Consider the following 114,001-nt stretch of genomic DNA (forward strand, 5'->3'; position numbering starts at 1 on the left):
CTCCGTAATGTTCTCAAAAGTCTGTGAAGTCTACCAGTCCATATCGTGGTAGACTATGGCCATTGGCCAAGTCTTTCTGATTCTGAGAAGAGACCCGTTCTCAGTAGTGAGTCGACGATGAGTTGATCATGGTTATGATGATAATAATGATGATGATGATCGCTCTCTTCGCCACATTTTTATTTCACAAAACGCGAAACAAATACTGACGAACCTCTTTAGAAACACTGATGAGCCGTTATCTGCAAAGTAAAAGACTGTATTTGTTTAGGCTGTGGCAGCTCACCCGTGCCACTACCGCTACAGGAAATTAAAAAAGGTCTTGAGCCACTACGTCGAACCGCGGCCACTCGTCGCCACGTATTCGCTGCATTACTTCGAGACACTAATTACCTCGCATGTTGCCGTAAATGGTATAACGATTAGGTGCCCGGTTACCGGATTTGGTGTTTGGCAACCCTATTAAAATATCAATAACTTTGTAAGGAAAGTGAGTTTTTCTATTCGATTTGCGTTAAACATTGTTGCTTTTATTCGCAAAAGTAAATATTTCTTTATTATACTTACATTTCTTAGTATTTCAAAAAGGTGCTATTTAAGTTTTACCTAATATAGATAACTGTTTGCTGCGCTCCTTTATGATGAAGAATACTAATAAGCGCACATAGGTAGTTCTTAGGTAGCGTAAAGTCTATTTTATCAACACTCATTTCTCATAAAGTGTAGTTTAAATAGGTAGCCATAATGGAACCATTAATCGTGATTATTATATAAAGTAATGGACGCATTAACGGTGCAGCCGGTCGGTTTTAATCAAAGTTCGTTCGAAGCGAACTTAGTTCAGCAAGATTGCTTCATATCGAGGTAATATAGGCTGGGAGTAATATCTCTCGAACAAAGAATACACACGTTCCCTCCCGGCCCGACTGCACTCCCAATTAGATGTTCGATGAAAGTGTAATCAGACGTTGGCCGGATCCGGGACGTAATTAAACGGCGCAGGCGAAGAGTGATTTATTAATAGAAAAGCTCGAGCCGTAATGAAATACTGAGCGGACAATGGCGGCAAGGGCGGCCCGCCCGGGGAAATTAAATTCTCAGCTACGGTCCGGACACCGCACCGGACCGGACACACATACACTTACCGTTTCTTTGCGGTTGTCAGTCACCACCGGCGCTTAATAATGTATGCCGTCTGCTAGCTATCGCTTCTCCTTCACACGAGCTACCTATCGGGGGGACGTATGAACGAGCATAAATTTGTCGACTAGGGAATGTAAAGAAGATTGGTTTTCTACGAAAAGGGGTATGGAGGAAGGGGTGGAATTGAATTTAGGCCGGCATTCACTAGCGACTCAATATTACAGTACACAATTGAAAAATAATGGAACTAGTTTCCACTCCTTTCAGATATTGCTCGACGTCTTTATAAAAAAAGTATAGGCACAATGCATTAAGCGCACGCGTTATTACGGGAAGCCGTAAAAGCTGTTGCCGGTGTACTTTTCAAATTAAAGCATTAAAGTGTTCTGACCCCATCATTATATTAGAGTGTTGTTCCATTCCACCCCATTTTCCGGCGGCCGCCCTCCGCGACTCGCCGATTCTCGCCTGCCTTCGGCTTTAGCCCGCGGTCGGCTCATTCCGCCGTAAGCTCCCGCAGTGAGTGAATGTGTAGTTTTGTCTCCTCGAAGCCGCAAACTTTACACGAGCTGCGATAAAATAAATTCAAGTCTAATAATTCTTTTAAAATATTTAAATCCAACGCCGCGTTGTAAATCTTATTTAAGCGCCGAGTGGTACCTACAATCTTGTTAAATCGTATCCATTATAGGTTATCATTTAATATTTATTTACTTGTCGGAAATATTGTAACTCCCATTAAAATTGATAGTGACAATTGAAGTGGACAAGCAAGTCTTGGTTTAGTGGCATTATTGTACTGTGAAATTGTTTGTTGTGGATTAAAGACACGTTCTTGGAGAGCAATTTTCAGTGTGTTTGTTTACTTTGGCGCAAAGTGGCATTCTTTCAGGTATGTATTTCTTATCAGCCTTATAGCCTTTTGATGATATGCTTAAAAGTTGGTTTTGTTAAATAAATAATAGTAAAATGTTACATAGTAGGTATCTTGGTAATAAATAACATCATTTAAACAATATTATTAAATGTATAATATTTGATTGTTTCATAATTAATTTAAGTTTAATAAATTAATTTAAGAGTCAATGTTAGAATTTAGTAACGATACGAAATTAATTACCTACTTATAGTTTAAAGTAACCTTACGTAAAAAAGCTAAGGTAAGTTACATGGATTCCTCAGATCACCCGTGCTACATTGTCTCTACTTTGAATAATTAAACAGTTAATTAAAATGTACATTAACTTAATTAGCAGTAGTAAGCAACAATATATTTCCGTTTGTTTTTGTTTTTAGTTATAGCAATTCGTATATCAAATCTAACGTTACACGCAATGTTACGAAATTGTCGTTGGAAAATTCCCCACCACTGACACTTGGAGCGTTTCGCGCGCGGATTTTTGCTTGATCTGTCCCTGCCCTAAGGCTAAGTGGGAAAAAACAATAACTACATTGGTTGCAAAAAGATTATAGTAAAATAACTCTATGGTGGCTCTCTATTTCTTGAGTAAATTACAAAAAAATAGTGGATGGTTATACTTACGAGTAGAAATACCTAAGTGATGATGAAAGTGATGAGCATTTCCGGAGAGCTTTTACCCGTTGATTCGCTATTCCATTTCGAAATAAACAAGCCAATTCGCTTCAACAAGAAGGGCCAAACAAAAGGACAATAATAAAGCATGTTGATTAGTCTTTATTGTGTTCACCTACTTGTGTTTCAGTTGCTTCGTGAAAATCTTAACGAAGTAGGTACCTACCAACTTTCTGACAAATGATTTTATGATTAAGTATAGAAAGACTTTTTTTGTTATGTAATTTTCATTTATGTTTATGCATGCAAAATCGATTTTGAAAAACTAATATTTACTTAAGTAGGAAAGTAGCCCTTTTTAGCACTAGACCAGCTGTAATATGTGCCTATATCCCTGGCTGTAATTAATTAACAGGTAGGTACCTAGAGTGCACTTCGATAAGACTTGGTTGATTTCAGTAGATAGGTATTCCGATATACCTACTTGCCTATTATTTTCAAATGTCTATAGAATTAATATTATTTTTAATTTTCCTATGATATTTAAAGATATAATTTTTATAACAGTATGATCCTCCCACTTCCTTTCTAATGGGAAGTTTTCGCTTTTGCAATTGGCTATAAATAAACCTTCTTTCCACGGAAATTGCAATTAGCGAGTAATTGACGCTTTAGGGCATCCTACGACATGATTTATTTTTTACGAAGGCGATATAAGTAAGTACATGATAAAAAACCTATGTAAGAGCACCTAGTTCGTCGAATTTCCATCATCATTGCTTTCCATCGGGCTGGATTGTAGTCAAGAGCGAACTTTTTTCGTATAAAAGTCTCTTATCTACTAAGAAAAAACAACGTTTTCTCTATTCATTACCAAGGACAGGCTTTTGAAGAATCAAAGATTAACATACAATCCTTCGAGTCTGTGTAACATTAAATATTTCAAATGAGAACCAAACTACGTTTGTATAGAGAGCGCTAGGGAAATTTCTCTTAAAGACTAACCTCTGAGGAAGCGAAGCTAAGTGAAAATTATATTGTCATGTCACATGGCGGCTTGAAGACCGCCGCAATAAGAAAAGGAAGTGAACTGCAGTGGATTAGTCGTATGCGCTGCCATGCACCGGGTAACGACGTTGCGCCTCGTAGCCCTTGTTGTTTTAATTATCTTCACTTCTTCAGAACTGTTTATTTTTGTGAGCTTACAGGAGTAATAATCTAACCTGTGACTAGATACTGACAGTGTATGTAACCTCTATATAGCGAAATTGAAGGGGCCTGGAATTTTACTGCGTTATAACTTATAAATGTAACTTATACCTACAGCGTATATTGTATTATAAAGTTTTCGTTAAAGGGAGAGTAAAAGAAAACAATATCATTTTACGAATATGTGGTTAGCAAGAAGATGTTAGTAGGAAGGACAGTAAGTAAAAATGTGCTAAGCAATTCATAACAAACAAATGAACACATTTCTAAGAATTCCATTCTGAATACGAAATATTTACGACTTAATATCAACATTGTGCCCGAAAGCCAGTGAAATTAAAATGTATAAGGGGTCTTAATAATGACGTATTGTTTCGCTATTGAGAGTCATGTTTGTTACGCTATATAGTGTTTCAATATAAGGGTAACTATGTAAACTAACCTTAGCAATTTCTAGGTTTGAAGAAGTTTTTCTCTAAACAGAAATTCGCAATATAGAGTTGATACCGTAGATGAGACGAAGTTGCGGACATCATCTAGTAATTAATGTACTTATATTTTTATACTAATAGAGAAAGACTAGTAGAACTGGTTAAGTAATGTTATACCTATCTATTCCATTTAGTCAACTGACTGCCTATTTTTAAATCTACTAGAAATATTTTATTTATAATCTTTGTCGCCTCAAGAAGGAACCTTTCCGAGGATCAAATTTAGTAACACATTCATTTATCTGTAGTTGAATACGATTGCATTGGAGCTACATAAAACAAAAACAAGGAAGCAAAAAAAAAAACGCTATCGTCATACTTATGACATCCTTCCTTTTTTGTCGGGAATTAAAAAGAAACAGTGAAGTAGATTAGTGATGTTGCATGCACTCACACGGCTCCGCATAATGACGCCGTACCCCGCCGCCGCTTGTTATTTTAATTGTTGTGTCTTAATTAAAGTTTGGTCGCACCCCCCGAGAAGGGGGAAAGGCACTCGAGAACAGCTGAAATCACTTAAAATTCAAGCTATTTATTTCCATTACAGGACAAAGGCTTGCTTAATGGGGTCACGAAACTTCCACGTATTAATCTATAGACTATGGTTGTGAACTTAAAGGAATAAAGTTTCTTTGATAGGAATATTACTTACTTAGTAGTTTTATTTATTAAAATTTAGGTAAGTATATTAAAAAACTAGGTAATCTTATACGATAGTTAATTATTATTTAATTAACAAAAAAGGATGAGGTGTGACTCGTAAGTAAGGTACCTTTAAAAGAAGAGAATAGATTTCTAGGTAAACGCGCACTACCTTTAGGTAACAGATTTCTGTTACCAAATTTACTTACAGCATTTACAGATTATTATTTTAAAATAAGTATGCAACGATATACATTTACTTAGTAATAAAATAATGTTGCCTAGTAGCTTTAAATTTTTATTACTTACAAGTTAGTAGATACCTATATACTTATACCAGCGTTTATGAATAAAATGTTTATTAAACACATGTTTTTTCACGCAAACTTTTAATAAAAAATATCGCCGCTTAACCACGCATTTAATTAAACTTGCACTTATCGTAAAATTAATGATGTACTTATAATTTATAACGATAACAATTTTATCTCTGTAATATAAGTGGTACATGTTATCTGAGTAACAAGATTATAGTAATTAAACAGGACCGTCCTGTTTTTATAAAAAAACCGGCCTAGTGCGAACTGGATTCAGGCGTGGAGGGATCCGTAGCTTGGAAGGATACGTGTAATTATTTAGTTGCCTAAATTAACTTGAATTAAATTTAGATGAATAAAATTAACTTTAGAAGCTTGATTTTTATTATATAACTTCTTGATACAGTAATCCTAACTATTTGATGTATTATTATAATAATTTCAACTTGATACGCCTTTCTGAGAAAAGTATTCTTGGCAGTCATATTATAGACAGACGGACTACGAAGTGGTCCTATGTATTTGTGTCTCAGTTTTCCGTTTGAGACACGAAATCCTAAAAAACCATACTAAAACACATATACATAGTAAAAAAAACTCCTAAACCGAAATCAAAACAACGAAGTTACAAGTAAGTAATCAATTTATTTTTGGGTTTGATATACTGATGTGATAACAAGTGTAATAGTATTTTAGTTCTCAGTACGGAACTCTAAAAAATAATGATGTAACCATTAATCAACTTGAGCTTATTTAATTGACTGTCACTTATTTATATTTAATTAACGATGTTTTCAACTAGACATTAACTAAGTGTTGAACTATGGGTCGTAGTCGTTACGTTTATGAGAAAATCGTTGATTTGACATTTCCTGGTATTTAACCAATTGTTATCAGAAAGTTATTACTAAAGCCGCGATAAACAATTAATAAGAGCGTTGAATTAGCTATTTTCCTAAAAATCGTCAAGTGCGAGTCGGACTCACAAACGGAGGGTTCCATACCAATATAGGTGCACATGTAAAAACTTGAGCATTAAAAAAGGCAGTTAAGGGCCATTTTACTTTAACGCTTAAGTGTTTCGAGTCTCAAATACTATCAATGTTGGCGAGAAGTAAAGTCTGATACTGAGGGTAAAGTTTTTGAATCCATACTAGAGACGAAACTTTTGCTCAGACCAATGACTTTCTAAGCATGGACACATCACGGCATACAACACAAGAGCCCAAACATGGCACACGTTTCTAAATTCACCTTATGTAGCTTCAACTGCTCCATTTATACATTCCCGCTAACATTCAAGTCCTGTAAACTAACCTCAGTGATTAAGCCGCAATGTAAATCGATAAGCACTCGAAGCTGAATAAGGTGAGTTTAGAAGCAAACTTGAACAAAAAATGGAATGGAGTAGTGAAGCACTATTAATTTTTGTTATTTCTTTGAGAGATTTTTCGTTTTTGTAAATATGAAACTATTATACTATATCTATACTATATAACTATTATACTATATCTGCTCGTGCTGATTCACTGACTGACTGACTGACTGACTGACTCACTGACTGACTGACTCATTTGATCACCTCTTTGTATGTTTTTTTTTTACCGATAGTTTCGTATAGAGGACAAAAAATGATTCGGAGGAAAAATATGGATAGAGCTGATGATTGAGGATTTCGGTGAGGAGCACGGCCAGGGTATTGAAGATAGGTGGGGGGTGCTCGAACGAATGTCACTCAGAACTTCATCCAATAGACAGGGAGCTGAAAAATAAAACCAAAATGGTGGATTCAATATGGCGGCCATAAAAATTTCGCCGGTGTCTATCTCGAAGATTATAAAAGATGGAAGAGTGGTTTCCTGGCAAAAAATGATCAGGACCCGAAATTCAACTTGATGAGCAGAAAAATTGCGGTCCGCTTGCGGGCCGCGAACTCACGCGCCCTACTAGTTATATGTATATGGTTTTACGTGGGATGATTTATATTAAAAAAAAATTAAAAGCCCTAGATTGCAATCACACCTGGTGGAAAGTGATGATACAGTCTACGGTAGTAGCGGGCTAACTTGTAGGGGTGGGGTAAAATCCATACCCGTTATAGATGTTTCTATATGGCATCGTACCGGAACGTTAAATCGCTTGGCGGTAGAGTGGTAAGTAGCCACGGCCAAAGGCCTCCCACCAGCCGACCTAAACCAATTAAGAAAATCTCAATCGGCCCAGCCGGGAATCGAACCCGGGACCCTCGTCATACAAATCCACCGCGCTACCACTGCGCACCGGAGGTCGTCAAAAGATAATAAAATAAATGTGATACAATAATGGCCAATAGATTTTACATTGAACAAAAAAAAGCTACTCCACAGTTTTGTTTTTCCGACATTCGTGACGCGCCCTTCCATCTGTCTCTTTCCGATGTGCGTGAGAGAAAGGAATGGGAACATTGTAAATAATTTTAGATATTTCTAGTGTTTTCAATGGTTTTACTAAGTATTTTACACTTTTTCGCATGTTATCTTACGTAAATAAAATTAACTTACCGGTGGTAAGTCACACCATCTCTTTTCTGCTTCGTTAACGTATTATTTCGGCACTTTTTGATCGCGCATTTAGGCGTCTTGACAGCTTAGCAGTCAACATGCGACTAATGAAGAAAGTGTGCTTACACCGAGTATAAGCACACTTACTTGGTCCCTTGTTATGCGCGCCAGTGCGATGTCCTTGCTTAGAAAGTCATTGGCTCAGACCAATGTAATGTAATAAATGCGCGTATCAAATAAATTATATACATTAATTATGTTATAAATACTTATTTTATACTTAATAAGTTTTTTTAGTAAGTCACACAAATTATTTATTAGCTTAGGCAATTTAATTAGACAGTGCCATATAGGCACGAACGCAATTATCAAACAACTAATAAGCATAAAATAATATTTGTGGTAACTGGCTTCATATATTACCTATTTAAAATTCACGTGCAATCTAATTGTCTTAATTAGTTAATTAACTTACGTAAAGGTTAAACACTATTTAGGAAAACATAAATGCATTTATATTCATAGCATTATTGCACAGTTATTATATGCTATAAAATATGCATATATTATGTGTATGCTATGGGTCAAATGTTAAACTAAGGAATTATGAATAACGCCCAGGAATGTGAATTGTTCAATTGTATCTAAAACTTGAAATTTTGCGGGTTTTTTTCTGTTTAAAACCCCTGTTATGAAAATCTACATTTAATGCAAGTGAAGTTGAGGGCATCAGCTAGTTATAAATAATAATTACCTAGTTACTTATTATAATTACAAAAAGTGTTAGAAAAATTTTAAGCAACTCACTCATTAAAATAATACAAGTAGAGATAAACAATAAACCAATTAAAATCGCTTTAATTAAAAATCATAATAAGCGACAGTTTCCAGCTTCTTAATTAATTATTAGATTTTCCAATTAGCCATGTTTGTGTTCGTATAATTAATGTATGGGCCATATTAGTGTTGGTCTCAGCTAGGGTTGTCAGATGGCATTCTTGAATATATTTTTTTTTCATTTTTTTTTGTTACACGTATTAATTAAAATTCTTCACTTACGTTTTCTCCTCTTTGCAGCAAAACTTGAACTTTGTATTAGTGCCCAATTAGTGATGGTTTTTTTTACGAAACACTTTTGAGTTATCTGCAGCTCTTAGCATAATAATATTATCATGTAGAAGACTAAATCACTAAACCATCTTGATAAAGAAATGAATGTACACGTTTTCTTAAATCGTATATTTCCCTATTTGGTTAAATATAAAGATTAATTCATCACAATAATTGTTATAAATAGGCGGTATTAGAATAGAATAGAATAGAATAGAATAGATTTTTATTCAAATAAACTTTTACAAGTGCTTTTGAATCGTCAAATAATTTACCACTGGTTCGGAATGCCGTTCCTACCGAGAAGAACCAGCAAGAAACTCGGCGGTTGCTCTTTTCAATTGTGCAATTTACAATTATATTCTATACTATACAAGCAATTGCAGACCCGCGCATTGCTGGAGCGAGTCAAATCCATGCTTTTTTATCATTTACATAATCTTCGATTGTGTAATATGCTTTTGCCAGGAGCATACTTTTAATGGATTTTTTAAACTTTGGTAAAGGCAAGTCTAATATTGACTGTGGAATTTTATTATAAAATATTACACTCATTCCCACAAATGACTTTCCCACTTTTCTGAGGCGGAGCGTAGGAGTTGCGAGCTTATTACGATTTCTAGTTGGCCTGTCATGGAAATCACCGATTTTTTTGTAGCTGAGGATGTTTTGTCGTACAAAAATTATATTATTGTAAATGTATTGAGAAGCTACTGTAAGAATACCTATTTCCTTAAATTTCTCTCGTAGGGAATCGCGCGGTTTTAAATTATAAATTGCGCGTATTGCCCTTTTTTGTAAAACGAAAATTTTTCCAATATCTGCCGCTTTACCCCATAGCAAGATTCCGTAAGACATAATACTGTGAAAATAGGCAAAATATACAATTTTTGCAGTTTCCACGTCAGTTATCTGTCGAATCCTTCTAACAGCGTAAGCAGCAGAGCTGAGTTTGCCAGCAAGTGTTGATATATGGGCGTTCCATTGAAGCTTTGCATCTAAAGTTATCCCCAGGAACACGGTGGTCTCCTCTACTTTCAACATATCATTATTTATCATTAATTTTATGTTATTTGTCGTCTTGGTATTGGGCAGTGCGAATTCGACACACTTGGTTTTCTTTGCATTTAAAAGCAAATTGTTAACAGTAAACCAGTGAGTGACCTGCGATATGGCTCTATTTACATCGTCATAATTATTCTCATTTCTATCTAATTTAAAAATCAAAGACGTATCATCAGCAAATAGTACAATATCGCAAGTATTTTGGACAAAATATTAAATATCTTCTATTTTATCAAGACTACAGTCATATTAACAACAGTTATTTGCAAATGTTAGTTTTTGAGGTATCGCCAAAAATATAAGAATTTAGAAAAACCGATGTTTCTAAATAAGTTTTCTATGTAGGACCCAATCAAAAGCTCATCAACTCACCGCCGGCTGAATATAGGTCTCCTTTTGGAATAAGAAAGGTTTAGAACCACAGTCCACCACGCTGGTCAAGCGCGGAATGGCAGACTTCACACATCCTTGAGAACATAATGGAGAACTCTCAGGCATACCTACACGATGTTTCCTCACGATGTTTTTCTTCACGCACATAGCTACAAAAAGTGAGAGGTGCGTGCTCGGGATCAAACTCCTGAACCCCCAAAAAAGGACGTGCGACGTCTTAACCACTAGTCTATCACCACTTAGTAGATAGCTTTTAAGAAATAGGGCACCCAAATATGGTAGCTGATTCGTGCGACGATGGGGCAAATCAGTCAGTTTTATGATGAAAGGCAACCCTAGATGTATCGATGTTGGCAAAATCTGATCCGACACTACACTCGGCAATTACCGTTCACTACAAAACACATCGAATTCGCGTAATTGCTGGGAATATTACGGCTCCCAACTAAATTGTTCTCGACTTAATTAATTAAGCTTTTGTTTCAAACTAACAGCAAAGTGTAGAGTTGGCAATTCTAAATTGGATCTTGTAATTACCTTACCCACTTGCGCAGAAACTGTCTACTTTCAATTATAGTCGAAGCTTGCTTAATAGAATCAATTATAATTGGGAAACAATACGGAACTCTATTCAATTCATGTTTGTTAACAAATAGGAAGTTCAAATTAAATTTTCCTTTAGATATAGATACAATTGTCCAATTATTCCAAGCATAAACTATAATCGTATATAATTTATGTAATTCCAAACATATATAAGTGAATACGTAGTACAAAAAATTGGCAGTCAGTGGGGACTGGCGACAGAAATAGGTCATAGTCGTATTGTTTTTTGATTATCAAACTGTAGTATCTAAAATTGAAATTTCATAATTTGTAAATTAAAACCAATAAGATAAGTTTAGATTTTACATCTATCGGCGTTTCGAACACTATTATTAACATTAACATGTCGGAGATTTAACTATTCTCATAATTGCCCAGCGCATTTAATGAAGTTTTCAGAATATTTATAGGTTATTTGAGTTATTAAATTATATGGTTAATAAATTTTTTGTACTCTAATATATTTCACCCCCGGTTTTTATAATAATACCTGGGATATTTGAAAGGCAATTTAAAGAGACTTTTAACAAATAATCTAAACTGCCACAGCTAACAATTACGTTTTTGTTTGATCCAATTAATATGTGTGTAGTTAATTAGTGGACTAGCACGGTATCGTTCGTCAAGTTATAAGTTGTTTTTCAAAACAAAGCCGTCACAAATTGGCCAGGCCTACGGGGCGCCGGCTACTGGACACCGCGCTCGTTACGCTCCCGCCTCGTTAGGAGAATTGTTTGTTCGAGTATGTAAAAATGTGTTTATTTGCACGTACGCTCCGGGCTAAAAAATATATGAAAAGACCCTTTTAAGACTTTTAATGATTTCCCGGCAAAGGGAAATTGGGTTAGTTATTTTCCCCGGGGTTGTCCCTCGTTAAGTTTTAATGGGGTAGCTAGCTACGACGTAATCAAACGTGCTTATTTAAGCTAACGACGTTTACAGGTCTCTGTACTTTGTTGTCAATAGAAGTAACTTAAAGAAGACCGCTCCTAGTTACGCCTTTGTCGAACGCAAATGAGGTCTTTTATAAAAATAGTGAAAACGGCTATACCCGTGGCTATACGCCACGGAGAGCGATTTCTGTGGAATCATTAATATCAAGAGTTTCAGAGTTACAGTTCTAAGGAACATGTTAATCAGAAACAAGTTAGAAACAGGGTGTTTCCGGTGCGGCCAGTGTCGAGTCTCCGTATAGGCAGAACGCCTAATTAATCTTCAGTAAAACGTCGACATTGCTTGTTTTTGCCAGGAACTCGGCTCATTAGAGCGACGAGGCATGTTGATTACATTCTGTTGCGCTTATTAGCGCAAACTCTCATTAGGGGCCACTATTGTTGTAATTAAACAAGCAACGTTTCGGATCGAGGGCCTCGCATCGCGAAATCGCCCCTATATCCACTCGCGATACAATGTAACTCGTGACAAGCGATAGTAGACTTGTGTGAATTTAATTAACAACTCAATAGCTACACAGAATGAAGGGGGAGTTCTTGTGCCGTCTGACATAATTCCATTGTTGTCTATGGTATAAAAAGCCGAGGTTTGTTTAGAAGTGAGTTACACAATTACGCGAAGGTACTCGGTTCCGGCACGGTGCGGGTTGTCGATGGGTGTGAGTTTAATTGGGCGCCGAAGAGCACTGGCGCTGTAGCCATGTGCCTCTCTAACACTTCTAATTGGCTCGCCAACACTAACAGGATCGCTTTTCTCTAAAATGGTTACCCATCGTCATTACTTATAATAGGATCCTATTCCTCGATACTATACATACGTGTTTGCCTGTTTATATCTTTTACCAGATTTAGAACTTTAGAAACTTTAACCCTCATCCATTCAACTAGGTAAGTACAATGAATAAATCTAGCTAAGATAAATAAATAATATTTACTCTTTAACATTTACTTTAATGTTACGCCCGTCATCCATTGGCACAAAAAATATGAACACTCATAAGTATTAAGCCTACTTATTATCATTATGTAGCTACACTTAAACGATTCATGAAGATTTATTTGATATTTTGTCGAGCTTAATTGTACAAACATCCATTCTACGAGTATCTATCTGTGTCAGTATTTGATCAGAATTGATTGGCCGTAATGGGTTTTGATTGTCGCCTCACGTTCGCTGCGCGTGCGCCGATGTGACAAAATAACTGTAACCAGTAACTTAATAGCTCAATGATGTAAACTAATGAATAATTTATTTTACTTATTTAAACAAAAGACATTTACTTTATATATTTTAGTAACCACTCAGGGATAGCACAAACTTTATTCAGAAAAATGACAGAAAAGCTAATCATGAACCACAGAAATCCAAATAAATATATCTATGTCATGAACTAATTGCTACCGCCATTTGGTCTTAAGTAGTTTTTTTTTTTCAAATATTATATTAAATTTGAAAATTTGCCTTGACAAAATGACTCAATCAATCGCCAATCCATCCGCCAATCCGCACTTGACCAGCATTGTGGACTATGGTCAAACCCGTTTCATTCTAAGAGGAGACCTGTGATCAGTAGTGGGCCGGCGCCGGCGCTGGTTGACGATGATGAAATGACTCAACCCTTCTTTTTAACTTTATTCACCGCTATACACTCCAAGCGCTTTAATTTTATGAATAGGTTCCTGTAAGGGCATAAAAGGGAATGAGCTCAAGAATGAGATTGAAGCACCCACTATCTAGTGGGTAGATGGAAAAAGATAAATTTTGAAATACATCGTCGTTTAAGTATAAACTGAAGTAGATGTTGCGTTTGGTAGAGTTGAAACGGAACGCGGTCTGTGGATTACTACGGGCGCACTTCACGGGCCGGATATGAGCGGCTATTTAATTTCCGCACCTTCAATGATCGTTTGTATGTACCTACTCAATCAATTTTTAAATTACAAATCTCTGCTGCACATTCATTAACTTTACATGTAAAATGTGCCTACTAAAAGATTATTGAGATAGTTTTCGCTAGTAGTAATATATGTAGTTACGTAGGTAGGAAGTCTACATATATGTACTACCTATTATTAACGTAGGTAAATTATCTCAATAAGTAATTTCTCATTATGTAAGTGTCTCTACTCTAAGTTAAAATTCTTTTTGTGGCGGGTGTGGCCTAGCTAGCCTAGATAAAAATCGTAAAGAATTTTATCGTATTATTGCTAAGTAGACTTATTATGCGATAGGATTTGGCTATTTGTAATTCATATACTATTTTGCAATAGAGAAATTCTAATTTTATTACATACATTAAAAAACCTCTACCTACTGGATTAATGGAAGAAGTTCAGTAATAAGGATAAGGACGCAAAGACCTTTCATTTATTTTACGGAACCAAAATATATCGTGGTCTGTGATCTTAGTGCAAGAAAGAAGTTTTTTAAATTAAAAATAGAGTAAGCACTTTATCACTTTAATGAGAAAATGTGTCTATGCTCTATATCTTTACCTACGGTTACTAATTAAAGTTTAATTGCTAATTGCTATAATTAAACGTACACGGTTTCATGCAATTATTTATTAATTAAGTAAGTATATACCTACCTACCCAGCTATTAGAATTCCTTAATTGGTATAGGTGACTAATTTGTGTTATTTTATACCGTTTCCGTTTTATGTCTAGGTAATAATAATTAAATTCAATTCTTAACAAATATTTGGTCGGTATAAAATAATTGTAATTCTTCATAGTAGGCATCTATCTTGTATGTACTAGCTACCTAGCTATAAGCGACCCAAATTGGCCTTCGCAGTAGGGCCCTAATAAATACGTTGAAGGGTCTTCGTTGTATACTTCTACCACGAGATCAAAGGTGTCGGACTACTGTATCTCTGTTTATACGGTGGCAATGTATTTTTTAATAATTGCTAATAAATATTTATGCCGCCGGCGCTTAGCTACTGAAAGAACGCTCAAGCGATGAGCGTTCAGCCTAATGGACAATTAATTTAATTTATATTGTTGATGGATATCATGCACTTTGTGTTATTATTTTCTATTCGTACAGTAGTATCATTTAAAAATCAATCTTCCTTTAAAATTTAAATGGGTATTATAGTAACATATAAAATATATTGCATGTTGCGAGTATGTTGTTAATTATAAACTATAAATGCAATAAACACGTACTGCTTACCTATTTATATATTTTATAGGTCATATTCAAAGTAGCTACCTAGAACCTGTGCCATTTACATATACCTAACTTTCGCATTTAAATAACAAATCCATACATTTTATTTCCATTGTAACATCACGATTGCTTTGTTGACCTTTTATTGGCCTCAAATAAACATTAGCTCACTGTTTATTTTCTTAGTAAAGATTATTTTAGTTAAATTACAATTGTAATTAACATTTATACCTACACACTGTTTTGAAGCTTATTAGTGGTAGATACAGGTTTAGGGAAAACTGCCTCACATATTGAATCATTATTTTATTTTAAGCTATTAATATTATTAATCATCTAAGTAGCCAGAGGCACAAAATTGGTATAAAAATCATGGAACATGAAGTCTAATCTATAATTTCTAATCTATTTTATCAATACCTTCATAAGTAAGATAAGTAATAATATTATAAATTGTCTGACTGTCACCTCTTCAAGAGGACAATATAGAGATATCCATAACACATTCTATATCAATCTTCAGAGTTAGCTTGCATCCTAGAGATGGACATAGGATTATTTTTATTCAGTAAAAAACCATAGGCTTCTGTGGGATTTTTGTAGACCTAAATCCACGCGGACGAAGTTGCGGGCAAAAGCTGCTAGTTTTGAATTAATAAAAAATAAAATTTTACACATAGACATACAATTATTAAAGAGACAAAAGAACGTACACATTATGACTCCAATTTAGAACCCATTGAAAAGGTAAGTGCGCGGCAATTAGGGTAGGCAGCGCGCTTCCAAGTGTCACTAATGGTTACTCAACTTATTACTTACCTACTAGTGATGCGCCACTATCGATAGTTGATCTTGCAAAGTTGTCGATAGCATTTTTTATCTAAAGTAGATATTAACACGATTCTCCTTTGGTGTACAATAAAGTAAGTAATGGTAATGTACAATAAATATTATATTATTTAATTCATTCATTCAATACGACTTGTTATAAAGAGTGAACTTTTAAGCGTTCCGTTTAAGTTTGCATCTTTTACTCCGAATTATTGAGTATCAAGTTGAGTATCAGTTGAGTTGAGATACCAAGTCTTTACCAATTTTATATTTATTTGATTAAAGCGTTTATCAATTTTCAATATTTATTTTCAATATATTTGATTATATTCAAATATAACTTCGGAATCTCTTTATTGCTTAAACCTGCATCCCTCTGGCTATCGCGGTTTTGGAAGGTGTCTTCAGTCCGAAATTTTCTTCATCACCTACTACTTTGCCTCGAGCTTTGTTCTTCTTGAGTTCTTCAAATAAGAGAAAAGATCACAATATTATTCGTCGATGTAATACAATTTTTAACTCGTGCGTAATAGGTAGTTTAAAATGGATTAGTGAACAAAGTAGAAACATTAAATCAAGTGGAACTTGTATAGGTGCCTTGCTCAACAACAATTCACTCTAATAGAATCTCTTGCATATCCCGCCAAGGGGCCGAGCCAATCTGTCTTCTTGCGATAAGAATTTAGGTACCTACCTACACAATAAATAATACTTTAGCGCAAGCAAATAGACATGAATGAGAAATACATGTAGTCTGCCACTTAATGTAATACACAGTTTTTAAAAATAATACATTCATATTTGATTATTTTTATAAAGAGTTTAGCACTTAATGAATAGATACAAAGATTACGAATATATCCAGTTGAATATTTTTTGGTGGTGAGTACTTGTTGGATAAATGTAAAACACAGCATATTTTAATGTAAAAGAGTTAATTACAAAAATATCTCGCACGTTAAAAGCTCTGCATTGGAAAAGAATTTGTGAGTTGAATTTCAATCTTTTAAATGTCACATTCATTACCCTTAATTTATACTAAATTCACTTTAAATGTTGCCAAAGAATGAAAATAAAATTAGTGTTCTGTAGTAGTAAATACGGAGGCAAACAAAATGATTGTTATCGGTGAATGTGCCCGCGAATTAAATGTAAGAACAACGAAAACCTAAGTACTTAGGTACCTATTTATACAGTTCTACTAAGAGATGCCCGCGACATCATTCGCGTGGATTTAGGTTTTCAAAAATCCCTTGGGAACTCAAAATTTTCCGTCAGAAAAGTAGTCTTTGTGATGCAATAACATCTTTATAACCTTTAGTTACAATCGGTCAAACCAATGGGTGATGAAAAGGTAACTTAAACAGACAGACACACTTTCCCATTTATAATGCCTATGGATTATAATATTAGGCTAATGATTATACATATATGCTGTAATTAGCATAGACAGGTATATAAAAAGCTTTTGAAGTATTTCTTATAATGAATAATTTAATCTCTACATAGGTATAAGGTCACAGCACGGTACTTTTCGATTTCTTTACATAATATTAATGCACGGAATTATATTTAACGTTAATAATTTGTACTTCCCTAAGGCTTGATACCCATTGGCTTATTACTGCGTATCACCTGGCTTCTATTCAACTGAACGTCTGATATATCTAGCAGTTTAGATAGGCCCACAGCAGAGCGGATAAACGTAGTCGATCAATGAGATTTTTAAAAGATGGTGTAATAATATACATAATTGAATTTTTGACGTCACCTTTTAACAGAGCTCTCTCCGTCACTTACTCCATACAATCGTAGTTCCCATTTCATTTGAATATTAAGCAACCAAAGTCCATGAAATTTTGCAGACATAGTCTAGAAACTAATATCTGTGTCTGTGGTGTTTTAGATTTTTCTAAAAATATGTAGTTTTAAAATTACAGGGGCTCAAAGATTTGTATTTTTCTTTAAAAAAAGGCCCAACTTTGTGCTCGTTTTTCTAGACAACGAAGCAATTTAATGAAATTTGGAAAAACCACAGACCTAGAAAATTTAATGAATATTATGTAGTAAAAAAATTATCGTTATATATTTTATATTGTTATAATTATGTGGGAACTACGAAAACCAGAAATTACACCCAGAAATCTTGAAAATTTCGTGCTGTCTCGATTTGTGCAAGCGGGGTGGTGAAGTGCGGGGGACGACACGTGAAACTGACAAAAACTGACAGTCTAAACACACGGGCCACATTTAGACTGCACCCAACTCCAAACTTGTATATTTTGCTTATTTTCACTGTATTATGTCTTACGGACTCTTGCTATGAGATAAAGCGGTAGATATTGAGAAAAAAATGTATTACAGAAAAGGACAGGACGTGCAATTTATAATTTAAAACCGCGCGCTGCCATACAATAACAATATAAGGAAATAAGTACCTTATCTATTATCTTATAGTAGCTTCTAAATATATTTACAACTAGCTAATGCCCGCAGCTTCGCTCGCGTGGATTTAGGTTTTTAAAAATCCCGATCCTTTCATTTCCCAGAACAAAAGTTGCGTCTCCGTAATAGCCCGTCCTCGGGATGCAACTTGTTTCTGTATCACGTAAGAATATTTAAACGGATGATCCTTTTCAAATCCCGAGGGATCACCAGGATTTAGGAATGCAATTTCTTACAGCATCAGGGTTGAGGTCAACGACAAAGTGTTTACTTGGTATAGATACCTTCAATATCAATTAATAATCGACACTTTTTAAATCCCATTAGCTTTAGTAGTCAGGTCCCCTGCAACATCAGGGTTGAGGAGTTGGAATCCAAATTTTTTATTGAACAATGTCGCAAACTTTCTTTATCGATTAAAAAAACTACCCAAAATTACGCAGTTAGGTTACCTGCCAAATTTCATGGTTTTGAGTCAACGGGAAGTACCCTAGAGGTTTTCTTGACACACACGACAGACAGAGAGATAGACAACAAAGTGATCCTATAAGAGTTCCGTTTTTCATTTTGAGGTACGAAACCCTAGAAAACGTAGGATCGGCATTCCGAACCAGTGGTAAATTTTTCTGACCATCCAAAAACACTTTGAAGTTTACCTAAAAGTTTACAGGAATAAAAATTTATCATTGTATTCCATTCCATTTCATTCTATTCCATTCTGTTCAAAGATAAATAGATAATAAAAATATTTGTCACCGAAACAATAATTTACGATACATCGACCAATATCAATTTTACTGATGACAATCTGACTATTACCAAAGTGAACGACTACTATAATATCTATTATATACGACTAACATAATATGTATTATAAATTGTGTGCCGTTTGCATTCTCACTAGGTTCTCATTAAGTTTGTTTTATTTGGTTAAACTTTCTGGCATTTATATTGTTATGACGTTTAATTGGCAAATAGTCTGTTTATTGGCTGAAACTCAAAAATTCAGCCAATCACAACAAAGAAAATATTGTAATAATGATTGATGCAGCTTTCTGTAATTGAAAACAAAATATTTGACATTAACTTGAATGTGACAGTGTTTTCCGAATAGGGTTGCCAGAGGCCCCGTATTTTACTGGTTACCCCGTATTTCAGGATACAGAAACCTGTAATTATGAAAATAAAATACGGGGCAAATAAAACTAAATATTTTTAGGGTTCCGTAACTCAAAAGCAAAAAAGAACTCTTATAGGATCACTTCGTTGTCTGTCAGTCTGTCAGTCTTTCCGTCTGTCCGTCTGTGCATTTGTCCTTCTATCCGTCTGTTATGTGTTCATGAACAAATATTAGTATTTTCAATTTTCAAAGTAAGATAACTACATATATCAAGTGGGTTATCATATGAAAGGGCTTTACCTGTTCATTCTAAAACAGATTTTTATTTATTTTTATGCATATTTTTTTAATGCATAACAGTTTTTGATTTCTCGAGTAAAATGTCGGAAAAAATACCCGAATATGGAACCCTCGGTGCGTGGGTCTGACTCGCACTTGGTATGGATAGGAAGCTTTAAAAATAAAATCTTGCTATGGCTACACTCGTTTCCCTTTCACTTTAATTTTTTCTGTATTGAACCAAAAACACTTACGCTCACTGCGCTCGCGCTTTTTTATTGTTGTATTTTATCTCACTGTCAAATTGAAAGGCGAAATTCCACTAACCAGGTAATTAGCCCATAAAGTTGAGCGAATGTGATTTTCCTCATGACAGGATTCAGTTCCGGCCCTAATAAAACCTCTCCCGCAATCGATTCCTGGCTACGGCCATAGTATTGATACTGTGAAGGTGGAATTACAAATTAAATGTAATTTTAAGTTGAAATGAGAAGATTGTATGCATGAAATGTATAACATTTTGCTTTACAACACTAAGAGTTTTTAAAAGCTATTTAAATAAATAAATCTTTTATTTAAAACCACATTGCAAACACAGTTCACCAATCAAGATACGGCAACATACAGAGAAAAAATACAAAACTTATAAATAAACTGAAATATCTAAATAGGCTTTCCATGCATTTCAGAGAGAACCACCGCCTATATATATATTCTTCAAATACTTCAAAATTTCAAATTTCTTCAAATCTAAACCCCGTATTTTTGATGGTGGTAGCCTGTAAATCAAAAAGAGCCAGGTGGCAACCCTACTTCGACCTAGACAGAATGAAAAATTGTTTTCATTACTCGGTATGCCTACTGCCATAGTGTGACAGAAAGTGTGACGGTAGTTGTGACCTCTGATTGGCCGACTCTCTTTCACTATTTGCTAAAATTGATGATTGCAACAACAATTTTTTCTTTTTTGTAATCGAAAACAGAACACGGACGTCAAACAGGTTGACTAATTGCAATCATTTCTGACCGGCTAACATTGTTCCGCTAGTGGCTCAAACTCACTGTCGCAGCAAGAACATGGTAAATTCAGCCAATCACAGCAATTTGAAATTTGGTTATCACAAATGTACCGATCTAGGAACCGAGAATGCACGAACCAGGGCAGATAGAGATAAGAACAATAATATCATACGTAGGAAATCGACGGGGGATCGTTGGCAAGGATAGCCTTAACAGTCTAATTGGTCTAGTAAACACATCTCAAACGATTAGCAAAACAATCTCAAGCGTCTGAACTGAAACATTTTGTGCATTTCACATCTGCAGCAAAGAAACTTGAGTTTCTATATAGGTACTTATTATACTAGAGAGGCCCTCAGGCTATGATAATAATACCAATGTGCGCACAGCTTAAATGAGTTCACACAATATGTTTCTCATCGTAAATATTGCAATGTGTTTTCTGTTTTTAATGATTGCCATGTGATTTGTATAACTTAAAAAACCTTTTACGACTCTCAATAGCGTTATAGCGTGCGGATTCAATTAGCGTTGGAGTTTCGTAATATTACTGGATAGGTATCTAATTAAAGAGTATGATGAAAAAGATAAAGCATTACTAATGTACAAATTGTTTATATATTTTTGTTTCATAATAATAAATTTTATAGCATACTAGATGATAAACGTGGTTTCGTTCGTGCGGATTTAGATTTTTCAAAAATCCCGTAGGCACTCTTTATAATTTTATGAGAGAAAAACCATGCCCGCCCCCAGAATGTAAGCTAATCTGTATACCAAATATCAAAATCATAGGTAAAGAGAGAGACATAATATACCTACGGTAGGTTTAAGTTAACCTAGAAGAAGGCTTTGTATACCCAAAGCAGTAATTGGCAACGTACAGCAAACTTAAAGTGACTTGGTGTCAATTTAGGAAACCTTTTCGAAATTGGTTCAGTCTGGAAATTGTATTGGGATGCTTCAGCTGAAGCTACTTAGCAATCTATCGGCAAAACCCTGCCATGCAATTTATAAATGTGGATCTATAAATCTGTCACTGATAGAGCAATAATAAGAAACGACAGACTTTTTGCCTATCATCACTCACAATGACATTATTTATACATTCACCGAATTAATTTGCTTTAATTTGAATTTCATTTGAAAATTTCCACATTTCGATTAAACCGTAGGTAGATAATAACCGGCTTACATATTAATAGTTTAGAAAATGTTTATAAATTAAGATAAAATTATGTCAAAACGAATCTTGAAAACGAAACCTGTCTTATCGTGAGCTGATTCTGGTCTGGTGCATTAGGTATATCGTTTCCATTACTTTAAGTAGATTTCGATGTTTATGTCAAACACAGCAGCGATAATACAGCAATTTATTATAATATCTCACTAATGGGGCGTAGGTCGATGATATTGTGCTCTGTTCACTCATATTATTACCTAATAGACACAGATTTTTCTACAATGCGTGGGGTTTTCAGTCCAGGTAGAATTCTGTTTGTTATGTCTCGAGCCATCGCTTTACATTTTACAGAAATACTGTAGTGAGACTGCCGCCAAAAGGTACAGTAAAAAAGCGATAAAGTACCTAGTGATGTCACGCTAGACCATGTACAATCATAATAAATCTGCCGTCCAATATCTTAAAAACCGTTAACTGCAAAAATTGCTCATGAGTTATCGCCAAAAAATGGGAATTTCGAAAAACTGATGTTTCTAAAAAAGTTTACTACGTAGGCCCAAACTAAAATGTAACTCAACCCAAAAAGAGGGGTGTTATAAGTTTGACGTGTGTATCTGTGTATATGTCTGTGGCATCGTAGCTCCTAAACTAATGAACCGATTTTAATTTAGTTTTCTTTGTTTGAAAGGTGGCTTGATCGAGAGTGTTCTTGGCTATAATCCAAGATAATCAGCTCTTTTCTAGTTACTGTAACCTTCACTTGTCGGGGGTGTTATAATTTTAAGTTCCACTTGTTATTTCTAAATATTGACAATCTTTTCAATGAATAGGTACATAGTAGTGACATATAATTGCCTTTGTCTGTTTTAAAATAAATATCTAATAATTTTCTTTATCACTATTTCTCTAACGAAAATCTGAGATATCCTCTCTCATGCCCTGTTATTGCCCTATTGCATTAATTAACATACTCAAAAGTCAAGACAACCTGGAAACCTTTGTATATGTCTTAATAATTTAAAAAATGTTCTTATTTTTTACATTAAGCATATAAATTTTAAAGTTTTATGCTGTAAGTAGTTGTACGTTAACGCTTTTAAATGCTAACTTTAATTAAATGTCGCAGTTAACGGTAATTTAGGGTTATTAGTTGATTTTGAAAGCTTTAATGTCAAACCGCTTTGTATTATTGTAAATTTATGAAGGTTGTACTACTTAATTATGTTTTGGTACTTTTTTATGGATTAATTAATTTGGAACGAGACCTTAATTAGTATTTCACTCACTTGTCCTTTCGTAACAACTTTCAAGTGATAATTATAGTAACTAGTGGAGTTATTTTATATCTTACCATGTGCGCATGTCGCATATACCTAAGCATCTAACTGGTAACAACGGAAGTGCTAGTCCGCAAACGTAATTTAGGTATATTTTTACATTTAAGTTCATATTTAACGCACTAAAAACTCATGCATAATTTTAAGCATTTTCTTCTGATTAAAATTAAATAAATAACCAACAAACCAGCACAGGGAAACAAGCAGTTAAACCAGAATTTTGCATAAGTGGATTATAATAAGTTAGTATAATATCATGTAAAGGGTAAGTCTCCCCCAAAATAAAACCCCCAGATCCCTTTTAATACGATAATGCGCCTCTATCTTTCGTCTGCAGTCACACACGACCCTCGTGTGCTAATTGAATTTAAGGAATAAAATCCAATCGCCCCGATTCTTTATTATTCAAGATCCAATTTGGATAAGGCCTGATCGGCCCGCGGGGCGGGCGGGGGCGGGGCAGTGGAGAATAAAATTGGATTTGTCACTCAAAACATAAGACTACCTTCAACTTTCTTACAAGGAAGATAATATTGTGTATCGATTTAATAGTATCATTTAAACTTACGTGACAAGCTCTTGCGACTTTATGAACAGGCATGATACCTGCCACGGGTATAATTATTAAGTACTCAACTTAAAGTAAACTAAAGCCATTCTAATATTATAAATGCGAAAGTCTGTCAGCTTTTCACGACCCATCCACTTGACCAATTTGGAAGGAAGGGTCAAAAATAGCTTGTAGGTAAATAGATTTAGGCTAGGTAGGTGCTTTTTATCCCGAGCAATCAAAGAGTTCCCACGGGATTTTTACAAAACCTAAATCCACGCGGACGATGTTGCGAGAGTCATCTAGTAAGTAGGTATAACATATTTTATAGGTTCTGGTTTATATCCAAAGTAGAAGTAAAGAGAACTTCAAAATTAAATCTTCTGGTTCTAAATTCTTGCTGGTTCTTCTCGGTAGGAAAGGCATTCCGAACCAGTGGTAGATGCTTTTGACGATTCAAAAGAACTTGTAAAAGTCTAATTGAATAAAAACATTTTGAATTAGAATTAGAATTTGAAATTAGTAAATTTTTCATTGTCGGGTAAAGTTAATAGCTTTTATGCCGATTGTGGGTACAAATAATCCACATATGAACAATAAGTTAGTTTGAAGTAGAGGAATGTGTGTGTGCAAGGGTAGGGTGTGACAGTGAGAGGCGAGCGGGTTGCAAAGCGAGAGCGGATGATGCGAGTATTTCGCAGCGCTGGCGTGCGGCGCAACCTTAAAAGCAATATCCGGCAAAGCGCGCGCCGTCCGGAAATGAACCGGAAACAGCGGTGTATTAAGCCGCAGGTACCAGCCCTTCAATTTATAAACGCTCGCAGCTACACTCCAGCCTTCGCTACTGACGTCGTTGTTCTGCGCGCTCTGATATCCGGACGAGTTAATTTGCAACTCACACCTTACCTACGCTCCAATACGTGTCGGAGTTTGCGCTCGATACAAAATTTATTTTCAATATACTGCAAACACCGACGTCTTATTTCAAGCCGAGCCTCAGTATATCTAAAATTATATTCCCTCGGCCTGAACTAACAATGAAATGAAATAAAGTCCGCAAACAAAAGTTTGCAAATCCAATATGATTTGGCGCGTCGGTAAACATCGGCGGCATCCCGGTGATATCGCAAACGAATAACATTAAACTTTGTATGGATTGAATGTAGAAAACCAATTTCGGTGCTCGGCGAGTGCGAGCCAATAGGATGAGGGTGTCAGAATGCTTTGACAGCTCTCTGATTGAAAAATACGGAAGCCTGTTTATGGAACTAGTGAGCTCCGCTCCGCGCCCCGCGGTCCAAATCGGGAATGTCGCGGTCAACTCTGCTTGATGTATTTTCATAAATTATTGCATCATGTGTTTTCATAACCATAAGCATAACCATAATATGCTTTTATGAGACATTGATTCCTTTCTTAAAACGGCTAAATTACAAACCTTATTAAAACATAAGATCGAGAAAAGAAACTCAAAAAGTATCCTAATAAGCTTTATTCTTCGCAATACATAATATAACAAGCTTCTACAACGTAGTTTTCAAAATTCCAGTTTAGTTAAGTTCTAACACAGTGTGTGTGGTAGTGTGTTCTTATAACCTGTAAGAACGAATAGTTAGTCTCATTAGCAACCTATCGATATCTTGAGGTTAAAACTTAAAACCGTGAAGATGGGTATAGTACCTACAAAAATAAGGTCATCTAAAATTGACACAAATCAAATCAATTTCCAACGTACCTATTTGTGTAATATATTTGATGTGGCACTTTAGTAATTCTCACTTGCCCGTTAAAAGCAACGAGATGTACAGCTTACCTTTGTTATACATATTAGCAAGATCATGATATTTTACACTTTTACAATTTTTTACACATATCTATCCAAATCATTATTTTTATTTACTTATTGTTATACGGTATACCTACCAGCTATTTAATGACGTATGTTAAAATGAATGTACCTAAACATGGATAGATTATTATGTAACTTATTATTATCAAGCTATCGAAATTTATAATAGCGGCACGGTCAAAGAATGAGTCGAATTCGCGTTATGAAATACCTAATAAACAGCTTTCAGACGACCCGCATCGATATATCATGAATTTGGACATCAGCACTCTGCTATTGGAATTCTGCAGATGATTTTCCTTCAGAATTTATACGAACGGCGGAACGAGCCAATCGTGGCGGATTTCGGGATGGGATATGAGCTCAGCGATTCATTTAAAACGGCGAAATTAAATGTCTAGGAGATTACTGCGGGACCATTTTGGGATCACTTAGAGATAACTAAGACATATATTGAACTGCTTTAACGTTATATTAACCCTATATTAGCTCTATTATTTTTGATTAAACGAAACTACGTACCTACTCGTTCTTTTGCTTCAAGAGTTTGAGAAAATTAAATTCAGAAAAACGAAGACAAAAAAAGTGATACTAAGTGGCTAAAAAGTGCCTTGATGAGCTTAGAACTTCTATTTAAATTTTATATTATAGAGGCTTGTACTACAGTCATAACATCAATAGGTAAGTTGAATCATAATGCATTATTGTCAACTACAATGTATAGTTGCATTTGTTGCACCATGAGCTTAAGTGGTTTGTGTATAATCGTTGGCACAGGCGTACGCGCAGCAAACTGGCTGTGTTTGAGTCAAGCTAACCCATTAGCTAAGTGACAGCTGATTCAGCTTCATTTCTTAGTTAATGGCTAATTGCCCGTGAGAATGCACAGCAAAAAGCTAGGATCAATTTGTGCAAATATAATGTAATTAATCTCAATAATAATTTTTTTAACCTTCTCTGACCGCAGTTGGCTGCATAATTTGTGCATTATGTAAGCTTTTAGACGGTGCAAACATGTTATGGGTAATTGTAATCTTTGCGTGACAAATAGTTGTTAGGAATAAAATGGTGAAAGGTTATGCATATTTTCACTTTATTATTACACGTAGGTACTAAATAGGACATATATTACGTAATATAATTCAAAATAGGGAATATTAAGCAATATAAGATCACTATGGTGATAAGGTTGCCCTTATGAATCTTTCTTGTATTTTATTCCAGACCAGAACAATAGAAAAATCTAAAAAAACGTAATTATTGTATAACTTAATTAACACCATCAACTCGTTATTATCATCATTAAGTTATAACTCGCCCACACATCCATCTGCGGTAAATGACCGAAATGTAAAGCTTCGATTTCTTCTGAATGCTCACGGAACTCCACTGTGCTCGATTGAATCGCGTCTTAATTACAAAACGGGTGAATATTTAATTAAAAACTTTCCGCACGCGAGTCATTCCTTATTCCATGTATACGAGATTGAGTCAGCTCGATTCCGTTTCTGTGTGAACTCGTATTAGAGATGGTGATTTAAAATCGATTTATCAAAAATCGGTCTCTCGTGCATGAAAGTTATTTCAATAAACTTTATTGAAATCTTTTCTATGCCCAGTTGGGTTATTGATGGCAAGTTATATTACTTAATTATGATGTTTTTATGCATTTTATTAATTTAATAAATGTATTTTAAAAAGTGAAGACAATTTCGTACACTTGTGTGTGTGTGATACGCGTAGCGGCATACTCTACATAGATATTGGTATGGGGTTGACACTTTCAAGCGTGCTTCAGAAAATGGCAGCCTGTTACTTGGTATTGAAAACTTAAATTTTTGGACTATTTACTAGGTGCACCACCAATTCGAATAAGTAAGTAAATAAAACATCGATTAATTTTTTGACGACGACAGCTCACCATCCCTAGTAGACATTCGACAAGGGTTTTTAATTGAACGCCGTCCCATTGTGATCGTTAAAGCGATTCAGAGTTAATCACCGCGTTTTTCGTTCAGTAATGGAAGAAAGTAATTATCAATTAACTGCTCGATAATGGATTGCGGCCGCTTATATCCGTCGGCTTATCTCGACATGTAACGACCCACTCCCCCGATTTTATCGCTTTATTAAAAGTAAAATAAATAATCATAAATCACTTTTAAAAGATTTTGTATCTAACATTAGAGCACATCTGATGCCCTCATTTATTTATAAAAAATTAAATATCTCGAATACCTACCTAATTAAAACGAACACGATCTTTGAATAAATAAACGATGCAATATCAATTTATTGACTAAAATATTAGTTGATTTAGAAAATATAAACATTAGTTATTTAAAAATCGTATATTTTGTGAATTTCTAGAATTAATATGTTTGTTAAGTATAAGTTTATATGATAAAACTGTAAAAGGTCAAAATAGTTATTTTATTGCGAACAGTAGGTATTTACTTCGCTAGTAGAACGTTTTCTTTATATAAGAATTGGACTATCGTTTTGGTGTTTAAAAGTTAAATATAAACAGATTCAATTTTTGAATAACTTAGTTTAGGTAAGTATTTCTAAACTATACGAACTAATTAATCAAAGGTAAGTAGGTACTTTGTACTTTTATGTACCGAGAGTAGGTATGTGTAGTAACGTACTTACAAATATGTATGTGAGGAGTGTACGTAGTAGTGTAAGTTTACATTATTATAAAACATAGCTGTTAAGTGAAAAAGCTTCCTTTTAGAACACACACACAGAAGCTTTCAACGGTCTATGTAAGTATGTGCAAATTCTTGCGACTTTACAAAAATCCATAAATTCAATAACTTTGATGTTGTTATTTGCTTTTTGGGTCATTAAACTTCATGAAATAGGAACACGGTTGGACGCAGAAAATTCCAAAAACTACTCTAAATGTATTCTAATCTATAATCGGAAACGGTAGTCAAGTTTCCTGTAGTGTTTCATAGCAAATTGAAATTAATGTACTAATTATTGTTTTTGTTTAATAATATAATTAGTAGGTATATTATTAAAACGCTGTAACTCGCTTTTTCATCCCGTGGTGGCCAGCATTGATTTAATGTCCTTTTTCTCGGTACACTACAATGAATACATAAATCCTATCCTATTTTTCCCCCATTTTTGCATGGTTCTGGCCTGGCCTCTTAACTGCAACTACTCCGGGTATTAATAAGGTGCGTGGTCGTATTTGTACTTTGCGTACTCGTAGTACCTACCTATTTCATGTGAATGCGTGTGAAACGAGAGGCGTCGCCTGTTGACGTGTTATTGTGCTGTGAATTAGCAATGTAAATGCAATCACAGGTGTCAGCCGCTAGCACGTCGAATTTATGCGTCTTCCGGTCCAACCCTTTCAATACAACAAATTACTAGTCGTAACTTATTACGATAACTACTAAACATTATGTTTAATAACTCTTCCAATTGACGCTATCTGTATTTTCAATTGACAGTATCCGTAATGAATGCATCTTTGTGTTAATTAATTTATAGAACAAGGATCTAGAATGTATTATAATATGTGGAATACAAATAAGAATTCAAACATTTATTTATTTCGTCATCCATGTACTCTTCGTAATCCATGTATTGTTTTCGTGATAATAATTTTTACCGTACTTAACACAATGTAAATAAACCCTATTACTGTACGGATTTTTCAATAAAAGAAAGAGAATATCTAAGAAAGTCATATATTATAAGTATAATTTATGACCGTTTTGTGAAATAGCTCTAACGAACCGATATGATGACAATTGTGAATTAAGTCGTAAAAAATCGTCGACATTTTATAAATAGTGTGTGATCAGTTTTACCCGTGCAAAGCCTCGGTTGATCGCTAGTGTAGTACAAAATAACCGCCTGATTAGAACGAATACGCACTGCACTTACAGAGACTGCTGTACCTAATACCAACATAACAACCGTAATCAGTACTGCCTCTATTCGCTAATTAAACTGCTTCATTGCTGAACTCAGTAATTAACCGAGTCGAACAGTCGCTAACATGGCGTCTCGCCAATTACATATTTCTAAAATGGACGAAGGAATAACGAAGCAGGAAACTATGCGGAGTTTTAACTGCTTTAATTGGTGAAATACCTGACATTTTCCGTACATTGTATAGGTAGGTATATCATAAGTTAGCTGTTCGATACAATATATTATGTATTTAACTCATTAACATGTTATTTGTCCGAGTTTAAAACTGAAACACTAACACAATAATGAATATAAGAATCTACTTGATTTAGTAAAGCGGTTTTAATTTTAACTCTTCAGTCTATCATCTAAGCTTATGAAATTTTAAACATTCAAGTATTAGCACAGAGAGTAAGGATGGTACACATGTTATGATCTACCAAAGTTAAGACAAAGCCGTAGAGCAATCGAACGGTAACCAGTAACGAGCGTACCGGGATCTCCATAGTATGCCGGGACATTTAGGTACCACTAAATAAAAAGCGCCGGACTACTGTATCTCCTTAGACCTCATTCATGCGAGAGCTTTTAACGTCCGTTAAAAAGCGTTCAATAGAACAAATGCATTCCCAAGTATCTGTTCACACATCAACGCTTTTTTATCGCGTACAGTTTGTTGTAACGCTTTTTAACGCTCATGTGAATTAGGGCTAATATAGTGGTTTTAGTATATAACTATTACTAAATACCTATATTATGTATGTGAAGACTTCATCTGAGTAGATTCTGATTTTTTTAATCTTGTGGTAACTCAGTGATTTTCCGGGATAAAAGTAGCCTATATCCGTCCTCGGGATGTAAATCGCTGTATACTACCAAAGCAAATATGAAAACCGGTTAAACGGACGGGTCGTGAAAACGTAGCAGATAGACGGACACACAGATACACTTTCCCATTTATAATATTTGTAGTATGGATATCCATATACTGGAATAGAAGGCCAATTTTAACTTGGTTACGCGTGAGAAATGTTTTAATGAGAATTGTTTTACAAATGTCTCGCAATAAAATACGCTCTTTATAACCGGAAAGTTCAATTGAATTGAGTTTATTCTCATGTTAGATGTTATAAGGTCGGCAAAGTTTAGCTGCAGATCGATAAGATACATGCTTGAGCCGGTCACGAGGCTTCGTGGATAATGCAATCACCATTATGCCAAGAAACATTATGCCCCTTAATTATAAAGGTGCCTTTATACGGTAACGAGTTATATGCAGTAAATAATTTACAGCACATTGTAGAGCTAATTTGTGCGAAATATTTCCTTAGGCACTCAAGCTGCAGAGTATTGTTTGCAATATAAATCATTAGGTTGGTAATAAGTAACTTAAATGCTTTGTTATTTCCGCTTCAAAATTTACATCTGCATATTTATGTCTTTCTGCGCTACCATAGCCTTTAGGTAGATAAGTACTATACGTATTTTACCATCGATGGAAAATGCTAATGTAATAAGGTAAACACAAAATGAAGGTACGTGATTTGAATGAGTAAAAGATTTCCGTACCTAATAAGTAACCATTTTTTTTATTAGATACATTATATAGTTAGAAATATTTATAGGAGCAATGATAGACTAGTGGTTAAAGTGTTGGCCTTATATTCGGAAGGTCAGGAGTTCGATCCCGTATACGCACCTCTAACTTTATCAGACTTAATGTGCCTTTCAAGGGATTAAAATATATCATTTGATTTAACGGTGAAGGAAAAGATCGTGAGGAAACCTGCATAACTGGGAGTTCTCCATAATGTTCTCAAAGGTGTGTGAGTTAATCCGCACTGGGCCAACTTTGCAGACTATGACCTTAAGTTTAGGCCCTAGACCCTTCTCATTCTGAGAGAAGATCCGTGTCCGGTCCGGATAGTGGTCCGGCGACGGATTGATTATGATAATGGTGATTAATTATTTATATGGAATGTTAGGAACAGAGTTATTTTTTATTATTTTTTTGTATCCGACCAACTGCGCCAAATTTTTTGCATTATGTAAATAAATGCTAATAATATATGTAAAGATTTGATAAAGGATAACTAACCTGTAACTAAGAACATTCAATCAGATTATACAAGATTACTTTAGTAGATTAGAAAATATAGAAAAATGATTAGTTCGGATTACGAATATTGAATAATACGTAAATAATCTCAGATAGGATCAAGTCGCGCACGCGATTTCGCAAAGCAATAAAGGTAATGTAGACGAGATATTTGCCAATATCTTTGTAGAGTGGCCCTCCTGAGTAGTGCTGCCAGGTGTTTTGTAAAACGTGGGATAAGCATCTAATTATTGGGACTTGGACTAATGATTCAATAAACCGGATTATACAATAACTTTGTATTTTACAATCAATATCAAGGCACTAAATACAATTAATAAGTATGTACCTGAAGTTATTTAAAAAAAACTTTAGCTAAGTAATATTTTTATCACAGCAATTTGGTATTATTTTGTGCATAAAATGCCATGGTTTATTTAGCCAATTAGTGGGAGGAATACATTTTTAAGCGCATTCATTTATATATTTTGTAAGTCGGAAGAGAATTAAAATGAATTACTTATTTCAAGAAATTATTACTTAATAGAAAATTTTTAGTATAGAGCATAGGACCATCAAATACCACGACGTCCCGGCAGATGTTGGCAAACTTGGCAACACTACTTCCGAATATCTCAAGATTGTGTTCTCCCTACATAAAAATTGTTCCGGAATAGAGATACTACCCGGATAAATATTCAATTTCACTACGGACGAAAAAGATTTGATACCTTTGGTAGTTTGCTACGTACTAGCGTTATTGGATGATGGCCTTTGGAACGGCGTGGATAATCATATTCATAGCTTTTCGACTTGACAACTTACCTATAGCGTTATGTTTTGTACTTGTAATATGTACCCTTTTATAATGGTAATGGTTTTACGATATGCTACGTAAAAGTTGTTTGGAAACGAACTTGTTATATCTAACTAGATAATGCTTGTGACTTTATCCTGTGGATTTAGGTTTTAAAAATCCCGTGGAAACTCTTTAATTTTCCGGGATCAAAAGTAGCCTGCGTCTTTCCCCGGGATGCAAGCTTCTGTACCAAGTTTCATCAATAGCGGTTAAGTGGATAGGCCTCGAAAAACCTTCGCATTTATAATATTAGTATGGAGAAGGTATGGGATATTACAGAATATTTTTATTTAGACGAATAATTTTATATAGGTACCTATTTTTTAAGTAAAAATATTTTCTTAAATTTGTTTTTTCCAAGATTTTCCATCAATCAGAAAATTACAACGTAACTATATAAATAAAACATCTAACTCATTATGTTAAATGAAAATCGGTGCTTACAATGGTTACCTCGAAGTCAACTTTTGTAGTTACGCTAAATAAAGATTCCGACGAATTGAGAACCTCCTCCTTTTTTCGAAGTCGGTTAAAAATGCCTCGTTACAGTGGAATGACATTAACGCATATCAAGATGACTGTTTCTTCCGGTCTATCAGTCACGGGGTATCCACCAGCCAGCCCTGGGGAGGTAAGAACGCCATGTAGATGAAAAGGGCAGCTGAATCTAATACAATCGAGGAAAGCGATACTGGCTACCGAATGAGGGTTGTCAACTCCAAGTTAGCAAAACCGATTTAACGTCAGTCACTGACCCCGTTTGTGTATCAAAATTAATTTATCGCTGTTGAAAATAGTATACTTAATAGTTAACTAAAAAGTATGTCACGGTTGAAATAATTAAAGTTAATTTAAAATTTTAGAATTCACATTAATTTAACAGTAATAGATAAATGTTACCCAAAGATAATGGTTGCAATAATATAAACTGTTACGTAATCATTAACGCCTACCTCTGATAAAAATTATATGCACCTACATGCATATAAATATATAACATAATTTACGATCCGAAGCCACATAATAATGTAACAATTTTATCCCCTGTAAACTTTATCGCAGTAATTTAATCTAAACAATAAGAAATCCAATATTTATGCCCCATTTCGTATCACACGATAACTACGGGGAAGTAGTTAAGAGGAATGTAAAGTTTTATTGCGTATCATGATACGCGAGCGTGCACAAAGTATCGTTTTAATATAGTTTGTCAATTTCGTTGATGATATGATAAAGGCAGCGCGCAAGAAAATGTACTACAACCAGTGTGATATCATGTGAAATAGATATGGAAGACTATAAGGACTATTATATAACCAACTGTCATCCGTGACTTCATCCGTCTTTTTTACCCTGGGTGGGTCAAAATATCTTTCAGCATAAAAGTAGCTATCAGAACGCAAGCAATCTCTGTGTCAAATTTCGGCGAGTTTGTTTCAGTGGTGGAGCCATTAAAAGACAGATTTGGCACACTTTTGCATTAACTTACTTATAATAAATAGTATGAACAATGGAATATTTTTTATAAATAATTTATATTGGGATATATAGGTATATGGATAAGCTACCATACAAAAAATTACTGAAATTTTTGCTATAGGTATAAAATAATTGGAAATCTTTTACCTATGCACGTCGCCAACCCTATCGCGATGGGTGGAGGGAGGCCGGTATTGAATGAGATTGCTTCTTACTCCGCCAAATGGATCACGTAGTGGATGAGATGTCACAGTGTTTTAAGATACCAATTCGGACTATCTGATGCTGGAAAACACTCATTTTAATATTATTATAGCGTTCAATGTGACAGAGCTTTCTTATGATCTCAGCGGGTGATGGAGAGAACTATGCTGGGAGTTTCTCTATGTGGTCAAACCAGAAATGAAGAGATCAGTCGAAAACCCAGAGTGACCACCATAACTCAACGGGTTGCAACTTGCCATAAGTGGGTCATATAGTTCGAAGAAGCAATAGATATTCTAGTCCCAAGGTAACAGAACGGCGCCCTTCCATCAGAAAGCGCTGTGTTGGCAGACCAGAACTAAAAGATGGCGCAAGACTCTGGCTTGTGGATCCTACCCTACAAGAGATCTTTGTCCAGCAGTGGGCATCTATCATTTGACGAAGATGTGCTACAATAATTTTGGCACAGTTTTGATGCTAGTATCAACACTTAGTGGTCGCTTTTCTTCGCTGAGTGCTTGACTCACTTAAGTGCCTAAGTGCTTCCTCGTCTGCTACTGAATCTCACTGCTACTATAGACATTTGACATTGACTATGCTTAGCGTATTATTGGTAAGCCCTTAGCTAAAAAATGTTTGTATAAATAAAGAATATACAGCCCGATCACGCTTTTGGCTGTTAAAACTGAGCTTTGTTAATAATGAATATGAAGCCGAGTATGTCGTAAACTATTTAACTCATACTCCTTAAAGTACCTACCCACAACTTTTTTACACCCTCCGTGAGGCGAATTCTATATTTTTTGAACAGGTAAACAGATTTACCCGCCCTTCGCGAAAGCAATACTTTCGCAAAAGTACTTTGGGTTGCCTAGAAGAGTTCACTATCTGCCACAAAAAGTATTTCACTTTTGAACATAGCGCCATACAGCCGCCATATTGAGTTTTTTCCAAAAAAATATTGCCACTGTTACTCGAGATGATATAAGGATTCTAATAACACCACATACATCTAAAGTTAAGGCAAGGTATGGTGGAATAAAGAAACTCATCTATACATACAACATATTACATGAATCCTGAAAACATTGCACTCCTTTTTTCGGTCAGTCATGTAATAAAGAGTTTTCGCAGTAGGTAGAGCATAGTCTTAATTCGTACTCATTACGTAACAGTTAAGCGCATTGCCAACATAATCAAGTAAATACATTTACACTCTGTAATTGGGAAATTCCCGCACCGGGCGCCATAGACGTCGGCGGTGGGCGGGCCGTTGAAAAACAATTTCACGCCAAATCTTAGCTTGTGTTTTCCTATTTCCTTTTTATTTATCTTTTCGTCTTTTCTTTCTCAAGAATCAATTTCACGGATGAGTGTTGCGATGATCTCAGTTCAAATCGCTAGGGTTCCGAGGTGCAAGTGTGCAGTCCGAGTACAGGACCGCAGATGTTTGCTGTTCTGATTATACCTACGAGTAGGTACTTACCCGGTGTGAGCGCGCTTCGATAACAACCTTTTCTGCCCGCTGGTTTTTATGATCGATTACTAAAATAAAGGTTCTTTCTCTATTACCATCTTCAAAGAGGAGGCAATTCACCATTTGACGAATATTTTTTGTGCTAATAAACGACTAATAAATGACTTACCTTTGATAAACTAGTCATAAGGATAGAGTTAAGAGAACGTAAAGTAAATTGGTTCTGAATTCATAATAATATAATATGTTGATCTCATTTATCATTGCTTGTATACCGTCCTATACATTTTTTATTGATTTATGATTTTATTTTCCAATTTCACAAAAACCCACCCCGCAAACTTTTTGTTTATGTTATAGGCTACCTATATGTGACAAATGAAAATCTTTCTCGCTGATTTTACATCGGTAAAGCTTTGGAAAAGTCGCGAGAAAACTGTGTCCCACTGATTGTGTTACGACTCCTATTCGTATTGTTCAATCAATCAGTACAAGTCATATAATAAAAATTAAATTAAAAATTTAAAAAACCCCCGACACATAAACCTCTAAAAAGTAAAAAAATAATAGGTAAGTATGTATGGGCCCTTTAAGAATAGTATAAATAGTAAAGTTTTTATCCAAGCGCTCGTTGCGCCAGGGGACCGCTACCTATGATAAACTATGAAAGTCATCTGTTGTAGAAAGAATAGTCTTTAGCGGTCCCCCGACGCAACGAACGCTTGGATAAAAACTTTACTATTTATACTATTCTTAAAGGGCCCATACATAGTTACCTATTATTTTTTTACTTTTTAGAGGTTTATGTGTCGGGGGTTTTTTAAATTTTTAATTTAATTTTTATTTCACGCTTTTTAAACTTTTATTCATAAATTACCGTTTATTTGTGCCATTCTAAAACCCAATTTCTATAATAATATAAATCCAATAAGGCAGCTAATATCTCTTCAAAAGTAACATCAATGTTATGTTAATTATACGTTCCATGAAATATTTTTGACCGAACATCACTAAATCAAGAATTATCTGAATGACTCACATAGTTTAACACGACCAAAACGAAATATCTGTTTCTAACATGTCGTTGCTTTAAAAATGTACCCATTTTACGTAGTCGTATAATAGTTCGCTTTTTTTAAGATATACGATTAAATTGAAATCGACTTTCATCCGATGAAATAAGGAATAAAGTGGCTTGTATGTCATTTTGTTTGTTATTGCCAAATTTTTATTTGACATAACTTTCAAAAACCGATCAAGTGCGAGTCTGCCTCACACATGAAGAGTTCCGTACAAGTTTTTTTTTATGTAATGACAATTCAGTTGTCGGATTTTTCTGTTTACTTGGGCCACAGGAGTAGAGTGCTTGGGCTATAAGATATTGCTACCTGCCTTTCATGATTCTACGTAAACGGGAAGTACCCAATTTATAAGTTTTGATTCTCTTGAAAGATGACACACAGACAGACAACGAAGTGGTGAAGGAAAACATCGTCAGGAAACCTACAAGCTTAAGAGTTGGCCATAATGCTCCCTCAAAGGTGCGTGAGGTCTGCCAATACGTGCTTGGCCAGTGTGGTAGCTTCTCATTCTGAGAGGAGACTTGTGCTCAGTAGTGAGCCGGCGATGGGTTGATCCTGATGATGATGAATTTTAAACGTATTTTGTCAAAGTAAATAAGCTGAGTTCAAGCAGATAAAATATAAAGAAGGTGCGCCTAATGCATCATCCAAACCTGCGCGACAAAGCGACTACGATGCGGGAACCTCAGCCGCGCGGAGGGTCATCGCCTCCTACGATATTTAATGGTGCCATGCACACCTACGCGACTACATCTTTTTTTTTTCTACAGATACCTACTGAACCCTAAAAATAGTTTGACTATGGTTTGGGTTTGGGTTGATTGTTCGTGGCCTTTGGTTGACTGTTGGATATTATAATTGAATTGATGTTTTCTCGTTTAACTGTGATTATAATATTTTATAAATTAGAAACTCCGCGCCTACGATCCAAAGTATCGGAGTTTTCCAAAACATTATTTTCAAATAAATAATTATGTATCTAAGCAACGTCCATCTTGACAGCTTGACATTTGCCAATTGACATAATATTATGAACCTCTGTTACAATAGTGAAAGATCCCAGGGCCACCAGCCGTCATGTATTATCTGACGAACGAAATGTGGACGATTGAGTAGTGTTAGTATGTACTAAGAACGCATGCCTACAGACCTGCTAGCTTGCTTAGACGGCCAATTTTCAGGTATCAGGTAATCAAGGTACATAAAAACATTACTTACCTCATGTAAATTCTCCAATTTTTTTAATTTTTAGCTGATTTTTTTTTAATATTAATAATTAATTGACATAAGTAAATTATAAGAGAGTGAGAGAGAAGTCAATATATCCTAATACATGTCTTACTCAGTCTCATGCGCGTATATAATGATGCCCTCGCGCTCAAACCCACAGAGGCATTAAAATTGAATTTAGGGGATAATTGGATCTGGATCGGTCTGTCTTCTTGTAAAAGGTTTTAAAATAGTTGTCTGGTGGACATATATAAAAATGGAGCATCAGAATTTACGTGCAGTTAAGTAATTACTTATTTTGGGAGCTTTAAAGCGTCTGCAAAGCAATACGGCCGACGCGGGAAGTGTCTGGAAGTATTGGCGACATATTTTTAAGGATATTGCCTAAAATATACGTAAAAATCAGTTTGGAGAATTTACGTGAGGTAAGTAATGGTTTTATGTACCTTGATTATCAGATACCTGAAAATTGGCCGTCTAAGCAAGCTAGCACGTAGGCTAGGCATGCTTTCTTAGTACTTACTAACTCTACTCAATCGTACATATTTCCTGTGTCAGAAAATACGTAACCTCTGGTGGTCCTGGGATAAAAGTAATAAGAAAACCAGAAAAGAGCTGATAACTTCCAAACGGCTGAACCAATTTTTTTGGATTATAGCTAAGAACACTCTCGATCAAGCCACCTTTCAAACAAAAAAAACTAAATTAAAATCGGTTCATTCGTTTAGGCGCTACGAGGCCACAGACAGATACACAGATACACCGATACACAGATACACAGATACACAGATACACAGATACACAGATACACAGATACACAGATACACAGATACACAGATACACAGATACACAGATACACACGTCAAACTTATAACACCCCTCTTTTTGGGTCGGGGGTTAAAAAGAAAAAGAAAAGTACTTATTGACTGATTAATCAACACCCAGTCCATTCTTGAGTCTTGTACCTAGAAATTTTGAATGTACACAAGGATAAGGCTGAATTTTCTGAATTTCTATATTCCCTAATTTCATACTGTCGCCGAGCGAAGCCGCGGGTGATCGCTAGTAGTGTAGCCATAAATAAGTGTAGCGACCCATCCACTAGAAATAAAATAGATGTGCATTAGTATGAATTCTTAAGTGATAGAGTTGTATATTGTAGCGTAATAGCGTGTACGACTAAGTAGTGAATAACAGTGATTGTTTTGGCGCCCACCCAGATGGCATGCGTATTTTGCTGATGTGCGATTTTTGTGTTGATCATACTCCTACATAAGAGTAATATTGTTTTGCTCTCGTATTAATATCGCTACAACTTTTTTTATATCAATTTATTAAGTACAAGCAAGGATACTGTGTTTTTCCTAAGTAGTTTTTTTAGCTGTATACTTATCTATCTACTTATATAACGTTGCGTAGGTTGAAGGCACTTATAATCGAACAAAGCACATTTTGATATAAGGCTCATATCTACTTCATACACTATAGATCTATTTTATTCAAAAGCGTTAAGAAGGTTATTATTATAAAGAATCAGTTTCAAGCATTTTCTAGTACAAACTAGTTTACTTTATTACCTACTGTTACCTTTCCACAAAATATCTACAAATTGCTAATCTACCTTCCAATGGAACGAAATAATGTAGTCAGCAATATAAGAATTGTAATTTGTCAAGATACTCTGAAAGTATTATAGAAATGCCAATCGTTATTCTCATAATAACAGTAATTAACTAATTAGATAAAGCTAGCTTTGAGTTTTACTGTAATATTTTCAATACTTTTATAATATCTAACGTAATCCAATCAATGTGATTGATTCTGTTGTAATAGGTATAATAATTGGATGTAAAATAAAATTAACAAATTGCAAAAAAGCGTTGATTCCTAAATACAGAGTAACAAGTAAGACTGCGGGGTGCGCGGACCGGGCTATTCAAAATCGTCGGGTCCAAGCGCTGAGCTCTCGGAATTGACAATTTTCCGGGCGGTTTATTTCCGGACACCGAACTTCCTTGCCCGGTTGGACCCAGCCTCCTACCCACACCCCTTTCGCCCGCTACAAACATCACTCTTTTCTGCTCTAACAGACACTAATTGACATCTCATTATTTTCATATATCTTTTTACTCAAAAAAATCGATTCCGTCCAACTTCGTAACAATAACACGGCTGATTTATGAAACTGGGTATTGTATTATTGTAGTGTGAAGCTGCTTGAAGAATCGAATGATATACAAGTGTAAATCACACTAATATTATAAAGGCGAAAGTTTGTATGTGTGTGTGTGTGTGTGTGTGTGTGTATGTTTGTTACTCCTTCACGCAAAAACTACAGGACGGATTGGGCTGAAATTTAAAATGGAGATAGATTATACCCTAGATTAGCACATAGGCTACTTTTTATCCCGGAAAATCAAAGAGTTCCCACGGGAATTTTAAAAAACCTACATCCACGCGAACGAAGTCGCGGGTATCAGCTAGTTAAAAATATATAACACCCCCGACAAGTGAAGGTTACAGTAAATAGAAAAGAGATGATAACTTTCAAACGGCTGAACGGATTTTCTTGATTTATAGCTAAGAACACTCTCGATCAAGCCACGTTTCAAACAAAAAAAACTAAATTAAAATCGGTTCATTAGTTTAGGAGCTACGATGCCACAGACAGATACACAGATACACACGTCAAACTTATAACACCCCTCTTTTTGGGTCGGGGGTTAAAAATCGCTTAATTTACCTACTTAAGACACCAAATCATAACCTTTTTATATTAATGAATATACTTTTATTTGAAGTAACAAATAAATACATCACACACTATGCTATATTCATCATCATCAGCCTGTGGACGTCCACTGCTGGACATAGGCCTTCCCTATAGAGCGCCACCACACCCGGTCCTCAGCCTTCCTCATCCAGCCACTTCCCGCCAGCCGCTTTATATCGTCGGTCCATCGTGCTGGAGGGCGTCCCACACTACGTTTGCTCAAACGCGGTCTCCACTCAAGGACTTTCCGGCTCCAACGGCCATCGCCTCTACGACAGGCATGGCCTGCCCACTGCCACTTCAGCTTGCTAATAGTTTGGGCTATGTCAGTGACCTTGGTTCTCCTGCGGATCTCCTCATTTCGGATCTTATCCCTCAGGGAAACTCCTAACATAGCCCTCTCCATAGCTCGCTGAGCAACTTTGAATTTGTGAACAAGGCCATTTGTCAGTGTCCACGTTTCAGCACCATAGGTGAGGACGGGAAGGACACACTGGTTGAAGACTTTTGTTTTCAGGCATTGAGGAATTGACGATGAGAAGACTTGACTTAGTTTTCCAAAAGCTGCCCAGCCTAGCCGAATTCTTCTGTTGGCTTCCTCATCGAAATTGCTTCTGCCTAGTTGAATTATTTGGCCAAGGTAGTTGTATTGTGAAACAATTTCGATGCCAACATTTTCGACGCGAACCGGTGTCGGGACAACGTGCTGATTGAGCATTATCTTTGTTTTATCCATGTTTATCCCGAGACCGACACGTCTGGAAGAGCGGCTTAGGCTACACAGCATCTCCTCGAGATCTTGCGGAGATTCTGCTAAGATAACCACGTCGTCAGCGAACCGTAGGTGTGAGATGTACTCGCCATTTATGTTAAGTCCTCGTCCTTTCCAGTCCAGCGTTTTGAAGAGGTCTTCCAGTGCACTGTTAAACAGTTTTGGAGATATTACGTCCCCCTGTCTAACACCCCTTCGCAATCTGATAGGTTTTGTCTGCTGAGACTGTATTTGGACGGTCATTGACGCAGAATCGTAAATACATCGCAGCACCTCGATATACCGCCAATCGACCTGGCATCTTTGCAATGATTCCAAAACAGCCCAAGTTTCGATAGAGTCGAAGGCTTTCTCATAGTCCACAAAGGCAAGACAGAGTGGGAGATTATATTCCTCTGTCTTCTGTATAATCTGCCTTAAGGTGTGTATGTGGTCTACGGTACTATAGCCTTTTCGAAACCCAGCCTGTTCTGGAGGTTGGAACTCGTCAAGTCTTCGGGCGAGGCGATTTGTAAGAACCCTCGAAAACAACTTATAAACATGGCTCAAGAGAGAAATCGGCCGGTAGTTCTTCAACAGCTCCTTGTCTCCTTTTTTAAAGAAGAGGATTACTACACTCTTGCTCCATGCTTTCGGCGTTGTTCCATTCATGATGACGTCATTAAATAACTCCTTAAGCTCTGTGAGTACAGGGGTACCTCCTGCACGTAGGAGTTCTGATGTGATGCCGTCATCACCCGGCGCCTTGTTGTTGTTGAGTTGTTTGAGGGCTATTCGCATCTCGCCAATGTCAATTTCTGGTATGTCTTCGGTGTAGTGGCGTGTCAAGGTCGCTCGTTTGTCGCTCGTGTCCTGAGCCGCTTTAGGAGCCTGAGAAGAGTACAGCTGTTCGTAAAATCTTTCGATCTCTTTCAATACCTCTGGTATTGAAGTGACAATCTTTCCTTCAGGAGTCCTCAGTTTTGTCAGGTGGCTCCTCTCAAGTCGTTTTGCAAACACTTTTGAACCTCGGTTTTGCTCGATTGCATTTTGGATATTGCGAGTGTTGTAGCGCCGGAGGTCAAACCGTATTTGTTTCTTAACACGCTTGTTCAGAGTATGCCACTCAGGCCACGCTGAGGAAGTATCTCGTCTTTTCTCCATTAATTCTAGGGTATCTTTGGAGATCTTAGATTCCTTTTTCGGCTCATGACGACAATATTTGCGGCCCACTTCACGAACGACGTCAACGAAGTGGTTGAATCTCTGGTCAATGTCTAAGGTGGTTTCCAACAGTTCGAACCGGTTTTTGAGCTCTATTTGAAAGTTACCTGAGCTGAAGTTTTGGGACGATTTTGGTCTGAGAGCCGACTTCATCAGACGGTTCCTCTCTAATTGTAGATCCATACGCAAGATACCTCTTACAAGTCTGTGGTCGCTGCCAGTATTGAACCTATTGATCACTGAGACATCTTCACATATGTATCTACGGTCCGTCATGATGAAGTCGATCTCGTTCCGAGTCACATTGTCCGGGCTACGCCATGTCCACTTTCTAGAGGGCTTCTTCTCAAAGAACGAATTCATTAAGAACAGCCCTTTCCGCTCCAAGAAGTGAACTAGCATTTGGCCCCTGTGGTTTCTGGTGCCAAAACCGTATGAACCCATTTTTGATTCGCCGTCTTCTTGTACTCCCACCTTAGAGTTAAAGTCCCCCATAACTACGACGAAGTGAGTCTTAGTTGTTTTGTCCATGGCCATCGAGATGTCCTCATAAAAGGCCTCTACTTCTTCGTCGGAGTATGTCGACGTGGGCGCATAGGCTTGTACAATCTTCAGAGAATACCTCTGATTCAGCTTGAGTATAATATATGCCACCCTCGTCGACACACTATTGATCTCAACTATGTTATTGATGAGGACTTTATTGACCAGAAATCCAACCCCACCTTGGGATGCCTGATCGCCTTGTCGATAGTAGAGCATATTGCCTGACTCTAGGGTTATCGTGTCCTCCCCCTCTCTTCGGACTTCCGATAGTCCCAGAATGTGCCAGTTAATATTGCTCAGCTCCACTTCGATTTCAGCGAGGTGTATGCTATATTAACGCTAAATAAAATTATTATGAGTAAAATAAAATTGACTTATGTGAACGAATCTTTACTGCATAGAAGCAAACTGAATAAGCTTTAATTAATATGCATGGTACAAATACGCCTTCTCTGTTAACTAGAGTTCCGTAACAAATCAGCCCGATAAGTGGCCTGAAGCCCTGAACCACTTAATCATAATATTTCTTGTGCTTCTATAACCTTCGCCAGTAAAAATACTGAACCTTGTTGCCAGCTTATAAATAGCACAATCCATTTGTTTCTATATCGATGCCACACATTCCCGAGGCGGTACATAAAATTTACATTGTATGTAAGTGTCTTAAGCGAAAGCTTCCCACTTAAAAGCTCTACAAATGCACTGAAAGCTCTTTCGCGCACTAATCCCAAACCTTTTAGCTGCAATCAAAAGCCCCGAGCACTCGGCGCGGGCCGACGTGATGCTTGTGGAAGCGCCTAGGAATTTAATTTACATTTTTAATTAAGTTAAATTTTGTTCGAAAAGCTTTCACGGTATAAGAGTTTTCTTGATTAGAGTTCAGCTCTGGCTGAAGTTTGAGATTGATTAGTGGAGGTTTAATTGCTCTCTGCCGGTGAATAATGAATTCGATCAGTGCCGAGTCAGGCAGTGTTTTCAGATTAGCTTTGCGTGAATGGATCAAATTGTTTGTGTTTTTAATTACCAGACTGAGGGTTTGTGATAGTCCGCGACACGTGATTCGAGCTGTAATTTCTTTTAACAAAAGGCAAAACAGTTGAACTGATTTTAGACACTTATTGTTCTAGAAGGTAGGTAAAGGAAAATTATTTCGTTAACATAACGTAACATTGTCTAGTGTATAAAATTATTGTCGTTCTTATCAAAATTTTCCAGACATACTTAGCTCCAGTTTCAGTACTATCCTGTACTTATTATAATGAACGACGTATTTTGAAATTTTGTTCATACGGAAAATATAGCAACTACAAAAAAACAGCCACCGCATTTTTAAGAAAGTCTAAGAGTCGTTATTACAGTATTTTAGTGCTAGTTAAGAATAACGGCAGAAATCATTATGAATCAATCTATCCTTAATCTATCGGTAGCAACGCTGTTTTTTGTTAACAATAACTACGATAAGCATAAAAAGTAAAAAGTAAACATACGATTGATTATTATTATTATTAATTTTGGCCGTAAGACTGCGGAGATTTGCTTCTCATTTTAGAAAGCTTGCGAAGGCATGTCCATATAGCCTAGCGTGGCGTTCGCTTACGGTTGCCGCGTAATTGATGGCTGGGGTGAATTTTAACATAATGCCGCTTAATTGATCGCGTTGATAACGCAATCATAATGGAGATACACTAATAGTCACCACTAGCTCTCCCGCCGCTTTAGTGCACAAATGGACTTCCGCCGCACTGCCGGATTTAGCCTAAAGCCTCTGTTATATTTAGAGTCTGATGACGTAGATTGGAAACCACAGACAACACAGCATAATATAACTCATATATTCAACCTGTACCTATAAACTGGTTGTTGGTAAGCTACCTTTAGCGTACTCAAAGATGAGTTATCCATATGCATACTAATATTATAAATGTGAAAGCGTATCTGTCTATCCGTCTGCTAGTTTTTCACAGCCTGTCTTTTCAACTAATTTTTATGTTTGGAATAAAGTTAGCTTACATCCCGGAAACGGATATAGGCTAATTTTTGTCCCGGGAAATCAAAGAGTTAGCAAGGGATTTTTGAAAATCTAAAAACTCGCGGACGAAGTCGTAGGCATCATAGAGTAAATAATAATAATTATACAACTCATTGACTCTATCGACATCCAATTAAGTAATGAATTATGGAAAAATCATGAACGTTTCCATAAACTTCTAACTCGTAAAACCAGTACTCAAGAGCATGAAACATGATTCAAACAGACCCCAACGAATGACATAATCAACACCCGCGTCACGCACTAGTATGTTATAAAGTACCCGCATGGTCGCTTGTAAATCGGTAAGGGCACAAAAGAGCGGTGCCTCTGACACTAAAGCGAATAAATAAGAGACTTCCGCAAAGCACTCTCCGTGAGAACAAGTCGGGAACCTGTGACGTACGATTTGACATAGAATATTTTATTCGGGCCTGCGTCGCCGCCATCCATTCCACTTACTCCGGCACTCTACTGAATTTTTGACACGTCGACGTAGGACCGATCTTTTTTATGCCTGGTTTAGTGTGACAGTGGCCTTTAAATTCGTATTATGCGGCGAGCAACGCGAGGAGACAATTACTCCTTTGTCGGTGTCGACAGATTATTGTGGGGACTCACCATTATGACTGATTGTATAACGGCTAAGACGACGTGATATTCTTAGCTGATACCACTATAGAATAGCTGATACCACTAAGTATAGAATTTATTTCGTGTTTCGCCACGGTGCCACGGAGCCTATAGAAATTGAACAAAGAAAATATTGTACATCGACCGTACATTGTACTCTAATTACTAATTGATCGTTATCGTGAATGTGTCGAAGTGTATCAGTTCAAACGCTTATGGCAGCACGAAGTCTCCCCGCGACGCAGCTGCCTTCCCCTCACAATCGGGCCGAATCCGGCGCAAGCAATCCATATTAGATTTTCCCGCTCTCGTATCCATTCTGAGATGTTCATATTTTATTGGGCCAATAAAACGGATTCATGAATATGAGAAATGCATAACGAATACCGTATTTATGGATGGAGGCGCGCTCGCTCCGCCGCGGATATGTCGCGAGTAATTTGATAGCCGCCTTTGTAACAGGTGCTGATGGGAATTTCGATGCGGCTGTAAAAGTTTGTTCAATCCGCTTAAATTTGATACCCGTTTGCCGAAATTTCGCACGTGTTTTATTTGACAATATATATTCATAAACCGAACAATCCTCTTTCGTTATGACGATATGTGGTTTAAAAGTAAAACTGATAAATAAAATAAGTAGGTAACTAGTATGTACAATGAAAATATTTGCTATTTTACGCCCCCTGATAAGCTACATAGTAGGTAGGTACTATCAGCTTTTATTGATACAGTTAACAAACCAATGAAATTAACACCACTTAAAATAATAATGAATTAACACATTATCTACGTATACCTATTATTATTAAATTACATTCTATAGAGGTCGAATTAATTAGGTATAATAGCTATTCATATCACTGATATTCTATTTTACCATTAGTAAAATATGTGTAGAAAATATTAATGGGCCACCTGTGAACTTTCAATTAAATGACTGATACTTTTAGTAGATAAGCGCTAAACATAAAGCGTCTCAAGTTACAAGAGATATTAGTGCCTCCTTCGAGTTTCAATTTACAAGTTGCACGGACATCTCAACCTTTAAGGGAGTCACATCTAATAGTGCGTTCGTTATTTCCACGTATTGGATATTGGACCCTGTATCTTTCACGTAAGGAACAAAAGTTATTGTTAGCCACTAAAGCATGTGAGTGTATTGTAAATAAAGCCTTATTGCTGAGGATAAAGGTATAAATTCGTATTTATTTGTGAGGCCGAGTGTTGCCGTTTGACGGCATTTTGTTGGAGTAATAAGGCCTCGCACGGAGTGGACGTAAGAAGAGGATATCGTTTATTCTAATGAGGTTTCACTGCGAGACGCGTGCTACTCAGGTCCGACGTTCTCAGCAATATATACGTACCTACCATCGATATAAATGTTCCACTAGATGGGGCCGTTCATAGTACCAGCATGTTCCAAAGAGCATCAGTGCCCTCACTTGCACTCCTATCAATGACCATCCGTTGTAGACGCAGTCCAATTGTAGAAATTAAACTTGTGGGATAACTCTAAATTACAGGAGTATACGCACAGGAGTACGTAGGTACCCGATGTTAGGTTTGAACATGTTGTTACTATGAAACGCCCCATCTAGTGGAGCATTTATATTGCTGCTATCTTCCAAGTACTCGTATTGCCTTTTAAGACGAACACGTTGAAATAAAAAGCCTTTTAATCATTGCAGTGGGACATGTCAAATTAAAATTGTCCAGTGCATTGCTCATATCCTTTTAGGAATCAATCATGTTGCTTCTGCTAATTAGATTTGTTTCAATAAAAAAATTCTTTATATTTGTCTTCAGTGAAATGTAGAAGAAGTAGGTATCTGTACACTTACCTATAAGGAGTTTGGATTGTATTTTGGGAGAAAAATGTGTGAGCCTTTCAAACTTCTAACAACCTTTACGTTAGCGTTAAGTGTACCAAATTTAACTCGTAACAAGCGATGTTCCACATAGTTTGTAATTGAAGCCTACAAATTGTATTGAGATAGAAAAGTTGCAATGCATAATATGTATTTACCAAGTTAATAATATTATCCTCGAAATCAGGGAGATCACCGAGAATGTAGAAAGTAAATCCTTATGTCGCAGGGAAATATAGATCGATATCATTGATTTAGCAAACACTGGGATATGAAACAGAAGAAGCCGAAGACCCCAATTGATTACTTACCTGTCTCATTTCACTAATCAAATCTATAGTGAAATGGCAAAGAACTGAACATGATCACCGAAAAAGTTTAGGCCACTTTCAGTCTGCATAGATTTGTCTGATGAAACTAGTCAGTAATCCTCTTTCCGTATTGTTGCAGGATATAATTACCGCCGTGTGATGTCCGAGTGACGAACTCAATATGATTCGTGATCCGCCGGCCATGCACAAACCCGACAACACCAACAGTGAGTAATTAAATGAATCTCAAATTAAATCCACTAACATTATATTCAAAAGTTGAAAACTAAAACCCGACTACTGACTACGGTCGTCTTAATAAACGCTGAAATGTTATAGTAAAATAGTTTTTCAGTCGCTTGGTATACATATATTGATGTAGAATTTATGTTTATGAACTCAAAATTTCCTCCTCTTTCATTTGACGTCTCACTCGATACGACAACAAAAAAAAATTTGAGACCCCCACTTTTTTGGGTGCATCATCCGCCATATTGGTTTTATTCATTTAAAATGTAGCCTATGTCACCCGGACTTTAATAACAAATCGATTCATCAAAATCGGCTCGGTAGTTGAGGCGCCATGGTGGAACACATGTGAATACAAACCTACATACATAATATAGACTACTAAAATCATAACCTTTCCTCTGGATGGACCATTTCACAGATAGCATGTGAAAAATGACGAAACTAAATCTCACAAAATGAAAATTATTACATTAAATCCCATTTTTAGTTGAAACTCCGCACGCCCACGTAACCCGAGCCTGAGAATATGTAATAGCCCGAGCTATGAGCGCGCGAGCGAGAACACTTGTATCGCTATCAGTTAGAAAGGAAAAACGTCTACTGTAGTTTAGCGATTTTTGCACTTCCAATCATAAGTGTAAAAATTCACTTTTCGAGAAATATTTCGTGTGATATACCAGCGCTATTGATCTTGGCTATGGCCAATGTAATTAATTCCTAGTTAAATTAGTATTCGTTGTAGTGTAGCAAAAGATTGTAAGTGCATAAATTGAAAAATCACTTTCCGTTATAAATCGCCTGTGAAATCATTGTAAAGATAATAATTAATAATTTTACCAAATGAAATTATTTAAAAGTTGCAATAATGCCCATCTTAATTTTAAATGCTAACAGGCACAGATTGACACCTCCAGCTAACTTCTCTCAGAAAATGTTATTTACTAATACATGAAGTTGTGAGTGAAGATGAGCAGCAGGTGCATAACCGCACCTGTTAGCCTTAATTAAATAGGGAAATTACTTCTATGCTTCTAACTCTATTTATTTATTGAGATAAGCGGTAAGTTGGGAATAACACAAAAAGAAACAGTATTTATTTACTTGGTTGAATAGATTCATTACGCTTACAGGCAACCTACAGGCATAAGTAAATACATACCCTCCGATCGATTCTACCAGAAACTCGAATAGTCTATTTTTTCCTTATATAACTAACAAACTAATTAAAAATAATATGTGAAACAATAAACTTTAAATGATATCATAAGTAAAAAATTATAATTTCTATTCGTGCGATTTTTTATCTTATATTTGCTATAGAGTAAGGCTATTTATCTAGTCATGAATAAAAGATCTCACTCAACATGTTACTTACACATTAATAGCTCGTTCACACAGACTACGTAAGCGTTGCGTAAGCGTAGACGTAGCGCGTAGCATTGCGTTGTAATGTATGGAACTGTATGAAACATGGCACACCGCTTGCGTAAAGCGTGGACGTATGCGCAGCCCGATGTGTTAGGGGTTTACGCGCGTCACTACGCACGTGTCACGTGTACCTACGTGCTTAGTGTGAATCGGCTTTAAAATGTTCCTTATTCAATTAATACTTTTCGACTCAAAATACTACCTAATACTTGTAATATTTTACAAGGGGCAACTTGACAATGATTCTGTTGCTGTATAATAATGTTATTGTTTTTGTTATTATATCAATAAAAGTCATAATAATGAAAAACCTTTTAAAAACAGAAACAATACAAAAGGCACTAGCAGGATGATTCCCATTTCGCTGACGTAATTTTTTATAATATTAGGACAAAACAGGTCGTGAATAAAACGGGAAGGGTTGTGCCATAAACCGCCCGGCTACGTCCGTCGCGATATTAAAAAGGGGACGAGCGATATTGCATATCACATTTATGCGAAATGTCCAACATCCAGATCGTATTGATAAAAATAAGCCATTTTTTATTGTGACCCACTGTACCTTATCTATTTAACCGAAGCGTAACATGATCGAAGCGTCAACAGATCAACGGTTCAAGAGTTAATTAAAATCCAAATCAGGTATCGCAGGTCTCTGGACACATAACCTGTTGGACCACTGAATCTTAGTACAAGCTTTTCGATTAGTTGGGGGGTAAAGGAAAGTAAAAGGTATGAAAAGTGATGGATGAAAGTACCTCATTTTTAAGTTAGTTTGCAACCTGGAGTCAGATATAGATTTTTAACCCGGGAAATTAAAAAACTTAATGCAGACTAAGTCTCGAACAAAAGCAAGAAGGTACCTACTAATAAAACCATCAACTTTTAAACAATAATATATCCCGTCCTTTTAGTAGGCTTAAATTAACATTATATAAACGAAAAACTAATAGAGAATGGTACAATATGCCCCTAGAGACTCAGACCCTCGGGCCTTTAGAGTGACTAAAATTTTAATTCAATTCAAATCGGTTCAGCGGAGCGGTTTGGTTTCGTTCACGACATTTTAATGTGATCCAATTACATTTCTCATTCTTCCTATTTTCAAAATGAATCTGTTTTACGCCATCTTCATATTCCAATAAGTCTCTTTTAACCGGCAACCCCACTTCTACTCCGTACTTTATGGGCCCCTTATCATAATCAAAATCGTGTTTTGCATTATTACAGCTATTAAGCAAATCGACGAGATGGAAAATCGAATATCTTAACGTGGTATTATACTATTTTAAGAATATTGAGGTTAGATATAATCGCGCTGCATGGTATTTCAAGATAGGTAAATATCGCATTGCATGTTTTTGTATATTTGATTAAAATATTAGCGCTTTGCTTTATGATTCTTTTGAACGATTTAATTAGACTCTGAGTTTTACTCGTAACATATGTATAGGTACCAATAGCAGCTTTTGTGGCTACCAATCTTTTTACCCGACTACGGCAAAGCCGAAAGGAAGGGTTATGATTTTAGCAGTCTATGTATGTATGTATGTATGTAATATGTATGTATGTTTGTATCCAGATTCTGTGTGTTCCACCGTAGTGCCTAAACTACTGGGCCGATTTTGATAAATGAGGTGTCAATCGATTCGTTGTAAAGGCCCGGGTGACATAGGCAATATTTTATACGAAAAAAATTGGCCAGACGGATGTTACATCAAAAAAAGTGAGGGTCTTAAAATTTTTTTAATTGCTATTGTATCGAGTGAGATGTCCAACGAAAGAGGAGAAAATTCTGAGTTCATAAATATAAATATAGTTATTATTAAAATATACCAAGCGACAGAAACCACTTTTTATTATAATTATTATTTCTCATACAGCGCCACCTATTGGCCATTCACGAGACCTCGGTTAGTCGTCGCATCGTAGACTTATTTAAACGGAAAAGTTTCAAATAAAAAAAAAGTTGAAAAAACTATAACCCGACTACGGAAAAAATGAGACAACTTGAACCCGACTTGGTACAAGTAAAATAAACTAAAAAGAAAGAAACAAGATAGGTGCTTAGTGCTATCATCGTCTTCATCGTCTTGAGTAAGATTCAATACAAATGCCGTGGTCGTGCGTTGTCGACAGCGTATTTCTTATCCTTGATTGACGGCATTCCCAATGATTTTATTTATCTACCAAATTAAAATATTTTCTTTTTGCTGTCGACAACGCACGACCACGGCATTTGTATTGAATCTTACTCAAGACGATGAAGACGATGATAGCACTAAGCACCTATCTTGTTTCTTTCTTTTTAGTTTATTTTACTTGTACCAAGTCGGGTTCAAGTTGTCTCATTTTTTCCGTAGTCGGGTTATAGTTTTTTCAACTTTTTTTTTATTACTGTTTGAAAAGATATTCTTTCCAATTAGGTATGGATTCTAATACTTGAACAAAAAAGTTGATTTTGTAAGTAGCTACTAACAAGATTAATAATATAAGACAAGATCTCTTTGAACTTGGTTTAAAAATGAGGACATGGTATTGAACTATAAAGTGAAGCCTAATTGCTCTACGTTATCCATTTAACGTTACCCGCACGAGTTATCCGAGGGAAAGACTTCAATTTTTGTAGTAATAACGCTACAAATTCACATGAGCGGTGAATGCACAAGCAAGTGCGGAAAATTGCGGAGACAGTTGGCTAGGTTTGTGCGGCGCGGCGCGGCGGTGCGGCGCGGCGCGGCCAAGCGGGAACGGAGGCAGCGCGGCGCCCGCGGCTCGGCCCTGATAAAATTTATGGCCACTTCCCCTTTAAAACAATATTGAGGGCTCAGTTGGGATTTATGTCTCGCCGCTGCTGCAGCGACTCAATTTATTCTTCAATTTTTCATACAATAACTCACATACGTATTACGAGTGATGGATGAAAAGGACTAACTTTCGGGCTTTAATAAGAGCCTCCAGATGCGAATCTCCAAATTGGCTGAAGTTTATTGCCCACTTATGTCAGGCTTAACTTGCCCTCGTAGCTATTCTCGAAGAAAATACTTTATGACGTTGATTGTGTTGACTTAGTAAACGTTTGATTGTCTTGCTCGTATCTCAATTCTTTAAAAGTATTCATTACTCTAAGTATTTTCTATCAAATAAAGCTTCTTTTGTAAGGGCCAGACTGACTGGCCGGGTTTTTGTCCGAGCCCAAACCGGAGCCCAATTTAAGTTTAAAAGAAGACCTCAAAAACCGAAGTGTTTCAGCTAAACTTACTCCCGAATAAGTAGGTAGACAAAATAATTGATAACATACCCAAAATTAATGTGTCAGGATTTTGGAAGACTTTCACGAAGGAATAGAAAATATTGAGTAGGTACATGAGATACGGCAGATAACATTTGTAATAGGAAAATAGGTATTGGACGGGCGAAGCGGGAACCGAATACTAAAAAGATACTTTCCGATTAAAATGGTGCCTACTTTGTACAAGTTATAAGCGCCAGTCGAAATTGAAAATAATATGAATGTACTGTAATAACATTCAGCAAACTGTTTATCGAATCCATCGGTTTATTTATATGGAAAAAATAATTCTAAAATTAATTCGAGGTTTTAACTACAATATCATATACAAATAAGGAAACAAATTAATTGGTTGTGGTTACAGTGGCTGCTTGGTAATTACATCATAAATAAATAGCCGTGTTTCCTTGGAAAAATAAATTATCTTTAATACCAGCAATGGAAAGCAATTAAGATACGGTTTTCTGCTATAAAATAATTGGAATTTTAATTGCTCAAACAGAAAACTCTTTCTTTAGAAATCGCTTACCACTGCCATTAGGCTTAATTCAAAAATTAATTTAAACTTTCACAAGGTTGCGTCGGGAAGCGAGCTCCAGCGTAAAGGCAATATCAATTTCATAATTTTAATTAAAAAAACTAACTTCTCTGATGACAAAGTCTCGTACTTTTTTAATAACGGAAATGTTAACGAGAAGGGCAAGAAAGGGACAGACGCTAACATGGAATTATGAACTACATGCCCAGTTGGAATTTTAATAAAGCTGTCCACTGTACATAATATTCGGCGTCATCTCAACCGATGGATGGACTTGCATTGCTGGAGATAAGTTTCTTGTTGGGGTTAATTCTAAATTATAAGGCCTTATGGCAATTGGATCTAGTGTCTTCTTGATACTTTAATATGGTGATCAAGACCTATTTCCATATTGTTGTGGGGGTTCTACCAAGTAGATACCTACCGACAGTACACAGGCGTAATAGCTATAGGTTGTCATTCCAGTACCTTGGAAGCCCCAACGTCCATCAGTCCTCCATATAATACTGTTGATTCGAATCTCGCTGTGACTGATACTGTGATTCTAAACATAATAGTACCTATGGACTAAATAATTGTTTATAAAATACTTTATAAATACTTTCTAAAATTGTGTATGTTTCAACCCTAAATCCAAAAAATTCACTTCCCTGAGCCAGTAATATGATTTCATATTTCAGTAAATGACTTTATATAATTGCGATATGGAGTTTCAAGTCTCAGCCTGTGTCTCAGCTGCGTCATATTGACAAAAATACAGTTTTAATTGCAACTTGTTTGAAAATTGCTTTGCTTTGCAAAAACGTTACGAGCACAAATTGAAATGCAGTGAGATAATTATACGATGATATTACCTAATTAAAACTACATCTTCATTACCGACAATTTATGCACAGTTTGAACATTGTTTTTAGAAAGTAAAATAATAATGATATTCAGAGCTGGCTTGTTATGTTTTCAGGGTTCCACATCGTACCTATTAATGTATGTAACCCTGATTACAGTGTTCCATATTAGTTTTGTATTCTAGTGTTCAATAGATTTGGATTAAAATATCTACTTATCTATGAAGGTGATACTTTTCTTCTGAATTTTTTTCGATTAAACTAATAAAGAAAGAAAATATTACACACGTATTGTTGATACTGAAAATAGTAGGTATGCAGTGACGGTAAATGACGCTGAAGGCAATTTATTTGGCCTGTAATTGGAGGCTCCACTGCAAAAGTGTCCTAATTCGATTTTTTACAGCCCAAAAAAAAAGGAGTCTAATGTTTTCAGAGTTCATGTTGTATTACGTATTTGTTTTTTTATTCCACTATAATTTCAAAATACCTGAACAGATTTGAACGTATCGTTAGAATGCTTAGATTAGCTCGAGTATTTAATTTTAAGCAAAGCCTATAAATTTTCAAAAAAATCAATGCCATTTTCAAATGTGTTTTTTTTTTGTTGTTTTTTGGCCGAGCAGTCGTGATTTTAAATTTTTTCAACTATGACTTGTCGGTTTGCAAATAGCAATGCATGCTAAAAAACTAACATTTAAAACAATTATTTTAAACAGAATTGTAAGACAACCTGACATTTTTAAATTAAGGATTTGTGACTAATCGATTTTTTGCATTGGAGCATTGGAGCCCCAACTTGACGTTCAAAATAAATGTTTAAAGTTAATTATTTAGTCGAGCGTTTTATACGATGAACCCATTTACGTTCGCAGTCGTCTCCCACTTGACCAATTTTGTTACATTCATTATGAGGCGAACCCGCATTTGGTTAAATCTAATTACGCCCGCATAATGGATATCGCAACAACGCAATCAGCCCCATTGTTTAATGACTGACCGACAAGTGAAACTAAATAAACCATAAAGCATTCGGAATAGCTGCAACCGCACTAATTGTGTCTGTAAATCCGTTTTATTGCATTACCAGTCGATGTTCGTAGGTCTGTCCGTTGATAGCAGGCTCGTAGGCTCTTATTTTACTATGACCTTTTCCTGCGACTTCGACTGCCTGAATTTAATTTTTTGAACCTCCCTTAGGAACCCTACCTGTTTCCCTGAATAAAATTGAATGAAATGAAAGCTCCACGGATGCTATGGAGCTAGTTAGGTGATGAATGTTTGTCATTTTTCTAGTTATTTTTATAAAACTTAGTATTTTGACTCTCGGTTAAAAATAAAGAAAGACGTATTTCACGGTTTTTGAAAATTTCACCCGCAAGGGGATATAATAGGGAATGAAAGTTCATATGAAAGTCCGTAATTTTTCAAGTATACAGTGTATATCTACGAAACTTAGTATTTAGATTTTTAGATAAAAAATGGAGAAATAAGTATGTATTTTTGAAAATAATTTCACTCGCAAGGCGATTGTATTATTACGGGATGAAAGTTTGCATGAAAGTCTGTTATTGTACTTGTTATTTCCATGAAAATTGGAAAATTAAGAATTTTCAGTTTTTTTTGGAAATTTCACCCGATTTTCAAAACTCCACTCAAACGAAGCCCTGGCAGGTCAAACTAGTCTGTTCGTAAATGATGTCGCAACTAGGCCATAGTTTTATTAAAAAAAAAGTTTCTGAAATTCAAATCACACTAGATGGAGTATCCACGTAACAGATTGACTATTCATCAAGTTACGGCGTACGGGAAGGCCACGTTAATTGCGAAACGCAGTGAACGATTGTAAATTGCACGGAATGATGCAGTCGTGATGCGGGTTCATTACAATAACCTGGTATTTAATTGAATACGAGGAATGCCGTACAGAACGGAAACACGCACTGTTGCACGTTCTATGGCTCTATTCGCTTGTTTATTCTGTTAATTGAATCAAACAGGCATAGTTTTTAGCTATTCAATATGATGACATCTTCGCATAGTAGCAAGAGGCGCATGCAATGTATATTTTGAATTTAAATGTACGAGTCAGCAGCATCGGGAGCTTCGGTGAAACTGTTTCGGTCAGCGATGATATGGTTGGTTGTGTTTTAAATATACCCAATAGGTAATTATTGTTTATAAAATAAATCTTAAACTGAACAATATCATAAAGAGCATAACAATGGCTCTCGTAATTAATAGTAATAATAGTATGACCGTTTGGGTCATTCGAGACAACATAATATCGAAGCCAAATGGCCGCGTTATTTTTGTTTCTCTCGCGCCAAAATAAATTACTTACTTTTGACCCATTTCCGGTTCCTTTTCATTTCATCTTAGAGCAATCGTATACCACGGGATAAACGGCTAACTAAGGTGGATGCGACGGGTCTGCCCGCGAAATTTATAAATTTGTAAACTAATACGACAAAGTAGGCTTATGGCACTGCGAAAAACCAAATTAAATTTGAATTTCGCGGGCAGACCCGTCTTATGCCCCTTAATGAATTACCTATTATTACTCTGCTTATTAGGTTTTTATAGCCTGTTGATTTGTTACTAAAGCAACCGCACCTAAACTGGTTGGTAACTTGCACGGATATAATATTATTTACTTCGGTCCCTTGACATTTATGTAAATTGTTTCGATACTTGTATTTACTTATTAATAAAGTTCTCACGTAGTAAAAGGCAATCATAAAAAAAATTGCAAATGGCAATATTTAAAGACATTTTGCTACCAACAATGTATAGCCTGTATGAATAAGGGCAAGCGTCCATTATTTTCTGTAATCGCTAGCTAGAACACGCCCGTAATTACAACATTAACATGATGCTCGGCCTGAAATGGGCATAAGTGCATAACAAGCTGCCAACCGCGATCCACGAGGCATTCCTTGGAAAAATACGGAATCTGTCATGCTTGTGAATACACCAATCAGTTTTTTAATAGCATAAAAACAACCTTGCAACTTTCTGCTTTGAATAGCTGGCTTACAAATTAACAAGCTTTAAAAAGTTGTATCACATAAGGTTACTTACTAACTGAGTGGTGAAATGACGCGTAGAAACCGATGCGATGGGGATATAGCTTAGGATATGGATTTAATATAATTTATAGATAATAATGGGAAGGGTTTGGCCATAGTCTACCACGCTTGCCAAGTGCGGATTAGCAGACTTCACACATATCCTTGAGAACATTTGAACGGTGAACTCACATGCCAGATTACCTCACGATGTTTTTCTTCACTGTTAATGCAAAATTAGCTATTAATATAAGGTATAAATTAGTTGCAAATACCTAACATCGAGTCGCAACACTAAAACCATTTTACTTTAATTGCAATACCTTGTTAATGGTTAATTAGCTTGAAACAACAGCGCAATGATTAATTTAGTTAGCCGAGGAACGTGAGCGCATAATACATTCTGTTTCGCTACACACTAACAGATAATGGTCCGTAATACGCGATTCATTATGGCATTCATCAGCGAGCTGGCTCGATTGTTTTCTCCCATGTAATTGCTCCAATTAATTCCGCCAGACATGACCGTGGCGTGCACTCAAGAGAATGACGTCATTATGATGCGCGCACGCACATTTCACATAAAAACAGGTCAAGTGCGCGTAAGAACACACATAAGGTAGGGTTCCGTAACCTTTCAACTACAAAAGTTGCTAAAAACTTTCGCAACATTATATTTGGCTAAAAATCTTATTATCATCATTAGCATCATGATTATCTCCAGCTCACTACTGAGTACGGGCCTCCTCTCAGAACGAGAGTTTTTTTTTATTCATAGACTAAGTACGCTTGGCTGCAATCAGAGCTTCTAGCAAGTGATGATGCAGCCTAAGATGGAGCGCGCTCGCCTAGAAGATGCCTTAGGTTTGGCCATAGTCTACCACACTGGCCAAGTGTGGATTGGCTGACTTCACAAAATCTCATAATGATTTTTAAAATACCTTTTTAGCAAGATAAGTATCTACTTATTACTCGAGGGGGTAAATCAAAATTGTGGCATCGTTTTTATGTTCAAGAGGTACTCTAAAAATTTAGGTATTTTTACGAATTTTAAATATATATCTGTGCGTGTGCACATAATAGGTGTACTGAATAGGTTTCTATAACTGTACTAAATTTCAACTTTACAGCTCTAATAATTTATTTCTAAAATGCCTGTGACACTCAGTGTGACAGACGGAAGATAAATAGACTATACGAAACTATAAACGTTCCTTGTTTTGCTGCGGATCCTTAAAAAAATGCTACTTTATAACATTGCTCTCATTATGGTGCAAATAACTAGAGCAGAAATTATGTTCTAAGAGTAAAATCTATTTTTCTTTTAATCTCTACAGCTCCTTACCATTTTCCTTATTTCATATTATTATTACCTAATTGCTAATTTAATAATTCTGGATGATCTTGTATATTTACCTGGCCGGTTTCGATAAATTGATTCCTACAAAACAAGTAATGTAAAAATTATAGCCAGTGTCACTTCAAGACGATCGATGTAAGGATTCTAATTTCTAACGATACCCCATAGCTACATTAAAATCTGTTCAGACTTTTAGTAGTTATGGTGGAATTAAAAAACTCACATAATATACATTATACATACAAACGTGAATCCTGAAACATTACACTCCTTTTTTGGCCAGTCGTGTAATAAATAATAAATGTTTCGTGTGTAGTCCGCCTGGTTATTAACAAAACGTGCTATAGAAACTAAACATGAAAAGTAAATAGGTCGTTAGGAGGCAATCAGTTTCATTATGATGGCACGCCGCTCACATAATAATGGTGTACGTCAAACCAATCAAGGATCCAATTGAAGGGGTAACTAGGTGGACATAACTCATCGAGATCGATCACTTGCGCATCGCATCGCACCGATACATCTCGCATCCCGCTCATTGGAGCCGACGTCGTGACAATAAAGTTAATTGGACTATATTAATGGGAGCTCGTTAATAATAAAATAATAAAGATGACGTACGGCCCCGGGCGTTGCAAGGCGCAATTAGCAAGCCGCGGGGAGCGCCGCCCACGTTGGCATGGGATTAATTCTTGTATAAGCGCATTAATTAATAATACTCTATTGTAACAGGCTTTCAATTTTTAAAGACTACGTCTTATTATCATCCTTTATTGAATACTACCTGAGCCACCCTGGTTTTGCTTGTAGATTTCTAAATTTTTTGTAAATCAATGAAGGGGTGGAATTTTTCCAAACTCCTGAAACCCGCATATCTTCATTTTTAATCAAAAATCCAAGAACCTACTAATTTTCATGAATACTAAAAAAAACAACTTAAAAAGTGACAATCCTTGAATACAAAATTTCATCCTTTAGTTACTCTTAGAGAATGGAATTTCCAAAAATATTTTTCCTAATTTTTACCCGTAGATTCACATGCCAATTTTCGTGTATAAAACTTGAATAATGACGGAATTCCTTGCAAAATTTTAATCCATTAACCTCTTAGGGATGAACTTTCCAAAAATCCTTTGTTTAAAGTGCTAGTTCATGAATGGAAAATCCTGTCCAATTTTACCCAAGTGTTGCTGGATCAGACAGGACAAGGACAGGACAGTCTTTTTATATTCATAGAAAGAAGATTGTTAATAATAAATCAAGATAAAAGATCCCTTGATTTACGTTTTAATAAGAGGAAAACAATTCTTTCCTCTTTTAATATTAGAGAGCGTATACTTAAGCGTAGAGACCAGAGAGTACCTAAAGTAAAATCCTTAGAATATCCTTCAGGCTTCATCATTGTTCTACAATTTTTACGAGATTTCAATATGTTGTCCAAGAGTTTTTTTAATAATTTGCGGCTGCTTTACTGGTTTGATTCATCTATTTACAACGGTAAATATTACCATGCGTTTACGCAACGTATCATTATGTCACTACTACTTTGATGGGGACAAAGTTCCAGCACAAGTTCACAGCACAGCGCAGCACAGTTCAAGTTGTAATCAATAAATTCCATTTCGTATTCAATAAATCTATTAACTTTGGTGAACATCTTGAATATTGACCCGATTTATTACGAAAAGCGGGTTCACGCGATTGGTTGATCAATTGGTGCGGATGCATCCGATTGATTGATTAGTTAGCGCGGGTGCACACGATTGGTTGATAAGTCGGCCCTTGCATGCCGCGTTCTGCAACTTTTCCACCACTTTACGCCGCTTATTGCTCAAGATGTTTCCCGGGCACTGTATTTATTATTCCTTTTGTCCAAAGGTCAACAAGAAGATAAGTATGCACTTAGCGGCGGCGTGGCGAACCCTGGGGGCACCCGGCTATGCGCGCAGTGTGGGAAGGTCATCACAGAGCGGTTCCTGCTCAAGGCGATGGAACGATTCTGGCACGAAGACTGTCTCAAGTGCGGTTGCTGCGACTGCCGACTAGGCGAAGTCGGCTCCAAGTTGTATTATAAAGCAGACCTAATGCTTTGTAAAAGGGATTATCTTAGGTAAGTAGCCTAACTCCTAATTTCTAATTCATTAGTGGAAATCCACATGCATACTTATATTTTACCTTTTTACGCGTTATCCGCTTACTCAATTTTGACGAAATTTTGTACAGAGATAGCTATTCTGGAGGCAGACACAGGCTACTTTTTGTCTTGAGTAATCTAAGAGTTTGTTTTGAACCTAAGTCACATTTGCTATAAAAATAATTATATTGCACGTATAGGTCATCTTTATAACCTGATAATATAATTATAAGGAGAAATTACAAGGGGATTCTTGAAAAATCTAAATCAACGAAAAGTGATATGTAACACGAAATACCTACTCAAAACTTTCTGACTAAAATTATATTTGAAATTTTAATAGATCGATATATAAAACCACTCAGTCACAATCTGATCACAATTTTTTGCTGGTTCTTTTTCTATCTTAACCTGATACCACTCTGTATTCAATAGATTACAAATTCTATGGACCGAGGATTCGTATTGAATTTCTGATGCCATTTGTAATCCATACAAGGAGATTTATCTGTGAGCTGTGGCGTTTACATTAACTTCCAATAACAGTCAATGTAGCACTTAAGATAAATGTTTTGAATCGAAAATTATCCGACATGCGTCATGTTGCGTTTTGTTTTACACGCAATAAAACATGAAGGTATCGGTAGTTTTTGTAACGCTCTTCAGTGATCAAATTCGTGAATCGATTGGCATGTAATAATATTCGGCTGTTTAGACGCACAACACCAGTAATGCAAACGGGTGCGGTACGCAGAATGCCTAATAGGTATACCTACGCGAAATATCAAATCGTGTAACGCTAACCGCATAATTATATACTTACGCAAAATTTCAAATCACTATGATGATAAAAAAACCAAATCTAAACTATAAGTATGTAAGTGAAATTAAACTATACAATTTAATACCTAAGGGTCTCTTAAATTTTAAATGTACAGACCCTTAAAATTTAAGAAATCTTAATATTTAAACACGCCTTGACTTAATTACGAAATTTTTGGGTTTGGTTTATTTGCATAAATTACAATTTTGGAATTTTGCGTTTCTGGCGTTAAGCTAGTTTGGTATTTTGCGTAAGTAATCTTTTACTATCTTAAATGCCAGAATTTTAATTTTGGGCATTTTGCGTTTTTTTTTTTGCATTGAGCGTCCACGCGTATATTCGTCAACCACAGAAAAACCTAATCATTGAATATCAAAGTCATGATTTATCATAGTTCGGTAGATATTTTTTTATCGGATGATTGGTGATTTGCAATGTGATTAAAAATATGATCTCTTGTTAGCTGAAATGCTAATATAACAGTTGTTTTACACTGCATACATAAATTATTGGGTATTGACAAATTGCATATGCAGATTGATTTGTACCTATGTGATTTAAAGCCGTGCGAAAATTATCCATTTTCAATTGTTTTCTCCAAACTTTCCTAAGTGATAGAGTTGGGTATTCCTCTCATTTGAGACTCAAACATCCATGTGTTTTCTGTAGAAGGGATCTTCTCTTTGGGAGAAATCATAAAATAACAAATCATCAACTTGGTACAGAGATCCCGTGAAATCCCAGGATATAAGCTAAGTTTGGTGACTTTGGTCCCAGAAAATCAAGGAGTTCTCACGGGATTCTAAAAAACCTAAGTAAATCCATGCAGACGAATTCATGGGTGTCATCTAGTCCTGAATATCAGAATAGTGAATGGAACTTTGGTATAACCACTATTATGTATTCTGAGGTATACCTAACTAAATTTTCTAAATTTTTAACAGGTTATTCGGCGCAACGGGCAACTGTGTGGCGTGCAACAAAGTCATTCCCGCCTTCGAAATGGTTATGCGAGCGAAGAGTTTCGTTTACCACTTAGAATGCTTCGCTTGTCAACAGTGCAATCACAGGTGAACTTCAATTTCCAACTACTCAGCACTTAAAAGTTTTTGCACTTCTTTGCTAACAGGCAGTTACGGTTAATGATGGTTCTACAAGATAATAAAATATCATCCGTAATACATTCACATCATCATCATAATCATCAACCCATTACCGGTTCACTACTGAGCACGGGCATCCTCTCAGAATGAGAAGGGTTTGGCCATAGTCCACCTCGTTAGCCAAGTGTGGATTGGCAGAGACTGCGTGCCCGGGATCGAACCCCGAAACGAAGAGGAAGGCCGCCGCGCGACTTCTTAACCACTTGGCTATCACAGTAGTAATAGATTATGTAAATCGGATATTAAATATAGTCGCTGTAAATAATTCTGTAATCTTATTCTAGTTTAATGACCAGCCGCAGAGTAACACGGGGTGTATAAATCTGTGCAGGTTCTGTGTGGGCGACAGATTCTATCTGTGCGACAACAAGATACTCTGCGAGTATGATTACGAGGAGAGGCTGGTTTTTGCAAGTATGGCGGCCAACCCCAGCGGGCTAGCACACATTAGACGACAAGTTAGTGGATTACAGGTATATTTTATTAAATAACACAGCATTTAAATCCAAAACATAATACACATACTTACTACAATATTACAATTGTAGACATATTGATACCAGGTTCATAACTACAGGGATCGAGTTACCTAGGTGGTATTTTTTTTGTAGCGTTACCAAAGTACCGTTCTGTGAACGTTAAAAAGTAACGATAAAAATAATGATAGCATTACATTCATTAACGTTATCTAGACACCGTTTTTAATATTGGTTAAAGTAATAATACTTGTACCGGTAATTATAAACTAAATTCTATGAAACGATGCTGTGTAAAAGAAGCATCTTTGTTCGACGCGCATTTACCACTGAATAACGATAAAAATATAACGTTATAATCATATTGGTAAGTGTACGCTACTGTTAATGTTAGCTTTTTAACGTAACATAACGAAATGTTTTTGGTAGTTTAACGTTAAAAATTAATTAACGGTACCTACCTACTAAAAATAATTGTGTTTTGGTTTATAGCTTATAGGTTAAATTCATCAATCTAAGATCGAGAAAACGCGTCCAGTCAGATAATACGTAATATACTGATATTATATCATAATCATAATTTTCCTTTTAATTTATGATTCAAAAAGAAATATGCTATTTGCCTTGCAGTAATAGTTAACGGTTATGAATATAGTTTCCGGCGCATATTTCGTACGCTAATGAACGGCTGCCGCTGTCGCGGCCTCTAATTACGTGAATATTTTATCTTTGATCAATGTAGGTATCATGTTGCCGGTTCTCACCACGTGGCCTGCAGACACACCGCCACGTACAATCAATTAGAGCTTTTGTCGTGATGTGGAGCGATACCACTTTAAATCTACGTTTTATTTAAGTTGATGTAATTTTAAAAAGGCTCAATATACCTATATGCACTGTTATTACATCCAAGAACGGAACAAACGTCTGTTTACGCCATTATACGTACACTTATCGATTTATTACGGACTCGGTTATTATATACGCCTGTTTGCCTTTTACAAGCAGTACTAAATTGCCTTGTTCTCATAATAGGATCCATCTCGTCTATAGATGATATTATGTAAAGAGCTTTTTTCGCATGCCCCTAAATAAAAGGCACGTGAAAAAGTAGGCTCCCGAGGAGTAAATACTCCCACAAGGACACTGTTAGTGGAAGATTCTATCTCCACTTTATTATGTTTCTTTTGTGATCATTAATCTTTCTCGTACGAACGCTTGTCGGAATGCGAATGTGGGGGAATCTATTTCATTTTATGAGTCGCGCGAGTGGAGGGAACCCATTCAGCCGCACGACATTTCTAATCGACTTTTTGATTGCGCTCACGGTCTACTGTTGGGCGCTTGACAGGAGAATTGCTAACATTGAAATCGAATTACCGTTCAAGTTATCCTTTTTAACCCCCGAGCCAAAAAGAGGGGTGTTTTAAGTTTGACGTGTGTATCTGTGTGTCTGTGTATCTGTGTATCTGTGTGTCTGTGTATCTGTGTATCTGTGTATCTGTCTGTGGCATCGTAGCGCCTAAACGAATGAACCGATTTTAATTTAGTTTTTTTTGTTTGAAAGGTGGCTTGATCGAGAGTGTTCTTAGCTATAATCCAAAAAAATTGGTTCAGCCGTTTAAGAGTTATCAGCTCTTTTCTAGTTTTCTTGTTGAAAAGAAGGTTAGATAACCGTTAGGTTCTTAATATTATGTCAATTGACAAATGTCAAGCTGTCAAGATGGACGTTGCCTAAATACATAATTATTTATTTGAAAATGATGTTTTGGAAAACTCAAATACTTTGGATCGTCGGGGGTGTTATAAATTTTTAATTTACACTTGTTATTAAAGGCGATGCTCATGAAATGTTTGAAGCGATCATCTACAGGTCAGACTACACTTTCTTGCGCTGCACTTACGGTAGACATTACGAGTTGCACTGATAACATTATCACTAAGCTATATTATCACCGTCTTTCTCTGCCGAAGTCAACAAGGAGATAAATTAGAGAATTGCTTGTTGCAGTCGCCGAGTAGTGCATACGTGGGCGGGGCGGCCGGCTGTGTGGCAGGAGGGCCGGTGGGTCCTCTAGTAGAGAAAGACAACGGAGGGTGCGCTGGCGCAGACGACGCGTCCAGCGGCTACGGCAGCCCGCCCGACCCTGATGTTTGCGATGCTGCGCGATGACCGATGATGCCTCGCCGACTACTTGCCTCGGTGGGTAACTAAATAAATTAAAAATCATTATGAATAAAAATCTGTTTTAGAACACACAGGCAAACCCTTTTTATATGATAATTTCACTTGATATAGTTATCTTATGAATATATGAATTTGTTCATGAACACATTTTAATTGTTTATCCTTGTTGTTGTTCTGTCATTGTAATTTTAACGGTTTTTAGACTTTTTCCTTTTGGTAGGTACTTGTGCTATAAGACCTACCCACCTACCAAATTTCATGATTCTAGATGTTGACCTACCCTCTAGGGTACCCTGTAGGTTTCTTGACAGACAGGCAGACAACGAAGGGTTCCTTTTTCCTTTTGAGGTACGGAACCATAAAAACAACACGGCGGATGCTAACCACCGAAAACCCTTATTATTAGGTATAGTATTTTTTTGGTAGCCTGCAGCTTATTCTAATCAGAATCTTGTTAGTATTCTTATTCTGTAGAGCAGATGCATCCGAGTCTACTCATCTTATCAGTGAATTTTAAAAAGTTTATAGTTATCACTTTGTATAATTGTGTATATTTTGTACTGATTATTATAATTGTTCTTATATTTTATTGTACACAGGTGAAACCTCACTGAGCTATGGCGGTACATGGTTAAGAGCTGTTTGCGCATCGGATAACCCAGACAAGAGAAGATTATTCAAGATCAATATCGCCTAGATAATAAATATTGCGTTTCCTTCAAAATTATACATCCTCTGCTTCATTACAAGATATCAAACAAACAGTTCAACACTTCTATTTTTCCAGTCTCTCAAAGTGTTAAAACAATTTCAACGGTGCGATTTTACTATAGAAAAAGGTGAAATTTTTAAAAGACTATTAAAATGTTAAGCGATTACAGAATGAGTTTATGCAAAACCGACTAAGTGCAGTATTATATCTAAGTGTTTCGAAGACACTTTGAAAGCGCCGCAGGAGTACATTAGGCTAGAAGGCGCGCCATGGATGAGGCCACTTTACAAAATGTCCGGGATGAGTCGCGATAACGTTGTCAGAACACGATATTTCCATTATGTATACGATTTGAGTCTACATGGTAAGATAGCGCCGCGTGGGTAGGACGCTAACCCTCTCGCGCGGGCACCGCTGTATCCATACAACTAAGGCTAAAGCATACACGATACTTTTAGCATCGGAAATTGGTGATTTAAACGTTTTCCGTAGAAGCTGCGATTACACATAACTCCGCATTTTCGATATACTTAGTGTCGGGCAAGGCACTATGCAGCAACTGCATGTTCATATAATAAATTATTATTTATTACATTTGGACGCGAGTCGCGATTTCGACTGATATCTTGACCTTAGTTTGATATTGCTGTGGCTTTGCTTAGAGTGAAAACGTGACAGATGTACCTATGTCTCTTACAGACATTCGTTTCGTTTTAAGTCTGACTTAAGTCTGAGTAAAATCAAATTACGTTCTATAAATCTCAGCCTTAGTTTTAGTAGGTACCTACAGGTGCTACGTTCAAGGCAAAAACGCCAAAACGATTTGCAGTTTGATTCAAACTGCAAATTGTTTGAATGAACTTGATTTCGATGCCGCAATAAATAATTGTACCTAGTTAGTTGCTGCAGAATATTAATGATAGAGTTAAGAAATCTCTGATTGCCGGTACTGAAAGTGTCGTGTGTCCGTATGTGTTGGCCCTTACAATTCACGCTTAGCTAATTTAGCCAGCTTACCTATATTTACCTACAATAGTTTGAAACGTCGAATATGTACCTTAATATTTAATAATTTTGTTTATTTTCACATCGCATAGCACACTGTACTACATAAAATCTTTCATACAACGAGTTAGGTCCATAGCTGAAAATATTATTATTTGATAGATAGAATCGATCTCATTGTTATAAAATTCTGTGTACATGTGTACCTAAATATTGTTATCATACAAGGTATGAACTTTGTGGATATTTTTTAGTCTTTATTTTCCACTTTATAAATTGGTTAAATATGTATGTTATAATGTTACTTTGTACCAAAGATATTTCGTTCGGAAGTTTTTAGTCTTCACAGATGAACTACTTGTATAGATTATTAATTAATACCATTTTTTGGTACTTTAAAGTGGTGCAATGGTTGATAGTTAAGTACCTCTGTATTAATAAAATTATATTAAGATATTTTGTAAATCGTATTTTTTTCCTTATTTTGCCATAGCTTCAGTGTATGTTGATCGCATATACCTACCAATTGTAAAATTAATATTACTTGCGTGGTTTCTGATGTTTGGCTACGTTGTTTAAAGAATATGTGGGAGATAATTCAAAGATTTAGCTATATGCTTAAATTTTTTAATATTAAATAAACATTATTGTAAAATAAAAATTTTTTATGGTTAAAAGATGTATTTATGTAAAAATTTGAACTGTCGTTAATTAGAATTATTTTCTAGGATGTAAAGTTTTCTTCAAACACGTTGTATCATAGAAACAACAAATAAAACTCTCAAACATCGACAGTTATTTTTCATTTTACCGTTATTGTGTAAATAAATATATTTATTTAATGACTTAGTTTGTGTTTTATTTTAAACTCGTGCGAGTGGATTCAGGTCTTCAAAAATCTCGTAGGAAATCTATTATTTTTTCAGGATAAAAGGCAATCTACGAGTATTATGTCCGTCTTCAGATTGCAAGCTACCTTTGTACCAAATTTCGTCGTGAAAAGGTAGCAGACAGACACTTACACATTAATAATATCAGTAGATACCTTATATAGGTGCTTTAGAGTTCTAGAGATGATTCGTAAAAATCATTTTGTAATGTTGGCTTTACAGAATTCACAAATACATATTCAAATCCAATTTAGATTGAAAAGGTTGGTCGGTTCTATATATTATTTGTCTACAGATATCTAAGTTTGGACATATACTTACCTGGTACCTATTATTATTAACATTAGGTATTACATGTAAGCAAGTTCAAGATGTGAATAGCTGATGATGATCCTAACGTGTAGGTATGACATACTAAGGCCTCATTTACACGAGAGCTTTTTTCACACGTCAACGCTTTTTTACGTGTGAACAGATACTTGGGAATACATATTTTGTTCTATTTGGACGCTTTTTTAAAAAAGCTGGCGTGTAAATGAGGCCTTAGGATTACTTGATATTAATTTTTACATCCGTAGCGAACTGTCAAGGTTAGGTAATATTCATAGGTGACAGGCACGGAAGCCATCCTTTTGGCAACCTCCCTGGCGGAATGGCAAAGTGAAGAGGAGCGCTATGGTTTTATAAGTAGGACGTCCCACGAACAATTTCCAGCTGGGTTGAAGATTAATTTCTATTTGGCTATGGTAATGGACTTCAACTTTGGCTAGTTACCTATCATGCCTGCACGCTACTGATGATGATAGCCTATGATGCCGCATAAAAAACTGAAGGAGCATGGGTTTAAAAACTCTAATATATCCTTGCTAGGTACAGCCCGCTTCCATCCTAGATTGCCTCACCAGCTGAGATCGCACTCAAGAACCATATCGAACAATAAAGCTAATAATTACTTAGTCTACGTAATTTACAAAACATGTCACAATAATACTCAAAGCTAGCCTTATTTAATTGTGTACTGTACAAATCATGCCCGCATCAAATGGTGCCAAGATTACTGGCCGCATTCCTGCGTTGAACTGCAAGGCTGATCCTTGCGCAAAAAATTTACCAACCCTTCAGTCACCAAATGAGGCAATTAAGAATATCTGGTAACAATTTTAGCACTGAGATTAGGTACTTATAAATATTATGGCCACATAAATACCTAGCAAACCACAGCAAACGAAACAAAATGTTACGCTCGATAAGTAAGGCATATATTACATACTTGAACCATTGCTGCTACTGCTCCTGGTGTTTACCCCCCGTCCACACACTGCCCGTGTGGCATGGGAAGAAGCGAGGAACGGAGGCAGAGACGTAGTGTGGCCGCGTTACTCGCATGTTCCTCGTTCATGCCTATCACTCCCTATTTTGTCGGTAAAAATGCAATAGCTGCGACGCTGCCACAGTTTGGACGTCCATCGTGTTGCAAAGACAAGTCACCTAGTGCGGCGCGTCGCGATTAATTGCGCGAGTAGAGCAGTGTGTGGACGCACAGTTATGCTGTCTCCCTGATGTGTCAGAGGGGCAATGTGCCAAGCTTGGACACAATGGTTGTGTGCCACATTAGGGCCCACCCCTGTGCCCTGAGAACCAGTGTCAATACATCAGGTTTATTGCCATCATCCCAACTAATCCCTTCTGGCTCAATGAGCACAAGAATATTATAACTATCGTGGCAAGAGCCTGTTTCTTATTTAGGTATATAGGTATGTCATCTTTTTCTTTTAACATTTTAAAGAACTGTACGCCGACTAAGCAAACGATTCAATTTATGGAAAGCACTTAAAGGATTATCACGTACGCTTAAGATATTTGGGTTTTTAAAGTACTCTCTGGGCTTTGTACTGTGCTAATTGGCAAGAGACCTCACCCAACAATAAAATCTTTTTGAATCACTTAAAAATACATCAGTTTGTTAAACAAAACGCGCCGCGCGCTCATCGCATCGTGAGAAACTTAAAGATACACCTATCCACCTATCTAGTATCTACCTATCATTTTCACTCAAATACCTACTGCGAATACAGACTACAGAAGGGTATTTAACTAGCCTTTAATTATACGTAGGTACGTTTTTTCCCTCGTATATTCAAACGTTCAAAACAAGTACTTAGTCTAATCTAAAAACCATAGCAGTTTGCGCATGTCACACTTAGATGGATTAAGCCCGGCTGAGATTTGCTTTTGTTCAATGCGTAGTCATATGCATCGTGTTTAGATTAGAATGCTTGTTTTGCACGCACTATATCTATCTTCTAAAATACGTAGCTAAACTCAAAAAATAAGCTCTCTATCTTTGTTGTACAATAATATTGTACAACAAAGTACATATAGTAGTGTATATGTTGTTATGGTTATGATCGACAAATAAAAAAGAAAGCTCTCCCTCTAAGGAAGACTTTTAGTATTCGCCCTAAAGTGGATTGGGTACTAATTGGTATTGTTTAAGCGAAAACGCCTTAAGAATGTCGCTCAGAAACCTCCTTAACCCAAAAAACTTTTCAAGACATGACATACATTGTTAGACCAGATGCTTTGTGAATAGGTACATTTTAAGAACTCAAACACACATGTTTGTTTTATTCTTCATAATTAGGTTGGTTCAGTGTTTTTACTGTTAGTCTCAGAGATAGCCGTATGTTACCCTACATATTCAATACACAGTTACTCCTTTTTGGCGTTGTCAGAGATAAATCTATCTAGATTTCAAACCTAGCCAGACCACTGACACCAGATTTCCACTTCTGAGACCTATTAAGTAACTGTAGTAAAACGTCTCGTAAGAATTTTTTAGAACTAAGATTCCATGGTCCCAGGGTCTCCACGACAAACGAAACAAAAATCTCTCAAAATAGTGGCATATTTGCGTCCAACATTGTCAGATGTCTCGATTTTAGCGGTAGGTACGTCCCGATTTCGTTATAGTTATAGTCCCACGTTTCAGGAATTATTGCTGAACCACAGGATAAACCAAACAGTTAAAAGTACTAGGTACTTAAAGTAAAATAAGTATTTTCATTAAAATACATTTTCTATGGCTATTTTGGGTACCTATCGTTATGTAAATATACTTAATTTGAAATTCATATAAAAGAAATAAGTATGTATTTAAAAACTACTGATTATACACATTTTTTCAGTATGTCCCACTTTCGACCAAACAATCCCGCTTTTTTACTCAAAACGTTTCAAAATCCCGCTTTACTCAAAAAAATCTGACAACGCTGTTTTCGGAGCTTTTCGTTTTCAGCCATTTCTTCAAAATTTTTGGAAAATGTATCCCCGCTCCTACACTATGTGTACGATGCTCGTTGGGAATGTCCATAAAATTCTCGACGACGAGACGCATTAACGAGCGTCGTTTAGTTGTTTGCTGTTTAAATAAGAGCAGTAATGTAATTTTAATGAGCTCACAAAAATGTGTGCGTATTTCTCTGTATCGGGCGACGCCGCGCCGGCGCACCGCTTAAATGACGGGGTTTCATAGCAGTGTGTGATGCCCCACTTATCTCATTGGCATTTTTAAGACCCTTTTATATTTGTGAAGAAAAGATTTCAGTAACTCCTTTATTGCAAGAACTGTCGTAAGTGGTGCTCATTATATGAAGTAAGTAGGTACAATGTTTCAGTGACTCAATTTTGATCAGTATAAGTATGTCTGACTGCTCCATACTGTCGTAAGCAGGTAGGTAATTAAAAAGGCACCCCAAAAGAATTAACTTGCAGAAAGAAGGGAATTTGCCTGAGTTATTGGGATCCGCGAAGCGCACGCTCACCCGTGAAAACTCACTTAAACTTTTTTAATTAAATTTCTTGATTTTTCTCCGCGCCATGAGGAATCTTGTACTGGAGTTATATTGAAAATGTTATATTAATTATTATTAGTTTCATGGTTAATAAGCGTGCTAATCGACTTAAGCTCTTCCTGTAGGTATACCTGCACAGGTACATCCTCTACATTCTACATCCATACTAATATTATAAATGCGAAAGTGTGTCTGACTGCTAGCTTTATACGGCTCATCTGTTCAACCTACTTTGACGAAATTGGGTTGTAAGAATAAACTAATTGAGTTTAAGTTTAGGTTTGTATGAATAAGCAAAAAATAATTGCGTGGTTGAATACGAAATTGAAAGGTGTAATACCTACTTTTTTAAAAGAAACAACAATGTAGCACTAATAATACTGGAATGCATAGAAATATGTAAAAATAAACAATGACGTTCAGTTTTTCATAATACTCCTCTAATCATTAAACACGGTTCTATAAAAAGGTCTGGTGACATTTATCGACTACATCATTTTGGATGAGACGGCAAAGAACTTTCCGTTGAATCATTTAAATAAACGAACTCACATCATTATGTCAGATCTAAGGATCGAACAAATTGCCAATTAGTGGCGCGCTAACCTTCTAGACTGGAGCGCGGGACGCTACAGGCGGGTGTCGGGAGTCGGGACACGGAGAAATTGTAATCGCAATCGGAATCGTTTTACTAAACTGAGCTTTTTACTCGACTACCGGACGGATATTAATTTCCTCAACATTTTCATCTCAAAAACTACTCATTAGATTTTGATGAATATGGTATCGTTATAGGTCCCAACACAGTTAGCAATCACAGGTTTGGCTGATGATATTATTATTAGTAAAGGGCAACTCCCTGAAAACAAAGCTGCTCAGCCTGAGCTCTGAGGGGTTATGTATTTATGGCGCCTGAAAGTACAACTATTCGAGATCCGAAATTTCATATCTATAACATCCCTAATTATGACGTCATGACGAATCAACAAGCAATAATATGGTGTACCTACGTCAAAGAAGCAGTTGAGATAGATTAAGTTGGTCACCAAATGAAATGAGGACTGTTATTATTTAAAACCACAGAAATCCTAAAAATTTGTTATTAAGATTTTTGTGTTTAAAACCTATCACTTTTTAATAAGATTCCGATCGACAAATCGCAATCACACCGCTGAGTTGACACCACCGCCTCCACATTCCATCATCATGGTCCCAAGATACACTACGTACGTCCTTAGACCTCTGTCAGTCTTGTCGCTATTAATGCTTTAATTTTCTTAAAAGCAGTTTTAAAAGAGTTTCATTCAAACTTTTACATAGAAATTGTGACAAAGGAACGACGAAAACTATGCAGCGTCCAGTAAAATAGGACGTATAATTTAATTTTGGTTTAGGTTTCATGTACATTATAAAAAAGGCAGTTTTATTAAAACTTCAAAAATCTTTTAACAGTTTTTAAAAGCTATAAAAAATGAAAAATTGGCAGTCTGTGGTAAGCAGTGAACACAGGTGTTGTTATTCACCATAGTATAACAGTTGTTTTTTATAATTTGTAAATTTTTACGTAATTATTTTTTTTAATTTACAGACTAGCGCTTGGCTGCAATCAAACCTGTTAGCAAGTGATGATCTATTGGCACTCTAATCATTATTAACGTTAGCATGTTGTTGACGCGACCTTGACGCTTTTACCAATCTCAAAATAGTTGAAACCTAAATCCACGTGGACGAAGTCGTGGGCACCAGTCATTTGGTACAAAGATAGGTTGCATCCTAGAGACGCACAAAAGCTATTTTCAATCCCGGAAAATCAAAGAATACTCGTGGAAGGTTTTTTTTTGTTTTTAATTTGTCCGCTTTTTTGTCCTCCGACGTGATGATTAGAGACCTTTTATAGCTGGGAGGTTTGAATGAAAAACCTATGTACATGCGGACGAAGTCGGGGGTGTCATCTAATATTTAATGAAAAATGTTACTAACTCAGCCTCAAAGATTAATAATATTGACTCCATTGCTTTCCATGTGCCGCCCCGACGCGGCGGCGGGGTGGAGGCGTCCAAGCTCTCAGTATTCAGAGTATCGCAAATGTAACTTTCGGTTCTTTTCATGGCTAAAGTATGTTGGCGGCAATCCATAATGGGATCGCCATTATTCTTGCCATTAATTCGCATGGCCCGGCTTCCGTGCATTAGCGGGCAACCTCGACTGCCAATCCGAGGAAGGGTCACCGAACAATATCCCCACTCAATATAGACTAACATAAATAGTAAATGTACACCCTGACAAAGAGTGTTATTATCTTATAGATCATCTCACATTTTGAAAAAATAAGCTTTTAGTAAGAAATATAAATATCTTCTTAACTCCTTGAAGAACCGGCTAGCTACATATTGAATAAATCACTTAGGTATAATACCTACAGAGTGGTTTACGCAAGTCATAAAAATGCATTTGCCTTATTAAAGGAAATGAAATTCAGAAAGCTAATAAGCCACGTTTATAATAACCAGCTCGGACTTTGCGAAATTAATTAACAGTGGGTGGGTATGCAGTAAATAAATCCTTCATTTTCCTGCGCAGATTGCATAAAAATAATCAAATAAGTGGCATGGACATTACTCAAAGCGCGTCGCAGCTGCATGCAAGAGAGGGATATACGATATGCTCTCTCACTCCCTGACACCCCCACACTCCCCCCCGAGTAAAAGAAAAACTCTCGAAAAACTAATTACAAGTTGTAATTGAAATTTTGCGTGTTATATAATCGGATACTTGAGCCGTGAGTAATTTATAAATACGTCGGAGAAATAAATGAACGGCGATACAGAAACCGAGATGATGAGAATTTTCAACTATAAGTAATTTAAAGTAGCATAATATTTTAATACCATTTCAAAATATCGTATTTTATTTTTTTATTTCTAGAAGAGAATCATCACTTTGAAACTGAATATTAAACTTTTATTTAATTCTTCGAGATTCGAGGAAATAATTGAATTAATTTTGAATGTAACCCGTTTGCTGCAGGTGTTAATTTTTACTGAGCTGATTTCTCCGTGTTCATTTGCTTATACAACACGATTCAATAATATAACAGATATGAAGAGTAAATAAAGTTTTATTTTTGTAATGTTCATTACATTGTCATATAACATCAATGCTGAAATAGTTGTAATACGAATCCAAACAAACTTAAAAAATTTCAACTAAGTAGACTGTACCATAAGTTTTACCTACTGGCTACTGTAGAAAGAGCACTTGTTTAAATAGAAACAGAGAAAGCCTCTCAGTCTAAACAAGCATTTTTAATTAAAGCCCCCTTCAAAACCGCCAACAAAAAACGCTATCACAATAGCAACAATCTAGGAAGCGATCTAACTGTATAAACACGCGAATAATGCGCAATCAAAAGGGCAACCGGCAACCACTGAGGGCTATGCAACGGGGGAAACACCCTCCCAATCCTCTTTTTACGTATTAGTTTTAATTACTTTTTCAACACAACTTTTCACTCTCTATTTACACAATCTACGCTTTTATTTCAAAGTTTATTTTTAAAAAGACTTCGATAAACCTAAATGATATATTTATCCGTTTCTAATTTTTTTTTTTACAAATTACATCCACTTGAGATAGTAGGTTTTTAATGTCACAATTTTTAACCTCCGACCCAAAAAGAGGGGTGTTATAAGTTTGACGTCTGTATCTGTGTATGTCTGTGGCATCGCAGCTCCTAAACTAATGAAACGATTTTAATTTAGTTTTTTTTGTTTGAAAGGTGGCTTAATCGAGAGTGTTCTTAGCTATAATCCAAGAAAATCGGTTCAGCCGTTTGAAAGTTATCAGCTCTTTTCTAACTAGAAAACACAGAACTGTACTGTACTGTACTGTAAAACAGTAACTACTGTAACCTTCACTTGTCGGGGGTGTTATATTTTTTTTAATTTACACTTGTTACGTATCTAATCAGTCTTAAAATAAATTCAGATTCTGAGTTATATTATCTAACGATTGGAAAATCATTAATAGCCACATTAATAACAAAACTGACGTTATTCAAAATCTAGATTTTTCAGTATGATGATTTGAACATTTGCGTTTAGCAATTCCATACTAAACGACAAAGCAAAAGTGACACAAGTTATCTAGCGTAAGTGTTATCGAGACAAGGATTTTATACAACAGACCTCTTATTTCTCTCAGTTACTGGCACTCACTTTTGAAATGTACCGTATTTCTCAAAATGTACTGTCATTTTGTCACTCTATAATGTTAATGGAAGAAATATGAAAAGTGGCATAGTCGTTCATAAGTAACATTTCGGTCAAGCCGTCAGCCTAGGGGGGTGGGATGGTGTATAGTGGCGGGAAATGGAAAAGACATTAACGGATATGTCAGTGCCGCATCAACAGAGAGTGCCTGCTTTCTAATGCTGAATAAATACCATCTACCTCCCTTCTCAGGGCCGGTTTCATCAAGCAAGAGTTAGTTAGGATTTTTTAATTGCGAGCTCTATATTATGAAATGATCTTGATTAAATTAATTTTATTTTATTTGATAAAAATGCACTTATTGACAATTACGTTAACTTTAACTAAATGTCAAACTTTTTCCCGAATGTCAAGATAACTATCGAAAATTACTGTTAGATAACATACTTTAGGTACCTTTACATTATCAGCATACTTACCTTAAACGGTTACTATTTCTATAATATGTTAATCAGTGGTTAGTTTTTTTCTCTAAATCTCAGGCGCTGCTGCTTTTACAAAAAGGTTAAGCTATCTGTCTGTGTTGACTCTACAACCGTTTCGAAAAGCAAATCCTACATATAAGACTAGGCAAAAACCTCAGTAGTTATACTGTTTAAAAAAGGAAATCATATTTTAGAAATAGCCGAAGTGCGTGTCCTCTAGAGTGTTGAGTTTGTTGATGACTCTTCTCATAGCAGAGAGTGAGCATTGCATATAAGAAATTGATTTCATTCCGATCAATTTATATTTTCTAACACTTCCTTTTGTGTTAATTAGATGATACCCGTAACTTCGTCCATTAGGATTTAGGTTTTTTGAAATCCATGGGGAGCTCTTTGATTTCCGCAAACAAAAGTAGCCTATATTTAGCCCCGGGATGCAAGCTATTTTTGTACCAAATTTTGTCAAAATCGATCTACAGAATGGACCGTAAAAAGCTAGCAGCACTTTCGCATTCATAATATTGTGTGGATATGTGGATAGTAGGTATATACCGAAAGTAAGCGTCGATTAAGTGTTGAGTATGTGAAATGGTGGTACCCGGCTCATCATAAGTGGGCGAGACGTCCCATTTCCCGTTTCTGCGCGGGCATGGATCGGGAATGTTTTAGCCAAATCGACTCCGAGATTAGATGGATATTTTTAAAGCATTGCCTCGCTTCATCCATTAGCGGGATTTCATGAGCTACTCCACTACGGGATTACGTGTTAACGCTGTTAGGTCATAAACTTTAAATGGGTATGGAGTAATACAGTTACTATTTAGTACAGTAATTTACTTGATCAGCTTTAGAAGATGAAATCTCGTACGAATTAGTAATTCCTGGATCACGTTTTTCTATACGTATTCGATTCAGCATATGAAAGTTTTTCCAAGTTTTTGTACGCAAATTAATATTTAGTGATACAATTTTTATTGTTTAACGGGCACAACCTGTTTCAAACAATGTTTAAACAAAACTCATTCCTACATAGATTTTAATCGTTTACTTAGATTAATAAAAGTCTAAAACTATCAGATAGATACAGTGACTTGCTCATTCGTGAGTCCAAATTATAATTATAATAACAACAAATATAGGTATCACCAACGCGGTATTCAATTTTTCTTTTTTGTTAAGCAACTTTCAATTCAAGACAGCTTAATGGATAACAACTTTAAAAATATCTTGTTGCAGCTGATTGGACTTTAGACTAATATTAAGTTACATCTCATTAATTTTGATGAACGTGTTATGTGGCCATAAGATGGGTATCAAGAGAAAATAATTAATAATACAAGAATGACAGTCTTTAAACTTTTTAACCCCCGACCCAAAAAGAGGGGTGTTATAAGTTTGACGTGTGTATCTGTGTATCTGTGTGTCTGTGTATCTGTGTATCTGTCTGTGGCATCGTAGCGCCTAAACAAATGAACCGATTTTAATTTACTTTTTTTTGTTTGAAAGGTGGCTTGATCGAGAGTGTTCTTAGCTATAATCCAAAAAAATTGGTTCAGCCGCTTAAAATTTATCAGCTCTTTTCTAGTTTTCTTGTAGAAAAGAAGGTTAGATAACCGTTAGGTTCTTAATATTATGTCAATTGACAAATGTCAAGCTGTCAAGATGGACGTTGCCTAAATACATAATTATTTATTTGAAAATGATGTTTTGGAAAACTCAGATACTTTAGATAGTAGGCGCGGAATAGTCCAAGAAAATCAGTTCAGCCGTTTGAAAGTTATCAGGTCTTTTCGGTCTTTTCTAGTTACTGTAACCTTCACTTGTCGGGGGTGTTATACATTTTTAATTTACACTTGTTAATATTATATTCCTTAGTAACCATCAGGTTACGCCAATGTCTATAATATGCATCGATCTATAATGACATATTCCAAAGCGTATATTTTTAAACATAATTTATTATTAAACTTTTTTTTTAAAACATATTTTTGGTGTTTTACAAGTTAATTAGCTGATCCGCTCCGGTTTCACTTGGGAGGGAATTTCTGGAAAGCCTTTATTAGTGGGGGTTTACGTTATAGAGTAGGTACCTAGTTAGTTGTCTGTAAATTCCGTCCGTCCGTCCGTTTACAGTACAGACGCGGACGGTTGTATCAACAGTCTCATGAACCGGCAGATAAGAACCCATTGAACTAAGTACGAGTTTAATTTTATTTTATTTCGATGCATGAGCCCTAAAAGGTAGAGAGTTAAAATTTCCACAGAGTGTGTATTTCTATTGCCGCATAACAACAAATAATTTAAAAAAAAAACAAAATGGCTGCCATGCAAATTAAAAAAAAATTACAACATAGTGTTGTATACCATTAATCTTATACTCAAATTGCTGTGTTTTAGGATGGTATGGAACTCTTCGTATGTGCTATTATTATATTATTATTGTCTAAGCAGTAACTACCTATAGGTACCTACTTCAATTCGTAAGTATATAGATTTTATGCGATTCAGTTTTACCTAGTAAAAATATTGCATAAGATTATTTTGCGTTGACTATTTAAATAATTGAAGAACATTTACCGAATCTTTTGACCAATTATTCGGATGGTTTCCACGAAATTTAAAATTTGTACAGCAGTGAATTGCGAAATTAGTGGCCATTCACAGCGGTAAAACACCGGAAAAAATTGAATTCCTTCATTTTGTCTCCTGGGAAATTGAACTCAATCTGTCCGTTATAAACGTAAATCTATGACTACTTACAATAATGAGTTACTATTAGATTAGGTATTACTGGTATTACAAATCCTTAGGAAAATTATTTTTTAAATCTTCTTTAGCTAGTTTACTCTGGAAGGTAGGTATAAGTCAACCCGTAGGATTTAGAAACGTGAAATTTTCCATGTACCTAGGTTCTATGTAACATAGGACCCCCACTGAAAAACATTTAATGGTAACGGGATCTGCGGGCAAAGCTGTGAGAAAAATCTAATTTTTAGGTTTCTGTACCCGAAGAGTGCCACTGGGGCCCTATAATTGTGCTATTACTAAGCTTTCGCTGTCCGTCCGTCCGTCATCCGTCTGTTTGTCTGTCAACAGGTAGTATCTCGTGAGCCGTAATAGGTAGAGAGTTGAAATTTTTACTCAATGTGTATTTCTTTTGCCGCTATAACAACAAATAATAAGATACATATAATAGAACTACAATAAGAGTTTCATAATGATCATCATGAAAATTAATTAATTAAAAGTGGTCCATATTTATTGTACGATGGTACAGAACCCTTGGTGTGCGAGTCCGACTCGCACTTGACTGATTTTTAGTAACGCCAACAGGATCTTTATAAATCTAAGTCCATGCGGACGAAGTCGACAGAAAACAGTTATTTTCAATGCCAAAAGCAAGTAGGCATGTCTTAAACAATGTAGTACATGCATTATGCTGGTATTTGGTGTAATTACTTGAAGATGGTGTCTCGGCGTCCGCTGGAATTTAAACACAGGAGCCACACGACAAACTTATGTTATTAAGGCGCTCGCTAGTTCAAGCCTATTTTCATTATATCTATGTATGTGCACGCTGTAATATAAATTCTTTAGATAATTACGTGTCTTCTAATCCACATGAACTGAAGCCAAGTATTAGGTAGATACAAATATGTCACCAGTCACAGTCACACAGAACGAAAACCATCACTACTTTGTTACAAAAGTCACTAGCTTTTGCTCGTGACTTCGTCCGTGTGACCAGATCTAATTAAACCCTACATGTTTACCATACATTGTATTCACTTATTTACGACCGTTAAAAGCGTCTCACGTAAAAAATGCAACATTTTTTGCGACTTGCTAGACAAGAACCGTGTTGGTTCAGCTAAAACAAACGACATCTAATATAGTCCGTACAGAATGACAACTCACTCGCCATTTTAACTCTTTGTGTCAATGATCATATCGAAAGCCTCAATAGCTCAACGGTTGAGGAGCGGACTAAAATTCGAAAGGTCGCCGGTTTAAACCCCACCCGTTGCACTATAAATTGTCGTATCTACTCCTAGCACAAGCTTTACGCTTAATTGGAGGGGAAAGGGGAATATTATTCATAAAGATAAACTTGACTAATATTCTTACCTATTAAAAAAAAAGCCGAAAGTACGACTTTAGTCCTTAAAGGTGCACCGTACATTTGACATGACAGTTGACATAGAGTTAAAATGGCGAGTGAGTTCTCATTTTGTACCCATTATACCTTCAGGTAGGCACATGATAATTTTGTACCAGTGTAAATTAAAAATTTATAACACCCCCGACAAGTGAAGGTTATAATAACTAGAAAAGGGCTGATAACTTTCAAACAGCTGAACCGATTTCCTTGGATTATAGCTAAGAACACTCTCGATCAAGCCCACCTTTCAAACAAAAAAAACTAAATTAAAATCGGTTCATTAGTTTAGGAGCTACGATGACACAGACAGATATACACGTCAAACTTGTAACACCCCTTTTCTTGGGTCGGGAGTTAAAAAGGTTTCCACTGCACAATATAATTAGGTCCTTAGGCATACTTTTTATACTTAGTGAAAATGTTATGAAGAAAAATGTATCAACTGCCAGCAACAATGTAATTGCATGCTACCTATTACTCAAGCGATATTTCTACCAGTAATACCAAGAATTGGGACAGAAAAAGGGATGTTATGATAATTAAATTAGCAATTTATTATAATGATACAATAAACTTAATAGTAATCCGGTCGAGCAATACCTGTTTCTCGATGGCGATATCCGTTGATGGTTTTGTCATAAAACTTTATATGCGCCCGCGCATTTTTATCACACACTGTGATAATAAAACTAACGTCTTTCGTATTTTATTTACAAGAAACAGGCATAAAAATTTATTAAAGTCCGGTAACAACATCATCTTTTCGTCCATTTTAGGTAGTTACCTACTCTTAGGTGTCTACTTAGAGCCATATTACAAGACCACATAAAAAAATTGATGTGATTATCTCAATTTAAATTATAATGTTATTTATTGTAAGGTGCGAGCTTTAGGTGACTTTCATAGCAAGTGTAAATTAAAAATTTATAACACCCCCGACAAGTGAAGGTCACAAGAACCTAGAAAAGAGCTGATAACTTTTAAACGGCTGAACCAATTTTTTTGGATTATAACTAAGAACACTCTCGATCAAGCCACCTTTCAAACAAAAAAAACTAAATTAAAATCGGTTCATTCGTTTAGGTGCTACGATGCCACAGACAGATACACAAATACACACGTCAAACTTATAAAACCCCTCTTTTTTGGTCGGGGGTTAAAAATTCCTTCCTGTCTTTATTTCCGCTTATCATTCTGAGAGGAGACCCGTGCTCAGTAGTGAGCTGACGAGGGGTTGATAGTGATGACGATGATTTTTGTTTCCTTTATTAATTTGTTTTAGAGAGAACGAAAAGTTCTGAAAGAGTAACAAACATCCATACATACATACAAACTATTTTACCTTTTCAGGTGTATTTTTGTTCCTTTAATTCGAAATGCAAAATTAATGCGAAAATGTATCTGTCTGTCTTCTAGTTTTTCATGGCCCACATGTTTAATTAATCGATTTTGACATTTGATACGAGATAGTTTGGATCCCGGGATTCTCGGAGACGGACATATAATAGGCTACTTTTTATGTTGAACAATAAAAAGATCCCAGAGAAAATTTTCCGGTATAAAAAGTAGCTTACGCCCGTCCCCGGGATGCAAGCTATCTCCGTGCACGTCAAAATCGGCTTAACGGATGGGATGTGAAAAGCTAGCAGACATACAAACACTTTCACATTTATAATATAAGTAGGGTAGTCAAAGTTCAAAAAAACCTCATTAAATAACTAAATCAAAAGTAGTTAGGTTTAGAGCTAAGAATAAATTAAGAGAGAAAATTACAAGGTATCATTAAAAGTCACGTAAAAGTGCACGAGTTAAATTATACGAATCTTCATGGTTAAGTCTTAGCAACCCTCAAAGCTTCATTAGGTTTGCGTTTTGACCCAGAAAATTGTGCAGAAAAATGCAAGCGCATGCGCTCGGCTGACTTGCTGGCACTAATAACTTTTTCTTAAAACACTAATGAATAACTTGCTCCTTATTACTGAGCACGTTTCCACACTCGAGCCCGGGGCGTCGACGAGAGACAGAATTGTAGGGTGAACATAATTTATGTGTGACTCTGTCTTCTTCGTTCCTATCGTGAAAACTCTAGATGTAGTATTTCAAGTTCAGAACTAATATGAAAAGACTAATTAATAACTCTAATAGCTATACTTAAAACATTACACGATCAAAATTAATCCTAAAATTCCTGAGCGGTCCATCAATTAATGATGGATTCATTTTTTTTTAATTAGGTACCTACATATTGTTTTTAATTGGGATGAAATACATTCATAGATACTCCATACTTTAATATTATAAAGGAGAAAGTGAGTCCATGAAAATCTGTCTGTTTGTCTGTTAGCTATTCATTGCCCATCCTCTTAAGTGATTTTGGCAAAACCTGGTACAGACGTCGCTTGCATCCCGGCGCGATATTTTTTCGTAACGGAATATCAAAGAATACGGGATTCTTACAATAATTGAATCCACGTGTATTAGGTTGCGGGTATCATATTATTATAGTAATATTATCTACTAGATAATCTTACTATAACATTGCTAGGGAAGATAAAATGGGTATCTTCGTTGAGAATTATATTGTTTTTGATAATGTTATACTCCGTAAATATTTCCTACAAAATCTGATTTGTTTTCATCACAAGTTGTTTCAATTTAAAATGAAGTTTTGGTGATTTTGTGAGTATTTTTAAAATACATGGTGACCGTAGTGATGGAGGGACCGCGCAGTTCCGGCGTTGGCGCCAATCTTACGAGTCGCCATTAAGTAATTTTCATTAAGATTCTGCTATATTTAATGAACACATGTTGTTCATTTCAATTTAATGTTTTAAGCTACGCTTATAGTAATTAAATGTTGAGTGTTCAGTAACCCTAACAAAAACTTTATTGCTTGTTTGCATCAACGACTTCTTTAATGGCCCGTCATATTTTGAATCATGCTCATGGGTGTTGTTTTACCCAAAGGTGTTAAACACCGCCCCAGTATCTACATAATATAGTCTCCTAGCTATGTAACATGTGTTTCCCCAAACAGCGTGCGAAAGTCTTCTTTTTAATCAAATAACTTAACAAGTGCTTTTGAATCGTCAAAAGAATTTACCACTGCATGGTTCGGAATGCCTTTCCTACCGAGGAGAAACAAGAAACTCGATGGTTGTTCTTATAGGCGTGTCTGTATGCTATACATTTGTATTTTAAAACCTGTAATTCGTAAACCTTTTAATTGGGGTTTTTAATTAATATTTCAGGTTGTCGCAATCTTTAAAAGAATGAGCAAAGAAGAAAAGAAACGCTTGATTAATGGCACGAAGAACGTCTAATGTAAGAAAAACCCATCGATTCATCTATGTCTATAATCATATATGACATGACATTTAATTAGCAAAGCTAGAACAGCAGCAGCTTTCCATAAAAGAGTTGATGTAATTGACAGCAGTTTTAACGGATCGTTTTTACAGAATCACTGATTAAAGGCGTAAGAAGTGCAACTCCGGACTTGTAGCCGAGCCAATTTAATTTACAAAGTTGTCGGTCAAGTACGGATTAAACGGTAGTCTGAGAGCTAGTCATCGATAGGCCTGCGCCAAGCATCAAATCAAATAAATAAATAAACGTAGAACTTTATTTCTACATGCACACATACTCTCACACACGGATACCTATGTTTAAATACTGCATGCCAAATTTCAGTAAAGTAGTTTGAGCTGTGCGTTGATAATAATCTATCAAGTCATTCAGTCAACTGTCCTTTTTTATATATTTACATAATCAAAGTTATAACATTCGAAAGTATTGTCATTATATTTTTAATGATAAGTTATTAGTGTCTTATCAAGAAGTTGGGCACCTATCCTGGAATCATCCTAAATAAATTGTAAATGTATACTTTCCATAATTATTATGTTTTACCCTGCTGAAACTTGCAGTATCTTCCTAAAATATTCGCTTTTTTGGCTGTGATATTTCTGATGATAATAATGAAATAAGTAGTAACTCTAGTAGTTTAATAATATGCACTGAAAGTAATTGAATTTGATTGTGTATTTAATTTAGTTTAATTACTCGCGCTGAGTTTTTAAGCCATCGCATTAATTGAGCATTAAAGTGGGTTTTACTACCTATTACCCTATTAAAATGGTAACAGGCGCGCGCACCTGTTAGCTAGCGCTCCTTGTTAAGTCACAACTTCGTTAGGTTATTCTTCTTGTGAGTGATGTTAATGGAAGATTTTAAGCCGTGCTTTTTAATATACCCACTTTTATTATTCGTAAAGCATGCGTCGCTGAATTGTGGAAAGATAATCTAACCCCAGCTCTCACACTATACACACTACGTTCAATAATGGATTGCATTGAACATCTGTCACAAATACATACACTAATGATGCCGGCAAAAAATGTATTAATGCTACTTAAGCGAATGCCTATAGCACTCAACATGATAGCTGCTAGATCAAAACCAGTATAATCGCAATAAAAAATGTAGTACGATTGGATAGGATAGGATTGGATAGGATACGACTCGTAGGTATGTATGTGCAGTAGATCCTAAATTCTCACGGAAGCAGTTGCGAACATCAGCTAGCACCTAAGTATCTATTAAGTATAATAAAAGTAGAAAGTGATTGACAAAAATAGCAACTTAACGATGGATCTAAAAACTTAAAAAATTGTATGCATTAGAAAGAAAGAAAGAAAATACATTTATTTGTTGTTGATGTCATGACTAATACTCCACTTTCCCCTCCAATTAAGCGTAAAGCTTGTGTCAGGAGTAGGTACGACAATAGTGCAACGGGTGGGGTTTGAACCGCCGACCTTTCGGAATTCACTCCGCTCCTCTACCGTTGAGCTATTGAGGCTCTAATATTACATCTAGGTTAGTTTTTTAAAGGACCCCATAGACCCCACTAAGGAAGGAAGAGAAATTCCACTCGAGGCAAGCCGGGGCAGGTCAGCTAGTTGTAGACAAAATAGCACAGTTATTCCCCTAATTGGGAAGTAGGTTCGGACATTTTGAGCCGTTCATTAATGAGAGAAATTGCTGTTTCAGTGATGAGAGCTGCATCGATTCATGCAGCGCAAGACTGCGGCCGACCGCGGCGCTCGCCCGCCTAATTGATTGCACCCCCACAATATAATTACTGACAATCTTTTTTTATTATAATTAAGAGCAAAAAATTAAGGAAGCTGTCATAAGAATGGTTATATAAAAAGTTGTTGTATTACTAGGTACGTTCAAACGTGAGATAAGTAGCACACAAAGGAGTAAGAAAATTTAATTCCGTAAATAGGTACCTACTTACTTGTCTTTATATTACTGTGTGATGTCTGTGTAACCTGCCCCGAATTCGTTTTGTTGACCTTAAATATTAAATAAGGGTAAATTCATACTAGCGCAGAGTCGAAGCGCATCGATGCGTCAATCTGAAACTCAACTTAACTAAAATCGCCCTTATCTCCACAAGAAAATGCACATATTATTCATTCTGAGATAAAAAGTGCAACTTCGCTTTAATTGTGAAGAATTTGACGCTTCGATTCACTTTGACCCTGGGCTAAATTGACCGTAAATAAACACTTCAAACGTAAAAAAATACAGTCTCTAACATATTTCGGTATACATAAACTTGAATATTTCCAAAAATTACCAAACTGTTTTGGTAACGCAACTTAACAGACGGGACACTGATTTTACTACATTGTTATATTATAATAGCAAATCAATTACAAAATCTTTAAATAGTTGTCACAGTACACCACGTTACTTACCAACTTACAATGCAGGTAAAATAATTATTATACCTACCGAGTTACGTAACATAAATGAAGTAATTATCTTAATTGGGAGTATACATATTATAGCTACGAGTACCTACTTTTATATAATAATATATCCTGCAGTCTGCACTGTGCGTTCATAAGAGAAATTGCTCTTTCATTAATTAGAGTTTTATGGCAGCAATGCAGCGATACACGGCGCTGCATCGCTTGCAGCAATCTGCACACCAGCATGGCTGCCTAATTGATAACACCCACATCCCACACAAATTAATTACAAACAAGCCTTTGTATCATAATTAAAAGTTAATAACGAAGAAATCCTTTACCAACTGGCAAGGAGAATCCGAGAAGAGCAATAAATAATTTAATTATTATTTCTCTCACAATCACTAATTGCTATCAGATGGCGAAATTTACCATAACTTTGTATCTAATTATGGTAGATAAGTACTTATTTCCCGAATACTGAATTATGTTCAATGAGATTGTACCATGTGACCCACATGGTCGTAGTTTTAAGTAGGAATTCATTTTAGAAACCTAGATATCTAATGTGCCTAACTTATCTACTTCTTTTCAACATACTATAATATTTTTGACCATCAGCTATACTAATCCATGAGATATCTGAGGAAATCCGTGAGAACTCTTGTGTTTCCATATTTCTTTACGAAGCTGCGTCGTGGGCTTGCAGCTGATAAAAAAAAACCAAAAAAACCGGCCAAGTGCGAGTCAGACTCGCGCACCGAGGTTTCCGTACTCGGGTATTTTTTTCGACATTTTGCACGATGTATGAAAAACTATCATGCATAAAAATAAATAAAAATCTGTTTTAGAATGTATAGATGAAGCCCTTTCATATGATACCCCATTTGGTATAGTTATCTTACTTTGAAAATTGAAACACATTTTATTTTAATGATGTAACCACAAATTCGCGGTTTTCAGATTTATTCCTGTATCTGTGCTATAAGACCTACCTACCTACAAAATTTCATGATTCTAGGTCAACAGGAAGTTGACGGGTTCCGTTTTTCCTTTTGAGGTACGGAATCTTAAAAATTGCATCTAAGGGGTGTGGGAATGACGCAGGAAGAATCCATACTTCCACACTATATAATAATTACAAGTCTGGCTGCCTATCTGTTTGCTAGCTTTTCACGGCCCACCAGTTTTTAAACGGATTACATCCCGGAGACGAATATAGGTAGGTTAATTTTCATCTCGGAAAATCAAAGAATTCTCACTGGTTTTTTACAAACCCTAAATCCACCTGGAAGTAAACAATTTTGACAAAATTTGGTCCAGAGATAGCTTGCATTCCGAAAACGATTATAGGCTAATTTTTATCTCTGAAAATCGAAGAATTCTCACGGAATTTTTACAAACCCTAAATCCACCTTGAAGTGTTACATATTTATGCCAATAGCTGGGTCCAAATTAAATGAAACAGAATCGCGAGGCTTTACTTTGCACGGCATCGTAGCCGCTTTCAATACCAATTAATTATGAAATAGCCTTTTTTCCTAATTAAATGTTAATAACGTGGATAACCACTACCAATCGGCAAAAAGTATTCGCCGGGCAATAATAATAATTAATTAATTATTTTATTACTAGATAATAGCGCGAGTTTGTCCACGTGGATATAGATTTTTTTAAACCTGTAAAACTTTTTAATTGATAAAAAGTAGCTTGCATCCATCTCCAATATTATTTCTGTACCAAATAGATAATGTCCGCGACTTCGTCCACCTGGATTTAGGTTTTTTCAAAATCCCTTTTATTTTTTCATAAGATACACCATCGATACACTGTATTAACATTATAAATATTATGTTATAATAATTATCTAGTCCGAGTAGGTACAGTTATACAGGTATACACAGACAACATTCTAGTTTGTCCGACTAAAAAGTAGCTGCTCTATAATATTTAACGCTTTTTTAAATGTTACAAACTTAATAATTACGATACACTTATGTATATTAATCAGAACTATGCATGCAAATATTATTTTGTCTTAAGACTAAATAAAGGCCCTTGGAAACTTCTGGGGCAAATAGTGGACATATGTCTATCTAGGCAAGCTAACTCTGCACCAAACGTCAAACCGTTCAAAAAAGCTAGCAGACAGACAGACAGGCACACTTTTGCATTTATAAAATTATTATGGATTTTTCTCATAATCGCTAATTGCGATGAAATTATATTTACCGTACATCATTCCTAATTATTCCTATCCCCCAGAAACATCTCGTAACATTGTTATGGCTATGCTAGCTTTAATTATAAAGAACGTACTAATAAGCGTGCAGGATATTCGAGCTCGTTACGGGAACATTTAATATGCGGAGGTATATATGTACGTTTTTGTGATGAGAACCCGATCCTGTTATTCGGCTAACGAAGGCAAGGGTATCCCTTGATTATTAAAACGAACTTGGAGCCACCCACGGCGCCACCCGGGTGTTAATTGGGCCCCCGTAGACAATACTAATAAGGCCCGTCCGCGCCTCTATCTGTCTAATTAGACGCGAAACTTGAGAGTAGCACCCTCGGCGAACAGAGCCTGTTTGCCGAGCCTCTTGAATACACTGTAATAATACCGGCTAAGCGTGTTTGAGTGGCTCTTTTTCGGATCTCTGTAAACCCGCGTTTAATTAGCAGTATTATGCGTCTGAGTGTCGACTCTCGGCTTGTTTAATTAAGCTAAGTCAGTAACAACAATCCATTAGGGTACGTTTTGACGCTGTACGATCAATATACCTAAGCAGTAAGACAAGCAGTCACTAAGACAATTTGTCTTGCTTATTTTTTTATCAAGGCATGTCAGAGTGAAGCAGTGTTGACTTCGTGTTCTATTCGGGAGGTTGGTTTGAGTCCGGGCACGCACCCTAACTTTTCGGAGTTATTGCGTTTTAAGCAATTATACTTGTTTTAACGGTGAATGAAAACATCGTGAGAAAACCTGCATGCCTGAGGTTTGTACATAATGTTATGAAAGCTATGTGAAGTCTGCTAAAAACCAATCCCTACTAGGCCAGCTGGGCAGACTATGGCTTCAAAATCCTTCTCATTCTGAGCGGAGACCCGTACTCAACAGTGGGCCGGCGATGGGTTAATCATGATGATGATCTCAGGATTTCTGAACATAGCTCTATAAGTTTCTAGGTAGGTACGTACATCAGAACTAGAGCACTTCCACCAGACAACAGAAGGTACAATATTGTGATAATTTATTTCTATTACTTACCTAGTTGAATTCATTATGAGACTTTCTGCTCAACTTGATTTACTCTGAACATTAAGTTAACGCCAACGACCTTCACTATATACCTATATGGTTTTAAGTAAATAAAGAATTTACAGAACATTTGATACCTATTTCTTGTTACCTGTCATTTGTTCATCATGTCTGGCAAACGTGCTCTCGAAACAAACCTTTACAGCTATTCCCTTTAATTATGATTCGTTGAAATTCTACTGCCGTTCAAAGTCGTAGGATTATAAATACAGGCTTCTGCAAATCACCCTTTCGCGAACACATAAATTAAATTAATCTCTTAATTGTTTACATAGGAAGTAATTAGGTAGGTGTATAAGGATTGTGCCCGCCCAGTTCGGACATCCAAATGTTTTAGAAGCTCTTCCGGCTCTTGATCCTAATTACAGATAGCGAGTGAGGAGCCCGCCTCATCTCGTTTGACTTTCGTGAATGCTGCCCTGTATACATAAGCGGGGCCAACTTGTATATAACATTAATAGATTTTAATTTGCAAACGCTGGTAAAACTGCTTGGTTAAATGATTGTGATAGAGAAAGCATTGCTAAAAGTTACAAAACTTATAAATACATGGGCAAATACTATCAATAATATTCATTTTCTATCTTATTCAACAATCAAACAATGTGTTAAGCAAATAAACAATGTATTAATTTATTTATTTATTGTTTTCTTTAAATACATCGTGGGTACCACATCCTACCTAATTATTTGTGTAATTAAATGACATCAATAATAGAAGGCTGAATAGATAGGCAAAGCAATAGATAGATACAACACAATAAAACTGAAAAACCTTAACTTTCGTTGAGCTATATAGCTCCTTTGACCTTGCCTCTAATTTTTCCAGATGCTAAAGGTAACTGTGGCTAAGCACATGCACACCTTGTTGTAACCACGGGAAGTGAGCAATTAAAAATAAAATCGAGCATGATTCAGTGTTAAACTAAGTAGGATTGTACTGTTAGATTAATCCTTTAGGCTGATTCACCTACAGCTATTAATACAAGAACATTTAGAAGTTATAGGATGTAAGAGACAGCCATAAACCTGTCTTAGCTAACACCACTGCATGCGTGGGCTGAAACACAACCGCTACAAGTTAAATACGACACGGTCGTTATGGCCCAGCTAAATATACTTACTAAATATTATTATTTTACTCGCCTATTGTAACATGCCTTTAAAGTCAAAGTCAAAGTCAAAATCATTTATTCAAAGTAGGTACAATTGTACTCCTTTTGATGGTCGAAATTGTTAAACTTGTACGATATAGTGGAGATAATTAATTACGTTACTTAAAACTAAAGCTACGAGGGTTCCAAACGCGCCCAAGTCTGAGAAGAGCCCACAACAAACTCAGCTGGGCAGTTTAACCATGTTATAATATTATCACACTAATATTATAAAGGAGAAAGTTTGTATGTGTGAGTGTGTGTGTTTGTGTGTGTATGTTTGTTACTCCTTCACGCAAAAACTACTGGACGGATTGGGCTGAAATTTAGAATAGAGATAGATTATACCCTGGATTAGCACATAGGCTACTTTTTATCCCGAAAAATCAAAATGTTAAGATCTGTTTAGTGGTTAGTAATAAAGACACTCTTTTGCATTTATAATATTATGGGCGATGTTGCTTACATAACGACACTATTACTTATAATGGAAAGGATAATTATATTTCATTGAACAAGCCACGACCTAATAGCCTCAAGGGCTGACTATTTTTAAACAAGTTGTATGTTAACTTTCTCATTCAATTCTGTTATACATATTTAGTCAGCAAAGTTAAAATATAATCAGCAACATGTATCTTGCTGCTTAATTGACTTGTGGACGAATTTGTGTATTTTAACAAGTTCAATAATATAATTAATGTTTTTGTAGTTACTGTGGCAGGACTTGTACATTCGAAGGCAAAATTGTTTTCCGATAAATGTTTATGAGTTATTTCTCTTTCCTACTAGCTGTTGCCCGCGATTTCGTCCGCGTGCCGAGGGAACTAACTGTCTTTTCTTGTGGATTTTCCTAAAAAAAATTCTTTCATGTAAACCTTGTCCTAACAATCACAAACCTACCAAAAAAAGAATAATACAATCTAATCCTAAAATCGTTCTCAAGTTATAGCGTGATCAAGGGAAATAGGGATTCATTTTTATGTACAATACTTATAATATCTACCTAAGACTAAAATAAGTGATACTAAAATACGAACGTGAATTTTTATATTCTTCCAGAGGAACTAGGTAGGTAACACAAATTGTTTAAGGTAAGTATCCGCCAAGTATTTGTTACTAAAATCAATAAATAAATATTTGTTTAATTAGAAAGAGACCACCTTCATATTATTATTAGGTACGTACTATGAGCTGTCATTGTTTTTATAGAAGAATTTTTTTTTAGATGTAGAGTCTAGAGAGTACGTGACAAGCATTACAATTTAACCCGACCTTATTATTCAGCCAAGAAAAGTCTGCTTCTTCTTACATAATAATATTACGATCCAATTACAAGAGTTAAAACTTGGTTAAAACCCTGGGGTCAGGCGGGTTCTTGATAAAGTTTTTTTAAAATCTATCGTGTCTCATTTGAGTCTACAGGTGATCCAAAAAAACTGGAAAATCGCTTAATTTGTATCTCTTAAGCTATATTTGTGACTATACCACCTGGTTCAAATAAGAGCCGTTAAGAACAGGAGTTACTCTTTTAAAATCATAAAAAGTTAGTGTTTTAACAATAAAACTACACCATCGTGTGGGCAACGCTCAGTCTGTTGCTTTCCACGTAACTTTGTCACTAAGAAATTCATCAGTTATGCCTGTGTTTTTACACGATATGTTTAAATCTGTAGCTACAATTTTTTTTAAACCATAATATACTCAGTCCCACAAAGGATTTCTGGACTTTATGCAGGTATAGATTCAATATACAATAAGTAACAGTACTCGTCCCAGGAATTTGGTTACTTCACTTAGTTGCAGTAGCGTCGATTACATTAGATTTTGAAGATTCAAGTTTAGTAACATAATTATTATCCCATATACTTTTCCAGATAGCGTTAAATTTCCGACCAACAAAATAAACAAACAGATAAATTTTTCGATTTGTAATACCTATTTATTACTAATTTTGACCGTGTAGTACTATAAAAGTCTTGTCATGTCCGCTAACAAAATTTTGACCAATTATTATTTATTTATTTATTGTTATTGCTTCTTTGTATGAATATTTTAAGACACTCGATTTGAATTTTTTAAACTGCATTAAGGTTTAGATAAGTATGGAATTATTAAGCCCATTAAATTATTATTTTCCCCCTCCTTTCCTCTTCTCCTCCTCTTCTTTACTTATCTCAAGTTTCCTTTAAATTATTAAATAGACAACACAAAGACGTATTGTAGCCGATTGTACTTGTAGTTCTAATCAGTATTCAAATCGACGCTAAGCGAGTGATTAATTGACTTTAGCACAACCGCAGCGTATGGATAACGCGGGATTGTTAATTAGAATTAAATTTATTTGCATGCCATTAATTCAATACTGACACAAAGAGTCAGTTATTTTACGTATCTAATTAATTTTTTACTATGTTAGATTATCATCTATTATTTATACCTGTTTGTTTCCTGCAATTAAATTTTAAAGTGTTTTTTCCACTCTAATAAACGCTTTTGAAATAATTAGGTAGGTACTTACTTTGCAAAAGTAAAGTTTTAAATCTGTCTATCCGTCTGTTAGTTACGAATGCATTCGTATATTTTTCATCCGATTGAGCTGAAACTTCGTACAACAACTGTAACCTTCCCTTGATTATTGCACAGCTAAACAAGATGCTAGACGAATTCCCAAATGCCAACGTGTTGCCAGAAAGAAGCAATCCATACTAATCCATACTAATATTATAAATGCGAAAGTGTGTCTGTCTGTCTGTCTGCTACGTTTTCACGGCCCAACCGCTGAACCGATTTCAATGAAATTTGGTACAGACTTGGGATACATCCCGGGGAAGGACATAGGCTACTTTTTACCCCGGAAAATTAAAGAGTTCCTACAGGATTTAAAAAACCGAAATCCACGCGGGCGAAGACGCGGGCATCCCCCAGTTTTTTATATTTTTGTATAAGGCATGGGCCGTTAAAATACAGCCGCTTATGGACCCCAAGCTCAACCCAAGTGCTACAAACACCTTAGTTTAGTTAAAGGTGTTGAAAATGATCGTGATTCCATTATTAGGATTTCGATCGATACTGCATATTCTGTTTTGCGAGAGCAGTATTAAAATCCTGTTTCTCATGCAGACGTGGGAGCACGCCGTGAAAGGTGCGGTAATTAACTCAATTAACTTCATTGTTAGATAAACCTAATGAAAGCCACTACGTGACCTGATTCTGGGTAGGGTTGCCATACGTTTTACTTCCGTAGGAATAAGTGCTGATTAATATCGTACCCATCTACTAGGTACATAAATAAAATTCCTGGACAACACAACAACTTTATTGGCAGCAATTTTATGTTATTGGCCGTGGCCGTGCTGAAAAACCTGAAAAAGCTTTGCAATAGCTTGAATTTAGGACTCCCTGGCGATGTGTGGTACAGGTATATAAGTTTTTCAGGAGAATAATGAAAAATATCAAGAAGATTCGCGAATATTGAATCCTAGCGGATTTATAAAATAAGCTTTATTGGAAGAGAAAGAAATTTTAATGTAAAGGGATTCACTCACCTATGTATCTAACTACTAGCGACCCGCCCCCGCTTCGCACGGGTGGACACTACCACGAAAAATCCTATCTATTTTCCGGGATAAAATATAGCCTATACGGATTCGGAAGAATCCCTCTAAGTAATGGTAAAAGAAATTTTGAAATCGGTCCAGTAGTTTTTGAGCCTATTCAATACAAACATACAAAAATACAAAAATACAAAGGTTTCCTCTTTATAATATTAGTATAGATGGATTTTACGGTTAATGGAACGACAAGAACAAAATAGAGTCGCAATTCAGTTTAACAAAATTGGTGAACTTATGCGCAGACCAGCCCATATTACAGTGAGTAAGTAGCCCTTGTTTTTAATTAAATTGTTTTGTCTTTAGTTTTCATTAAAAAACACTTCATTTGCAATTCTATAACATTATACGTACCTAATCCTTTTCTTAAATTTTCTATTGGACTGCTAATAAGATTATTATATAATTACATATTATAAACCTATATACTTACAATCAAGGAATCCTTACAAGAAACATCTCCAGCAGTGAATGCCTAAATTATTTTTTATATTGAACTCATCGAACCGCATAAGTTTAATCATTTAGAATTTTCAGTGTCTAAATAGGTATATACTGATATAATCAATGAAGCTATCGTATACCTAATACAAATAAAAATCAATGGCTGCATGTATGAAAGATCGATTAATAGAAAAACATGAAGGTTTGGCTGATTGTAGTTTGTTGTGTCCGTGATTGTGACTACAAGATTTGTAAGTTTATTTTTTTTTGATAATTCACCGTAAAACTCGGTAATTCGGATTGTATTTTATATGAAAATCTCAATACAAGTTCTCTTTTTACATATCAATACATCTCATTATGTTCATTAATAAATTGCATCAGTAGGAAATCAGGGCGGGTCGCTTGTTGAAATTCTAAACGTATCATCAATATGTATCACTCTCTCGGATTACTAACGTTATAAATATCGAACCGAACATGACAGCACAATCTTCATGTAAATAAATCCATTAGCAGCATTCAACAAAATAAATGAATCCGACAGACATTAAGTTTTGTTAGCTTCTTTCTTAATAAGCCAATTGCTGTCAACGTTGAGCTCGCCTACACGACATTGAGTCGAGACGAGATATAAGGGCCCGTCCTACAGGACGACAAGACACGAGCGATCCAATAGAGCGACGCGATTTGTCTTAAACAATAGAATAGAAAGATTTATCTACTTATTCAAATAAATTTTAAAGTTATTTTGAATCGTAAAAATATGACGATTCAAAATAACTTTGTTAAAATTTAACAAACACTGGTTTGGAATATCTCATCCTACTGACAAGAACAAGCAAGGTTGTTTGTTCTTTTATAAATTTTACTATAATCACAGTAAAATAAAATAAAAGTAGCATAAAATTCGTGTTAAAGACATAAGACCTATACGTAGTTGATAAAGATTATTAAAAAGCGATATCGTATCAAATAATTCTGCTTTAAATTCAGTTTAATCTTTGACACTTTTAAGATCAGTAAGAATGATGTCCATACTAATATTATAAAATGCCAAAGTATACACATATTCTGTCTGTTACCCTTTCACGACCCCATTCGCTTAACATTGATGAAATTGGACATAGAGCTAGCTTTGGATTTTTAAAAACCTAAAAGCATGTGGGCATAGGGCATGGGTTTCATATAGTATCCAGATTATTATATTTCTAAATGCATACGACACAGTGGCTAATTCAGTTCAAACAGTGTGCCCGCCCTAAACCATGACTGGAATCCTTTAAAATGCAGAATACTTAATGTAATAAAATAAGGAAATAAGGTAGGTACCTAAATTGCGATTACGCGTTGTCTTCGCACACTTTCTGTCCACTTAGGAAAGGGCCTAATTCAGAATAGACTTCGACGCAATCCCACGATTGATTCTAATTAACGATAGCAGTATTTATTGGAGCAGTTCGCAAACGAACCTAATTGATTTCACTGCTGCCCATCGTATAGACATATAAACGACATAAATAGGCACCGGTGAGTGCTGTTTACTGTCCATCAATTAATATTTGACGAAGCAATAACCATTTCTAGCGAGCAGGGCAAATTCATTTCGTTTAATAGACTCTGGGATTTTCAAATCAATTGTCGCGTGAACTTTGACGGAAGATAAATTAGTTTGATAACGTATGGACAATAAAATATCGCTGACAGCACTAGGTCTGAAAGCTAAATTGAACATGACTGTTGTGACAATTTGACTAATAGTGTGGATTGACCCAGAGGTTAAAATTTAAAAGCAACTGATAGGTACGTGTTTGATTCTTGGTTAATCTTACGATATTGATCTTACGATACTAATACCTCATTATAAAGGATTAGAATTAGACAGATATAGATATATACACCCATATAACACGCATCAGCAGCTACACGCGACGGTCACGTACGCCTTTGCGGTGGCTCCTAGAATACAAGGAAATGTTTGATGCAATGGCGTGCATAGTGGTTCTGAGGTAGGCACAAGGGTAGGCATTAATGAGGTGACTATTTACTGACTTTCATGATGATAAATGAGTACAAAGCTATTTCAATTTGGATAAGCAGTGCTTTTACGTCTCTATGAACTGAACGGCACTTGTGTAAATGCATTTATACCTAGTTCATACTTCGAAGCGCGTTCAACCTACACCATGGTCGTTTCTGTCCAGGTCTTTACAGCAAAATAATCAAGAATACTATGCATACAGCATTTCGGTATAACGCTAAGCAGGCACCCAGGTGTAATTAGGCCATGCTTTATGCCCCGTACCCACCTGTCTACTAATTAATACAGCTGAATAAACAACCTCACTGCAAATGGAATGGGGTTAGCAATTCAGTGTAATTTACCATTACACTGCGCCAATGCAGCTACTCTACTTATTGCGTTTTATTGTTACAGCTTGAATACATCATTACATGTATGTATTTACCTAGGTGTTAAAATAAAAGATCTTTAAGTATTTCAAGTATCAAGTTATATACAATCTAAATATTGCAGTATTATCCGCCACAATGTAAGCTATCTGTGTGTCCTTTTGACGTGGTGACTGTAGGCCGTAGGGCCATGGAGCCCTAGTGCTAAAAAATCTAATAAGATGTTCTTCTGGTGACAGAAAGGCTGGCTCATTCTTTGCGCAAAGGATCAGCTTAAATTTTCAGGAAGTGCAGCCAATATTCTTAGCACCATACCATGCGCCTACGCGGGCAGAGTTGTACAAACTAGATAAGGCTAGGTTTAAGTTTGATTGATAGTAAAATTTTCAATTTAAAAAATAGTTTGGTGGATTAGTCATGAGAAGGGAACAAAATAAACAGGCTATTATATTATACTGAGACTCTCTTAATACCTTCTTTCTTAATACCTCTCTTTAATACCTTGAAGTCTTATGATAGGTTACCTAAGTGTATAATGTGTATTTTTTATTTTTTTATTTTACATCTAATTGGAACGGCAGTGCCACTTACACTAACTAGAGGATTAATGATGAATTATTATACTTAAACACAAAAGAGACAGAATACGTAAAGACAGAACAAATGTATGTAACTACGGGACGGGCCTAATTAGCATTTTAAAAGTAAACGAGAAGTGTTCAAATTTTGTAGATTTAAGTAATGAAGGAGCTGTGTATCAAATAGTACCAATAGGAGATTGTTCGTGCGGGTAATTAAAGCGAAGCGTAATGAGAGGCCGCTCTGCACACTAATTAGTCCCCATCGCTCCAGAAACTGTATACCTAACTCCTCCAATTAGCGGCGGTACATCATTTCACCAACTTTAACAATACATCCAGAAATATTCTATTCGTTTTCCTGCATTGTCTAAACGTAAAATTAATGAGTGCGCACCAAAAGGATTTTCACACAAAAAATATCTGTCTTTATTCCGCAGCTGAAAAAGTTTTTTAATAAGTTTTTTTTTTTTAATTCTTAATAAATAGTCTCATCTACGCAAAATTCTTGCATCAACGCGACGGCTGATCTTCCTTTGCAGTAAAAGCCAAAAATCTCGACCCACAAACAAAGCAAAGTAAATGTACACCAATGAAAGCAAATCTACATCAAAAGCAATACAGACAAACAAAAATAAAACTACCTACTTAAACATAATGACGCAGTGGTTTTTATTATCACTATTCATTCAAATGGAAACATCATACACGTCAGCTCATTAGATTAAATGTACATTACCTACACGAAATAATACTCGGTGAAATTAGTTTTCGTAACCATTTCTCCTCCATAAATATAATTGCGTTCCACTTATTGCCCATAAAAGGAAGGGAACGTGCGAACGGCCCTGTTGCAAAATTGTACAAAAGGAAAGTAATATTAGGTGGAAGTAGAGGCAGTGCTACCCCGGGCATGTTTCGGTGACTGGCGCGGGCTTTCAGATAAATTATTTATCAACTGTATAGCAATTTTCTTTATGACTCCTCCGACGGAACAGAGCAATTTACTCTTGAAAGAGATGCGTAAACTTGCAAGGACGTCCAAATTGAGAGTGGCGACGAGACGAGTGAGGATTTCAATATGGTTGTTACTTACTAAATAACGACGGTTATCTACGCAATACTCGAACCACTTGAACTACACTTATGTAAAGGTATATAGTATAGGTGGCTAAGTAGGAAGGTTACTATAAAATAGAGTAGGCACGTAGTTGCAGAGTTTCTTGTTGGTTTCGTTCTTTACTAAGGAATGACCGACTACTCATTAACGCACATGCATCTCATTAGTTCAAAATATCACTAGTAAATTGACTCAACTTTAAATGAGCATTGCTTGGGCTTAATTAAAATTTTGTGGGAATTTCTCATTAGCTTGATACCTACATCCTTATCTCCATACTCTGTCCTCTCGACTCCGTGCATAATAGCATTTGTTTTTGTAAAATAAATTTTATGTGTTAAATCTTAAATAAATTTAGAATTTACCTAAGCAATATTTCTAACACAAGTTTATCCATCATGCTACTTAACCTATATGACTCTAACAAAAGATTTTACTTGCCTATCATCACTTTTATAGTTTTAATTTTCTAAAATGCTTATAATTTTATAAGTATGGTCTACTTGCCAGGGGTTTTCGAATAGTGTAACACAATCATATAAATGAGCAGGTAGTTTAAAAACCACAAACATGTCGCCAGCGGCGTTTTCAATATCCGTAATTGTGAATTCATCAAGGAAATTGACTGACAGACCGCCTACTAAAACGCGATTGATTCGGACATCGCTTTCACGTATAGATTTGGACCTATGCATGTATATGAGTAAACATTTTAGCTATGTGGAAATCACTAAAAGATAGGTTAGCAATATGACCTTAACGAATAGTAGTTGTGAGTATTGTTGAAAAGACTGAGCTGAGAGCTAGCGCTGTTTACTGAAAATGGGTGTGATGGCAACAGCAAGATTAGGCCCTATAGGGTGCAACAAAGATATATGTATTTTATGCCGGTGACGTAACTGACAGTTTCAGCACTGGAAATGCCCCTTTTGCGACTATACGGTGTGCAATTTCCCCTAATGAATCTTTGCCTACCTAATAAACTTGTCCTGACCGAATTTCGGCCATGGCCACCAATCTCAACAGATATTAGTCAATTACACAGGCAGGCACAATCAAGTGCATTCACGGTACGGCAATCCGATACGACCGGAGAGAACGCATGTACAAACGCTTTACGTGCTTCCTGAAATCCTGAGGCACGGGGTGATGTCTATTCCGTTCTGCTCGTGTGTGGTGTGGTGATCTTTAATTCAACAATCTGAAAAAAAACCGGTCTATCAGACTGTTTAGGCTAACAGATCGGAAGTTAACTTGTGTCTCCACCAACTACTCCACTTCAACTCCGGCAACTGTGATTTTTTTTTTACACAAAACCCTCAATTTTTTTTTGGGATTCGAACCCCGAACCCGGAACCTCAATTTGCCAAATTAGCAAATAGGTTGCCTAACTTATGGCACATAATACTTAATTAATAGTACCTACCTGCTAGTTCATTGGCAGCGTTCGTTTTTAATTATTCGATCTGCTAGAACAATGAACAATCGAATGAGAACAATGCCAATAAAGCTGTGGAAGTATGCGCAATAAATCTTTATTTGATGTATAAGCGGTGAGTTGGTGCGAATGACGATAAATAAAAAGCTCCGGGTGATCGCGCAGCGGTTGATAGCGAGTGGCAATCAAATTAGGTTCGCGTTGCGGATAATCGGCTAAAAGCCGCCCGACCGAGTGCTTGCTGCTTTGTGCGGCGGCTGTCGGAACTAGATTTTGCTGCAATGACGCTTCTTTGAATTCGCCTTTTGATTTTGTTTGATATCTTTGCAACTGATTTATATAGTTACTAATATTATAAATGTCAAAGTGTGTTTGTTTGTTACCTTTTTGTGACACATCAGATTAAGCAATCTAAACGAAATTTGATAGAGAGAGCTTGCATTTGGAGAAGTGACCTAGTCACCATTTATGCCGGAAAACCAAAAACTTTTTGGTTTTCCGGGATAAATGCACGCATACCAAGTGGCGCGCATGCGTGGTTGCCACCTGGTATGCGTGGATTTAGATGTTTTAGCTAGTTAACTAAAAACAATTTAATTATTGATTAGTAGCTTTTTTTTTCGGGGAAATGAAATAGATGTTTGACTTTTCATGCGTTTAATTTTAAACAATCATTAATACATAATATGGGATTAATAAAAGTGTAATAAAAGGCAGTTATTATAATGATTGATATAACAAACTGATATTGTCCTAACTTCTAACGGAAAACGTAGCGAAAACCGCTATTAAAACAATGCAGATAACAGGTAATAGGTGCAATAATAAATAAGGTATGAAAACAGCTGGCTGACAAACAAGGATCTTTGCTGCAATAGTGTGAGGCGACGACGACTTAGCTGGCCTGGCAGCACCGATATGGCCGTACAGCATCCGTCGTACGTTTAGCTTTTATCATAATTTAAGTTTTCCATTAGCCCTAATTGACGCGAACATCGTTCGTCGCTTACTGCCGCCCGGATTGGCGCTACGATTGTTATTTTTAGATAGATAAATATTTCCTATTTTCAAAAGGTTTCAAACCTTAAAACCTCCTTAATTGACAAGCCTATTAATAATTAATAAGATTTATGGCATATAGCTTTTATCTTAATGTCGCTTTTAACGGGACATTTGTATTCGAGAGTCCATTCCGATATAATTTTCAACGGCGCAACTGTCTCGCTAATGGAGAAATATCGTGTAATTTACTATTGATGATTGAATGATTCAGCTAATACAATTATTTAAATGGCCGTTTACCTCAGATAATTATAATTAAAAACTATAATTATCGTTGATTGAGGCCATTATAAAATGAAATCCGTTTCCGGCTTTGCAGAATCCCGCGGGACGGGTGCCACATTATCTAAAAGCGTGTAACGGTTTCGATTCTATACATGGAGTTGTATCAATCATCATCATGCATCACTATGACAAGTTCTAGTGGGTATATAAATGAACAATCTCTCTATTATTATTATATACGAGTTAATCGGTTGTCCAAAGTAGTGCTCACTTTTCCGCCGTTTCATTGTGAAAAGAATAGCACTATTGAAGTATTATTATTTTAGTTTAGTTTAGAGGTTGTTTATATTATAACCCAACAAGTACCAATTTTATACTTCTAGGTGACCTATTAGCCCTTCAATCAGTCCTAAGCTTCTGGGCTTTATTCGTATCATGCAGTGATGCAAATTTTGCTGCTCAAGTTTTGCAAAGATATTGGGTAGCTGTGAAGAATTTGTGTCAGTGATAAATGCAAAAAGTCTGACGGACCTGAAATGTGGATCAACCCTGTTTTCCCCCAGTTCGTGCTAAAACGGCTATAACTATACAATACAAATTATTAAGAGTGCTCGACGTCACGGGAACGCTTTCAGAAGTAATGAATTAGAAAAGTTGCGCAGCACTCACGCGGATTGAGCCGCGGAGCGTCGGCGCGCCGGTCGGTACAACATTACTTTAATTAAATCTATTTGAACAACAAACTTTAATTAAATTTCACTAGCAGTTAGGCGTCGCGGAGGAATAATCGCGCAATTAGAGCGGCCGTGAGCGTCGCCTTACATGCTCCCAGTTAATTAACTCACTTGTGACGGGACCCTATGTGGGCTCCGCCGTGGTGTGGTGTGGAATATTAACAAATAATAGTTAACACACCGACGCACAGGGCTGGCTCGTCCATTTAGACGACCTAGGGCGTCGATTTTAGGGAACTGCTTGGCGTGAGTACAGTTACATCCTGTGGTTACGTCATAAGACAAAACGAGCTGAAAATGTTAGTACTTTTAACCAAAAAATACCAATCAAAAATGGTTCAAAAAAATGCTGTCCCCGGCTCCACATAGATTTTTCTGTCCTAACCGTAGAGTTTTTTTAAAGGGGCTACGCCAGAAAATTGACTCCGTCGCTATTTCACTCAGCTTTTTTTTTTGCGGTGGTCAGCTTGCTTCGCTCGCCACCTCCATCGCTCCACTCGCCCTCTCAACTCAGCCTTCTAAGCTCACTTCATTCAGGATCTCCTTCTCAAGCTTCTGGCTTCACATTTTACTAAAAATACTCTAAGGCTAGAAGACAATACTCCGTGGAGTCGGGTTGCTTCTTGCTTTCGTTCTAGGCAACTTTTAACTTAACCTAATACACATTATGCATAATTTTATGAACTAATTATGATTTTTTACAGCGAAGAGCTTGACCGGATTTTCAGTTAAAATTATTTTTAACCAACGTCGACAATCTAGAGTAGGTGTATACTTTTAACTGGTTTTTTTTTTCAGTTAGAAGTAGTTTTGACCGCATATGAGTTTTGATTGTAATGAGATAATTCAATCATTTTTCTGAGGTTAAGTTATTAAATAAATGTACCTATTCAAGGCTTCCAATCAACTTTTTTTACAACCCCGATAAAAATAATAATATAAACACGAAATAAATATGTAGAAGACGTATATTCTTGTCCTTTATAAGTGTTCGCCTTATCTATTTTGCGAACGCCGTATCGTATAAATAAAGGCAAAAACTCAAAGAATCCATTAAAAGTATTGCTCCGAGATGTTGGCAAGTATGGACATACATTAGACCACTTAGCTCCATTTCACTTGATTCTACGTGGAGAAACGTAGCAAAGCGCTCCGGTAAATCTGTATTTACATTTTCCTTGTCTTTTATATAAAATACTAGAAACTTACTTAAATATTACATTGTATATTTATTTTTAAGATTAAATAAGTAGGTAAACTTCATAAATGAGGCATTAAAAGCAAGCTGTTATTACTGAAATTAATGAAATTGCATATTAAATAAATGCTCTAAAAGTTTTAAAATACATTCCTTTTTATGATACCAAAATATTAAAGATAATATTATTTACAAAGTAAGCCGAGAGCAAATTTATGTAGGTGTAAAAAAAGATACGGGAACTATTTAATAATAAGTGGTTTTATACAGACAACGACATACATTCCATTTTTTTATTTTTTAAACATTAGCAAAATAACATTATTGTATTTTTATGGCTAATTAAATCACTCCTATAATGGAGGCAGGAGTGCATGCGAAATCATAAAAATCTAAAGGACATTCACAAAATGTCCCCATATCTTTTTACTGTAGCAAAATTTATTAGTCGTAAAAACAAAGATGCATATGTATTGTTAATAGCATGATCGCCCTCATTTTAAAATTTACAATTCATTTGAGTACGATACTTTTAATGCAAGATAAGACTATTGGAAATTGATAACTAGTGGCTGATTTATTAGAGAAACTGCTCTACTGCGTTGGTTTGGATAAGAAAAGTTCGTGCTGTAAAAGGAGTAAGCATAGCATCCTATTCTGTTAGACACCCGACTCCCGAGGTATCACCCAAATATGGAAAAATCCGAAGTTCTTGGAAGAACAGAATGGTGCGAAGTGGAGCAGGAAAGGCAAGAACGGTAGCTTCTAATGTCGGACGCTAAGATCTTGTTTGGATCTTCTAGCCTGCGAAGTAAGTGCGCAAATACTCTATGAAGACGAAACCGCTAAATCAAATCAACGCCGTCATCTGATAGCCATCCACGAGTTTTAATGAGTTTATTGCCAGCTCTTCTCGGTAGAATCTTCATTCCTAACCGGTGATAGTAGGGTCACAAACATAGTAGCGTAAGAGACATGAAATGAATAAATATTAATTTTAAGTTTTTTGATTTCAAAGTGTAACCCTAACGTAACTTTAACCGCCTGTCATGCAACTGGAGCTTAGTTGTTTCAGGAAATCGTTTTAAGTAAAGAAGAGACGAAGTATGTGATAAACGCTCATGAGGTGACTAGTATGCGGTGACGGTCAGCCAAGACGCGTTAACGACGCGATGCGACAATTTTAATCGCTCGCTCCATAAACATAATTAATGTACGAAGTCCAGCGATAACTCTAGTAAATGCTTGAGATAACTTCAATGGAAAACCATAATTGCTTTCTTCATTTTAAGAACGGTTCTTGTGATAGTGTTTAATTACTGGTAATGGTTTATTCAGTTTATCACTTAAGTAATACGAATGAGCAGCAGATACAACATTGTGAAAAGAAGTAGGAAGCAGTAGAGATTTATGAAGTGGCGAGTCGTGAGTTATGCCCACAATATTTTTATTTTTTAGGAATGGCTAATGGTGAAGAGCTCATGTCACAGAAATAAGTAATTATCTATTCGCATAGGGTAGGTACCTTTTAAAATTATTCAAAGAAAGAAAGATAAGAAGGCTGAAATAATATTTTTATACATACTTAATATTACATAATTGATTTTTTTACGTACTGGGAATTCATTGGTTTAATCTTTGAGTCAATTTATTTCATATCCCACTTGAACTTGATAAACCACTTGAGCAATGTTTGCCTATATTATTATCGTAGTAATCGCATAAGGAATTTTCAAAGCCATGAAATTGATTTGCAAAGGTCATATAAACTAACTCATTCAAATGAAAATTCATTTTGAGGATTGAATGCAGGTTGGTCGCTTAATTTATGTTTTTTGTGTGTTTACAAATATACGTTTTTTAAAATTAGTTTTGGATACCTATTATTATTTTTAATCAAAGGCAAACGCCGATTGCAACTATAAAGACGTTAATTAAAATTTAAAAATAACCAGAATCGTACAATTAGTCTAATGACCAAAACTAATCCAAGTGCAATTAAAATAATTGTCCACCGTGTGGATTGCAGCAAGGAATTAGCATTTAAAGCTGTAATATTGCCTTGGAGATATTATCCGAGAGATAGCAGTAAAATCGAATGAAATGTTGCTAATTAAATCGGATCAAAAGGAATTACCACATTCCGTATTGAATATGGCAATAGCCCGTTGAACAGCTGCCTGGGCCTAAGATGGAAGGATGCAAAAAGTGACTACATCAACAATAAGTGGATGCTTCAATAAAGTAAACGGTTCCTAATCACGTAACGAAAGTCCCGGTTGAAAACCGCTATCTGACAGGTACTTTCCTGTAATGAATTTAGTTTGAATATCCAATAAAAAGTGGTAGAGCACTTCTTATGGTCGACATTATGAGTAGACAAGTTTAGTAACATCACATACGTAATCCATATTACTGTGTCTGTCTTTATGAATGTGATTTTGACGAAATTTGGTAGAGATAGCTTGCATGCCGGGGACGGCTATAAGCTACCCTTTATTTTGGAAAATCGAGGGTCCATACGGGCTTTTAAATAAAACTAAGCCCACGTGGATGAAGTCGTGGGCATCATTTAGTTTCATACAAAAAATGCTTCCACAGATATTATTATCTATTGATGGGTACCTAATAAGAACAAGAAACATACATTGTTAGGGAGGAGAGAATGTATCATTGTTGTTGGAAGCTACAGCGTTTTAATTTTTTTTTGTGAGTTGCAAGAATTATAGTTGTTGGCAACATAGTAAATTAAAAAGTAATTTTAATTGAAGCCTTGTTCCAGTTCGCCGAAGTGGAGCCGTATTCAAAAGGCAAATGGATATTTCAGTCTCGTTAGACAGTGTGGCGCGCAAAAAGCCGGACTTTGCAGCTCTCGACATCGCGCGCATTCGATGCGTCCGACGTGCGCGTATTTCTAATGAATTTAGATCAAAACAAAAAAGTCGCAACCTCTCAACGACCATGCTACGTTTCTTACGATAAATAATCGAATTAATGACTGCTCTGGAACCGCAATCGCTTTCTGAATCAGATTTTTTTGCCCAACCTCAATAGAAGATTCGATGTATTATTTCCACTCATCGTTTTGAATCAATAATAATTAAAATTGATACTTAGCAGTAATTGAAGAATAATTTAATTGTTGATGATTGCAAGCTTCATGTGGGATTTATTTCTTGTTTAACTACCTATGTGGTGGTAGATATATTTTATGTCATGATTGAATAGTTTTGATGATGATTTTTTGTTTAGGTAATTAGCCTTTAGTGTAACGGCTTCAACAACAAATTTTCAACACTTCTTGTCCACGGATTTTGTCTCTGCGCTTTGCTGTTTTTGTAGACTTAAAATATTATTTCTATTGTGTAACCTTATGAAATACAAACACGATTATATACAAATTTGTATACAAACCTTGATACAATAAAAACTCAAAATCAGCTATCTAGTTTTCATATTTAGATTTCAGATTTCAGATATCTAGATTTTTAGTTTTAATCGGAACGGTAGTTAACTTTTAACTGGAAAATTACTATTTCCAAAAATATCATTTAATTTATTTATTTATCGAATAAGTCTAATCATCTAATTTTCAAAATAAGGCTGTAACTTTTCTGTTTATTGTTCTTACGTAGTTACATACGTCATGACTCATGCTATACTAATTACTAAACCGCGAAATTCTTTCCGAAGCACATTGCGGTTTCAAATAAGTTAGCTCCAAAGTATTCTAACGAATTTATCACAATCTTTGAAATCCAATCACACAACACTTCAAAAGCCAGAACAAAACCATCTAGTATCGTCGCTCGCCAAATAGCTAGGCTATCAAAACAAAATTGGGAACACCAATTAAAAGCACTTGAAGAACGACAGCTCATTGTTTTTGTTGGGAGCTGGCACGCTTTGTGCAAGCCGAAGATTTTCTCTATGGAAAACATTTGGCTGCCGAATTGCAATGTTCACATACTGCATTTTACTTTCAGAAATGTTTACGCATTTTATGGGAAAAGTATTCGGTATGCATACGAATAAAAGAAAGCCACATTTTTATGTTTCTGTATTTTTTTAAGACCATGAGTATGTTGTAATCAACCAATTAATTTAATGATTGTCTGCCGCACTCCGTTGTTTATTTCCGTCGTCGGTTACGCTAAGGCATCATATTATGGGGTACCAGCCAGGTAACCTCCTCGTGTGCCTGAATGTTGCGGGTAACAGCAGCGCTTAGACCGGTGTACCCTGGTAACATGGTTAAAAATTTCTCTTCATAGGATATTGTTGGCCATGGCTAATTGACCTGGCAGGGAGGGGGTGTTGTCCGCGCGTCCCTCTGAGTGTCCCGACTTAGCCCTCCTCGCAAACCCTGACCCTCGGGAGGACCTGTGGATGATAGACACGGTGCGGTTCGTCGTTCACAGTGTAGTCCTCGGGTTGCTTGGCGTGCTATAAGTTCTTGCAAGCCTCTAACTGTGTTTGGAGGCACGTAGTATGCCAGTGGTGGGTTTTCTGTGGAGGACATTCACTGGCGGAGTAACGAAGTGTTACCGGTCCCTTGTGCTCCGTCGTCAGCGGTGGGATGGAACTTCGTGAGTTTTTATTCGGTAGGAGTCCGTCCGACATAACCATTGTGCTCCTCCGTGGCCAGTGGTATTCTTGGCGGAAATCATTTGGATGAAAATAAAAGTATCAAAGAGCAATTACTCTTAAAAATATTCTATTTCAATTGTTTTGTACAATATTACTAGACTTTTACAATGAACAAAATTGCCAAAACGAGGGTAGAAGTATCGCATGATTAGCGGCGGTCGCGGGCGGCTGATTGCTTGCCCAATTGGGTCTTATCCACCCGCACATGGGAAATATTTTTAATCAACACCTCCATTGAACTTACGAGCGGTCGTACGTGAGCGGGGGTGCCAGAGCCGTATTTGGGCAACAAATAAATAAATATGCAATAAAATATCTCATACTGTTGAGAATATGATATACCTAATACTAACCTATTACTGGGGAGTTAAAATGAGACTGGATTAATTTTTAAAATTACCTCGGTTGAATTAAGAATGTTCGGTTTTCGGGTCTAAAAAATCTTGAATACTTATATTATATTTACGATTTTCAGACGCTTCAGAAGATGGATTCACGGCTATTGTTTCGGTTTATTTAGTAATGTCACAGTTAAGGACAGTAAGTGAACTTCAAACAAAACGTCGAAGTGTCGACGTTACTGGCATGCACCAAATCGTGGTAAAATGTTAGTACATTTTACGCAGGTAGCCCTACTTTTCTATGGTTTCACGTTACCATGTCCTAATATTTGACATAATATAGCCGATTCAGCTGCTCGATTGCGGTAGAATGACAGCTACAATGTCACAATCGCAATCACCACTAATCGGTTAACGCTCACTCACATTCGCTCACAGTGCATTGTTGCAACAAGAATAGCATTTTAGCCAATAATAACAATTGCGATTGATGCAGGTTTTGCGGAATCGAGCTGCTGGATCAAACCGAGAGTTCCCTTACCTAGAGTAGAGGTTCACTCTGGTAATAGCCAAAAAAGGGTCTCTCCAGTCCGCAATCACAACACATCTGATAATTCCTAAATTGGAGTTGCGTAGAACCGTGTTTCTTTCTTTATCACTCATTTTTATAGCTGGCTTTAAGAATTCCAACTTATTAATGCGACAGTACGTTAATACCAAACACACTTTAAAAAAATAAAATATAAATTTTATTATTCACCCAAATGCGGCTCTGTTCAAGGTGGAGGCACACTAAGCGGGTGGCGGTGGGTAGTGCTTGATTGGCCCTATGATCCTATGAATGTGAGTAGATTGCATTGCCGCGGCAAACGCGGCCTCTGCGCTACGCTCGCGCGATCCGCTAGGGTGAAGAACTGGCACTTCCATGCTAGGGTGATCTAGGTGCGCACACACGCTGGCATACGTTGTTGTACGTTTATACAAATAAATATATTGCAACTTGCAACTAATGCGGATGTTTTTTCACAGATCTTAGTGTATGTTTTCAAGTTAACAAACGTGACATCGGCTTGTGGTAAATTTCGTTTTACATGAACAGCCTAAATTCCTACCAGTTGACAGGGAGTGAAAGGAAAGTACTAGCCTAAAGTCGAACATATTTAAACTCATTTCTTGTTAGTAGTAAAAATTGAAGCCACAATAAGCATAATATGGGCACCTAGGACAACGTGATAAAAGTCGCGCAGTTGATACAGTGCAAGTTCATTTCATTGATTTCCATTTGAAAGATAAACCGTATAGCTTCAAATTCACTCACTTTATAAATAAAATATTACATGAATAATAAATTCCCATAAGGTACGGATTGGAATATTTTTATTTTACTGGTAATAAAATACAGTTCTCATGTGTACCTATGAAATTTCATTTCACATGACCCATATAAATGTAAGTCACGTTTTCAATAACCTTCAGTTTTAGCTTCATAATTTTAACCCGTGCTGATATGAGACTTCATTTTGTTATGAAATTCGCAACCGAATACCCACCCGCGATATGAAGACGCGTTTATAAGAAATACCGTGGGAATGCGAGGGTTGAGTATTAAATTAAGTTATGTAATAATTAAATTTTGCTCATTTTTGGCATAATCGTCGGGTGAAAGGGCGCGGCGAGGTCCCATCACGTCATAATCTGCAGCCAAGAGCTCGAGATCGCGCCGACTCCGCTCGTATTATTAACGACGTGTATTGTAATCACGCGGCGGGCGATCGCCTCCGCCGAAGGTAGGGCGGTATTAAATTCCGACAGCTACGTGATAAATCGAAATTGGAAAAGTTTAATAATGTTCGGTTGCTCCGAAAGCAATAAAACCGTTTATAAACGGGCACAAGCGAACTAGACGGGCAACAGGGACGCCCGCCTCCGAGCCTTTTAGGGACTCTTAGGTGAGTCCGTTTTGCCAAAGCAGCTCCAAATTGATTTTACTCGTATCAAATGCGATACAGCTTAAATATATCGAAATAATTATGATTATTAAGTACGCGAAACAGAACTTCTCCAAATAGGCCAGTGACAGAATAAGCGATAGAAGCACAAATGTTGCTCTGCTGAAGTCAAGAAGCTACTTACTACATCATTTCCATGTATTTTATTGTGTTTTGGATAAGAATGTAACGGACTTCTAATATTTTGTCTACTTCCAACCTTCTACTCATACAAGATGAGTGGTTTTGAGCGAAAACAATTTAGGGTTCATTAAGGCGGCGCGTGTGTGAAGCACTCGTCTCCGCAATTATCCTCCGCGGAGGTAATTATTCCATTAGCTGTTCAAATAATGATAAACCGCTGCTTCAGCACTTGCAGCAATTAATATTATTAAATTTGAACAAACAACAGAAGTTTAGCTATTAACTTAGATCGAAAATAAATATGGGGGCTTAACGGTTTTCATTTCAGTCTCCATCCGAGTCTCAAGACGATTAGATATTCGGTGTTTAGATCGTCAACTGGATAACTAGATGTTGCGATAGCAATCGCGTTCTAATTAAATAATTTACTTTGTCACTAGCCGACGACTTCGTCTGCATGGACTACACAAATTTCAAACCCCTATTTTACCCCCTTATGGGTTGAATTTTCGAAACTCCTTACTAAGCGGATGTTCTTCGTTACAATAATCTTCATGCCAAATTACAGCCCGACCCGTCTTGCAATTTAAGCTGTGCGATGAAGATCAGTCAGTCAGTCAGTTAGCTTTTCCATTTGTATACTCCAGATTAAATCTCTCGATAAACGCGTTGTGACCTGTGGGCCTCGCGCATGTTTTGGGAGCACATCTTGGTTATTCGTTAAATATAGGTATTTTAATATGTAGTATTTTCATCGTCTTTCTGAAAACATTAACAATTTATGTAGACAATACAATCAATACACATAATATAGATAATAAGTATGTATACTGTATATAAGAGACAAAACCCGTTCCATTTGCCGTAGGTAAACCACCGAAGAAAATTGAGAAGACAGTAAATTAGATTTTTTTCCATAATAAGCATTTCGGTGAATAATATTATTTACATATTCAAATTACGTCTATACAAAAGTCCTGTTTTTAATTATAAACTTAATTTTGTTATGATAAATCTATGGAAATTTTTACCTCGGGATAAAACCCTCTGCAGCTAAGGGTAGAGTAATTACTTCTTTTCTTTGTAATAAAAACGGATTAAACTTTACTTAGGGCGGGCCTATTCATTTTGTTTACTATTCAAAACGGCCTGCGTCAGGAAAAAACTAATTTGCGCTCGCTTTGTACATGAGCATAAGACAAAATACTTTGAGATTTTAATTATTTACGCATCCACTTTCTTAATTAAAGCAGCTTTTAATTAAAACACCTATTAAAAAACTTTAAGCCGTAACTTTAGCGAACAAGCAAATTTATTAATTATATGTATACGGAACAGCCAAGTGATTCAAATTGTTTATACGTGGTACAAAGCAGTTATTGAGAACTCTCAGAACTCTTATTTTTTTTTTCAGAATTAAAAACCAAATCATGGTAGAGTTTGCGGAACACCTCATGTTCCGCAGTAATATTCATTTATGGTGTCGCGCCATGTCTCCATCACTTGCCATTTCTGTAAAAAAACATTTCTTATAGTCATCATTACATGGCATATTTGATATCAATAAATAATATGCCATCTATACAAGCAATTGCAGACCCGCGCATTGCTGGAGCGAGTGAAATCCATGCTTTTTTGTCATTAACATAATCTTCGATTGTATAATATGCTTTTTCCAGGAGCATACTTTTAATAGATTGTTAAACTTGTGTAAAGTTTACCAATTACCAGAAAGCAACGCAGTATAGACCGTACGTTAGTAAGTTAGCAGTATACGCGAATGTTCCGTAAAGCGGCTAATCCCAGAGCCGTGAGCTACAATTTGTCGAAACTGTTATGTTAGTGCTGTAAGTGAGCTTTGCAACGACAACGGACACTCTGATTTCCTCTTTGCAAATCCCCCTAAAGCTTGATCACTTGTTTTTCCTCAGGGGTCTAATTAATTTTGTCAGCCAAATTAATTTTATTTACAGTATCCAAAGACTTCTACGGTGGCTTAAAGTAATTGATGTTACCAGAAATTTGAGTTTGAAGAAAAATCGCAAGGGAAATTAATATGACGCAATCTACTTAATGATAACAGCGGTAATAGCCTAGAGCTCCTATTCAGAGGGTCCAGAATTCGGTCCCGGGCACGCACCTTTAACTTTTCGTAGTTATGTGCGTTTATCACTTGTTGCAACGGTGAAGAAAAACATCGTAAGGAAAGCTGCATGCCTGAAATTTTTCCATAATATTCGCAAAAGTCTGTCAAGTCTGCCAATCTTAACTTGGCCAGCGTGGTAGACTATGGCCAAATCAATCTCATTCTAAGAGGAGATCTGGTTCAGTAATGAGCCAATGAGTTCAATAATTCAGCAGAAATCTGCGCGTGATTCTACACTAGATTTCTCTCTGGCTAGCGAGTGTAAATAAATTAAAGGCTGAAAAACATTCTCACTGGGCCGGTATGGCTGACTAGGGCCCAAACTTTTCTCATTCTGAGAGGCGCGGCGGCCCGTGTTCAGTAGGCATTCCAGCAATGGGTTGAATTTTCAGAATTGCAAAGCAAAGTCAAGCACTGCAACCGAGACAGCCCGAGTAGAACTATTCAGCATCCATCAATAATAATAA

General features: G+C 36.1%; 1 protein-coding gene across 2 annotated transcripts; it reads left to right on the forward strand.

Annotated features, from left to right (window-relative positions):
• The first annotated feature begins 1,624 nt into the window (after nucleotides 1-1,624).
• On the forward strand, nucleotides 1,625-68,438 carry LOC123865975 (LIM domain only protein 3-like). Of its 2 annotated transcripts, none has more exons than XM_045907233.1 (7): nucleotides 1,625-2,035; nucleotides 48,444-48,531; nucleotides 60,969-61,200; nucleotides 62,992-63,117; nucleotides 63,542-63,683; nucleotides 65,698-65,889; nucleotides 66,474-68,438. In XM_045907233.1, the coding sequence occupies exons 2-6, from the start codon at nucleotides 48,486-48,488 to the stop codon at nucleotides 65,857-65,859; spliced, it is 708 nt and encodes a 235-aa protein (XP_045763189.1). In that variant the 5' UTR covers nucleotides 1,625-2,035; nucleotides 48,444-48,485; the 3' UTR covers nucleotides 65,860-65,889; nucleotides 66,474-68,438. The 2 variants fall into 2 exon arrangements, with proteins under 2 accessions (XP_045763189.1, XP_045763190.1); XM_045907234.1 differs by having other exon boundaries at nucleotides 63,542-63,668.
• Nucleotides 68,439-114,001: the final 45,563 nt, after the last annotated feature.

This window comes from Maniola jurtina, chromosome 6 (genome assembly GCF_905333055.1).
Source record: "Maniola jurtina chromosome 6, ilManJurt1.1, whole genome shotgun sequence".
Lineage (NCBI taxonomy): Eukaryota > Metazoa > Arthropoda > Insecta > Lepidoptera > Nymphalidae > Maniola > Maniola jurtina.

Bases quoted from the DNA above. Each gene is read 5' to 3' on its own strand.
- LOC123865975 (XM_045907233.1), top strand. From the start codon at position 48,486: ATGATTCGTGATCCGCCGGCCATGCACAAACCCGACAACACCAACA. The intron at 48,532-60,968 runs GTGAGTAATTAA...TTTTGTCCAAAG, and splicing joins CAAACCCGACAACACCAACA to GTCAACAAGAAGATAAGTAT. The intron at 63,684-65,697 runs GTATATTTTATT...TGCTTGTTGCAG, and splicing joins GACAAGTTAGTGGATTACAG to TCGCCGAGTAGTGCATACGT.